At 36.3% G+C, this 114,032-nt stretch overlaps 7 protein-coding genes across 12 annotated transcripts; 3 read left to right on the top strand and 4 right to left on the bottom strand.

Moving 5' to 3' along the window:
* Positions 1-4,997: 4,997 nt before the first annotated feature.
* On the top strand, positions 4,998-9,786 carry LOC121730450 (translocating chain-associated membrane protein 1). The gene is made up of 9 exons (XM_042119484.1): positions 4,998-5,105; positions 5,210-5,359; positions 5,462-5,650; positions 5,769-5,922; positions 6,088-6,265; positions 6,634-6,749; positions 7,941-8,086; positions 8,529-8,643; positions 8,728-9,786. Exons 2-9 carry the CDS (start codon positions 5,225-5,227, stop codon positions 8,826-8,828), a joined length of 1,134 nt encoding a protein of 377 aa, XP_041975418.1. The 5' UTR covers positions 4,998-5,105; positions 5,210-5,224; the 3' UTR covers positions 8,829-9,786.
* Positions 9,787-12,852: 3,066 nt separating this feature from the next.
* LOC121730306 lies at positions 12,853-26,890 on the top strand. Its single transcript, XM_042119291.1, has 4 exons — positions 12,853-12,935; positions 15,343-15,504; positions 19,912-20,017; positions 26,665-26,890. Exons 1-4 carry the CDS (start codon positions 12,881-12,883, stop codon positions 26,786-26,788), a joined length of 447 nt encoding a protein of 148 aa, XP_041975225.1. The 5' UTR covers positions 12,853-12,880; the 3' UTR covers positions 26,789-26,890.
* Positions 26,891-27,019: 129 nt separating this feature from the next.
* On the bottom strand, positions 27,020-46,862 carry LOC121730694 (hornerin-like). Its single transcript, XM_042119832.1, has 5 exons — positions 46,718-46,862; positions 42,177-45,262; positions 33,288-33,480; positions 28,218-28,463; positions 27,020-27,699 (listed from the first exon to the last, which is right to left on the bottom strand). Exons 1-5 carry the CDS (start codon positions 46,821-46,823, stop codon positions 27,095-27,097), a joined length of 4,236 nt encoding a protein of 1,411 aa, XP_041975766.1. The 5' UTR covers positions 46,824-46,862; the 3' UTR covers positions 27,020-27,094.
* Positions 46,863-55,903: 9,041 nt separating this feature from the next.
* LOC121730423 (serrate RNA effector molecule homolog) lies at positions 55,904-69,696 on the bottom strand. Its single transcript, XM_042119450.1, has 16 exons — positions 69,417-69,696; positions 68,596-68,850; positions 68,323-68,508; positions 67,399-67,465; positions 67,031-67,223; positions 66,867-66,955; positions 66,374-66,515; positions 65,555-65,880; positions 65,119-65,259; positions 64,615-64,818; positions 63,761-64,048; positions 63,435-63,548; positions 63,067-63,210; positions 62,394-62,521; positions 60,714-60,830; positions 55,904-56,230 (listed from the first exon to the last, which is right to left on the bottom strand). Exons 1-16 carry the CDS (start codon positions 69,554-69,556, stop codon positions 56,155-56,157), a joined length of 2,610 nt encoding a protein of 869 aa, XP_041975384.1. The 5' UTR covers positions 69,557-69,696; the 3' UTR covers positions 55,904-56,154.
* A 1,142-nt stretch (positions 69,697-70,838) lies between these two features.
* Positions 70,839-93,696, bottom strand: LOC121730108 (prolow-density lipoprotein receptor-related protein 1-like). 3 transcript variants are annotated; one of them, XM_042118956.1, is made up of 6 exons: positions 93,548-93,696; positions 79,652-79,763; positions 77,163-78,236; positions 76,611-76,811; positions 74,959-75,078; positions 70,839-71,149 (listed from the first exon to the last, which is right to left on the bottom strand). In XM_042118956.1, exons 3-6 carry the CDS (start codon positions 78,178-78,180, stop codon positions 70,923-70,925), a joined length of 1,566 nt encoding a protein of 521 aa, XP_041974890.1. In that variant the 5' UTR covers positions 78,181-78,236; positions 79,652-79,763; positions 93,548-93,696; the 3' UTR covers positions 70,839-70,922. The 3 variants fall into 3 exon arrangements, with proteins under 3 accessions (XP_041974890.1, XP_041974893.1, XP_041974891.1); XM_042118959.1 differs by having other exon boundaries at positions 93,597-93,696; XM_042118957.1 differs by lacking the exon at positions 93,548-93,696 and adding an exon at positions 84,427-84,575.
* On the top strand, positions 84,682-107,511 carry LOC121730107 (sphingomyelin phosphodiesterase). Of its 4 annotated transcripts, XM_042118954.1 has the most exons (13): positions 84,682-84,908; positions 99,836-99,930; positions 100,014-100,495; positions 101,417-101,648; positions 101,885-102,045; positions 102,171-102,343; positions 102,639-102,833; positions 103,228-103,481; positions 103,639-103,748; positions 104,260-104,444; positions 104,843-105,034; positions 105,820-105,868; positions 106,990-107,511. In XM_042118954.1, the coding sequence occupies exons 2-12, from the start codon at positions 99,867-99,869 to the stop codon at positions 105,839-105,841; spliced, it is 2,070 nt and encodes a 689-aa protein (XP_041974888.1). In that variant the 5' UTR covers positions 84,682-84,908; positions 99,836-99,866; the 3' UTR covers positions 105,842-105,868; positions 106,990-107,511. The 4 variants fall into 4 exon arrangements, with proteins under 4 accessions (XP_041974888.1, XP_041974886.1, XP_041974889.1 ...); XM_042118952.1 differs by lacking the exon at positions 105,820-105,868; XM_042118953.1 differs by lacking the exons at positions 84,682-84,908; positions 105,820-105,868 and adding an exon at positions 93,365-93,495.
* A 2,384-nt stretch (positions 107,512-109,895) lies between these two features.
* Positions 109,896-113,021, bottom strand: LOC121730109. Its single transcript, XM_042118960.1, has 2 exons — positions 111,772-113,021; positions 109,896-111,422 (listed from the first exon to the last, which is right to left on the bottom strand). Exons 1-2 carry the CDS (start codon positions 112,816-112,818, stop codon positions 111,144-111,146), a joined length of 1,326 nt encoding a protein of 441 aa, XP_041974894.1. The 5' UTR covers positions 112,819-113,021; the 3' UTR covers positions 109,896-111,143.
* Positions 113,022-114,032: the final 1,011 nt, after the last annotated feature.

Genomic DNA, 114,032 nt, shown 5'->3' with positions numbered 1-114,032 from the left:
TTGATAAAAATATAAACGTGTACCATTTCAAAGGTTATGATTATGTTAATAATAAATCTCTATTTAAATATAAAACATAAATGTTGTTTTATTTGTTGAATATATTATATTAAAAAGATGGCGTTAAATTTCTACGTTGTTAAGCCTATGTATAAAAAATATTTTTCAGTCGTTTTTTCAATATCTAGGATTGACGGAATCGCGTCGAAAGTCCGTTTTGGTAAAATATTATGTTTCATATTGAGTAAATAGTAATATTTTATCCCTTGTATAAATAAAAAAAAAATAAAAAAGCCTTTTATTTCATTACTAATAATTAAAATTAATTGTACAATGAATTTAAAATCTTAATAATTAATTTAGTTTAATAACATTTTTTCTAAAGTCATTACATTTAATTATCTATTATATAATTATTTAAAACTTTTATTTCCTTTCATAATAATTAATAGTTATTAACATTATTTGATATTATAAGGATTGATTTTAATTTTCAATTATCATACCTACTTACTATCTATTATTATTTTAATTTTATAACTACAATGTCATTTGTTCCATATTATTATAATATTTTTAATTTTTGATTATCTAATTGTTATTATTTATTTACATATTATCACGGACGTAAAAAAAGTACGGACGTAACCTTCTCTAATCACGAGTGAAGCCTAGTTATGGCCGCCCGTGTAGGACGTGTGCGTGATATGAGGGTTGCCATATAAATCATAAATTTCCCTACTTTTAAATTTTGTAAACTCAGACAAGTTAAATGTATTTTTTATACTTAAACATATTTTTATGTTTTTTTCGCTTCAGAAATGTAAGCGGTTGTTAAAGATGTCATAATGAAAATATTATTTTTATGACACTATAGATAGAAAAAAAAACACATATTACGTACAGACTTACAGAGAAGTATATTATTTACATAACATTATTAGTAATAATGATTATGTACAAACATTTACAATAATAAAATGATTACTAGCTATTTGACCGAGCTTTGCTCGGTATTCGATAAAACACGAATAAAATGACATTTTCTAAAAATAATTCCTAGCTAGACAGATTTATCGCCCCCGAAACCTATATAAGAAACCTGTATACGAAAAGATATAAGATACTTAAGTCCCGTAACCCGTTTCATCAAACAATCAAGTAATGTTAAATAAATAATGGCTTGTTAAATCAGTTAACGGCCTGTTAGAGCTATCGAGAGTTCTACCATGCGCTAACGTCAAATCAAATCACCTAACATGGTGTTAAATTTATTCCTGGTCTAGAGGTCCATTCAATATTTTCATTCCTACTAGGTCTCAATGACGCTCGGGTGACTACACCAATAGCACCTTCCCTCCCCTACTACTGAAGGAAATCTAAGACAACAATTTTATCTATGGACGCTTCACACCACGTCAGTCTGACCCCGTGCTAAGTACCTGAAGGACTTGTGTTACGGGTACCAGACAACGGAAATATATTTAATACTGTTATACTATACATATATTTAAGATTTTTATTATATGATACACATATTTAATACACACCCATGACCCAGGAACTTTGAAAACTTTTTGTTCCGTCGGCAGGATTCGAACCCGCGACCCCCGGCTTGAGCCACCGACAGCCCACCCACTGAGCCACAGAGGTCGTCAAAAAACAGTTATATCCACTTTTGTAAATTAAGAAATTAATAGGGGTGTAGACTATTTTTAGGAAATATATTTATTTTACAGATGTACCATCAAGGAAGTTGATTCCTATGCAACTGACAGACCAACGTTATTTGGTCGAATACTTATGTCAATTCAATGTTAATTGTGATCTGTCGGCTGGGTTTGACGTAACGCAACCAAACTACTTATGTCCCCGATTTGCATAGCATCTCTGATAGTACATAAGTATTTTGTTACACCTAAAAATATGTATAAAAAAGAAATACACTCTTATTTCAATTAAAAAAATCACTTATTAAATATAAAAAATATTATAAAGTTATTAAGTAAAATATGTCCATTTTCGGTAATTCTATAATACAAACTCTCAAAAAAACAATAATTTGTATTAGATTTCGTTTACTGTCTACACCCCTATTATTGTATTCCTGACTATACTTACATGACACTAATAAAAGACAATAAAATTAATTATTTGATTATTTAAAAATAATTTAAAATTTTCCCCGGTTTGGGGAAAATTTCCCCACTTTGTTATGGACATTACTGACCTGTTGAAGTTGAATTAATATTTACATTATTTTATCAAAATACTTTAAAAATATGTTATCTTACCTATGAAATATTATTCCTTGATGTTTTTTGTGTGAGGTTGTATTGTTCTTGCACCATTTTACAACACAAGATGGCATATTTATTTTTATTTATGAATGACAAAGATGTGTCACCGCGATGCAGTCTAAGTGCGTAATGGCGGTACGATCGGCTTATTACAGTGCGAGTGTTTGTGCAAGATGTGTACATATGATCGCCTGGGCTTATTAAGGGTGCTTCACTCATTTCTTAATGGCGATCCGTCCGTATTTTTTTTACGTCCGTGCATATTATGTTATATTATTATGAGTACTTATTAGTAAGAACCCCTCTTTATTTGAGGGTGAAGGCCTCCTCCAGACTAGACCATAATTCTCTATCTTGGGCCTTCTCAGACCACTGCTTTCCTGCGATATCTTTTATCTCGTCTTCCCAGCGTGTCACCGGTCTTCCTCTTTTTCTATATCCTTTAGGTCCTGGCCACTTTGTGGTTTGTTTTGTCCAGCGTTCGTCTGCTATTCTGACTACGTGACCTGCCCACCGCCATTTTAACCGTTTAGCGTAGGCGTTGGCGTCAATGGCACCGGTTATTTTTCTAATGGTTTCATGTGGTATGTGTTGGATTTTTTTAATATTTGTCATGCTCCTCTCCATTGCTCTCTGGCAGTGTTTGATTTTTTTACATATTCTTCGAGTAAATTTCCACGTCTGACAGGCATAGGTTAGTGATGGTAACAGGCAAGAGTTCAGTGCTTTTATTTTGATTCTTACAGGCATGTCGCTTTTGAAAATTTCTTTTAATTTCCAATATTTTTTCCAGGTAGAGTTTATTCTTCTGTCTACTTCAGTGTCATTGCTCATTAATTCAAACGATAATTGTTTTCCTAGGTAGACATAGGACTCTACATATTCCAAAGGAGCACTATTTAATTGAACTGGCAACTTTCTACCGTTGGTCATTATTTTAGTCTTTTTTAAACTTATTTCTAGTCCTGATTCTAAGCTTGCTTTTTGTAATGACTCTAACATATACTCTACTTCTTCAATTTTTTCGGATAACAGCACTATATCGTCTGCAAACCTTAAGTGGCTGATGTAGTTGCCTGAAATATTCACACCTATATTTCTCCAATTCAGTTTTTTGAATATTTCCTCTAGGACAGCTATAAAAATGCGTGGGGACAATGGGTCACCTTGCCGAGTTCCTCTTCTAATAGGTATGGGTGGGCCGATCCTGTCCAGTTTTATCCCTTGTATAACGTAGTTTATGTCCTCTTTGTTCAATACCACAATGGTATTTATAGTAAATATGTCAAAAAAGTGAAGAAATTAAAAAGTGGCAACTTCTTAGTGTCATCCCTTTCAAATCAATATAAGAAAAAAGGGATGACACTACGATGTTGCCACTTTTTAATTTTTTTACTTTCTTGACAGGCTATAGGGGCGTATCACCATCGTTGAGCCATCATTCTTTGATGTATGGCCGAAAAACGGGCACCGCCGCCGGTAGGAGTATAGGCAGGTATTACACGCATCAATATTATCATGATTCTAGTATCACGCGATTCACAAGTGTACTGTGATACTGCGATTCGGCCTATTACACCATCAATATTATCATGGAATCGTGATAATATTGATGCGTGTAATACCTACCATTATAGTTTGTGCGTTCTAAGATGATATGGGTGACAGTTTTCATGTCATCACTCTTGCTACGGGTGTTTTTTACAAGAAAACAAAAAAAAAACAAAATGTATTCAATTATATTCCATCTACAAAAACAAATGTTTCCTATAATTGAAAATGAATAAAAATGAAAAGATGCTAAATGCTAACTTATTAATAAAAATTATAAATATTAACTGTGAAATTGGAGTATAAAATTATTGTTACGAAAACATTTGAAAAATGTCATATGCATGAAATGGAACTTATGTCAATAGAGATTGACTCGGTTGAATCGAAATCAAATCGATAAAAAAGGGCGGCCATCTTAAATCGCCGACACCACTGAAATGTCAGTACGAAATCGATAATTTCGATTGCAATTCCTTTACGAAGTGATTCGATATTTTTCATAAACCTATAATGCTACGACACTAAATTATTATTATAAGTCTATGATATTTTTAAACTATCGATTAATTTTTGTTAGGTAACTTCCCTACTATTGTCAATTATAATGTGTCACGCATATCATCATAAAACGCACAAACTATAGTGTTCTGTGCATCGGCCATCCTACGCCACTACGCTACGTCCTCCCCACGCTGGTCTACGGTCGCTACGGTCACGCACTACGCTGGGCCATCTTGTAGAGCCGCTATAACATAATTTGTATGAGGCCTATTACACGCATCAATATTATTACGATTCCGTGATAATATTGATGGTGTAAGCATGGAATTAATATATACTAGGTATAACTGTAGACGTATATATTAATTCCATGGGTGTAATAGGCCGAATCGCAGTATCACAGTCTTGATCACAGCACAGTACACTTTAATTGTGAATCACGTGATCGGTGATACTAGAATCATGATAATATTGATGCGTGTAATACCTGCCTATGCGACTCCGGAAAAATAACTCTTTCTTGTTAAAAAATAAATAATATGAGAGCCTCATGTTCAAATTTTTCTTTTTTTTTTAATATTTTTTTGCCCGAAGACGCCAAGGTCGCCAACACAGCAAACAACAAACTTGTTGACGTTTGAGTTTTGACCGCGTAGCAAGTGAAAGTGTCACGTCAGTCGTTTAGCTGTCAAATTTCATAGAAGTTCACTGATACCGTGATACGTTTTAGGTTTACAAAAATTATATCTGGTAAATGTTTTACAATAATTAAATAAGTTTCAAAGAGGCCTACGGGCATTTAATATCACTTGTTTTTAGCTATACATCGAATTCAGTGTAATAATCTCTTGTAGGTTAAAACCGGGAAGATGGGGTCAAAAGCTGCAATTGGACGAAAATCTAACAAGAACCCCCCATTTTTTAGTCACGAATTTGTGATCCAAAACCATGCTGACATTGTGTCATGCGCTGTTATGGTATTTCTCGTAGGCCTTATGGTACAGGTACGTTTATTCCGGTGCCACGTAAGTGGACGTAGCATAATTGTTTCTGTAAACATTTTTTATAAACTCCGTGAAAATCTCATAATTTCTGTTTTATTCTAGTCGACAAGCCCTGTAGCGAGTTTATTTATCAGTTTACATCACAATGTATCTGGTGTTGAGCCAACAAGAGATGGCCCCAAAGGTGAACCATTCTTGTATGAAGCTGGCTGGAAAGATGCCTGTGCCGTCTTCTTCTACTCGTTAGTTTGCATTGTCATGCATGCCATCTTGCAAGAATACTGTTTAGATGTAAGTATTGTGTTATTTTACTTCTTCAGGCGTCTTCATGTTCTTTTGTTACAGTCAACAATAGATCTATCCTATTCATATGTTCATTACTTGTTTCATAATTAATTATTGTTTGTAGAAAATATCAAAGAAGCTGCATTTATCTAAATCAAGGTTGAGTGCACTGAATGAATCCGGCCAACTTATTGTGTTCCAATTGATAACTCTGGTCTGGGGAGCCAATGCGATATATAGAGAAGGATTTGCCTTTAACATTTCATCACTATGGGAAGGTAAATATGAAAATGTACATTACAATAAATATTTTAATTGAGGTTTTTTTAGAATTAAGATTGTTTTGAATCCTTATAAACAATACACAATACATGGTACTTTAGTTAGAATTTTTCCCCAGTGTATTTTCGTACTTCTTTACCATATTGAAATGTGTATTATAGGTTACCCAAATCACCCAATGAGCTTTTTATTGAAACTGTGGTGGGTGATTCAGGCTGCATACTGCATTCATTTGATCCCCGAACTGTACTTCCAACGCATCAAGAAAGATGAGTGGTCAGGACGCATCCGTCATGCCATCACAGCTTTTGCATTCTTAGCACTTGCATATGGATTCAAGTAAGTGGGTTATCAAACGGTAATAAACATTTTAGGTTTATGTTGGTCAAAGTTACAAAAAAGTTTTTTCTTAAAATTAGCCTTTACAAAAATAGAGCATGCATTTACATAATCTTGTTATGTAATCAGAAGTAATTGTTTTGTATTACATAAACATTAATTACACAACAGAAGCCTGTTAAATTGATAACAACTGCAATATACATAATTAACATTTCACAAACTTATATTTAATATTATGTGATACTTTTATTGCCAATTATGATAAAATAATTAGACTTTTAAATACTTTTTATCAGCAATGATTGCAAGTTAGATAAACTTATGTTAATATTAAAATATAGTTAATGTTGTAATGTTTTTTTTAGATTCCAGAGGGTGGGAGTGTGTCTGGTTGTGTTGCACTCAGCATCGGAGTTTGTTGCTCACCTCTACCGTCTCAACTCAATTTTGAGGGGTGAAAATGAAGATTACATTGACAAAAGTAAGACCTGGATTATTTTTTAATCATAAATCAATAAAAATTCTAGCACGAAATGTAAACCTTACATTCCACTTTCAAGTAAAGGACCTTGAATATAACGCCTTTTTGCTTTTGAGTTTTGACACATTCAATGCCACCATGATTTTCTAGTAGTTCCTAGCGATGCTGCCCTATAAAAACGCAAACTATGCTAGGTGTGCTCTCGGCACTGCAGGATGAAATTACGTAGCACGCTAGGCATGTTCACTGGCACTTTAAAGAAGTAAAATCATAAAAAGCTTTTTTTCTTAGTTAAAAATTAGGTATTTTGTCCTTTTTGAGTTTCTGCAGAGATATTTTGTTTTTAGCAGTGTTTGTGCTTTAGAGGGTTTATTATGGCTGCTTGTTTTAAAATTGTTAGTGCACTTAATACTTATTGTGACATGGATTAGTGATGAATTGTAAATCATTCGGTACCTACTTTATGATATACATATAGATAGCACATTGTATTGTCAATATTTACGTATTTCAGCTTTTTAAAGCATCACGGCAGGCATGATAACATACCCATAAGTCATAACCTAGTGCTTGTGCTGTTTTATGTAATTTATTATATCTTTTGTGTTCAAATTACAAAAAAATACATTATATTTTATTATTTGCATTATAAATTTAGTAAATTGATCAAACAATATAAAAGGTTGAGAACTTGTGTAGATGAACACGCCTGGCATGTTCGCGGCATTACATAATAAATTATTTTCGATGACATAAAAAAATATTCGATCATGGAACCACTTAAGAATTCATTAGCTTACGGCACAAAGTTTCCGCTCTGAGCGTTTTGGTGAAAAACACTGTCTTATCTTTGAGATATTGTGCTCGCGGCATGGAGATAAAGATTAGTGTGGACACGCTAGGTGTGTTAGTGGCACTGAATGTGTTAAAGGCGTCTAGTGTAAATGAATTTTTTCTAGATTCATTTAGCAAAAATCGTCATTGACTCTAAAAATACTTTAATCACTGGAACACTTACAGCATAAAATATTATAGTGTTGGTGAAACACCTATTTACATCCATTTAGGAACATACCTTTCAACTTTTGCCAGGATAAATTAAGTGTTCCATATTTAATTACATTTAGGAACCTTTAAACTTTTTCCTGGATAAAAGTGTTCTATATTTAATGGTTTTATAACACTCCACAGCCCTGAGCACACTCAACGGCTTCGTGTTCGTGATCGTTCGGCTGTGCTCGCTCGTGCTTGGCGTGCTCACCTTCTACTTCGGCCTGGCCGGCGTCGCGCCGCTCGTCACGCGCGTCGCTGCACTCTTCGTCCTAGTCTCATTCCAAGTGAGTGTGAAAGAGAGAAAAGACGTTATGTAGAGAAATCAGATTTCCTGTAAGCCTAGCTGGGCTGCAGTCTTTCATATACTTTGTTAGCAAATTCTGAACATTTGTTAAAAATGTTGCAAAAGGCAAGTGCTTTTGACTTGCCTGACACCACCGCTCACAAAGCCCGATTATAATATGTGCAAGGTTGCATTGAACTTCACGTAAATAAATTGTGGAAACTTTGTATTGTGTGACACAAGTCTTCGTTTATTGTTAATGTTTTAAAATATTACAATGCAAAGCAATATATTTAATAATTTATCGACTTTGTGAGTGCATACATCTTCACATTAAAATATTTAATGCCCTTATTGTTCTATTGAATTTTAAGTTTTGTGACTGTTCAAGGATGCACCAACAAACTTTGTATTAAAACTCATAATATTATGTGTGATTGCAGGTGTACCTGATGTTCAACTTTATCTCGGACGTGATTAAGCAGCGACAGGAGGCCAAGCAGCTGGCCCAGACCAAACCAAAGAAGGAGCGAAAAGACAAGCCGAAAAAAGAAAAAGGTAAAGCAAATTAAAATTTATTGAAGATTGTTGAAGATTTATTGTGTAATTGTGCAATGTTTAATCGTGTTTAATTTATAACAGTTAAGAAAGCTCAGACCGAAGAATCCGATTTACCGGAGGTCGATCAGAACACAAACAAAATTTTGAGACAGCGGCAAGCGAATTCCACTAAGGCCAAGTAAACGCACACTAACACGCGCCCGCGCTGCGCCGCGGCGGCGTTCACACTAACGCTTTTCAAACGCAGCGACGTCGAAAGCGTTCGTGTGAATATTAAGTTTTACTAACAAATCTTCCAATTTTACTTTTAAGTTTTTTTTTATCTTTCACGATGTCACCGCACAAATACTCCATAGCAGTGATCCGTTCGGAAAGAATTGTTTTTGAGATTATGTGTAACGCCACACCGGCGAACGAAATTATGTGAAATTTATTACAATTGAATGTTTTCAAGTTACAAAATGGAGTAGCACTATTGTCATTACGTATAGTGGATACAGGGTTGTAAAAATATCTCTTTAAAATTGTAAAATACGTATAGGCTAACGTGTTGTTTATATGAATATATTGATAAGAATTTTACAATAATATATTAGTTCATTGAGAAGGTGAAATTCCATTTATAATTTTTGCATTTCTATATTTGATGTTACTACGTGAATTCCAAGAACTCGTATCTTATATTTTATTTTTATATTCTTATATTTCTATTACATCCTTAACTTTACTATAGACGAATGAACTATTCATTTCATGTGGTGCTTTTTAAATTTATTTCTAAATGTTCCTACCTGTAAGGTGTATGCAGGACATCGTCGACTCTCTACTATATCTACTACACTACACGGTCGTTCGCTAGCGCTGCGTCAGTGTGAATTAAGTGTGCTCTGCCCCTAACGTTGACTGGGCATTTTTCACACAAATTTTTCGTGACGCTAGCGTTCGTCCAGAGCCTACAATAGAGACACTGTAATCTGCCATCAAATAACTTTCAATTATATGACTGTGTCTAATTAGAAATAATTATTATTGATGTTTTAACAAAATGGGAACATGCTCATAAATGTTCATATGATTTCCATAAGATGTCAATTTTAGGCTTGATGTTATTTTTATTTCTAAATAAATTTTGTAACTACATTTTGTTTTTGATTTGTCTCCCTTAAAGTTTAAACGCTTGTGTATTGTTCTATTATATAATTTATGAAAGTATAATATTTTTGAAGAAAGACAGCGTTGTAGCAGATGATATATTAATATTGATGCAATTTGAAAAATTTGCCCCATATAAGTACATAATAAATAATTATACAACCTGTAACAACACACCTCTAGTAATCCAATACTTGAATGCCTTTTACTTTATCGATATTTATACATGCGGTTACCGCGCTACGTGCAGATATGCACAAACCACCGACTTTTTCCAACATAAAAATTGTTTACAATATTACATTTCCCAGTTATTTTGTTTCTGTTAGGATCTTTAAGTCAAACGACTTGAGGATCATTTTGGCATATTCAAAGGGAAAAAGCAGTGGCGTAACTATATCATCTGGGGCCCTATCAGTAAAAATCGTCGTTAATAATAAAACATCAACAATCAATGTATAAAAAATTCTGACCTCACGGCCTCTTGGTCCGGGGCCCTTTTGGGTCGGGGGCCCGTGGCATTTTGCCAGCCCTGCCACCTTATAGTTACGCCACTGGGAAAAGGATCCCGTCGAATGTGCCATTGGTGATTGGTTCATCAATAAAGTGCATAACTACCGACTTGGCATATATTATAGACTTTAAGAGCTATTGTCTATACCAGTGGTCCCCAACCTTTTTTTTCATGCGGGACACAAACATGTTTTAGTCTTGGAGTCGCGGGCCGCAACAAAAAATTTTTAGGGTTAAAAAATAACATTCTTCAAAATTAACGATTTAAAATTTTTTTACGACTATCACGTAGAATTTACATTATTTTGCCGGTGGGCGTGAATTTCAAAATTGTTTAACATCACGCGGGCCACAAATAAGGTCCCGGCCGGCGGGCCGCATGCGGCCCGCGGGCCGTGGGTTGGGGATAGCAAGTCTATACGATTGATTTGTAAATTGTGTGACTAATGGTTACTAATTATATTTTGTAATTTATATAATATGAGTGGCATTGTAGTGATGGATGTAAGTTATACAATAGCAAAAGGTGTCATTTCTTCTCTTCTAGAGTAGAATGATCTATACTGTATATCCTTAAAAGCAAGCTCTGTAATGGGTGTTTATACCAGCTAGGCTGCCAACTGAAGGGATACCACAAAAAATCCATGACACAAATGGGTTAAATGATATCAAGAAGTCCCAAGATTTTTGGGCATAAACAACCCAAACCCTTGCAACCTTTATGAATATAGAATCTTCCATAGCAGCGATAGTTTTATATACCATGCAACATTTGTTCGACTGACAGTCCACGCCTTATAAACAGTAAGTATACAAATAGAGGTAGAGTTAAAAATAAGTAAGTATTCAAGTCCACAACGAGTCTGGAGGCTTACTACGACACCGTTTTGAGTCTCAAACAATCGAATGAAAATGCCGCGTCCTGCTCTAAGAACGTCGTTTTACGATTGTTAGAGTAGGACGCGGCATTCTCGTTCGATTGTTTGAGTCTCAAAACGGTTTCGTGGTACGGGCCCTGAGACGTAAGTTAATTCGATGAATGTAATTTTAGAGTAAATAGCGAGTGGAAAGGTTGATTATTATAATTTAAGGGAGATTTTGTGCGATCGAGTCTGCGGCGCCCATACAGTCGGCATGGCGCGGCCATGCGTAATAACAGCGTATTCGTCTATCTTGGGATAAACCGCTGCTTATAGTAATATCATGTAATACGTTGTCGTTAGTAGATTAGATACTACCACTACCGACTGATATTGGATATCATATACTTCAGAGTTCAGACTACTTTATCGAGTGGTTTCTGTAGATTTCCCTTGATACCATAAACATGCAATGTGCCAAACTTAAATCTATCTCGCTAGTTAGTATAGATGTTAAGGCCTCGATAATTAATTGTGACTTGCGCAAACAACGGTTAACATCTAGATAGGTTGCCTAGGTCCGATATACCTATATCGGACCTAGGCAAAAAAAAGGCTAATCCCCATAGCTTTAAAAGCTCTCATCTCAACAATTAAACGAGCTTACCATAAGTTCACTAAGAAAAGTCCAAAGTGTGATAGAATATACGGATAAATTATATAATATTCTTATATGTTTGCATAAGCTGCAAAAAAAGCTCTCATTTCTGACACTATAGGCTTTACGCGCCTAAAATCGTTTTAAAGACCTATAATAAGTCGGAGAATTTAAATAATTTTTTTTTTATTTATTTATTTGTTAATACAACAAGATGAAAATATTATAATTTAGTACTAACAGAAAAACCACGTAGGTTTAATGACGTAGTACAAGTTATTATCTAGCATGCGGTAAATTATTATTGTAAGTAGCTGTATTACATGTACTACTCTCTACTCTCTTTTTTATTAAATAAGGGGGCAAACGAGCAAACGGGTCACATGATGGAAAGCAACTACCGTCGCCCATGGACACTCGCAACATTAAAAGAGCTGCAGGTGCGTTGCCGACCTTTTAAGAGGGAATACGCTCTCTTTTTGAAGGTTTGCAGGTTGTATAGGTCCGGAAATATTGCTGGTGACAGTTCGTTCCAGAGTGTTACAGTTGTACAAGACTAGGCCACTCATCAAAGTGATGAGGATAGTACATATATATTTCGCGTGGGGCGATGGCGAAAAGTTGCAGGAGTTATGATTCCGAACAATTCCTCAGAGCAGCTCTCCCCTTGATAGAACCGATAAAGGATGCAGAGTGAAGCTACATCTAAGTAGTATTTTCTCTCGTTTTTTTTTTTAATATTTTGCGAATTTCTTTACGAAAATCTCTAATCTAGCTAGATTTGAATCATCATCATTATCAATGATTCATAAATCAAACAATAACCGCTTCTTGTGACCTTGATCTTACATTGACTTTAATCATTTAACTAGATTGCTTTCATTTCAACTGCAGTTCGATTTTGCATCTAAAAAAGGTTCTACTTAAGTTTTTGTCGATCTAATGATAGGTTTGGGAACCGTTATGCCGTCACGAAGCTTCGCCGCTATACGATATATATAAGGCTGTATATTGTGCGGCGCGAAGCCAGTTCTGTCGGAGTATTGACACGATGCACTGCCTGAGTTTGCTCGTCCTCGCCGCGGTGGCGGCCATGGCGTCGGCAGGTTAGTGCCCTTTTTGCCACTAATTTTTATCCTTATGAGTCATGTAAAGGTTTTTGTGGAGATTTGAGCTTATGAGATATCTACCTATAAATAAACTGAAGCTGGCAGTTGTGATGAGCTGATACTTAAGTTTATTCTCCAGTTTTAATTTACAAATAAATGCACCTAAGTCGCTATACCTATGTATCTAAATAACAAATAAGCTTAACGTAGATACGTATTAACTTATTCTAAATTTCATTTGAAACATCGGATTGTTGAGATATGAAGGGGATGGTAATACAATATGCGTATAAAAAGTTACCGGCTTCATGACTCATGTAACTAGATAAAATCCATTCAAATCTTCAAAGTTAAATAGCAATAATTATTAATATCCAGACTATACCTACTCTTCACTGGTTATGGCATATTATTGACCCTCATACACCTTGCTATATTCTAATGATATTATAATCCATTATAATTATTTATAGACGCTACATAGAAAAAATCCGAGAGTTGCAATGTCTTTATTCATAAAAATAAATATTTATGAATATTTTTAGTAACGAGTCAAGTATGATTTGATAACTAATTAATTTCACTAACGTCTGCACCCTACTACCTTAGGAGTTAGGAATTGCATAGAAATTTACTCATTATTCTATCATTGTTAAGTAAAAGCCTTGTAAGTCATAGTCACATTCAAGAGCTTGTAAAGTTGTCCGACTTGTCAATGACATGAAGTCATGTTACTGACTTGATGAAGTTATTCATATAATTCACGATCGTGTTAATTTATTATTATTAGTTAAGGTCGTCTTCACATGAGAAGATACGAGACGAAGTTATTATTTGCTTAATTAAGATATTCACCTGCGTTTCAGGGACAATTAATGCAAAGCATAATAATATCTCCTTTTTGAACATTCAGCATGAAACATGTAGGTACTTACATAGAGTACCATTTTCATAATCTGGATGTCTTTACTTTTTACTCAAGGCGATCGACTCTGGCAATTTAACCAATTGACGCCTGCAATCCCGTTGTGCCAAAATTCATTTGTCGGGCGGGAACCCCTTCGGAAAATCTGAAGTAAAAGTATGTCCTTTCCCGAGACTCAAACTATCTCCATACCCAGCAATATTGGTTCAGCGGTTTGAGCGTGTGTTTGTTACCTCAACAGACATATACAGACAGACGGACAGACAGAGACACGCTTTCGCATTGGATGTGGATTAAAGTCACATAAGTGTGAATATTTAACCGACTTATAAATTAAGTTAAATTTTATATCGTCAGAGCCAGACTTTGGTATAAAAACAGCAACAATACAGTTTAGAAATAAAAAATATATTTGTCAAAACTTAAAGATACGAAATCATGAGCGTCTAAGTTAATGCCCATCATCCGGTCACGAAGAGCTGAGGTCGCACGGCGCACCACACTTCACGATCTGCCAAGCGATGACTTCAACCATACCTACCATTATACCTACTTCCTCGACGCTTCTTTGTTTTGATGATCTAATCGTTTTTGGGATTCCGCACTCAAAAAATAAAATCCCCCTGACACATTCGCTGTGAGTTTTCCCCTAGCACTGAATTTATGTACTTTTAAGTTAGATACTTAAAATTTTAACAGACTATGTAACTATATGACTAAATTTATACAACCATTAGCATAATAGTAGAATAAATTATATAATAGTAGAATAAATTATATATCATACTTTTAGTAGTGATGGTCATAATTCAGAATTTTTGCTATTTTGTATGGAATCGAGAGACGATTCTCACTTTTGTTTTTTCTTAATCACGTCAAATTGTAATTAGGTATTGCTTTGTTTTGAACACCAGTAATGGAAATGTTTATCACAGTAATAATATATTGGTTGCTTTTAAAGAAATTAATATTTATAATAAGTAATTATTATTTTTGAAGCGAGCAATGCCGCGCGTTGATGTCTTTTTCATTACGATTACATTATTTTTACGGTCAGCGCCAAATCAGATAAGTAATAATTAAATTGATTGCTAGTCAACTCCAACAAAACTCGTGTTGTATTCATTATAGTTTGATAATTTACTAACAAAGTCTAATTGCTAATTTAGAGCAATGACCATAAACTGGCAATACTAATTAGTAATTACTTATCATCTGATTCGGATATTGGTAATTCGGTTGTAAGAAATGCTGATATTTTGTAACCCTTTCAAACTAGTTTCGATGACGGTAATTTCAGTAAATCCAGCTACACGGGAGTAATTTTATAGTGCCCATGTGCGAGCGCAGTATAAAAGACATATTTTGTTGGCTCACAATTGATCCTTGTGCGTAGCAGACGTCAGGGCTCTAATGACCTGCCTTTGGAAAAAATACTCTTATAGTAATTTCTTTCAAATATTTTCCCCACATTTTCAGCGGGTCAGTTCTACGTACCACGAGCCTACTACGTGATCGACGCGCTCGGCCACGAGTCGGAGCCGGTGCCTCTCCGCCGTCTGCGCCGCTCCCTAGTCCCGTACCCCGTGCAGAGTTATCCTGGTGGCAGCAGCGCCACTGCTAACGCTAATGCTGAGTCTTGTGAGTATCACTGTAACTGAGGTCTAAAGTAGTCAGTATACAAAGGCCCACTGCAGGCCACGCCATTGCGCGCCATGCCTGAAAATCATCCGCTATCATACACCATTACCCTGTCTACACAATGGCGATGGCTAGTAGTGGGCCAGCATGGACCATTGTGAAGATGCAACTTTAGTGAAGAGCTTATTTTGTGAGTGTCTTTAATGGTAAGAAGCTAAGTTGCTATCGCTAATAGCAAGAAAGATGGACAATGAAAGCGGTCACCTCATATCAAAATGGAAGTAAGCAGCGCAGACGAGCAGCTCTAGGTACCCTTGTGGTGCTTACATCAAAATAAATTTTGTTTTCAAAGTTCATCGTCATAAATAGAGGGTTGAAATAAACTTTATACAAGGGAAGAGATTTCTTTTTAGAAATCCTAAATAGAAATAGAATCCTTCGTGTCGTTTTACTAAATAAACTGTAATATTGAAGTGTTTCCTGTGCACAATAAATTTAGAGCTCGTAAAATTATTATGCTCAATTGTCATTACTAGCAAGTCAAAAAGTATGAACGTATGAGTACATAGTACAAGAAAATATTTATGAACTATATTCCCTTGGCTATAGCAAAGCTAGCATAATAAAACTTTAGCAATGAGCCTACTATCGTCATTTGTTTGTCGAACGCTAAACTTAAAAGCGCACATTTTCTGGTGAACAACTTTCCCATGTTTTAGAAGCTACTGAGAAATTGCCGCAGTTAGCCACCGGTTTACAGACGTGCTTCAAATGCACCGTTAGCTTTACGGAACTCCATTGTTCGCGAAATGTTTACTGGTAATAGCTGTCCATCAGCAAAAGCTATATAAAAAGTACTTCACTTCCACACTCAATAAAATATAGCGACAAGTAATGGAGCTGCACAAATAGGTTTTATTGCTTGTAGCAGCTTCTTCCAGACAGCCTTGCATCTTAAAAGTTTTTACCATATTTGGCTTTTAACGATACAGTATGTCGAGCGAAACGTAAATATGAAGCAGCTCAATAGGTAATTAAGACCCTGAGTGGACTAATAGTTGGCGAGGGGAAGAGGGGATTTCGGGACAAGCTCGAGCGTGTCAGATTAAGCTTGTATAGGCTTCCGACATATTGTGTCTAGTTATCATGGTATAGAAATCAGATTTCTCACGTGGTGGGTTGAAAACATTATTTTTTTGAATATTGAAATATCTCCATGACGCTCGAGTGACTACACAAATAGCACCTTCCCCTCCCCTACTTTATGTGGGTAACTGACAATTTGAAACTGTGTTTTTTGCATAAATTGAGGCTTTAGGACCTATTCTATGTATCTATAGATAGATATATAATATTAGCGAGATGATGAAGTAGTTAAATTACAAGGTTTGTTCAAATTATAAGGGAAAAATGAGTAAATGCACTTATGTTCTAAAATGTTACTTGCCCAGCTCATGTCTTTAATTGTAATTAATAAAAGTTTAACCCCATTTTATTGTAAAATAACGTTGATTTTGGAAGTTACAATAAAAAAAAAGTGATAAATAATTAATTGGTAAATAGAGTTAAGCTTAAAATCTATAAACTATATAGAAACATTGTAGGAGCAGCTACTTATATCTTTAATTAAATGATTTGACACTGAACGTATTAAAATTGAATTTTAAGTACGTTTAATTAAATGAACTACTAAAATTTTAAACACGGTTCGCATCAGAGTTCTATAAACTCTGAAATCCGGTTTGGTGCTTCCACTACACAGATTCGATTCAGGAAAATAAAATACTAATTTACAATCGTCAGCGTTCGGGATTTTTATTAGTCACGGCTTACGTTACTAATTGTGAGTGTCGGCCTTCCTGCTAAGTCATGTCATACCACATCACTATTGAAAACAATTTTTTGCAAACATCATCAAACAATCGATTCATTAAGAGTCATATCCGGGAAAATATCGTCGAAATGTCCGTTTTTAGGGTTCCGTACCCAAAGGGTAAAAACGAGACCCTATTACTAAGACTTCAATGTCTGTCCGTGTGTCCGTCTGTCTGTCTGTGTGTCTCCAGGCTGTAACTCAAGAACCGCTATAGTTAGATTTCTGAAATTTTCACTGATTGTGTAATATCTGTTGCCGCTATAACAACAAATACTAAAAACAAAATAAAATTAATATTTATGGGGGGCTCCCATACAACAAACGTGATTTTTTTGTTATTTTTTACTCGATATCAATAAATGCAACACTTGAAATATTCACGAAATACTCAGTTATAATATTTGTATAAATTAAATAATTAAGGCTCACAAGCCCAGCAAGCTTCCATACAAAAAAACACAATTTTCAGCCTATTTTTGCTCGATTGAGGTACGGAACCCTTCGTGCCCGAGTTTAACTCGCACTTGGCCGATTTTTTTATATAATACTAGCTGTCCTGGCAAACGTTTCTTTGCCATATAAAGTATTTCACCCGTATTATTTTATTGAAGTGACTAAATAAGTATGTCACCATGGGCAACGTCGATCGCTATCCCGTCGCACAAACAATGGTCGCCGTCAGTCTCGAGTTGTAATAATTTACTATTATTTATTCAACAAATGCACTTATACCTAAATATAAAAAGTACCCAGTAGCCGATTCTCAGACCCACTGAATATGCATATAAAATTTTGTTAAAATCAGTAAAACCGTTTCGGAGGAGTACGCGGCCTAACATTGTGACACGAGAAATTTATATATAAGATGTGCCTTCGTTATTACTTTTCAACTACATAATTTCAATTCTCGAATTAACTCTGTACTAATGTCTTCTAATCTGTAAGGCTACACACGTTCAATTTCCTTACTTTTTTAGGTTCTGCAATTTAAAACGACCGAATTCTTAATTTACTTATATGGTGACTACAAACCATGTTGTTTTTTAACTTTAAAACTATGCAGATGTCTGCAGAACAGTCTCCAACGGGAATTTTATTGTGATTCCGTATTGGTACCCGATGTACTTTTGGAATACATTAACTGCAACGACATTTTAGTATGCAGACTGGATGGTATGGTGCACTCCCATAACTGTGTCAAAGTAGTCAGTCGTGGGAAAGTCTGATGTCTGAACACACCATAAAGTTAATATACCTAGCGGAATATATTAACTTTATGGAACACAGTGAACAGAATTAATTTAAATGCCATGGTGTCTAGCTCATAAAGTTAATATTCCGCTAGGTATATTAACTTTATGGTCTACGGGTATTTTCATTAAGTTGCGCCCAATAACTTTCATATAGTAGAAGTATTAACTCAAAGCCAGAAATACAATATAATATGATACGTAATAGACAAAATGCATACATAATACTTGTAGAATTTAATAAGTTAAATTGCATCTGTCTACAATGGGATGATGACAAGGTCAAACATTAGCGAATTTTGTTAATGAAATATAGAAATCACGGTAAAAAATAAGTGTTCCCAAAATTTCAGCTCGATAGCATTTGTATTTTTTTGTTATGCGCCTTCAAAGTTGGATAATCAAGTCGAATTTTTTTTCAATTATATTTCTTAATATTTGTATACCATTCTATAACTTAGGCAATTAAAAGCAACTTTTGTTATAAAACCACTTTCAAAAACGCAATTTTCATAAACTACGAAAGAGTGACGTCAGTTTTTCGTAGCACTTTGTATGGAGCGTTTCGGGCAGGTCTATTTTATGAGATGTTTGAATTGTCATATCTTGGTGAATTTTTAAGCTATCAGAGTCATTCTTTCAGCGACGTTTCTATTTTTTAAGGGTCGTTCAATTACCAATAAGAAAAAAATTGTCATCAAGCCTATTCGAAGGGTGAATCAGCATAAAACTTCATCTAAAATTTTGTATTAAATTATGTGTTTCGTAGTTTTTACTACATCCTAATAATACGCCAATTAGTATTCATTATTCAATAAGGGTACCCCGTTGCAGTCAGATCACTCGGTCAAATCGTGTGATAGTGTAAAACGTCTTTAATAAGCTAACGGTCCGAACGGGTCACGTGCAAAGTGGTGGTCCACAAAAAATGTTACTTAGTCCATTTCGCCGGAGGCTGATTGATACAATTTGGTTCATACGCCTTTCTAATTATTATTATTGGCGATCTAAAATAAGCGTCGAATTTCTTTAGGCTACTTTAGGCTATCAGATCTACTAGCTCTAATACCTGTATAATTTACAATTTTTTATCGGAACCCAATTTTTTATTCAAATTAATTAGGTATGCAGCACGTTTCTGTAATACATAGTGTGCTCAAAGCTTGGGAAGACTGCCGAGTTACTCGTGGTCATATTACTGCACAATAATAGTAAATAAGTTTTAAAAACAATAATGAACAATATAATAATTAATAACAAAATTTAATTTTCTTTTTCCAGGGGGCGGCAGCGCGAACGCGAACGCGAACGCTCAGGCGCACTCCGGCGGCAACGGCGGCTGGGGGGTGCCGGGCGCTATTTACGGCTCTGCTCCATATGGACTAAGGTACTATCAGATAAGTTGATTCATAGGCAGATGGCGGACCTAAGTAAGTTGGTATCAGACTAAGCACCTGTCTCACCACTTCCTGATAAGTGCGGAATAGGCTATCCATCACCTAACTTGACAGATAATGTATGGAGAATCTGTCTGTATGTGAAATAGCCTAGCCTAGCATTTTGGAAACGAAGTGGTGATACCCTACGACAAACAAACTTTGTACATTATACAGGGTGTCCATTTAACCAAAAAATTAGGGTGTTAATTTTTTTAACATATTTTATTCCAGTCAAAATCCTTGCATCATGCAGGTCACTTCGTACCAATTACGATATGGCGCAGGCCAGTCTGCCGCCAACTCACCTCACGAGCACAACGTAGGGGTAGAGAGGGGATGACGCGTTATTTTTAAGGATCAATATAATATCCAAATTTGGCCGGAAACTTTAATTGCATACTGGTATGGTAGTGTAAAGTCTCTCTTCGCTCTGCAAATATTTTATCAATGAGGGGGTAATATTTTTAAAAGCATCACCGTTTAGGAATTCCCGTCTATAAACCAAGCATTTACTTGCTTCTGATACAACTCTACAATAACTACATATTAATAGATATTAATTGTATACAATTTTGTCGATTGTCAATTTAGGCGATTTGCCAAATACGTAACGTTGACTACTGCAGTTTGCATAGTAAATTTTTTCCACGTTAAACTTCTTACACACAATATTTTTAATCATTATAAAAATTAAGATTGCTTACAACACAGTGGTATGCCATGTCTACTGTTTTTATTGTTCTGTGGCTTACAATCTAAACAAAAAGTATTGATTTACTAAGAAGTTAGTATTTGTTCTTAAAGTACAGTATACTCAGTGGACTATAATCCCATTTAAACTATAATCTGGGGACACGGTTGTGCTCCCGCCAAGACGAGCTTACGAAGCGCAAGGGCACTACCTACTTTTTCTCGAAGTTTTATATATCTTTTAGAACATAATTTGGCGAACCATAGTATGGAATAGAACCTTAAAAGTTCTATATTTAGACTGAGACTATAGTTTAAGGTACTAGGGTTCATAGTAACCCTATTTTACGTCCAGTTAATTATTTAAAAAAATTCACTATATTTTGTAAAGCTAAAGTTCGCGCATCCTCAAATTAAACCGATGTGTAATTTGATAAATTCTAATATTTTTGTGCAGATTTAGATTCTATCTGATTTAAATACTGTTTAATCAAATACCAATAATTCTTTAATAAAAAAACTTTTTGACTTTATTAGCCATAATATTAGCTATTTAGTAGCCATATTATCAGAAGCTTCATTAGTTTCTGGTGACAGTATGCAATAAGCTGCTATATCATCCAAATATCTTCACTTTTGGGTACTGCATCTCTGTTTCATAATTTGTAACTAACTGTTATTTTCTGTTTCATAGGCACTAACGCCGGGGTTCTCACTGGTGTCGGCTCATCCATCCAGTCTTTTCCACCAGTTGCAAGCGTCGCCGCGCCGCGTCAGCTCTGCAACTGCCGGAAGATCACTAACATTATTTATTGGAATAAATGGTTATGTTTAGCATAAAGTTTTTCATTGTGGTTGTGGTAGTTGTAAGTTCTATTAGTGTGTTTTGTATCACTTCTAGTGTTAATACTTACATTACATTACATGTACCTGTTATAGTATTGACGGACCAGCCATTTAGAAGACTATCCAACCTAATGACCACCCCATCGTGGGGGGTGTCATTTTAAATATTATGAGGATTCATAGATAATTTTCCGATTAAGGAATCCGTTTGTGAAATATTAAGTTTTACAGTGTAAAAAGTCGTTAGAGTCCAGTGTCCCCCCTTCTGCCAGCTGAACGGTGGCTTCTGGAAATGTGAAAAAATTCACGGGAGTAGAAAATATGCTGAATTTAAAAGGAAAACTATCACGGCTAAAAAGACTTCATAAGTTATTGAGTAATAGTCGATCAAGTAAAAAAATGTATTCGGCGAAGTATAAAGAAACTTTTCGTTCAAATTCCTTTGAGAGTAACTGAGATGATGTTGTTAGTAGTGTAAAAATTTAAAAAACTAGCGGTACTACGGATCCCTATAATGCGCGTGGTCCGACACGCACTTAGCCGGTTTTTTTATATGTAGATACTGTGTGATCAGTTTAGTCAAGGTGTGACGACACGAGTCCTCACAAAGCTAGGCTTTTAGCTAGATATCAATAATTATAAAATTATTCCTATGTATTTTTTTACTTAAATACTGAACAAAATTGACAAACGATGATAATCGTAGGTAAATATATTTTGCTAGTTAAGGGAAAATTAGGAGCAGAAAACTACAAACATGTTTTCAAATATTAAAATAAAATTATTAACACCGAATATCCTTCGACTATAGCTAAGTATCTAAGTTACTGTCCACACTGTAGTCGTCGAGAAAATAATAGGATCAAGGATGAATGATGAAATGAAGCTAAAAGTTTTAAAAAAGTTAGTAAGAAATCCCTTTTACTTTAGTAATCTCTACTTTTCGTGTACCCAGAAGAAAAAATGTGTCAAAGTTTGCATAAGTAGTACAGCCCCCGTAGACAACTGGCAAAACGCTAACGCTAACGCTAGCGCTACAAAATGTATAGATTTGACATTAGAGTTCGCTAGCGAAGCGATGACTTATGCCAAATCGCATACATTTTGTAGCGTTAGCATTAACGTTAGCGCTTTGCCACTTGTCTACGGGCCCAGGCATGTAAGACGTGCAACTTGCTTTATTTTAAAGTGGAATATTATCGAGTATTAAAATTTACAAAGGTAATATGAAATACAATAATTAACGATACGGAATTTTACCGATTGCTCCCCAGTATTTCTTCTCCCATTTAAAAATAGTAAACACTACATTTATTTATTGCAACTTCAGATTACAGTTAAACCAAATAATAATAATTAAAGATGTGAATGGAAGAACCAGACAAGTAATATTTCATAACATAAGGACAATTAATCTTTTTTCCCTTGTAATTTAAACAAACCTTGCAACTTACCTACTTCAGTTCATCATCTGGCTACATAAAATTCACATTATTATTTATATTTCAAATCATTTTCCGGCCCTAAAGCCTCCATTTATATCTTATGCAAAAAAATAGCAATTTTTTAACTGTTACTTACCTTAGCTTCTTCCACTCATGTCTTCAATATTAGACAACTTAAAGCTTTTGTTTAGTAAAGTGTATTTATTATCTACTAGATGTGCCGCGCGGCTTCGCCCGCGTAGGTAAATTAGGAATTTTACGGAAACCGTACATTTTCCCATAAAAAATAGCTTATGCCCCTACTCCCTTCACGTGGTCTACTCTATATCTGTGCCAAATATTGCCATAAAAATTGCTCCAGTAGTTCGTGAGATAAACCCTTTCTAATATTTCCCCCGTTTTTCCCACATTTTCCTGAGTTTCTTCGGTCGTATTAGTCTTAGCGTGATAATATATAGCCTTACTCGATAATCTAACACTGAATAAGATTCTAAATCGGACCTGTAGTTCCTGAGATAAGCGCGTTCAAGCTAACATATTCTTCAGGTTTATATTTAATATTAAAGTATAGATTTTTTTAAATTATAGACTCGAGTCTCGATCTAAAAGACTATGAAAAGTACCAATAACAGGGTCATAATAGGCTCATAATAATGGGACGATGCATGGTATAATATGGTTGTGATGATGATGATGATGAATGTAATTTGCATAGTAGCATATGTTTTCCGTTCTTAAAACAACGCCGAAACTCCCAAACTTGTATCTATAAAGAATCAGGCGTTCTCTCAGCACCTTCCGAACCACGGTATACCAGGTATACCTCGGTGCAAAATCTTAGTTGTTGGTAACATATGCTTAGAATACTTCTCACGAAACTGAAGTCACCACATATTTTTCTATACATTTTGAGGAGTTCACTCGATTACTTATGGATCTTTCATCAGATCACCACTTTTGTGAATATAATACCAAATTGGGATAATACCCTATATACAAAAAGAAAATTTTTGAAAATATGTTAACAAACGGCGGTTTTGAAAGTCGATTAAAATTATAGCCTATGTGTTATTCTGATGTATAAGCTATATTATTGTAAAGTTTCATTGAAATCCGTTCAGTAGTTTTTGCGTGAAAGAGTAACAAACATCCATACATCCATACATCCAAACAAACTTTCGCCTTTATAATATTAGTAGGATAATATTAGTAGGACTAGTAGGAAGTAGGATAGTAGGAAGTAGGATGGATACTTAACAAACAACAACATTTCAGAATCTACTTATTTTAGATAGCCACTGATGTACTGTGTCCCTACCTCCTCACTGTGCCACTGATGAGACAATTAGAAGGTAACTATGACGAATTATAATGATATCTCAACAAAGATAAAATGCGTCGATGCACCGACGTATATTTTGAAATTAGCCCAACATAACTGTACATGCAGGTCTAGAACTCTAGACAGATATCCTGCTAGAGAGTATAGATATGATTATCAACATAGACAGCTTACATAATATGTAAGCTATCTGTAAGGTATTATAATAATGAAACTCTACGGAACCACCAGCGAAAGTTCTATATCACTCCAATATAAGATTAAGTGCTTATTGATTGCATCAATTTAAGTTGATTTGCAATTCTAAAATGAAAATATTTTGGTATAACTAAATAACACTGGATGCAAATCGATTAAGCAATGCTACATATAAAATAAGTTTATTGCCGCTATTACCATATAAAGAATTATACTAATAACTCATGCTTTTATCTTTTCGATCGATTATAACTGCTTAACTCGATTCGACTAGCGATGCCGCCCGACACCGCTCGCGAAGGCCTCGTAAAAAATAGAAGAATTAAGCAGCTATAATATTAGCGATTTAAGTTATTATATTACCATGAACATTTGACACCTCTCATAACAATAATAATATAATATTCATGAAACTGCTTTTATGGATTTTATTTAAGTCTATTTACATTTTACTATCTCTATGTTTTGGATTTGAGCACTTTAGGCGACCATGGGAGGTCCCATTTTGTAAAGAAGTTCTTGAAATATTTTGAAATTTCGATATCGAAATACGGCTTTTGTTTCAAATAAATGGAGTGAAATATAATTTATGGAATATGAAATCAAATAAGTATAATATTAAATACAGGAGTATCACAATATTATGTTACATTATACTTTAGCGTTAAGCGCTTGTCTACGTTGCGTGTAGGGCGTAGGCATTTCGTTTGAAGTTTTTCTAATAAATACTAATAAACAGGATATCTATCTATATAATATAAAACTCAAAGGTGACTGACTGACATGGTGATCTATCAACGCACAGCCCAAACCACTGGACCGATCGGGCTGAAATTTGGCATGCAGGTAGATGTTATGACGTAGGCATCCGCTAAGAAAGGATTTTGATCAATTCCACCTCCAAGGGGTTAAAATAGGGGATAAAAGTTTGTATATAATAATACTTCTTAACGCGAGCGAAGCCGCGGACAAAAGCTCGTTAAAATATAAAGTCTCTTGTACTCATACTTATATCCAATGTATGAGATTACGTGCAATAATTTTGTTGGATATTTTTTGCCTATTTACAGGCATAAATAATTCTGTATATAATAACAATTCTGTGATATAGGCTTTTAGGCATAAAACATTTTTAAGCCACGCATTGTTGATAAACTGTGACTTCGGTGTAATAATTCATAAAGCTTTTAAGTTTCACAGCAGACACTGATGGTTGACATTAATATTCTGCATCTTAAGGTGATCGCACATTTATCAGTATGCACGCGCCGAACGCGCCACATTTTAGAATTCGTTGTATGAAATGCTGTGAAACCTCGCATATTCGTCCGCACTATACACGCCGCATTTCGTGTACTATGCGGTGAGTTCGACGCGTACGCGCGTACGGCGCGTACGGTGCTGACAAATGTTCGATCAGCTTTATGGAGTTGTGACCACAATTTCGAGTTAGGCAATGTTTAAGTGTATTCAGCAACTAATAACACATGTTTAATTTAAAGTTATTAATAAAAAAGCCTGGAAAGTTTTCTTAATTTTCTTCTTATTATCTGTCATTTGGTTAATTAATCTGATATTGTTAATGTCCATGACGTAGATGATACGTTATGATATTATGACTTATATAAATCTAGTTTTGTAAAGATTAAAAAAAATTGGGTCCACTACATTGCTTTCAAGTTAATTGTGTAAAAAGGACTAACGAGTCATGATTTCCCGTACATTTTCCTAACGTGGTCAGAAATTTTTATGGCAGTGTAAATGTAGAGCTAGATAAAAACATTGATAATAATTATGTATTGTAATTTGCAACAGATAGGCAGGCGCACCTGACTGATTCATTTGTGTATTTTAAGTTCTCTAACTGTGCCTAACCCAGTACAGTCACGATCATAACAAATGTTATCAAAATGAGATTAGATAGCCATTACTCATTAGGCACATGAGCCTCTATTTTTTTTGCATTTGCTAATCTATGCAAACAATTTATTATCAAATAATTTACCTGTAATTTATTAGTATAGAAGTTAAACCCCACGTTTAATATATTGATTTAAGCATATCATTGTTTTAGTTCTGGAGAATCCCGTCGTCAGTTCGGGCCAGCCTACGGTCGTTCTGTTACAGCGACCACTTCCGTAGGCGTCGACGCTTCAGGCTCCGGCTACTACGACCAAATAGCTTCAGTGTCCAAATAATTAACCTTATGTTTTCACTTTCTTTGTTCCTATTAATAAATTAATTTAAGTTTTTGTTTAAAAATGGATGGATGAGATAGAAATAAAATGTGTAGTTATTAAAATCGTTTATTGCATAAAATACTTAGAAGCCTCTATTTTCATACCCGTATTGCGTCATAGTTAGGTAAGCTGTGATTCTTTTGGTGATTCGTCAAAAGTCAGAAGGTGCGTGAACATTGTCTGTGGTTAGAAGTTATTTAACAATTCCATTCGTTTCCTAAGCACTCGTTCGACTTAACTAACTTTAATAGATCAGTTTTTGGTTTACTTGTGAGGTAGCTCCAACCGGTAGAGAGGTTTGTCGTAGCTATATCCGGACACCGGCTCGGGGGCGGGCTGTGCCACCGGATATTGCGGGACGGACGGAATTTGGGGCCTCGTCGGGTTCTGGGGACCACTCGGGAATTGCGGGCCACTTGGGACTTGTGGCCTCGTCGGGAATTGGGGACGTTGGGGCTGGTCAACAAGGGGGACGTCCGGCGGGGTGATGATAACAGCGTCATCGGTCAGTCCGACGTCTCGGGCGAACGGCACATTCCGACCGTTAGGAGGTTGGATGTACTGAGGCTGGATGTACTGAGGCTGGATATACTGAGGCTGGGTATACTGGGACTGGTACTGGTATCCATTCGGGAAGTATTGCTGGGTCACATCCAGGGACCTGTACGCCGGCTCCACTTCGATTTTCCCGAACATGTTGTTCAGGAAGGGGAACTTGTTGGTGAGCGTGGCCCACAGGCCGGTCCCGCCGACCTGGTTGCTGCCGCCGTTGCCCCAGAACAGCCGCTGCGATGGCTCGTAGTTGTACCCGTTGCTGTATGATGGCGGGTAGGGTGCCTCACGCCGCACATTGTGGGCCGCAACGTAACCTGAAAAAAAAAGATTTAAAATAGGCTGCAGAAGATAATTATAGTTATAGAATTACTTCTTGTGCAAAAGTAATGTTTTTTTTCCGCAATGAACTCAGTTGCCTAAACTTGTAATGATTGAATGGTAAGTTGTGTGAAATCAATTCTATCGCACGTCAGTTTTAATGTGAGACGAATTTAATGTGAGCATGTGTAATCTAGTGCATCTAGAATACTAAAACGTATCTAGACGCCTAGATATCCACTGGTACTAGATAGGTGCCTAACTAAAAATTCGAATTAATAAATCCTTTTGTTCAAACACTTATAAACTTTTTGCGTTTTTTTTAAGCAATAGTTTTAGCTTAATTTCAAGTTCATTTTATTTTTTGGCCCGTACCAAAAATTACACAAGCAAAACCACTGATTAATTTTGTTTATAAAACGAACGACTTGCGAAAGCCCCGTTAATTATCTTTAAAGTCGAGTTAAACGTACACGATCTGATAAAGCTCAAATAATAGGTTCACGTTACGTACCTACGACGCAGCAAAGAAAAACGATCGGGGTATGCATTTCGGAATAACAAAAGCTCAACTGCGCCCCATTGCGCCTCGTCTTCGCCTTTATACCACCTTTATTTACTCCCGAAGGGGAACCTTGAAGATTCTCGTAACCCAATATCGTGGGTATGAGGTAATTTGTAGTAGAGTGGCTCGCCCAGCGGCCGCCGGTGGATGCGGCGCGGACAATAGGCGCGACATCTAGGTGGCTCGTACTACAGGCTGTGCACAAAACGATGCGACACGACCGCCATTCGTTCCCGTGAGTACTTCAATAAGATCGATGAGCATTCTTTGAATTTGGCCGTTATGCAACGACCCTTTGTTTCGATGCGCCTCCGTGCCATTCCCGATGTGTGGTAATTTAATAATTGTGTAAATTCGATTTATACATCCATTTATTTTCGCTACCATAATTGTTGCAATCCCACAAGAACCAGTCATAACGCGACTGGTTCTCGTGGCGATAAATTTGCTTCGATATGTGTCATTATATTTTTTTGAGTTAAAGATGAGCCTCGTTGGGAAGCGTTACTTAACTGATACTCGTTTACGCAGTTTTTGCGGAGGTGACCCTAAAATTTCGTCGCACGATATCGACTAATTAAGCCATAATTTTATATTTTCGTTCATTCTTAATGAGATATTGTGTTTTAAATGATCATGTTTTCGGCAATAAATTATATCGAGTTACAGTTGTTAAAATCGGTTCATTAGTCGTAAAATTTTATTCATATAATCGAATATTATTACTTAAGTGTCAGAGAAAAATTTATATACATGTCGCATAATAAATCCATCATTAGAGATAGGCATCGAAGCTCACAAGTCAACAGATTCTGTTTAATGTTTTAGAGATCCGCGCTTAATGAGATACATTAAGTATGGTCATAAATCATAATTAAAATTGTGTATTTAAGATTTGGATATAGGACAGAGATTTTAATTAGCAAATCAATTTTAAACTAGCATCAATGAACCTTTCAATATTTTGGGAGTAATTCGAAATATTATGTGCCCTCGCAAGGGCTTCTGGCGCCCGTGTGCAAAAAAAAGGATTTTGGCACCCCTTTCTAAGGCAAATTTTTTGGGCCCTTGATTTTGGCGCCCCTAATGATGGCGCCCGTGTGCATTGCACACATTGCACATATGGTAGCAGGGGCCCTGATTATGTGTGAGAAATGAAGCACTCTGTATACGATAAAAGTGAGTGAAAAATGCACTCAAACGCGTGCGTGTGTTTGCCCAATATAATCGGGCATTATTCATAAGATAACCAGTGTTTGCTTTCGATGGTAGTCACGGTATTGTCAACGAACTAGTGTTTTGCAAAATGTTTCCTAACGACTGTTCTATTAACTGAGGAATCGTTAACAGGGCTGTCACAACTAGTTTTTCAATAGAAGAAAATTAATATAGACATTTTTTGAAGTAAATATATTTCAATATTGACCAATAAGGACTGACTGATGTAGGAAAATATTATGTAAAACAATTAGAAATATAGAAAGAAAAACAAATGTAACAATTATTGTCCTGTTAAGCTTAATACGGGAGAAGAGGTCCCCTTAAAAAGAAAAAATAAGGACTGATTAGGGACTAATTACTTATACCAACGAACGTCATCTTATATACTGTTTATAAATTACGACATAACCAATGATTTTTTAAACAAAGAATGTCGTGACCACAACAATGTTTATTAGTCTAGTTAAGGGACAGCTATCATTACGATCAATAACCCTGACCTTAACTGTGGACTGATTCAAAATACCCATCACAAGGTTCGTAGCCAAATTGCATTCAATAGTTTCAATAGCCAAGCGAGCGCGGCGCGGTGGTAGGCTTCATTGTGGACTCGACGCGACGTTCAGAACACATTTCGTATTAATTTATTTTGAATTAAATGTTCTTCATTTAATTTGATGACAGATAACGGTATCTACGGATTACTCAAATACAGATTTGTATGGATTCTTCTTATAGACATCGCTAGCAAGTATCCTGTAGGCTGTAGCACTATTTCACTTATTGATGCGTTAAGAAATAATTGTCTAAAAATTTTTTGACGTATCTAACTTCTCTGTTGAAACGATCGAATGCAGCTGGTGCAGTGGAATTTAAATGAAGAAACTATAATTGCCATCACACTTCACCCTGCGCCGGCACGTGTACTGTGATAGAGACAGATACAGTAAATCGAGGTGACGTAGTGATTCCTCCTTCAAAATAGAGCCTATCTAATTATATTTTTTTTAAATATCTTTAGAAAGAGTGAGTCTATGCCTCTGCGTTTTATTTTATTTTAAAGATCTTTCAAATTTGTTTTATGGTCAGTGGCTTGGCGGGGCACGGGGCATTTATTTTCTGCAATTTTTGAAGGGTCATATTTTTTATATAATTAAAAAATCGAACGTAGCTTTAACAGACCCCAATATTGTATAAAAAATCATTTGTCTAGACGCATTATCCAGGGAATAAATTGGGGAATACGTTTGTATGGAAAAACAGTGTTAGCGTTGTTAGCTCTTAAGTACCCAAGTTTGCTACATTTTGATCTTCTATTATTATTATCAACTAAAAAAAATGTAGAGTAGGACAAAACCCTACAATTAGCGGTCAATGGCGAACTTTCCAGCTATTTTATCGTTGTTTAACTTTCGTTAACGATATCAATTTGTAGGAATATGAGTCAGTCAAGGTTTTTCTCTTATCGACACAAAATTTAGGTTAAAATCCAAGGATTTAGTTCTCATTATTGTTGGCTCACCTTTTCAGACACAGAAGTAAAGTCGCCAGTACTGTTAGTCTGGCCAAATCCGCTCCACATTTGAGTTCATCAAGTAGGATATTCTCCAAACGTTCGAAGACGAGAAAATCTGCCAGCGTCAGAAGAAAAACACAACAATCATAAAGAGGAAGGAGGATTTTGAACAGGACTAAAGGAGGAGGAATATTAATTTATACTGTATCTACGTCACTTTTCTTTGGTGATTTTGAAACTAGTTCATGGAATTACATTTTGGTTTGCATCAAATGGGATAGTTCTGATTTTTTTATATGTTGTAATGTAATGAGGTGGTAATGACAAATGTAATTTTAGACCTCGAAAGAAATGTAAAATTCATGAGAAACCATACAATTTTTGATCGGTTTTCAGTTTATGCCACTTTTTACCACCAAATATTCGTGGATATCTATTTCGGATCGGATTAAATAGTTTTCAGATACCTAATTACAATTAAAAGAAAATTTACTTTTTGCTTTTTGTTTGTTTTACACTCAAAGATCTTTCGTGTATATTTTTGGTATTGACTATTTTCTACTTTCAGAACATATTATGAAAATGCAGCTTATTACATAAGTATCTATATTCTTTTATAGAAATTGTTATCGATTTCGTTAGCTCTACGTACAATTGCTCTGCATGAAAATTAAGGCACCTAAAGTTTTAAGCCAGAACTTGAAAGCACGTGTAACGAGTTACAATATTTTCTTTCGGTTTCGGTAACTTATCTAGTAGGTAATTTTTATTTTATTAAAAAACTTAAATTTTAATACAGATTACAAAAACAGTTACAGGTAGAGTATATTAGTTCGTAGAGCAATTCTAAGTTTAAATACTTTGCCAGTGTTATTCTAAAATATCTAGTAAGTAATGCAATTTTGCTGTAGTAATTAGGCAATGTGAAATATAAAGTATGTTAAACAAACATTAGGTATTTGCTGAACAGTCAAAATCAATGTTTTTCTTAATAACTTATATCACATTTGTTTTGCAGCTATAACAAACATAATTGGCCTCTGTTTGTACGTTAATATGATGGGATACTCAATCTTTCTAAGCTTACATTGAGAAATTATTACTTACCTTAATTTTAAGTTAGTAAAGAGTTGAAAAGAATATAATAGAATGTTATGGACCTATGTTTGATATAAAATCAGAGTAGAGCCTTATGCTGACTGTGATTGTCAACTACATTACAAATCATTAAAGTTCTTCAATAATTTATTACTATTAATAAGTAATGAAATACCTAAGTAGATCTCTATCCTATACCTAAGTAGATCTCTATCATAAAAACGTTGAGAATTTGTTTTTAAATCTAGTTTCATATTTCTATTAGTAATAAAAGTATTAAGAAAGAGTTAGGTCTTAAATTTAATTACCAGAATCGAATTCCTAAAGCTCAGTCTAGATTCAAGGATTGCGACTTACAAAACCTAGTGTTAACATTTTCCCATTCGATTTTTAACACTGATTTAAATAAAACTATAACAATCGATTTTATGCACTTTTCATAATCTATAGTTATTGCCTCATAAAATATTTTGTATTATCATCTTTTTATGGCTTGTCCGATTTTGGTGGTGCATTTCAAATCGTTCAACTTATTTATACAAAGATGAAAGAAGTTAACTTCTTTCTTTCTGTAGCCAAGTAGGTGCCAAGTTAATTTTAGTGTGTAGTAACTCAGCGATTAATACGGTAAATGACAGTTTTCTTGTGCGGGTTAGATGTACGGGTGCGGATTTTTTTAGCCAAAGGTAAAAAATAGGTTTTTAACAAAAAATGTTTTGGTTATTCCATAGAAACCCCAAGCCGTCTAAGTATAGATTCCTAATGATTTCGCAAAATGTCAAAGGCAGTGATGAATGTCATATTATAATTTATAATATAATATATTATAGTAAAAACTGTGTTTCAACTTAGTGTTATGCCTAAACATTTTGACGTGACCCCTAGGTCGTTTCAGAAAGAATCTTTAGAAACAAATTATACTTTAGGCATACTTATAAGATAATATTACTAGACAGGTAGCGCCTTTTTTTTTTTCACGCAGTGAAATGCTGTGTCGCATTCGACGCAGGGGATGGGGACTCCCGCTGCGGATATGTGGGGCTCACCGCGGCGAAGATGGTGAGTGCCGCGGCCCTACCCACTAAAACACTGCGATGTTCCTGTCTCCTTGCAGCTGGCGGATGCACGGGTCCCGACGAGCATTACTCCGTAGTTCCGTCAGCGGAGCGCCTGCTTGGTCTTACGCAGGCCCCTCTTCTTGGGGGTGTTGGCCCCCTTGGCCGAACAGAGGTCCCAAACGGGGGGCTTGTTTAGGCCATCCTCCTCCGGTGGTGTCGCGATGCGCAGGAACATGAGGCGCATCACGACCATCTCGGGACTCGGTGCGATGAGCGGCGGCGTCCCCACACCGCCACGCCGAGTACAGACAGGTAGCGCCTAGTAATATATTTCTTATACTCACAACACAATAACCCATGAGCCAGCGACAACAAGACTTTCACCATTTCAAAGTCTATAATACTTTAAAAAAGTTTAAGAGTGTCTGGTAGTGGGAAGCAGCTGTCAAAAAGGTCCATCAGTGGAAGACGAGATTCCTACAGATACCTTGAAGAAAATAAATAAAAATCCAAGGCTACCTAACCTTCGATGAATATCCAATTGGATACCTCGTAAAGTGACCGCGACCGAAACTTTATAGTTGCTGACTCTTGGGTTATAATAAAAACATGTCTTGTACTTAGATTGTTATGTTATTTTGATGAAAAAATATATGTATTACCTATATTGTTGTTTGACGACCTCTGTGGCTCAGTGGTGAGCGCGTTGGCAGCTCAAGCCGGGGGTCGCGGGTTCGAATCCAGCCGACGGAACAAAAAGTTTTCAAAAAGTTCCTGGGTCATGGATGTGTATTAAATATGTGTATCATATAATAAAAATCTTAAATATATTATGTATCTAGTATAAAAGTAATAAATATATTTCCATTGTCTGGTACCTGTAACACAAGTCCTTCAGGTACTTACCACGGGGCCAGACTGACGTGGTGTGAAGCGTCCATAGATATTATTATATTGTTAATTTTACTGACATAATAGAGCTACCGCTACCGACCTATTTGTTGCGAAAAGAAACCTCCGCTACAAAATAAAACGCAGCTTAAGAGTCCGGGTGCCATCGCAATTCTCATACAAACGTAATACCAAGATCATTTCCCAAACGAGAATATATTCTACCATATTTGAGCATAAGAAGAAAAAATATGAACGATTACAATTTAGTATGTGAATATTGTAATCGTTCATATTTTTGGTATGTAAATATTTTGCAGTGAATCTTTGTACAGGAACCTAGGTAATTACTATCTTAAGCCGAATAATAACTCAAATACTTATGGTAAATATTCTTGTATGGGAAATTATCTTGTCGATAGCCCCCGGACTCTTAATCACATATTCTGCGAGGAAATTCTGCGAACGTCTGTGAAGCAATAATTAAAATTTTGGTCTTGTGTCAATTTTGTTTACACTTAGATCTAGTCCCATGAGTCTTTCAATTTATTTTTTTCTAATATAGAACATATCAGAACACTTTATATACTTAGCAAAGTAAAGTCGAAGTCTCATGCAGGAGTTAGGATGTTATGAAAAAAGTCGCAGGTGCCCTGGGTCACTGCTTGTTCGTATGAGGTCAATACTTACGCAAGATTAGCTGATTGCTACTACATATTTTTACAAGTCACTCAAGATTGAGGAAAATATTAGAGATATTTACTAAGGTGGCGTCCGTCTTAGGTAATTAAAAAAAGATAAATTTAGGTGTAAGCGCATTAGGTGAATGGATTAAAATTTAGTTTACACCAAAACGAGGGTAGCGACTTTTTGTTATCACTTTTTGTGGGTTAGTAAACGAATGCTTAACAGCGTCCATTATTGGGGTGTCAAGAAATACTTTTTAAGTTTATCTTGAATTTACGATCGCTAAGTCGACGATATCATAATACTATAATAACGACTGACCCTAAATAAAAAAGTCTTTCTGATGGTATACAAGGTGAAGGTTGAAACAAAACAAAGTGAGGTGGTGATGAATAGGGTGTGTATATGTCCGTTATATAGAGTTCACTGTGAAAGTAGCAGCACTAAAAGAGCAAAATTATTATTATCACTTAGTTTTGTTACACCTTGTATAGTGAGTCGATAACTCGATATTTACTCCAGCCTTGTCGCCATTGTCATGTACGTGCCTCACTACACCAGCTGCTGTCCATTGCTTCTTGGTTAATTTATAAATGTATAGATCAAATATCAAATCATGTTCATACTAGTAGGAGGAGGAGGAGGCCCAATCCCCTACCCTTCATATTATTATATTATATGTATTTATTTTGTTCGGTATAATGTATCTATTATATTTATTTGTGTATTATATTTATTTATTTATACACTAATAGCATCTTATCTTATTATTTTTTATTTTAAATATTTTTAGTTAAGTATATTTTATGGTTGCCTGGAAGAGACTACTTCCAGCAGTAAGGCCGCCAATTCAAACTATTTCTGTTTTTGTAACTTGTGTAAATTTATCTGTTTTGTTTGTTTCAATAAAGAGTTTTTTATTTATTATTACCCTCCCCTATTGCCTTCCCTACCCTCCCCTATTACTCTATTCCCTCTTAAAAAGCACCTACAGCTCTTCTGATGCTGCGAGTGTCCATGGGCGATGGAAGTTGCTTTCTATCAGGTGACCTGTATGCTCGTTTGCCCCCTTATTTCATAAAAATAATAATATTAAAAATGTGAAAGTGTCTCCAGTGTCTGTCTGTTACCCCTTCAAGTCCACACCGCTGAACCGATTTTTCTGAAACTTGGTGTGGAAATTATTTAGATCCCGGGAAAGGACATACAATACTTATTTTTCCTGGAAAAATCTACGATTCCTGCGCAATATACTTAGTTTCGCGCATCGCAGTTACGGGCATCGTCTAGTAAACTTTAAAACTGGTGGGCACTAGATCATACTAGAGGTCATTAAAACCATATTCAATGTGGATTGTAGACAATTGAAAAGTCGCCATAAAAAAGGTAATTTACCAAATGGACGTCAATTAGCTTCGCGTTTTTTCGTAGCAAATTTATTTTTAAGTCCATATTATAAATGTTATATTACATTGAAGTCCAACGAGTTTTCGTCATATTTTATTTTTATCGGAGATTTTCGGTACTATAGTATCGAATACCTTATTACATTCGAGTTGCGATTTCTCGATTTTTAGACTACATATTTGGTTGTTCAAGCGATGATTTTACATCATTCATAGCATTTGAAGCAAAGAGAAGTGCGTCCAAATCGTGTGGAGAGAACGCAGAGACGGGACCCTATTGCTGAGACTTCGTTGTCTTTTTTTTTTATGAAATAAGAGGGCAAACGAGCAAACGGGTCACCTGATGGAAAGCAACTTCCGTCGCCCATGGACACTCGCAGCATCAGAAGAGCTGCATGTGCGTTGCCGGCCTTTTAAGAGGGAATAGGGTAATAGGGGATGGTAGGGAAGGGAAGGGAATAGGGGAGGGTAGGAAAGGGAATAGGGTAGGGGATTGGACCTCCGGTAAACTCACTCACTCGGCGAAACACAGCGCAAGCGCTGTTTCACGCCAGTTTTTTGTGAGAACGTGGTATTTATCCGGTCGAGCCGGCCCATTCGTGCCGAAGCATGGCTCTCCCACGTATAAAAAGCACGTCTATCCGTCTGTGTGTCTCCAGGCTGTATCTCAAGAACTCAAGAACAAAAATTGTGTACCTATATTATCTGTTGCCGCTATAACAAAAATACTAAAAACAAAAAAAAATAACTAAGAAATCGGAGGCCCAATCCCCCTACCCTTTTCCCTTTCGTACCCCTCTCCTATTTCCTTCCTTACCCTCCCCTATTCCCTTCCCTACCCTCCCTTATTACCCTATTCCTATACCCTCTTAAAAGGCCGGCAACGCACCTGCAGCTCTTCTGATGTCGCGAGTGTGCATGGGCGAGGGAAGTTTCCATCAGGTGACCCGTTTGCTCGTTTATGCCTTATTTCATTACAAAAAACGTGATTTTTTGGCTTTTTTTTGCTCGTTATCAGTAATGTTTCCATTACTAGGTAGGTATTTGATATTTTCAAAAAATGCCTTAATTATATGTGTAGGTACTTTATTAATGAGTGAAGCGACTCATATAAATAATGATCAAACCTCACTTGGCAAGTTCGTTTAATCATTTATAGTAAAATAAAATAAAAATTTAAGGGGGCTCCCATAAATTTTTGGCCTAAGTATATTATTTGCTCGATAACGGTAGGGAAACCTTCGTGCTCGAGTCCGACTCGTATTTGGCCGATTATTTAACGACTAATATTGCTAGTTGGGTCAGTACTAAACCTAACTACAGTTACTTAGGTTTGGCTTTTTAGTTCATCTGTAGCACAATAGACTGAACGAACCAGTAGACCGACAAGAGTTCTCTAAATTACGTTTGACGTAGTATGCCATATCGGCCGGAGCGCGCCTTGACAACGCGTTGCTCAGCTGTTTTTAGCAAGCTTACAGGCTACAGCGTACAACAGGTCGCGGCGGCCATCGAGATACCTTAGAATGAAACCGCCATAGACCACGCGAACCTGGCCGCACGGCGGCCAGCGGCCACACCATACTGATGGCCGCCGCGACCTGGCTGCTGCGACCTGAATCATTATGGCAATCTTTGTTTATGGTTAATGGTTATATATCATATATTTCATTGTTTAACGGAAGAGCATCCTTAGGGTGGGTTGCACCAGAGGTGTGGCTAAAGTTAAAGTTATGGTTATAGTTAATGCTAACTTAACTTTAACCATAACGTTGACCACGGAATTTGACAGATGTCTGTTGCGTTTATTTTTTGTTACAGCTACAGTTACAGTATAAAATATGAATTATTTAATTTTCACGAAAAAATTTCGATTTAAGTAAGTTTGAGCGGTTATGGTTATCGTTAAATATGGCGTCCTTAACCAAAGATTTGATATTTTGCACTGTAGTTATAGTTACAGTTATAGTAAGTTAGTGCAACCCACCCTAAAAGTACAAAATAGGATTTTGTAAATATTTAAATGTGAACTCATAGCCGTGTAGGCGGGTCTTTATGTCAGGACATACTATTAACTAGTAACATAGATTAGTAAAGAGGAACAGATAAACAGCTAAGTACATATTACTTTTTTTAAGTACCTACACCTAATCGTCTTAATTTGATTTCAATTAAACAAAGATACGGAATGCGACAATGTGCACTAAGGCACTGACCTCTTACGCGATGGTTAATTACATTGGTAACGCACACTGTCAGCTTTTTACCTTTATCCTGTCGCGGCCAAATGCTTACCTATATAATATTTACCTACACACCGCCATTTCATTTTATTTGATCTGAACAGCGATACTATTCCCAATTTATATTGTCATAATCACGCTTAGAAATACATGGCATTGTTCTTCTCGCCGGGTTAGTTCCAGAACCGGGATTCATTCTGAATGAAAAACGGAAAAATTTATTCTGAATAAAAACATTTGAGTTTAACATTGTAGTCCATTTCCATGTTGATTATTATATCAAAATTAACTAAAACGATAGTATCATAATATGTATATTAATCATGTAGGTCTAACGGAGTAGCGTAGTTTGTAAGAACTAAAACTCCTTAAATAAAGATTAAAAAAAAACGAAGCTATATACCCCTAGTATAGTTAGGTATAATAGTAAGCTATCATTTGAAAGCACTAGCCTTCAAATAACATCTTACTATTGCTGTTTCTCTGAACATATTATGGTAGCAGTACACGAATAATATTATGATAGCCAGCATTTCTTGAAACGTAGATAATATATTATTATATATTATTATTTTTTACTCTGTGCCATTAATGAATAACAAATGATGTCTCTAGTATTCGCGGTACCGAGCTCGGGAACAATGAGATGATACAATACATTATATTATGTACATACATAATGTGTTTATTAACAGCTGAATTAGCATTAACTCTTTGTAAATTGTAAGAGATTAGGTATTGAGAATCAACGCTGCATGTTTAATTATAAATAAAGGAAATACAGGAAATCCTATTCGAAATTAATCCATACGTCTTGTATTATAAATGAGTAATGACATGACCTTAGTATACCATTACCTAGCAATAATATACTGAAGACTTTAATTTAAACTCCATAATTATTTTGTCAAACTCTACTCTAAATTAAAGTTAAGTTATCATAATTATTTTATTCCCTCGAGTGGGGCCGTAAGTATGCCTGTAACTACTTAGTCCCCGCTGCTTTTACTTAACGAAAATGAGAAAACCGCTAAAGAAACAAGAACCATTATTACATAAATAGAAATATTTAAATATATAAGTAGATGTCCTATATTTTAAAGCTTACATCTATTGCTTGCGTCTTTGCTCGCGGAAAATAATCTCCTTGCATAATATTAACTTCCATTCCATATTATTATGAAACCCACTTGGATTTTTGAGAAATCCTTAGATGTCTACTCTACATCATAAAAATACCTCTAAAGGTTTGGCCTGGGCGTTAATCTAAAACAGATTTGCCTTTAATTAATCAAATTAATTATTATTATTAATCAATTATTCAATGCCACACTATAATTAATGTTGATTATGAATCATAATAATTATTCAGAATTCACTGCAATCCAGATTTTTATTATTATGACTTATGATTAGTACTCTACATAAAGAATAAATAGCCGATTGACATTTTACACTACAAATATTTTTCCTGATTTGGTCTTAGCGCTTACATCATTCGGAATGGAAGGAATGGATGATACACAGACGACATTTATAATTTAGTATCGTGCACACATGCATCGCGACACATGGAGGTCGCATGACTCAATATCACGACAAATAAAAATATAAATTCAAGAAATATATATAACACCAGGAACTCAATAAAAAATATTTAGATACGTCTATCTAAATATTTTTTATTGAGTTCCTGGTGTTATTTATATCTAAAATTTATATTTCTATACATATAGGTATGTTTACCTATAATATGTATAGACAACTGATTTATTTTATTTTACGAATCAACAGGGAAAAATCCCCTGGCAGGAAAGGATGAGGATACTAAAAAACAATGGTGTTGAAGTAAAATATACAAAATTATAAATAATTTTAAAGGGGGACATCGTTTTGAAATTAAAAATATTCGGTAATGTTAAGATTTGAAACCGTCGCGGCCGTTGAAGTCTTTTGTACTGAGATATTTTTCGTAGACCCTGTTCCGTTATTTTTTTGCAGAAATCATTTTCAATCCAAGATTTTTATTAGACATTAGACTGTGAACGAAATATGGTTCTTATGTTATATTATGTAATAGTAAGTACCTTTTTTGCTGTAGCATCATATTTGTTAAAGTATCATAAGCCCGAGTATCAGGTAAGGTACCTTTTATATAATTAGCATTGTTACGCTATATTTTTTTATAAAAAACCGACACAGTATGAAATCTACCAATCTGGAAGTGTAAAACCGACACAGTATGAAATCTACCAATCTGGAAGTGTAAAACCGACACAGTATGAAATCTACCAATCTGGAAGTGTAAAACCGTCACAGTATGAAATCTACCAAAGTATATAAGAACATATCACGGGTATCTATAGACAAAAACTGTGCTTGTATTTTTTTCCAAATCAAGTTTTTTATTTGCAAACAAATGGACAGGTTATTAATTTATTTTCATTTAAGAACAAAAGAACATGTTTCATATTAACGAAATAAATATTTCTATCAGAAAAAACAAGTAAGTTGTTTTGGCAAGTTTTATTGATTAATTATTATTATTTAAAATTTAAATCATTACTTATTTTGACAATTTATAAAAGTCGAAACTGACGAGGTTATTGAAAGGTTTAAGCGATTGTGGTTCCGTATCGTTTTTATTAGAAAATAGACAATAACAAAATATGTACGTTTATACCGTTTTATTATTTAAATTTTACAATATTTAATTGGTCATTATTAAAACTCAATTCAAAGATTAATTGACAAAGAGTGCAGCTATAAGTTCTTAGCATCAAATCAATATAAATTTTTATTAATATTTTTAAAAGCAATCCGCATTTACTTAGAAGACCGCAAAATATAGACAGAAAACTTGTTATAATATTTAACTAGAGCCTCGAAAACCATAGTATACCACTTAAGAGGTCAGTGGTCCCAGAAAATTGTTATTTTTATTGATGGACTTTGTTATATTTTTTATAACAATACGTTACAGAGGTGCAGAGATAACCAAAAAGACGTGAGTATAAAATAATTTATTTTTTTACGATAAAACACATTTCTATTAAATAAAATAATATCATTAGAGTTCAAACTATCAATTAAGATAATATCACAATTTTCTTACTATTATAGTCTTCTTTCTTTACTCATAGAGTAAACACAGAGTTCGCAAGTTTCGTTTTTAATTCAAACTTAAATATTATTTTCGCCCGTATCCTGAAACAAAATAAATATATTATTTAGGTGTAATAGTAGATATATTTTCAATGTGATAAGATAATACATTTAAATAAATAGACGGATAACAGTGAAATAATAATAATAATTGTTATGATAATGTTATAAAGAGTGATAAATGTATAATATTTCAAACCAAATAATCTGATTGTTTGTAAGTTTCTGTGAATTTCCTAAACATTGTTTCAAAATAATTAATTTGTTTACTTTGCGTCAGTCCTATTGCGTATAGAACTGACGCTAAATAAAATAAAAAATAAAATAAAAAATGTTTTATTTCTGAGTAAATTTGAATCAAATTTTTTCAGAATGTCTACCTGATGCCTACCACCGGTTCGGGAACTACCCCGGCGAGAAGAACCGGCGTAAGAAACTCGCACGGGTCCCGCTTTTTACCAAAAAAGTGAGAGAAAAATTGTTCTTTTTAAAATAAAGTTTACAATTTTGTAACTTAATATTATATACAATGTCAACATACATAATTGTGTTCAAAGTAAACTACACTACTATATTCCTCGGTATACTTAATTCCAGGTAAAGAATTATTAAAAAAAATCTACTGTACCTCCTTTAGTCGCAGCTCCCGCGGAGGCGTGTGCAGAAGCCGAGCTACCGGTAAAACTTCCACCGGCACCGTACGAGCCAGCACCGGCTACGCTTTTAGCTGACGCCACGGCACCAGCGTTGATCCCGTGATTGTGCGCATCGAAACCATCAGCTCCATTCCCAGTGGTGGCGCCACAGCCAAGCGAACAACCTTTCGCACCACCTCCGCTGGGGCCAGCACCCAACCCGTAAGCGCCCGCGCTCGAAGTAGCAACAGCATTGGCCTGTGCTACTGCGCCAGTGTTGCCACTACCATTTTCGTGAACACCATTTGCTGCGTTTTTGTTATTGGTGTTGCTGTACCCCAAGTTACCATTGCCTTCTTGTAAACTGGTCAGTACTCCGTTAATATCTACGGCGCTAGGAACTTTTCCATCGTCGAACGGCTTTAAGAAACCAGGCGGACCGCCAAAACCTCCGGTGTAGGCGGCGGCACTCGCTGCTGCTTGTGCATGAACATTCCCAACACCACTGTGTGAAGCACTCGACAACGAAGTCGCATAGCTGGACTTAGATCCACAGTTATTTGAAGTACATGGTGCAGCGCTCGGACCTGTGTTAGGTGTAGACGGTTTTGTAGGTGCATTGTAGCCAATCGGTTGAGCGATGCTGGGACCTGTGCTAGGTGTAGGTAACTTTGCAGGTATGCTGTAATCATTAGGGTTTAGGAATCCAGTTGGGCCACCAAAACCACCGGTATATGGCACTCCTTTTTTACTATCTTTAGAGCCAGTCGACTGAGGGACTCCAGCTTGTGGAGCTGGTGAACTTGGAATAGGATTATATGAGCCGGAATGTGTCGGATTATATGGTGATTCTGTTGGGGTATTGGAAGGCCTAATATTAGCTTGGGTGCTCGGAGCTACTGTCGTAGTAACTTTAGGTTTTGCGGGAATGCTTTGGTCGATAGGACCTTTAGGAGCTCCAAATCCTCCTGTATATACTTGTTTATTGTTGTCAGGCTTAGGAGAGCCGAAAGGCTTTAAGTCATATCCATTTACTGGTTTTGATGGAATATTTGTATTATGTGAATATTGTGGCGTAGAAGGGAAATAAGATGGCTTAGAAGATCCGAACGGACTTGGGGATGCAGCAGATTCATGGGGCTTCGTGACACCATTTTGATTAATGTATGTAGAACTTCCATATCCGCCTGTATATACTGGATTATCTTGTTTGTTATCAAATGATGATTCATTAGGATTAACTCCAGAGTCTTTGTTTGGAGGTACAAGTTCAGTGTTAGGAGAAGCAATTGGTGATGTAGGCTTAAAAGATGTGCCAGAGTATGGATTGTTGTAGCCACCTGAAGAAGGAGGTACAGTACTTTGAGTAGACCAACTCTGTGATGGAGATGATGAACCTTGTCCTGTTGTTGAAGGCGAAATGACACCTCCGTATCCTGGCTGAATATACGATGGTGTGTTACCGGTACCTTGTGGAATGCAACCTGATGGTCCGCAATTAGGATTTGGAACGTTAGAAGTACCAACGTTTGTATACGATGGTTTTCCACAATAACTGCCTTGACACTTTGTATTATCTAAAGAATTTCCAGAATTTTGGTAATTGGGTTGATTGTAAGAATACGAGGCACCATTATTTGGTAAGTTACCACATCCCGATGGGCCACAGTCACCGGGTCTGCTATAATAAGGTTGCTTAGTAAATGCTCCATTGTTTCCTAAGCTTGGTGTACTACAGCCTATTCCATTACAACCTTGATGATATTCAGAAGTAAAAGAATTATCTACGAAACCTTTCGATGACGCCTGGTTTTCATTATTTGTAGAACCCGATTGTAGAGTCAAGCCACATCCTAAAGAGCCGCAGTTTCCGGGATATTTAAACGTAGACGGCTGTTTCGTATTTGAGTTCGTACTCGGATAGTCTGAAGTACCACAGTTTGGTCCATCACATTTTGGAAATCCTACAGAAGAAAAGTAATCTTGGCTGGGTGTAGAGGATTTTCCAGAATGTTCATATGATTGAGGGAAATTAAAACTGGTGGCCTCTGGTTGCGCGGCATTTCCACATCCCAACGAACCACAATTTCCAGGAGTATTGTAGGATGGTAGATTGCTAGGAACATTTACTGAATTTGAAGTACCACAATTTGGACCGGTGCAACTTGAAGGTACATTATAAGATGATGTTAAAGGTTTTTGGGAGAGATTATTTGTAGACGGAGCAGCCGTTTGCGATGTGCAAATACCACCAGCACACTCTTGTGTCGACGACGTCACTGGCAAGTTACTGTTGTAGCCAGGCTTAATTGGATTTCCATTTAAGCTATCATTGCCTTGACAATCAGGTGAAGTACAGGGTTCCTTGCTATCTGGGAAATAGCTGGGAATAGTAGTTCCAAAAATAGGTACATCGTAACTAGACGGTCTCTTCTCATCATCAGTTGCTGGGTTTTTCGAGGGTGAAATGCAATCGTAAGAATTGCATTCCGGCTCTAAAGTTGAGGGTTTGCCATTAGTAGGAATATTTTGGCCGTTACCAGATGTACCGTAATTGTAAGGTTCCTCAGGATTCTTGGTAGACCTTCCCGGAACGTTTACATATATGTCATTCGATGAGCCCGTTTGTCCGCAATTCCCGGACTTGCAGTCGTTGCTAGGAATTCCTTTATTATCATATGTAGAGCAGTCTGCACCAGAACAGCCTAAACTAGGCGTGATACCGCACTGTCCAAAAGAGCAATCATTGCCATTACTGTTGGCTGTAGATTGAGCAGCTGTGCCATAATTGCCCTGTTCGCCGTTGGACGTTTTAATGTCATTGCCACCATTATTCTGACATGCTCCGGTGGAACATCCGCACGAGCCAGTAGAACAGCCTCCATTTAAGCCGAAGCCGTTGACAGCATTGGCTCCACTGCCGGTAAAGCTGAAGGAGCTGGAGCTTGCGCTTGCACTTGATGAGGCGAAGCTAGACGCCGATGATTTTGAATATGACCCCGAGAATCCGGCCCCACTCGGAACAGGTATTGGTGGCAGACCGCCGAAAGCACCAGCACTTGCGCTGGCCTCCGCTGAAACAATAGAATGATATTTCTGATGTAAAAATGGAATTTTAGAAAAATATTAAATAAGAACAACTCCGTTATTAATAAGAACATAGACATAATAACCGCGTACTGTCATTTTGTATAACACTCGTATTTTTATGTTACATGTGACTGTGATTGTGCACAATAAAATATATAATTTAATTCGAACTACTATCTATCTTGATTTAATAAATTAACATTTTACCCCAACGAAATTCATCTCAGACCAATTTTTTTCCGGCAAAAGTCGTAATAAGACTTTTGCCCGGTTCGGAAAAAAACGAGGAAGACTTGATAAAAATCTTATACACCAACTCGTACATCTCGTAATTATGTTATTGTTAGATGAATTTTGTAAAAAAACAAATGCCTCATAGCCCATAGGTACAAAAAATTGGTGTGTATCATTGTAATTAGTTATGTCAAAAACTGAACATCATTTCCGCCACTTCTACCAAGTCACACATAAAGTACTTTTGTTTTACACTAATATTACTGTCATTATAATAAGGAGGTTCTTCCTTATTATAATATATAACAATCTTTATACATAAAATATATATAAAACTCAAAGGTGACTGACTGACATAGTGATCTATCAACGCACAGCCCAAACCACTGGACGGATCGGGCTGAAATTTTGCATGCAGGTAGATGTTATGACGTAGGCATCCGCTAACAAAGGATTTTGATAAATTTCAACCCCAAGGGGTTAAAATAGGGGATGAAAGTTTGTATATAATAATACTTCTTAACGCGAGCGAAGCCGCAGGCAAAAGCTCGTTATTATTATAATACATAAATAAGTTACTCTAATTATAGTAGACAATTGGCAGATATATTTTTGCAATCCAAACGATCAATTAATAGGATTATCGACACGTAGGTAAGTGTTAACTGATAAGTATCAATCTGAATATTTTAATAAAGTTGTAAGTAATAAGTATGTGCATAATATTTACTTAAATCATAAATAGGTTGTTTGTTTGTAAGAATTGCAAGTCTTGAAAATTTATTTATTTTCTAACCTTTTAATATATTATTTTATAAAAATCTGAAAAATGTATGATTAAGCTTATGGAAAACGCTCATCACTGAAAATTTCAGGCTACGATCGCGACTCGCTCACTATAAACTAAGAAGTGAATGAAAATTAAACCTAGGTCTCTGCCGCATTCAGAGACATTAATTCATGATGATTATACATATTTCAATTTAATAAAGAATTTAACAGATAATGTATGGAGCTTTGTTTGTAATTAATATTCGTCTCCGAGTTCGGCAGTTAATGATATAATCCGGAGGAAGCCTTAGACTCGAGAAAAACAACAATGCCATAAAATTCCAAATAAAAAAAACTGTAACAAAATGAGGCTTAACTTATCTAGCTTTACGCATTGTTTGCAGCGATCAGCTGTTGTAAGAGTTTTCACTCACCTTTAGCCACCGCGCCCGCTCCGCCTTTCACACCATAGCCACTGGGGGTCCCGGACACTTGACTTAGGGCCACCAGAGCTAGCACTAAACAATTTCGGAGCACCATCTTAGCACAGCCTCCCGTTCGCAATGTTATTGTTCCTCGCGTCTCGCTGTATAAATAAACCGCACCAAATACGAACCGGACTGGCTGAATCACTCGATTACGTATATTGTTACTTATTCGATTATCATAAGCTCTGTTCGCGGTAAATCATTGAACTTGAGTTTATCGATTCTCGGTAATAAATTGGGAGAGTCACCAGCGCCGCTCCCTCACGCCTCCCCTTCACCTTTCAACCTTGGACCATCAAAATATTTTGACTGGAGTCAGGGTGACTTATAAGTACTAAACTATAAATTTTAATCAATGAGCTCTATTTCTATCCTTATTATTAATAGTGAAGTGAAGGCGAGAGCTGCAAGGGTCGATTTTTTGTTATTGTGTTGTATTGTTTCGAATAGTGTTATTTTCTTATAAGTTACTAGACGCTCCGCGTGACTTCGCCCGCGTAAATTAGATATTTCACACAAATTAGTCCACAAAAAAAGCCTATGATCCTTTACGTGGTCTCCTTCTTATCTGTGCCAAATAACAGAAAAATTGCTCCAGTAGTTCGTGAGATAAGCCATTTCAAATAATTTCTCCCGTTTTTTCCACATTTTCCTCTATTTCTTCGCTCCTATTAGTTTTAGCGCGATAAAATATAGCCTATTGCCTTCCTCGATAAATAGGCTATCTAACACTGAAAGAATTTTTCAAATCGGACCAGTAGTTCTTGAGATTAGCGCGTTCAAATAAGCCCTTTCAAATAATTTCCCCCCGTTTTTTCCACACTTTCCTCTACTTCTTAGCTCCTTTTAGTATTAGCGTGATAAAATATAGCCTATAGCCTTCCTCGATAAATGGGCTATCTAACACTGAAAGAATTTTTCAAATCGGACCAGTACTTCCTGAGATTAGCGCGTTCATATAAGCCCTTTCAAATGATTTCTCCCGTTTTTTTCATACTTTCATCTATTTCTTCGCTCCTATTAGTCTTAGCGTGATAAAATATAGCTTATAGCCTTCCTCGACAAATGGGCTATCTAAGATTGAAATAATTTTTCAAATCGGACCAGTAGTTCCTGAGATTAGCGCGTCCAAATAAGCCCTTTCAAATATTTTTCCCCCGTTTTTTCCACATTTTCCTCTATTTCCTGGCTCTTATTAGTCTTAGCGTGATAAAATATAGCATATAGCCTTCCTCGATAAATCGACTATCTAACACTGAAATAATTTTTCAAATCGGACCAGTAGTTCCTGAGATTAGCGCGTTCAAACAAACAAACAAACTCTTCCGCTTTATAATATTAGTATAGATTATACTTAGGTATTTAATAAATAAATAGTATAGAAGAATAGATAACCTACCGTAGACCGCGCGCGATCTCGGAGGATCGGGATTCGGGGACTTGACCATCCAAAACGACGAACCCTATGACAGACACAAATCAAAACAAAATTAATTATTATCAATTCATTAATCAAACGCTACGAAGTAGAAAAAGGGTGGAATAACCTCATTTTTTTAAGGCGGTTAAAAATAGAAAATTGGCAATGACGTCACACCTGCCTGTTCTGTTAGCTGATTTTGATTTATTTACACTGTGTAAATCATGCGCGTATCATACTACTAAATCAAACCATTGTCATTGGGAAATACGCAGACTATCTTACATATCCGGTTTATCATACCTAAACGTTTATAAGGATAGCTGTGAAGATGTGAACAAAATAATAATAGGTGTTTTGACCATTTATTGTCGCCATGTGTAGTGTGTAGGTACGCATTCTTGTATCATCTTCGTAAATAGTGAACTATGTTAATTATGCCATAAAAATTATGCTATGCCTACCTTTTGATTTAATATAGGTAAACAAAAAATTTAAACTCGACCAAATTGATTTATTTATTGCACGGTGACTTTTAAAGTATATTCTAAGATATATATTATAGTTACTTGGATATATGGACAGACAGACAGTCTGCGAAATCATAGAAACTCTTACGTACCCAAAATGAGGTTCAAATTTAAAATATAAATTAACAACAAATTTAAACAAGCGTTTCCCGACGAAAAATAAAAAGAAAAGCACGAGCCCAAGTGAGTAGGTATTTTTCATCTTCAGGAAACTCATAAGATGTTTGAGTGCAGGGAATTTTGCCGTATCAGAGGAAAAAGAACGTCGAAGAAAGAGGTACTAATCTTCACGTTTACAATTTTATTATGTCTATTAATATAATATTATGTGGATTAAAAGGTTAGCTATGTTATGCATTGGCAAGTGAATAAATTATAAAAATGAAATGATTTTATTTAATGAACGGAACTGTTAACAATCAAGTTTATTAAGTCATTTCTATTTTAATAAATTACATGTGAACTTTAGAAAAATTCTAGACCCTTATTAGCATTTGTGGTCAATTAAAAAGATAATATTTTGATATCATAACACAGGTGCAGGATCTAAACAAACTTGTTTCGATTGCCTCATCGATACCATTTAAGTAAAATGTATGAATGATTACGTAGTTAGTGCATTGTATAGAAATACTAAATATTGAGAGACGAGATAACTGCTGCACTCGGATATATTAGTTAGGTACATTATACATAACATTACTGTAATTAAGGGAAATTTTGATGATCTGTAGAACTCTTCATTAAATTGAAGTTTAATCATCATTAAATGAGTGCCGTAAGACTCATGCAAAGAATGTGACCGCAGCTGTGGATTAAGCTACGAGAATATCTCAACATCACTGACATTAGTTTATCACGAAGGAAACAGTTCCTGAATAGAAATAATATGTACCTACCTACGTATATTTCTGTGATAAAAACTGTCCTGTTTTTCTGGAACTCAAAGTGACAAAATTCTCTGACTCCATACCACAGACATAGATAGATACCGCATCTGTATGTACTTCGCGTGCCATATCGCGTTCCCAAACGACGAGCAATGCTCGTCTTTCGAAAGTCTGTTCTTTAGTCTGCTATCAGAATCGGACGTCAATCGGAATTTCATAAATGCCTAAATGCCTAAAAGTGCCATATTGAGCTGTAGAAATTCAAAGTTAAACATTGGCCAAGATAATGGACACGATTCTTATCAACGGTACGTCACAACTCACAGTAGGTAGGAAAAAAGTGACACGCTCGTTTTCATACAAATGGAGCGACATGCGGTATCTATAGCTTGATCTATGTCTGTGCTCCATGCCAAAACTCGAAGTCGATTAAGCGATAAGGGCATGAAGACGCAACAGACATAGACACTTTTGCATTTACAAAGTTAGTACCTACAGGCTACAGTACATACTACATACCTATGGATTGACATCCAGCTGACCATGTCAGCAACTATGTAGATTCTCACCTTGAGCTTTTCTATGCCTTTAGAAGTTGCGAAGATATTGTTCAATATATGGCATTAAATGATGTTGGCTGGCAATTATGTAATTCATACATATTACAGATACCTATTTACAGACAAATAGGGACAGATAGAAATAGGCAAGGAATTATGATTAACGAGTCATTTATATTTCTAGAGTTTAGAATTTAGATTATAATATTATTATCATACCTACTTTGCGTTTTACTGATTTGATAAGAATAAAGAACGTTTATTTGCAAAAACATGGATAGTGTTAAAGTTGGACTACAGTCTACAATCTAAACTTACATACTTTTGGTTAGCACCTTATCAGTTATCAGTAGAATTTAGAAGTATCTCGATTTCAAGAAGTCGGTAAAAACCGAACATTGTTTCTATGAATCAAGGTTAAGATACTTCGATGAGTATTATTGTGCGTAATATTTATCAATCACTTAATTCATTATTCACTGATTACAAGTTACAAGCCACATGATGGGTTCGTAGTTAGTTTTTGTGGTTGTAATAACTAGAAGACACAATACACAGAAGAAGAGACACCTATTATTCCTGTACCATACCTACTATATTGCTATTGACGTTAGTTACGGTCTGGGGAATTTGATGTCTAGTTTCATCGAAAATATTCGTATGTATTATAAAAAAGTAGTCAAGGGGAAAACTTTTGTTTGTTGCAATATGTATGGATGTCCCATTTTTACTCTGTAAAGGTGCTCCCTCACCGGGAGCATTCGCGTGTACTGTAACATTTAAATAGATTCGACTTTGAGCATTCCATAGCAAGTTGACTTCACTGTCACGTACCATTGATGTTACAAGTTATATCAAGATACTAGCTGTTGTCCGCCACTTCGTCCGCGTGGACTTTAGTTTTTTTAGAATCATAAACAGTTTATTGTGCGGGAACCGTATATTTTCCGGGATAAAAAGTATCCCTTGTCCTTTCCCGAGACTGAAAGTATTGCCATACCAAATTTCATCAAAATAGATTTAATAGTTTAGGCGATAATCATAAAAGTTTATTGTGCGGGAACCGTACATTTTCCGGGACAAAATTAGTCCGTCCTTGTCCTTTTTCGGGTCTCAAAGTATATTTATACCAAATTTCAACAAAATGGGTCCAGCCGTTTACGCGTGATGTCGTGACCATGCGAAATATAACGTACCGCGCAGCTTCGCCCGCGTAAATTAGATATTTCACAGACAAATTAAATTGATCCAGTAGTTCGTAAGATAAGCAATTTCAAATAATTTCCCCCGTTTTTTTCCACATTTTCCTCTATTTCTTCGCTCCTATTAGTCTAAGCGTAATAAAATATAGCCTATAGCATTTCTCGATAAATGGACTATCTAACAATGAAAGAATTTTTTAAATCGGACCAGTAGTTCCTGAGATTAGCGCGTTCAAATAAGCCCTTTCAAATAATTTCCCCCATTTTTTCCACATTTTTCTCTATTTCTTCGCTCTCATTAGTCTTAGCGTGATAAAATATAGCCTATAGCCTTTCCTAAGAAATGGGCTATCTAACACTGAAAGAATTTTTCAAATCGGACCAGTAGTTCCTGAGATAAGCGCGTTCAAACTAACAAACAAACTAACTCTTCCTCTTTATAATATTAAGTATAGATTATACATTGTATCATTACAATTTACAAGGTAATAAAACTATCTAAGTTTTGTAAGGTAAATCGGACAGGAGTCAGGACTCAGGACACACCTAAGGTTGTTTTGGCGCGTGCCTATAATTAGATCTACATTCTAGTCACCATCTTGTAAAGTTGTAAAACTGTAGTCAGATTAGAATACAGCTGTTTTACAAATTACACCGACGCTCTAGTTTCTATAATCTATGTCATTTTACTTTTTTATGTGGTTAAAAATATAATATAAAATATTGCTAGTATCATATTGAGTGGCAGTGTTCTTATTCTTATGGCAGAAGTTTCGCATCAGGACAATGTCATCCACGCGCCAAGCCATGCTTGTAGTTTTGTAGCTCATAATTTTTTACGAACCGACACAATAAAACACGGTCAAGTTCTGGATCATCAAACCTGCTAAATATAACACCTTTTTGTTTGCAGCATACTTACCTAGAAATACCACCTTACCATACGGGGTATATTCCTTACCCGGAATCTTGATATGACAGCTCAATACAGAATGTAGACACTACACCTCCGAAATCACCTTTATGTCAACGACTTAAGAGTCAGTTACAGAAACTCTGATGTAAAATAAGTCAGAACGGAAAGTCTGTATGTAGAAGCGTAGGATGTCGTGAACTCGTGAGACCGCTATCTGCTACTGTGGAACTTCTCATGCGCATATCAAATGTTTGTATAATAATAATTACCTATTATTATTAAAAGCGCTAATTTGTTGGTGAAGGTTACATTAAACTTTTATTTCAGAACGATTATTATCGAAAGAAATGAACAACTACCATTTACCACGGTAACTATTGTCTTATTATAACCTAAGGTTCACTCGGCGTAACTGGGCGGTAGCGGTCATTGACTCCCTGTCAAAAACTTGTCATTTTCTATACAAAGCCGCGATTGACAACATCTGACACCTTATTATCAATCACGCTTTATAAGTATAGAAAATGACAAGTTTTTGACAGGGAGTCAATGACCGCTACCGCCCAGTTACGCCGAGTGAACCTTAACCAATCTCCTTTTAGTGCTCGGGCCTCGGCCATCATATAATAAGCTAGTTTTTAGAGTTCCGTACCCAAAGGGTAAAAACGGAACCCTATTACTAAGACTTCGATGTCTGTCTGTCCGTCTGTCTGTCTCCAGGTTGTATCTCAATTCTCAATTAAGAACCGCTTTAGCTAGATTTCTGAAATTTTCACAGATTGTGTATATGTGTTGCCGCTATAATAACAAATACTAAAAACAAAATAAATATGTAAGGGCTCCCATACAACAAACGTATTTTTTTGCTATTTTTTGCACGATACCAATAATGGCAATAGGTAGGCACTTGAAATATTTACAAAATACTCAATTGCAAATTATACTTTAATAATAAAATTTAAATAAAATAAATAATTGAGGGGGCTCCCGCCTCCCATACAAAAAAAACACATTTTTTACCTATTTTTGCTTTATCATAATGGTACGGAACCCTTCGTGCGCGAGTTCAACTCGCACATGGCCGATTTTATGTTATATTAGTATCGTTTGGAAATTTTAATTCTATTAAAACCATAAGCAAAACAGGCCAGTTACTTGGCAGTCGACCAATTGGTCTAACTAAAACTCGAAAAAGCTATTACTTCTCGACAAGCATACAACAATTCATAATAATAGCTCCCACACCGGTTCCGGTGACGGTGGCCGGTTTCACTGTAACCAGGCCAGCAACGCTGGAGTAATTTTATAGTGCCCAAGTGTGTGCGCAGTACACAAAAGTACTCTATATTCCTTTACTCTCATAACCCAGTGGGACCGAAGACCGACACGACCGGCGAGAGATCAGGCGCAGGACCGACTTTTTACATGCCCATCCGACGCATGGATCATCTTACTTGTCAGACAATCAGGTGATCAGCCTGCATTGTCCTAACCAAACTTGGAAATAACATGTTTCCAACGCGGGAATCGAACCCACGACCTCCGAGTCAAGAGCCGCGCTCTATACCACTAGATCACGGAGGCATAACATTCATAATATTATAGTATTCAATTATTGAGTATGCCATTAAAACATAATATCGATGCACTCAGCAATCTCTTAGCATAGAATAGATTGCCATAGTTCTAGGTATTTCTAAATGGGATCCTGGATAAGAAATATTGCAGTTTTGTCCTTAAACCTGACTATAATTGCATTTTGTTAGCGCTGGATAATGGTGTGTTTAAACTTATCTAATAGTAAATGCGGCAATTTTCATCCATTAATAATAATGATCACTTGACGGAACATAACTTACGACGTTTATTTTAGAGGTCAGGGCCTAAATGGTGTCCGTCTCTTCGCAATAAACTTACATGCTCACCTACTATTATCATAAAACGAGAGAAAAATAAAACATGTATTTATTTATTACTAGATGTCACCTGCAACTCCGTTGTGCCAAATTAGTTTTTCGCGCGGGAACCGTTCATTCTTCCGTGGTAAAGTTTATGTCCTTTCCCGGGACTCAAAGTACCACCATTGACCATACCAAACAGTAGAATCGGTTCCACAGTTCGAGCGTGAAGAGATAACAGACAGACACACTTTCGCGTTTATAATATAAGTGTGGATTATTTAAGCCTATATCTTTTTAAGAGGTACCCACAACTGCATGACCTTTGACATCGACAGAATTTACTTTTGAAGTAGATGTAAAGCAAACATTTTAGAGTAATTAGTTATTAGACCCTCCCTTTATCCAGTGACGGATTAACCCTTAATCAAATTATTAAGCAATTGCCTAGGGCAGGGGTTCCCGAACTTATTTTGTTTACTGCCCACTTTGAGAACAAATGGATAGATGATGAGATAGTATAGGCTGGCCTAGGGCATCACGTCTGAGGGGGCACCAGACAGATTCTAGTTGACATACGGACAGGGGCGCCCACAGGCATGGATTGCTTAGGGCATCAAGTAGACTTAATCCGTCACTGCCCTTATCTGATGTTTAATCATATGAGTAGTATGTATTTCAAAATCTCCAAAGAATAATATACCTAATAAGTTTTCCTCTTTATTTTTAGAACGTAATTCGTCGAAATAAGGCAAGGTTGTTTGTTGGTCACGCATTTTAATTGGAATCATATTTGAACTTCGAAGCACAGCTGAGTCGATCGTGTGTTCCTTGTGAGTATAGTATTCGTTGATCGTGTGTCGTTTGACAGTCGACACAATCCTACAGCATAGTACAACTCGAATAATAATATGTCTTCTTATAGAAAATATCTAAAAATAACTACTTATAGTAGTTTATAGTTATTATTAGATATTATAAAATTACTTAATTAAATCAAATATAATATCTTCAATTGTTTAATAGAATATATTATATTTGATTTAATTGTATTCATAATTAATGATTGATCAATATAGTTATTGTTTTTAATTGAGGTAAATAAGTAGGCATAACAATTTTACTAAATTTTATTTAGTAAAATTGTTTAAATTTTTTTATTAAATTTTATTGCCGCTGAAATATGCCTACGAATGTACCTCAAACTGGCAAATTTTCTATTTCTGGGCTGTACGCTGTTAAGTATACTAGTTACTACCCTGAATTTTGATAATAATTAAGTGTGTCTGTCTGTCTGTAAGTGTGTGAAGTGGACAACTAACATTTTATAACAATATAATATGGGTAATTAGTAATTACTAAATTTTCCCTTATAATTGAGACGCACCTTGTAACTTAACTACTTCATCATGTGGCTAATATACTCGTATCAGGCTATACATACAATTCATATTTTATTTCAAATATTTTTTTACAAACTCCATTTATGCAAAAAACATTTTCAAATTGCTTATTACCCATTTTATACACTTTTGAAGACCAATTATTGTCAATTTGGCTCTTTCTTTCTGTGTAACTGGTTGAACTTTATCCAACTTTAATCTTTTCGCACAAGAGTAGGGACTACAATATCAATCAAAGTTAATAAACGTAGTTTAAAATGACAAAACATTTTAGAGAAAATTATTTACTCTCTTCACCAATTAAGATAATTTAAAAATATCATTTCATTAGGTAATACATACACACTATTCTAAATATTCGAATACAACTGCCAAGTTTATTAAATATTACATACTAGTCTTACTACTTGTAAAAAGGCAGGTACTGATTACTTTTTAAAGGTAGACCCAGGTGATAAGATCCTCCGCGTACTCAACGGATGCATACTAATTACTATCGTATTAATGTGTCTAAGAGCACCTTTCACACCAGCAACCAGCTAATACATGATGGTAATTGAAGCATTAGGCGAACTCATCGGGCTCTCTCGGCGCGTCGAGGTCGCGGTAGTTAACGATGGGACGGAAGTCCGCGCCGCCCCTTTAACAATAATTACTTTGTGAGTAGTGGCCCAGAGGAATATAATAGAATACTTGAACCCTCCCCTTATTTAAGAAAAGGAAAGTTCAGGTATTAAAAGTCTTCAGGGCAGCAGTTTCTAGAACGTTAGGCGCATTACAAAGGGGAGAGGGGCGCTGAACATTGTGTTACGTTTTTTTAAAACAACTGCGTAATGAAATTAGGCCCAATTTTTACGTAACGCTTTAAAGAGGGTACAAAAAATTTTACGTTACGTTACATATTACAGGAGACATAAAATTGCGTTACATAATACTTGCACGCTCACTTGTCTACCTTCAGCCAAATATGTTCGACTAAATCTTCGTTAACCGATAAATCGGCTTTGGCGCCGGATTTGGACAAATTTGACGGTTGGACACCAGTGACCTGTTAGTTTGTGCAACACACACAACAACAAACAATATACATAGCAAAATTACACACTCTCGCGTTTCATTTCAGTCTCACATTTACAATAATTTATCTTAAGCTCTACTCACACATAGGAAATCTTAGCTTCCCGGCAGGAATGGGAAAGGAATAAAAAAACATGAGTTACTATCGGACAGTTTATTATATTAATAACATTTCATTCGTACATTTAATTTAAGAAGACATAGAATTTATACGTACACTTAAATGCTATTAATGTAACATGAAGGCAGTGAGAGAACACAGTGAGTCACAGTTCGTAATTCGAGTCTACTAGAATATGTCACCGCTGTCCGGGAAGTCAAGATCGTTGTAAGCAATAATAGGCCGGGAGCGATCCACGGTTTCCCTGCAAATTATTATTACCTTCAACTTGGGTACATACAGTTACAAGCTACACAGGAGGTTACAACAAGTTGGTACGGTCCATAGTGAATTTTAGGAGAGTGGCTTCAACGAAATGTCAAAAATGACGAAGAATACGAAGGGAAAACGCTCTTCATGACGATAAGACTATAGTTTATAAGTACCAATTTGTCTACTAATCGTAAGCAATTTAAACCGCGCAAAAATGATCATCAGTGGGGAATGTTATTATTCGAATATATTCGAATATTTCTTTAAAAATATTCAAAATAATCATGAGTATTTCAAAAATAAGTAAAAAAGCAAATATTCGCTTTAGACTTTTTCGGCTGTTCTTCATTTTTGGACCGAACAAATATTTTTGTAACGCCCTGTATATTGCTCATAGCATATTAGTAGGTGTGTATTTAGCGAGAAATCACAAACACGAGCGTTAAGGTCATGCAACACAATAGCCGTGGGCGGACACTGACGAGCAGGCGAGGAAGTATTCATAAATACGGATATAAGGTAATAAAAAATGCATAAAAATAATAACATATCTACTAAACAACAAATAATTATAATTAAGATTATTTTTCATATTACTTAAACACAATTTTATATACATAAGTTAACACATAATGTTTATTCCGTGTCAAAACATTGCAGAATATAACCTCCTAGAGGTTAACAACTTTAGACAACGACTTTCCTACTAATAAATGAAATATAAATTTAAAAAAAATCATACAAAAGTGCCGTAGCACTGAGGCGCTTTAATATTAAGGCGTAGTTTTTTTGGCGTAGCTTTCGCCATAGAAAAGGAAGTAATATTGAGGACTTATTATTTCCTTAAAAACATGCAATTAAGATCTAGAAAGATTATTGCACATTAAAAAAACTTAATATTATTATAGCTCACATCCTGTTTGCAATTATAAATAGATAAAAAACATCTCTGACATTCGCATCGGGAGATTTATTGACTTGGAATAACATTATCGTCTTGCATTATATTATATCGAATGCAAGACATACTACATTATAGATTTTGCGTTCTAAGATGATATGGGTGACAGTTTTCATGTTCCTTGCTACGGGTTTTTTTTAAAAGAAAACAAAAAAAAACAAAATGTAATAAATTATATTCCATCTACAAAAACAAATGTTTACTATAATTGTAAATGAATAAAAATGAAAAGATGCTAAATGCTAACTTATTAATAAAAATTATAAATATTAACTGTGAAATAGGAGTATAAAATTATTGTTACGAAAACATTTGAAAAATGTCATATGCATGAAGCGGAACTTATGTCAATAGAGATTGACTCTGTTGAATCGAAATCAAATCGATAAAAAAGGGTGGCCATCTTAAGGATGTATATAAGGTCAAATTGCGTACTACATCCAATTAAATTATGAAAGTATATGTAAAAAATTGGACACCCAGACACTTATTATTCATTATAATGATTTTTTATAATATATTTTAAAGAACTATTCGATATTTAATTATTATTGAAAAAAATTTGTTGTAATTTCACTACCGCAAATGGCGGCCAAGAAAACTCGGCAAAGTTGTAAATGAAGGTGGCGAAAAAAGGAGCTAACGCTGCCACATACAAAAACGACATATTTGACAGTTCTTCTTTACCAGCAGCGCCCCCGCCCAAGTTCATATAGTCTTGTCGCACCCTTCGAAGGATAATTTTCATAAATTTCAATTTGAAATATTTCCCCAGAATTACCGGTGAACCCACTTTTTTTGGGCTTAAAAAATCTCAAATCGTACAAAGAAATTGATAAGCAGTTTTTTAGATGTTTATCTTTGATACAAAGTTACCAATTCTGACGAATTCTCAAAAATTGTAACACTTCCGGCAAACATTACGTATGATAAATGGAAATTTTAAAATGAATTATTTCACGTAACTTGTCGGTAAGGTATTGATTTTTTGGTATCAATCGATGCAGGATGTTATATTCTACTATATATTTCGAATTTAGGTCAGAATCTTTGAATTTATAAATGTTATATACATCCTTAAATCGCCGGCACCACTGAAATGTCAGTACGAAATCGATAACTTCGATTGCAATTCCTTTACGAAGTGATTCGATATTTTTAAACTATCGATTAATTTTTGTTAGGTAACTTCCCTACTATTGTCAATTATAATTTATAATGTGTCACGCATATCATCATAAAACGCACAAACTATAATATAATTTTATTTACGTCGAATTTTTTTTAAATATTAAAAATAAGGCGTATTTTTTAATAAACGTAAGTTAGTTGATTTTACAACATATTTATGTAATTAAAGGCGGGCAAAGTATAACATAAGTAATAGATAGACACGATCTACTCACGATTATTATCATTACCACCATCACCAATATTATAAAAAAATACAACTAAAAGTTTCTACAGAAATTATAAAGCTTCTAATTTTTTAATGATGCCATTTACATAATAAATCGGAATTAAGTTTATTCACTTCCTTTACACGTTTGTCTAATATACTCTGATTTGTAATGTCAACCCAATGATCCTTGAATAAAATTCTGTGTCTACTAGAGTATATTCCTAAATGATTAACATAGTAAAGGGAAAGAGAGGAATAGGGGTGTAGAAAGTAAACGAAATATAATACAATTTTTTTTTGAGAGTTTATATGTAGAATTACCGAAAATGACAATAATTTTACTTATTAATTTTATAATAGGTTTAGTTTATTAAATAAAAAGTAAATATTTCATCCGTAATATCACGTGATCGCAAACAGCCATCACAGAGTGTGACGTCACGATCTCCAAAACATTGCGTGCCATTTCGATGTCAGATTACAAAGATTTTTGTTGTTTGGAGTACCGTGACGTCATGGCGACGCCATGATGAACTTTAGCGTTTTGGCGGGGAAATTTTAAAACGAAATTGAATAAGTGATTTTTTAATTTAAATAAGAGTGTATTTATTTTTATACTTATATATTTTCAAATGTACATCTGTACAATAAATATATTTCCTAAAAATAGTCTACACCCCTATTATTATCATAAACTGACTTACCGAGACTGAAATTATAAATCAGAATATACTGTGGCGCATGCGAAGTGTACTTTATTTCGTTACCATTCAGTTTGATCTAATGCTTGATTTCAAATTTTGATTTACAAAATTTGAAATCGAGCATGTGAGGGCACATTGCCCTTGCTTTATTTCTCGGTTAATATGCCTTTATATTGGCAGCATTATAGCCGTGTGATGTTTACATTTAGATCATAATATCAGATTTACACTCTGTCGCAAAGCGAGGTACGAGACGGGAGTTGCGTTTCTACCAGAGCCAAGCTTAGCTGAGTTGCGATAAATGTGTTTTGTGAGAATCAATAGACCTCGACGTCGACCTCGGTCAGCGCCGCGATTATATCAGATCCTAGAAACACATTCCTCGTAACGCTGCTCAGAACAGCTCCAGAGGAAGAGCAGTCTAAGGCGGTTCCTAGACGATCAATTTTATTGCCCAATATTACGAATTGTGCAATATTATTGACGGTTTCTAGGTTGATATTGAACACTAATCAAGTCAAATAAACTGTTTAATAAAATTGACAATACAATCATTGATCGCCTAGGGGCCGGCTAAGAATCGAAACGCAGTATAAGTGCATTTACCTGGGCCTGGTGAAGCGCGGGTGTCGCGGCGCGTACGGCGCGGGCGGGGCCCAGCCGCCCCACGCCCCCCACGCGCGCGCCGCCGCCGCAGCGCCGCCGCCTCCGCCACCAGCATACCTGGGTAGTTCATACAAGTCGTACTATAGGTATGGTTTCTACAGCCGCACTTAGGGCTCCCACACATAACTGCGAATTCTTTTTTTTTTTATGAAATAAGGGGGCAAACGAGCAAACGGGTAACCTGATGGAAAGCAACTTCCGTCGCCCATGGACACTCGCAGCATCAGAAGAGCTGCAGGTGCGTTGCCGGCCTTTTAAGAGGGAATAGAGTAATAGGGGAGGGTAGGGATGGGAAGGGAATAGGGGAGGGTAAGGAAGGGAATAGGGTAGGGGATTGGGCCGCCGGTAAACTCACTCACTCGGCGAAACACAGCGCTAGCGCTGTTTCACGCCGGTTTTCTGTGAGAACGTGGTATTTCTCCGGTCGAGTCGGCCCATTCGTGCCGAAGCATGGCTCTCCCACGTATAAGTTAATTCGCTCGCAATGTCATTTTTACTATGGGTTTTGTCGCAGATATTTGCGATGCGATGCGAATTCGCACTTTTGTGTGAGAGCCCTTAGAGAGTTTTAATGCTTACTTAGATTTGAATTGATGAAGTTGATATATCCATATATTTTCTGTCAAATATTCACATTAAAGTTAAGTAGTACTGGTAGTAATAATTTAAATGTTTCTGAGTAGGGTTTCAAAGTATAGTACTTTGTCATAAACAAGCTAACTCAGATGGATCGCCGGATTACCAAGGTCAGTGCGGTGTTGAAATATTTTTCTTTGTATTTTAGCGCTCAGTGATTTTCAAGTTTTTGACGTATCAGATAATATCTTTGAGTCCCCAGTACACTCGAAGTCTTTTTACGAAAACATCACGTACTACCATTTTAAAGAGAGAATTTGCTGCGATTCAAGAAGTGACATGATTTCGCTAGGTAAATCACTTCCAAACGATCCCAGTAACAGCAATTATTTTCTTTTTCTGCTATAAAAATATAGTCAACAGACTGGACAAAGGCTTTATGCTATATATGTAATTGACTTGAAATGTATGTGATACATTATCTAATATATATAATTCTCGTGTCACAGTGTTTGTGCGCGAATTTCTCCAAAACCGCTCAATCGATTTTAATGTTACATTCGTTAGGCCTGAGAATAGGTTTTTATCTACTTTTTATATTGATACTAGAAATTATTTATATGGCAAAACAACGTTTGCCGGGTCATCTAGTATTATTATAATAATAAATAATGATGACTCCCACACCGGTTTCGGTGACGGTGGCCGGTTTAATTGAAACCAGGGCAGTTACGCAGGAGTAATTTTATAGTGCCCAAGTGTGTGCGCAATACACGAGAGCACTCTCTATTCCTTTTAATCTCATAACCCAGTAGGACGGAAAACCGACACAACTGGCGAGAGGTCAGTCGCAGGACCGACGTTTTATATGCCCATCCGACGCATGGATTATCTTACTTGTCACACAATCAGGTGATCAGCCTGCTGCCAAATTTGAAAATAACATGTTTCCAACGCGGGAATCGAACCCACGACCTCCGAGTCAAGAGCCATGCTCTGAACCACTGGACCACGGAGGCGTCAGTATTATTATAATATACGTACGGTGGCGGGTGCGGGTGGTGCGGGGGCGCGGCGGGGGCGGGCCGTGCGGGCGGCTCGGGCTGCTGCGGCCGCCGCACGTCACGCACGTACGCGTTGAAGTACGCCACCTCACGACGCACCTCATCCACCTGTTAAAATGCTCATTTGAGTACTTGCCGACTCTTTTTGGTACATTGGATGTGGTAATAAAAAAGTTTATATTATATAGATATATAGTTTATATAATATATTTTTTATTATATAAAATATATTTTTTATACGTGGGAGAGCCATGCTTCGGCACGAATGGGCCGGCTCGACCGGATAAATACCACGTTCTCACAGAAAACCGGCGTGAAACAGCGCTTGCGCTGTGTTTCGCCGAGTGAGTGAGTTTACCGGAGGCCCAATCCCCTACCCTATTCCCTTTCCTACCCTCCCCTATTCCCTTCCCTTCCCTACCCTCCCCTATTACCCTATTCCCTCTTAAAAGGCCGGCAACGCACATGCAGCTCTTCTGATGCTGCGAGTGTCCATGGGCGATGGAAGTTGCTTTCCATCAGGTGACCCGTTTGCTCGTTTGCCCCCTTATTTCATAAAATAAAAAATAAAAAATACACTGCTATAACTATTGCTGCTGATGCCTGCCTAAATACACTGAATAAAAAAAATATGAAGATTTATATTTGCTTACCTTCTCAGCGTGTTTGTTGAATATGTGTTTTCTGATGTAGTCAGGGCCCTTAAATTTCTTCCCGCTGAGTGGACACAACCATTTATCTTTCGATAACTCTTGTGTATTTGCTTGTATGAATTTTTCTACTTCCGCATCAGGATCCTATAATAATAGAAGAGGAAACATGAAAGGAAATGACTAGACAATAGACACGGGTTTGTTGTGTTTTTATAATTGTGTTTAAATTTTGTTAGTAAACATATATTTTGGTCTTACCACAAAAGATCTAATCTATTGAACAGTTGTTTTGAGACCATTATGTACTGATTTTTTTTCTAATCAACCGTTCAATAGGTGTTTAAAATGTAATACATAATAAAGTTTACCTTGATGCCAAGCTTCTGTAGTTCTTCATCAGACAGTGGTTTAACGTCTTGCAGAAAAGCTGACATTTTGCCTTCAAATGTTTTGATGTAATCCTGGATCTCTTGTTGCGTAGGCTGCGAAATGTAAAGGAAGGGTAGGAAGTAGGGTAGAAATAAAAACAATGCAATGAAAACTTATAATATGTTTGTTTAGATATTATACAAGTCTCCATAAAAACATTTGCATTTAAGTTAGACAGAAAGGTAACGCATAATATTATGTGACATGTAATGGACTTAGGAGAACTTACTTTAAATAATTTCAAATAAATACATAATGTAAGTACCTTATTAGCTGGAGGGCCAGACCGGGCGTGCATGATACCACAACGATTGGGCATTTCGTCCTCATAGGGGTACTCGCAGTGGTTGTAATAGTCCACAGAGTGAACAATACGTAGATACAACACTAGGCGGTCTAGAACTCGTATAAGATCTGGGTCCGGTTGCTCCTGAGCTGCGGATTCCGACGAGGCCTCTAGACCTAGTAACTCCTCCTCTTCCGTGGAAGCTTCCTCGATCAGATGATCCGTAATTTTGTGGAGTACCGGATTCTTGGAATTCAGAGTGAAGTTCTGTGAAAACGCGTAGACACTATTATTAGAGCCTGTCCAGATGAGGCGTTTTACGCGCGTACCCGAGATACTAGAAATACATATATCGCGTCTAGATGCCTACGCACGTTTTCTTACTCGCACGTAAAACGCTTGCAATGAGCGGGACTCTCGACTCGCCCGTAAAACGTGCGAGCGACGCGCGAGTCGAGATACTTGGGAGCCATTGCAACACAGACTAAAACACAAAATAAAATAAAAAGAGACCATGTTTGTAGCATAAAAGCGCGCGTAAAACGCGGTAATCTGAATGCAATAGAAATTGAAACGCGCGTATACACTTCGCGCGTAAAACGCCTTATCATGACAGTCACTTAAAATCGTAAAACAATGTTTTTTAAACAATGTTAATGGCATAAAGCTTCACTTGACAAAAAATAACACATATTTCATCAGTCTTAATTTTAAATGAGTTTTTTTTACTATAATATCAGTATTCTGAAAGGCTCTGAAATTACAAATATACTATATACTCTATAGGCTATATACTCTATAGTCTATAGTATCACTTTGGCTGTCCTCAGTACCTGCACATTGGTGTTATCAGTATCAGCCGGCGCGGAGTCCTCGTCATTCCACAGTTTAGTGCGGGTGTCGAGAAGGTGCGCTAGTCGCGCCGCCAGCCGCGCGTCCGCCCGCAGCACCGCGCGCTCGAGCGTCACGCCCGACACAGCGCGAACGCGCCGCTGTAGGTCGCGGTTCACTATCGCGCCAAGTTCGCACTCGCGCAACTGTAGACGGTGCATTAATCAATAAATTAATGTTGCCCGCAACTGATTGAGTGAGATAATATCAATCATAATACATATAATATATATTTTATGATATTATTACATATTACTTTAATTAATATTATAGTTAATAGTACAGACTGTTCTTAAAGAACTTTGGCCCACCAATTCTGAAAAGTGCTGCAGCATTAAGTATAATACGAGTATGTTAATTTAGTAACTGTTGTCTAGTTTGTAAAAATCACAGCAATAACAGCATTTTTTTTAGTAATTGAAAGATCGTCAGGAAATCGTCATTACCCGTATATTGTTAAGGTTCCAGCAAATATCCTTGATGTTGACCTCTCGGCGGAAGGTGACCCAGCCGCGGCGGAACCAGCGCCGCTCGGGCAGCGGGTCCGCCAGCGCCACGCGCAAGAAACCGCCGTACCGCTTGCACATCTGTGATCAGTTTTTTTTTTAAATATTAGGACAAATGTGCAGTTACTTGTTGGTAAGTGAAGAACGCTAAAGAGATACTATGAATGTTGCCGCTTTTCAAGTATATTTTTAATGCTTTTACGAGGCTAATCTGTCTTTTTTGCCGAAAAAATTACTTACAGAAATTCTGTCACTTTGTAAATGGGACTATCCTTTTTTAAAGGGATCAAAAATATGATAAAAATTATGAACGTCTTTTCCAAGAGATATTTGCGCCAGAAAAGACGTGACTCAGAAAATAAAAAACAGAACTCACCGCTTCTACTTCAGCCTTTGTGATGGTCGGCGCCAAGTTCCTCAGGAATATAGAAGTAGTCTTGTGTAGCGCACGCTGCTCCTTCTTCTCGGGGTTGTCAGTGCCATTTTCTACTTTGCCGTCGACGTCATCAGTTTCCTTAACTTTTTCCGTCACCTTTTCCACGCTTGGGGACTTGGACCGGTCCTTCTGTTGGGGGGACTTGTCGGGCGTTTTCGACTTGGACTTGGATTTGGACCGGCGGCGCGTGTTGGACTCCCCCTCGTCCTCTGAGCTGGATGATGACGAGCTTGATGATGAGGAGCTGGATGAGGAACCTGGCGGCGCTGTTGATAGAAAAGACGGTAAGTAATTAGAAATTGGTGACATTAAATTGAGTTTGTTTCGTAGATTCTTCTTTACGAGTTATGTCCGATAAATACAATACTGTGATAATCAAACTTGATACAAAGTTTAGGATTTGCGGGATTTACAACACTAAAACTATATGTTTGCACTTGTACCACAGAGTTGAAAGCCTAATGTCAAGCCAATAATTATATGAACGTATAAAGCGATTCGGTACTCAAGACGTGATAAATTTTCAACTCTGATGTTTAAGCACGGTTGTAATTTCAGAATCCTGGAGGTCTACTACGAAACCGTTTTGAGACACAAACAACCGAACAAGAATGCCGCGTCCTACTCTAACAACGTCATTTCACGTTTGTTAGATTAGAACGCGGCATTCTCGTTCGAACTTTTGAGTTTTAAAACTGTTTTGTTGTAAAGCCTCTGACACATATTATTATAGTTCTAGCAGTAACAAACATTACTTACGCGGTTCTTTCTCGGGCGCTTCTGTCTCGGGCTCGGTGCCGGGCGCGGAGTTGAATCGCGAGAACAGCTTGGCCTGCTCCTGCAGCTGACGCAGGTGCGGGTCGATCTCCATCGTCAGCGGCACTTTCGGAGCGTCCTTGTCCTGACACAAGGAAGAAATACTAAATAGTAAATAAGAGCTACAGTGAAAACCTTAATAGGCCTAACAAACGTAGCGATACACAGCACGGCCAAAAATAATATGTTTTGTACAAAATTGTATGAGATAAATCGCTGCGAAAATACACGACCCGGCGTTTCTGCAATATGGGATGGAGTGTCGCGACTCGCGTTACACCTTTAGAGTTATGTTGATTTGGATATAAATGCGGACTACCTTTGCAATAGATAGTATACAGACCTCATACATCTTTTGTAAAGTGTTTAAGTAGTGAGCAAACGCCACATGAGACGGAAGATTAGAAACTAATAAGACTATAACCGCTCTGACTACCTTATCTTTTTTCTCAGCATCTTCTTTTTCTTCTTTAACTTTAACAGCGTCTACATCAATGACGACTGCCTTTTCTGGTTCAGCTTTGTCTAAAAAATACACAGCAATGTTATGTTACGCCTAGTATGGTATTAAAAACTTAAAATAGACTGCAAGAAATTTACCTTGTTTGTCATTGCTGGTGATGTCAACCTGAATTGGTTCATCGAGTATTTTCAAATCCTCTTCTGTACCACCCTCTAGTTTGATTACGACCGTGTCTAAGAGACGAATTAACTTCTCTGACTTGTCAACATCTACTGTCACTTTATCCAGCTCACCGTCATCTAGCAGCTCCAAGAAGACATTCAGACGATTCTAGATGAAGCAAAAATTAATGTCACAGCAACTAAGCAAAAATGTTCCCATCAATCTTTAAAAAGAGATGCTCAATTTGAAGAGCAATTATCTTTATCAGAAATCATTCTAGAAAACATCTATCAAACTTTTTTAATAGGTACCTTCCATTAAAGATTGCGAAAATTTTTAATACCTTCAATGCAGCAAGCTGCTCCTCTTTACGTTTAACAGATTCTTCTGGATGATACTTGATCTTGAACCTTGGATGAAAAAATAATTGCATGATAATATTTTATGAGCAAAATAAAATAGGTAGCAAAAGAAAATAATATCTATTGTCCTGTCAGTAGTTTAATGACAAATAAGTATACAAAATTATCTTGATCAGTTAAATTTTTTTTATTTGTAAAAGATACATTTATAACACTTTCATTTTAAATTGTGTTATCAGTGAAGTGGTGGTGCAAAGACATTTTTTTTTTCAATTAAACAAAAGCATAGGTTGCAACCTGTGTCAATACAAACCTGGAGCTATATCATAAGTCAGGACATAACAGAACTAAAATTAATACTTAAAAATACTTCATAATCTCACCTGTTCCACAGATGTGGAATTTTTATACCCTACCCCTAACAATAACGAAACCTGTAGCATTGCGCGCTACAGGTCAACGCGAAATTATCTAGCTACACACGGCATTAAACATTTGCATAATATTTGAATATTATTTTCATTTTGTAGACCGGTGAATCCACGCGTTTACGCTGTAGACTGTAGGGAAAAAAGTTTCAGTTAAAATTTGCGTACTTAAAAGATTCTAAGCATAACTGCATAATATATAAATATATATATTATGCAGTTGTATGATAAAATTATCAGCAATTTAGATTACTTATCATTACTTCATAAAAACTGAAAGTTATGACATAGAATCTTTTAATTTATAGCAAACACATCATCCAGGATTTCTTGCTATTTAAACTTAAAGTTTTTTATTTTGGATCTAGTGCCATTTTTATTTAATTATTAAAATTTAATCTACAGATTAGGACCATCTAGTCTAGCAAGAGACTTGGGAAAACTTTTTAAATCTTATGATAATTCAGTTATGCTTACCATTCCTCATCTTTATGGGCAACAAAAAATTCATTAAGCTGTTGTCTTCTGAACTCTAGCTTGTATTCATTGTATTTTGTTATTGCATCATCAACTGTGATGGAGTCATCTTGGGCTGCTAAAAAGGCCTTAAAAGTCATCATACTTGGCGGCCCATCTGTAGGTCCCATTGGTAGAACAGCATCCCTAAATTACGAAAATATATATTATGTAGAGAACAACCTTATAAAAAGTTTGCAAAACTACAATATAAAAAATAGATGAGAAACAAACCTTGCTGGCACGGGGGGCATAGGTTGGCCATATCCCTGGTGTGCAGGATGTGGTCCAAAATGATCATGAGCCCACCCATATGATCCATAGGAGTCATGAAGGAGACCTCCGTATCTTCTGTCATCGCCAGGCCAGTCTGGCATACGGACTCTCTTACTCGGGGGTCCTTCCCCTCTCACAGGAGAGTAACCTCGGCTTGCACTGGCCCCTCCACGATAATCCCTGTAGTCGGGAGCAGAGCGGCCTCCACGTGACCTATATAAAAGTATTTGTTAAATATTTTCTGGATAATATTTTACATGTAAAAGTTTTACTGAATATATTATAATTCAAACTACCAGTAACTAATAATACCGAGTATTTTAATAATCTAAAATAAATAATTAAGACCAATTGACCAGATGAGCCTATGTCCTAATTATAAGATGTCAAGACATTCAGCTTTTAAATATACCAAATACTAAATACATACCATTGTAAGAAGATATTTAATAAAATGTAGAGACTACATAAAATTGTCTAATGTTTTCTTAGAAATATGGATGACTTTAAGTAACAAGTTAATTGCTTATCAACTGTAAAGGTTAATATTGAAAGCCTTTGCCATGTAAGCAATCACTTATTGATAGAAGACGATAACATCTTATCTACATATGAGTTGGCCTTTTAAAATTACCTCGAAACAATTGCAAATGATCGTTTGGATTTAGGAGCATTAGGACGTTTGGAAGGTTCGAGATTGCGAGGATGGTTTCTGAAAGGGTTAGGATCATTAAAGTATAAATTTATTATTTAAGGGAATTTATAAAAATAGTACATACCTTTCTGACCATTCTTCTCTGCCACGACTCCTTTCTTCTCTTCGATCGCTGCTTCTGTAGCTACTGCCTTCTGCAGCACCTCTTTCGCCGCGAAACTTGTCGCGTCGTTTGCGATCGTATTCATCATCGCTATCAGCCATTTTATAATACAGTTATATAAAAAGTTCAAAGTTGTATTAGGTCACGAGACAGTTGTTTATCGTATTCACACGTAAACTAGTGAAGTTTGTTAGAAAACGACTAAATTCTAAAATTTATTGAAAATCCTCGGCATCATCAATTTCCACTTTTACTATGACTTTGACATTTCTAAATATCTTCTCCTACTTCTTTTTTTTTCATAATATGGCGCTCCGCTTTTTAACCATGGCCAGTGTCAAGTAAAATATGGCGGGAAAAAAAATGTGAAAAGTTTACAAAATTTTAAGTCGTTTTTCCAGATGATCGCCTAGTAAAAGTCTAAAAAAGTAGTCAGTAAAGTCAACGAGTCACATCAGTTGTTTTAGTAAAGTGGTAGACGGTAGAACCTTTACTAAATATTTCGATGGAGTTTTGGAGGGAACACAAAATGGCACGTTTCTTGAAGTTGTATCACTTGCCCACACTTGGTTTTAAGAACTCTTTACACCATGGGCGACGGGCGTACCCGTGTACTGGCAGGGGGGGGGGGGGGGGGGGGGGGGTCCGTCCAGTCCAACAACGTCCGTCAAATCAAGTTCGTAGAGCCCACATCCTGAGGATGCTCCGGTGTTGGGGCGAAACGCGCGTCGAGGTTTTGTCTACATTATTGCTTGTGTGGTGGTGGTGTTTGCAGGTTCTTGCATGCGAGTACTACGCATAGGCAGTGTGGGAAAGGAGGGATGTGCTGTACGCACAGTGATGCCAGATTGGGGGGAATCCCCCCAAATTTGGGGTTTTTTTAGGTGATGGGGGGAAAATTGGGGGGAACAATTTTTTGGGGGGATTGTTGGAGGAAAAAATGTGGGAACAGACGGCGAAATCTAAGTACTATGGTCCCGTTTTTACCCTTTGGTTACGACTTATGGAACCATAAAAATGATCAAGGAGCTCGCGAAGATGCTGATTCTGTAAAGATTGGACGCTATTGCAGAAATAGTGTACATTCATCGTATCCATTTGTGAAATTCCCATTCATAATGAACAAAAATTTTCTTTTATAATTTGTGGGGGGATTTTTCTTGAAATCCAGAATTTTCGGGGGATTTCGTGGAACACTTGGGGTGAAACCGAGTTGGCCGTCTGGCAACCCTGTGTACGCATGCCTATTATGCGTACACTCACTTATTCACTAAGGTTAAGGTTTATTTCGCGGAATATTGTTAAAAATAATAACAAACTAAATTTTTTTTTAGTATGAGAAATAAAAAAAAACCGTTTTTTTTTTCAAAAATTATATTTACTTATATCATCTTTTTAAGATAGGAAAATACGTTGAGATGAGAGGATAATAATTATGTGGGCAGTAAGTGATTTCTGCTAATTTGATCAAGAACAATTTAATTCGTCCGTGTTATCACCACAATCGTTTCTACCATCACATCTGGCAGAGGACGGGATGCACCGATTGTTCTTGCAGCGTATCTCGTGGGTTCCGCACGCGGCGCAACCGCTGGGCTCGTCGCTTTGGTCGTCGCAGTCCGGCACCCCATCACAGAACCGAACCGACGGTATACATTGACCGTCGTTACATGTGAACTGGTGCTCGGGGCATTCTGAAAAATATATTTTGCTTGTTAATAATGATCGAACCGTGACCGAACGAACCAATTTAAGAGATTTACGATCTGAATAATCGTAGTCAAATGTGTACCACTTTTCGACCATAATACCTACTTGACAATAAGGTTTTAAAGTTGCTCGGTTCTGTCGATCCTATTTGAAAAAGATACACAGAAACATAAACAACAAATGATATAAATAATGCCAAAATAAAGAAGGTCACTGGTTAACTCGATAGAGTCCCCGTTAGTCGTTACGTCTAGTTGACTACGGTAACCCCGTTCTGTACCTAAACGGTACCTACTCCACTGATGTTTTTTTATTAAAAAATTGTGGCCGTCTATGGACTGTTCGTCCATATCCTTTTTTTGTTATTTTATTATTTAGATTTTTCGCACCAAGGATAATTGAAATACTATTATGAATTTTAATTAATTGTGGTCCATCCTTTCGTTCGCCAGCTCGGACGTCGGTTGCGGGAATCGGGTAAAGATCCCCGCTCCGGGGCGTACCTGGCCCAACACGTCTCCCTAGCCATTCAGCGCGGTAACGCGGCCAGTGTGATGGGGACATTTGAGCACGGTACGCTGCGGGGTGGCCTTTTTGATTAAGATTTTTAGTTTTCCCTTTTTTTTTAGTGTAATTATTATCATTGTTAAATTATTTATATTTATGTTTCTGTAGATTATTGTTATTGTTAATTTTATATTCTGAATAGTGTACCTAATTATCTTTAAATTTATCGTATTTAGATTTAACATATATTTGTAGATTTTATTTTCATGCTTATAAATCTATATAACATGAAAAAATGATTTTTCTGTAAGCAATATATGTATATTGCTTACAGAAAAATCATTTTTTCATGTTATATAGATCTTCCGATTTCCTTAGATTTTATGCTGCTCCACCCTTTGCCTTTAGATGTTGTGACATTGGCTTGGTGGAGAGGGGTCACTCAAGCTGGGTGGAGTTTCTAGGGTGTTAAAGAGATAACGTTCTGTGTCGAATCTACCCGCCATGTGGCTTAGGACTTTATCATTCCTGTATTTTTATGTTATAATCTTTTATGTGTTCGGTTGACACCTCCGTGGCTCTTTTTATGAAGCTTGCCACAGCGTCTCCATCAGTGTCAGTGTAATAGACACAGGTGTTAGTGTGCCTGGATATGGCTACAACTGCATGAGGAACGCTGTCATGGATTGCCAGCTTTCGGGACTTGGTCTGTATGATGATCACCGAGGGACTCGTTAATCCATGAGCTTCATGGATTGTGAGGACGCGAGAGTCCGTTCCCGATCCATAGCCTGTATTAGTGAGGGCTGCTTTCTCCTCTTGTGTGTGGACAAGATACAGGGTATTTAGATCGGTTTTAGGTATTCTCGCTCCTGTATACTTCATTAGCTTTAGGGACTGCACAATTTCCTTCGATGAATAGATGTTATTATAGACCATGCTTAAGGCGTATGCCACATCCATAGGGCTCGTGTGTGTGCAAGACAACTCCTGGGTGATGCTGGTTACCAGGTTTGGACGAGTGTAATTAAGTTTAAAGAGGTTTTCACGCTCTATAAGCGGGAGTTGGTTAATATCTCCAATGAGGATGACATCGTTGGCGCCTGTTAACTGATTCGCCATGACGATTGAGCCGAAATGGTTCATGAGGGCCTCGTCAACTATCAACCTTTTGTAGGTTTCTTTTGTCCCATTTACCAGCAAAGAGGCCATGCTACGAACTTTATCTTTAACTTTGTTGCCAGTTCGTAGCGATAGCCTTTGCTTTAGATCCTCGGCTGCTTCGATTGTCGTTGTTATTATAACGTCTGTTTCCTCATTGAAGTTATTAATGATCCAAGTTGTCTTCCCACATCCAGGAACCCCATTGACCCACGAGTAGTTGATAGGTTTCGCGAATATATCCCAGTCCATGCTGGATTCGGGGTCCCCAGATAGGACTTCTGCCATTTCTAGTATCCTGTCTTCCAGCATTATTCTGGTACATTCCGCTATTACCAGTATTGGATCCTCAGATTTTGTGATAAATTTGAGTGTTCCCGTGCGTTTTGTCTCATCCTCGTCCAGAACCACGAATCCGCAGTCGGCACTTAATGCCGCCATATACTGCCCTGTCATCGCCCCGGCAATTATTGTGGAGGTGACATTGTCGTATATGGCAGCTTTTGCATCCTCGAGTCTCACTTCTAACAGCTTTTGATTTTTCCGCTGATAGGCCTGCATGATCTTATTGCAGGTCAAGAGCTTTATGGTCTTATTTGCTCTTATTATCGCCTGGAACTCGAGGAAGGCATTTATTATATGATCTTCGGGGTTCTGGGCCAGTCTGAGTTTTGGCGGGAGCACTTGCCCGAGATCGGCCCTATATCTTTTATTTTTATTTGCCGGTGTTTGTGTAGATGGTTCCCTCAAAAAAGCCTCCATTGCTAAAGCATGCCGATTTGTTTGTGACGAAGCCTTGATCCGAGAAAGGGTGTTTTTATTCTCGATCATTCTTTCACGATGAAGTACTTTTTTGATGGAGCCCACAAACGCTTTTAATTTGGCCGTTGAGTTTAGAGACTTCTTAATTTCATTTTTATCTCTCTCTTTCTCATCCTCTTTTTTGTTCTCCCGTGATGCTTGGAGTCGTTCACTTGCGGAGGATGAGTTCGCCTTATTGCTGGGTTGGGACGCTGCTGGCTGATCATCACGATTCTTTTTGAGGAAGCTTAGGTCATCCCCTCTGTTCTCGTAGACGATTATCTCATGATGTTTTGAGGCTTTTACTATTCCATCGTAATTTGCAGCCCTGCCTTTGTCCTGTCCCAGTGACATGGCGTCTACGCTGATTATGCGTGGGGTGGTAACATGCCCGTTCAAAAGCTGTTTGCGCGTCCCATTCGAATACTGTTATCGTTTTGGTGTCTGATTTCAGTATTCTGCATGGTTGGCCAGCGAAGGTAGTTGTTGGGAGAGCTAAATATTTGCTCATTTTCATGTTCGTCTTTGATGTACTTCCGTTTAGGATTGCTGCTAGTCCCGGTGAGATGTTGACGTGGTTGGGAGTGCTAAGACGGCTGTATGTATGGCAACTCCACTGATGTTTTAAACCTTCTGAATCTTCTACTTTAGATATTGGTAATATCGCTCGACAGTAACATTTATAAATTTATCAAAACATACTTACTTACCTAATATTTATCGGACACGAGTCACGACTGACAAGACGTTTTAATTTATTTTATCATAGAATTTAGTAGGTTAATAGCCATGTAGTTATAATTAACTTTAATAATGTACCGCCACCGGGTAAGTAATAAGTAGGAAGGTACTTAGTATGGGGTGATTACTTGATTAGGCAAGGGTGACGCGCACCACGGAGTGGCCGCGGCAGTGCCCTGCCTTAGCCGGAATACTCGGGGTAGCAGTGTGGGGACACTGCTGCTCATTGCACCGAGTTCCAGAGAGAGCCGTGATGCGCATGGTGCTCCTGCACATCGCGGCCCACGTGTGGGCTTTTCTAGGCCACCCCGCGGGACGACCTTGAAAAGTCTACATGCTTTGATGAGTCTGCGAGACTCGGAGAACCACTGGTAGAGTTGCGTTGGGTTAATCGTGCCCGTGACTGTGCCTAGGCGGGGAGTGAAGCACCATGGGGTTTTAGTGGGTAGTAGGTACCTTATAATGTTCACATTTGCAGAGTACCCTGTCTTGTCATAGCGTTCAATTCTCTTCTCATACAAAAAGTTTGGTGCTACAAAGCCTTTTTATTGGAAATAGATCGATTAGGACTACGGCGACTTACCAGCTGTGCAGTTGAGTTCGTCGTAGCCATCCCAACAGTCTACATATCCGTCGCATAATTTTCTATTTGGAAAACAAGACATTAGCTGGCTGCACCGAAAATGTGTTTTGAGATCACATTCTGAAAATAAAATGAAACACGTATTTATAATAATTTTTATACGAATTAATGTTAGGAAGAGAATAGATCATCAACGCCATAACTAAGGTCACTTTGGACGGTCACTCATTTACCATCAATGTGAGTACTGGGTAGTGCCACTGCCCCAGGGCTGGAGCTACAGTCAAATTTGAGGTAGGGCAGCATTGCAGCTTGCAAATAGGGCGGAAGTAAAAATTTTATGGAGCACGGCTCGGGAGCTCCTAAATCAATCACCATATATATACATTTTGCCTTGTACATTTTTTTTATCCCAAGACCCAAACCAATTAACAAACAATTTAAAAATAAAAAAATACTCTAGCTAAGGCCGTGCACTGCCGGCTGCTACCTATCTATACTTCTATACTAATATTATAAAGCGAAAGAGTTTGTTAGTTAGTTTGTTTGTTTGAACGCGCTAATCTCAGGAACCACTGTTCCGATTTGAAAAATTCTTTCAGTCTTAGATAGCCCATTTACCGAGGAAGGCTATAGGCTATATTTTATCACGCTAAGACTAATAAGAGTGAAGAAATAGAGGAAAACGTGGAAAAAACGGCTCTATACTAATATTATAAGGCGGAAGAGTTTGTTAGTTTGTTTGTTTGAACGCGCTAATCTCAGGAACCACTGTTCCGATTTGAAAAATTATTTCAGTGTTAGATATCCCATTTATCGAGAAAGGCTATAAGCTATATTTTATCACGCTAAGACTAATAAGAGCGAAGAAATAGAGGAAAATGTGGAAAAAACGGGGGAAAATTATTTGAAAGGGCTTATTTGAACGCGCTAATCTCAGGAACTACTGATCCGATTTGAAAAATTGTTTCAGTGATAGATAGCCTATTTATCGAGGAAGGCTATAGGCTATATTTTATCACACTACGACTAAAGCGAGCGAAGAAATAGAGGAAAATGTGTAAAAAACGGGAGAAATTATATGAAAGGGCTTATTTGAAAGCGCTAATCTCAGGAACTACTAGTCCGATTTGAAAAATTCTTTCAGTTTTAGATAGCCCATTTATCGAGAAAGACTGTAGGCTATATTTTATCACGCTAAGACTAATAGGAGCGAAGAAATAGAGGAAAATGTGGAAAAAACGGGGTAAATTATATATAATTGCTTATTACGAGTATCTTAAGAACTACTGGATCAATTTTTACTTGGCAAACATGAAGAATAGACCACGTGAAGGGACATAGGCAATTTTTTGCGAAAAATGTACGGTTAAGTGAAATTCCTAAATTACGCGGCCGAAGCCGCGCGGAACAGCTAGTACTATAATATATAAGTTACTCTATGCCGGCTGCCTACTTAAATGATAGTGGACTACGTAGGATTAATTTACTTATTTGTTAAATTTAACACAAAATAATATATTTTTTATATTAAGTATTTTAACATCAGCTATTTTTATAGCTCTGCATGGTCTACCTACTCTACCATGCGTAGTACCAGACGTTTATTTTTACTTTTTAGCCGGTGCTAAAAAAAACATTTGAAGACTCACCACAGTTAATTTCATCAGATCTGTCGTAGCACTGCACGTAGCCGTCGCACCGGGCCTCCAGAGGCACACACAGACCATTCTTGCACCGCCAGTGTTTCGGCGAACAAGTCACCGGGTTGATTTGCCGACACACTCGGGCACCATGGCTCCTATCTACCAGATGACATGCTTCAGTCTCTAAGGCACATAAACCTCCACAGCCTGAAAAAATAAATAGATCAAAAGTAAATATCGTAAATAGTAGCAAAACTGATAAACCCAAAAGTTAAAAAGCTCAAAACTGGTAAAGAATTTTACAGGCAAAGAATTAAAAAAAAATTGGAGTCTGTAAAAGTTGATACCTTATCAATTTATCTCAGAGAGGGAGTTAGAGAGGCCATACGTGTACGCGCTCGTATAAAGAGTACACGTATGGCAAGTAGCCAAGTGTGTATTTTCCCTATCGAATAAGACTTGAAAAACCAAACAGTAGTAATAATTAAGGAATAGCTAATAGGCATTGAAACGTAATCCTAGTTACTGTTACGTTAGTCTGATTATGTGGGATATTACCTGTGGGATCATCCATGTCCGCCGCAACTCTACAATACGAAGTCCCGCTAGTTTCATTCAGCATACAAATCTCATTAGTTTGGCACGAGCAAAATTTTTGACTCAAGTCTCTATTGTTGATATTCGATTTCTTTACCTCCTCCTTACTCAAGTTTTTCCGGTAAGTTCTAATGTTTTCGCGTAGCTTCGTTATGACGGTATTTGTTTTAGAATAATTTGAGGTAGAGATCAGTAAAGTTTGTTCGGTGACGGCCGCACTCGTGCTGGCTTCTACCGCCGGCGACGTCGCCGGTCCGTCGCTGACTATAGCCGACGTCGTCTCGTTGAACATTATATTAGTTGGCACTACATTTGTACTAGTACTATTAGCGTTCAATAAATTTGGAGAAGTAAAATTAACTAGAATTAAGCTTATCACTACGATAGCTACAATCATAAGACTTATTGAGCACGCCTGAATCTGAGTCCGCTTCTTCTTCGGACTATCCGTCAAGGCAAAGTTTACGATACATCGCAGTCCTTTCAGACTTTTTCTCAGTCGTCTGCCTCCACACGGGGACCGACTGTATTCAGCGTTCACGTACTTGGTACGAAAATTGCCATCAAGTTGCTCGGAGATGGTGGGAATATGGGAATTTTCAATTCTAGCAGCGTTATCGTCAAAGTTTGTTGCAGGTATTTCTTGATTAGAAGAGAAAGGCTTCGATATGGAATAGACATGACTGTCATCGCTGTTCTGTCGGTATGACTCCTTCTGCTTGTTACCTTTCGGCGTGGAATGCTTGCAGGGTACGAAAAAAGTGTCCGGAGAGGTAAGCTGGTAGTTTCTGACTTTTCCCCGGCAAGTGTAACAATATTTGACTCCCCTAGTTTCCGACAGCGGCGCATTGATGATGGTTTTCCTTAAATTACTGTCAGACCAAATTTGGGAGGTATATAGCGGCTCCCAAGTGGACGAACTGTCGTGGCTGCAGTATGCTGGTTCGCTAAAGCTCAAACTGTTGTGCGGTAATGTCATACTGTATCATCTTCGTCTCATCTTCAATTTCAAATAAAAATATTTTATTTATTTACCTGTAAAAAACAAAAGTTCTGGTTACCAGCAGTAAATTTACCTACTCAGTAGGCTTGACACACGAGTCATTAGGTACAATACAGGCCACTGAATTTAATTTCGCAATGACCATTACCGATTTTGTATTCATGTTGTGTTAGTATTTGCATCCCCTTTGGGACAGTCTGGACGACGGACGTGGTCAACCTTGGCAAAATTACTCTCTAACCAGCTCTGACTGGTGCAGGTAAACGTAATAGTGAACTTTACCAAAAAGTTTTTATACTCTCTTGCATTTTGAATGACGGGAAATTCCTCTCTCTCTCTCTAAACTCTACCTAACACGTTGTCGCGTATTGAATAAATTGCAGCAGAAAATTAAAGAACTGTTTAAACAATACCAGTTTACTGTATTGTATGTAGTTAAAAGCCAATGAATATAGAGCCGAAAACTTCTTCTAAAACAAAATTAAACATGACTAAATTAATTCAAAAAAGCTTTTTCTAAAACGAAATTAAACATGACTAAATTAATTCAAACTACTTTATTTCATTATCAATCATCATCAATTAAGACGCAGTAGGTATTTAAAATTAAGCTTCATTAAACTTGATATGCTGTGAGGGTGCCCAATTATCTGTGAAATTAAGGGAAAACTTACAAATTTAGTCATTATGCACTTGTTTAGAGAGGGTTGAGGGGGTTGAGCTAAAACTCAAGACTTTAATGAGAGAAATTTAACGATATTTAGTATAATTTATCAAATATGCATAGTAATTTAAAATAAGTGTGTGTAATATTGAGCAAGTAATTTATGAGATAACTAAGATTATTTTATTTAATTACATGCAAGCATAATATTAATAAAATGCGGTGCCAAATTAGATAAAGAAATCTCGAAGGTAACCGCTAAAATATGCCGGGTTTTACCCACTTACCGCTGACTGCGATTTGCATACTAAAGCTGATATTATGTAAAAGCTCATAATTCACCGACTGATAAAACGATCTAAGGTTACTTTCTGAAACGCTATAAACCAATACTGACAAATAGTTAATGTTTCATTTTTTTAACTCAAATCTTAAGTTTTTAATAACTCACCTACAGGCGTTAATCTTCAAAGGCCGGCATGTAATTTTCTAAGTGCACTACTTTACTTATTGTCACGAGGAAGGCTGCGGCACGTCCGATATCTCAAAGGTACAGGCGGTGTGGAAGTACAGTTGCCAGTGGCAACGCACAAACAACTTTCCATAAAACTTCCAGTCTACGGTACAGTCGATGCCCTCTAATAAACGGCCGCCTTCCTCTCTACGCGGAATGGGTTAGGCGGTCGCTTTTTGTAGGGCAGCGACTGTACAATTAACCGGCGAGAGGGATGAACATATAGGGGAGCTGCGCGCGGGACAGGGATACAAAATGGGGTAGCTCACCGATGATTAAGCTCCAGTCGTGCTCATCCAACGGTGACGGTTGCAACTGCCGACATCTGTTCACAACACCCTTCGTCCGTATGCACTGGGACTGCATGTGGGCATTTTGCACCTATAAAAAATCCAAAATAAAGTTTAGCTAGGTCTGGCCTCTATGATAAGTACGGTCAAAGGCAGATCCGGTTTACCACTTTTCGCCCTCATTTTTCTGCAATAAGGTTCAATAGCAGACCGGATACGTCTTCAGCTGTAAGCGATATCTGGGGGCACGGCAGTGCCCCCGCCAAGTCGAGCAAAAAAGCGGCACGGCCGTACCATCCTTTTCTCGAACCAATTCAGGCTCTTTTTGACTCCCTATAACTTCATTGTGGATAAACGAACAAGCCTGAATTTTCAGTTGTTAAGCAAGCATTGTATAAACACGGTATATTTAAAATTTTATTCAATTTGAACGAGTAGTTTAAGAGCTGTAACTTGTTAAAGTTTCTTAATTTTGTCACTGACTGACCGATCACCAAAAGTCTAAGGCACTTGCTACACACTAGCAGACATAGAACCTTCAAACTTAGAATATAATTAGTGTTTAGTGTCTAAATCAAGGGAAAATTCAAATATTTCAACATTTCTGTCCAGTTTTCTAGATACACTAACTTCGTAAATAACTTTGTAATCCCATATAAATGTATAGGATTACAAAGTTAGATTTGCGGTTTATGAATCATTGTACCCGTACCATCAATATCTCCGGTTTGTCGCCGGTAGAGAGATATTTAGCTAGTGTTTAGTGTCTTAATTAAGGGAAAACCTAATAAACATTTCATAATTACTGTCCAGTTTTCTTCTTCTTTCTCTAACTTGAAACTTCGTGAATAACTTTGTAATCCCATATACATATATTATAAGATTACAAAGTTACATTAATAGCAATTTATGAATCATTGTACCGGTACCATCGATATTTCCGTACGTATATTCGAAGGAGTAATAGTCGTAGATAAGTATCTATATATATATGAAGCACTAGCTTTGCCCGCGGCTTCGCTCGCGTGGAATAGGCTACTTGACCTATATTCAATTTCATTGAACAAATACATATTTCTAGTAGAACTTGGCCTAGGAAACCGTATTTCACCCTTATCATCAAATAAAAGCTTATGATTAATAAATAAAGTCGATTTGAAAATATGATTTTATGAAAATAGGATTTGTACTGACGAAAATGCTTTTGCGGTACTTCCGAATTGGATGTGACGTCATTCTATTCGTAATTTAATATCTTTTATCTATCGCGCTCGTTATATGTAAGTTTATTTGTACATAAATAATAAAAATAAGCCTAGAAAGATATGTAAAATATATTTTCTTGAATAATTCAAATAAAACATCAGTTTTATAAATTATCTCCATTTATTGTAGACGGGAAATGAAATGGCCAAAACTTTTCTCCAAAAGTTTTCAACATTACAAATGGTTTCTAAATTCCTATTTAATTCTTTTATCATTTTTGGGCACTTTTAGACGCGTACATTTAGCATATAAAAAAATGTTCAATAAAGAGAGCTTAAAATACAAAACGTATGACGTCACACTATGGCGGACAGTGTTTTCGGCGCCATATATAAGGCATATTTTTCAATTAACATTTTTATGGGTTTCTACTGTGTAAAATATTAAAATATTAGTTCTTTTTGTAATAATGAATGATTATGAAGCGATTAGCATGAAGAAAAAAATGAGGTCAAGTAGCCTATTCAAAAATCGCGTAAAATACGAATATTCTTGCAAACCTCATTTGGAAACCTGACGTTTTTCCAAGACCAAAAGAAGCCTATGTTACTCTTCATTCTTTCAACTAAGTCTAGTCAAAAATTGTTAGATATTGTCCTTCCTTCACGGCCTAGGGAAGCAACCAATCGACTTGATTTTTGACGTAGACTTAAGTAGCCTATGTTACTCTTCATCCTTTCAACTGAAAGGATGAAGAGTAACATAGGCTACTTTTGGTCTTGGAAAAACGTCAGGTTTCCAAAGGAGGTTTACAAGAATATTCTTATTTTACGCGATTTTTGAATTCCACGCGAGCAAAGCCGCGGGCAAAAGCTAGTGCTTCATATATATAGATACCTATATCTACAACTATTACTCCTTCGAATATATGTACGGAAATATCGATGGTAAAGATACAATAATTCATAAATAGGAATTATTGTAAAACCCTGTAATCTTATACATGTATATGGGATTGATTCCAAAGTTATTCACGAAGTTAGAGAAAGAAGAAGAAAACTGGACAGTAATTATGAAATGTTTATTAGGTTTTCCCTTAATTAAGACACTAAATACTAGCTAGATATCTCTCTACCGACGATAAACCGGAGATATTGATGGTACGGGTACAATGATTCATAAACCGCAAATATAACTTTGTAATCCTATACATTTATATGGGATTACAAAGTTATTTACGAAGCTAGTGTATCTAGAAAACTGGACAGACATTTTGAAATATTTGAATTTTTCCTTGATTAAGACACTAAACACTAATTATATTCTAAATTTGAAGGTTCTATGTCTGCTAGAAGTGCCTTAGACTTTTGGTGATCGGTTAGTCAGTCAGTCAGTCAGTCAGTGACTAAATTAAGAAACTTTAACAAGTTACAGTTCTTAAACTACTGGTGCAAATTGTATGAAATTTTAAATATACCGTGTTTATACAATGCTTGCTTAGTAACTGAAAATTCTGGCTTGTTGCTTTATCCACAATGAAGTTATAGGGGGTCAAAAAGAGCCTGAATTGGTTCGAGAAAAGTATGGTACGGCCGTGCCGCTTTTTTGCTCGACTTAGACTTAGACATATTATGTACTTACGTACATAATATTACGCCAGTTACGCCAGTATTATAGTACTCTGTGATAATATTAATTGATAGCGACCTTCATTGAGAAGTTGGTTTCCAGAACTTTTGTAGCTTTCGCAGTTTTAAATTACCTTTTGACCTCACTTTATATAGGTATACGCCTCAGAACAGGAAAATAAGGTATTGCGTATACCTAATAATTAGTAATTTGTTTTTTTTTTCCAATTATACTATATATTGTAGTATAAGGCCAAGGTAGGTAACCAAAATCTTGTTGCCTATTGACTCGGAATTTCTAATTAATATTTAACTGCTAATATAATTAACATAAAGGTATAATAATAGATCATAATAAATTAATATTTATCACAAATTGAGTTCATGGCCTAATCCAATAATTAATTGATCCAAATTTGGTTATAATAATCATAATAAATACTGTATTTTATAAAAAGATAAAACCTACTTCAAAATTGAGATTTAAAACTTCCTATCTCCAAAACTACTGAACCGATTTTGATGAAACTTGCACTAAGTTGAACAATACCTAGTACAACAAAAAAAGAATTACTGAAATCGGAATAGTAGTTCCAGAGATATGCGAACACAAACATAAAAACATACATACATACATACATACACTTTTGAAATTTGGCACATTTGTTCAGACGCTGATATAGACTAAGATAAGATATACGAAAATTGGGCAGTTCTGGAATTAATATTCCCAGCAGTTTAATAAAGATGAAGATAAGTCTAAAGAGTTCTGTTGATCGCCTTTGCATAATATAAAACCGGCCAAGTGCGAGTTGGACTCGCCCATGAAGGGTTCCGCAGCAGCAATAAGGTTTATTTTTGTGAAATTAAGAGGTTTTTGATTTATTTTCATATTTCAGTTGATTTCATGAAAGTTAAATTAAGGTTTACCATTTATGACGTATAAAAAAAACTACTGGCTAGATCTTGTCCGAACCAATTTTCGTTGGTAGTTTTTGTAGTAATATACATCATATATTTTTTTAGACTTATCATGCCCCTACTTTAGAAGTTAGAGGGGGGGGGGAGGGGACACACATTTTACCACTTTGGAAGAGTCTCTCTCGCAATCTATTCAGGTTAGAAATAAATGACATTAGAAACCTCAATAAGATTTTTGAAGACTTATCCATAGATACCCCACGCATAGGTAAAATGAAAAAAATTTTTTTGTTTCAGTTGTATCTATGGGGACTCCTAAAATTTTTAATATTTTTTCAATATTATAAATATTATAATATAATTTATAATATATTAAGTGCAAGGCATGTTACAGACTTATGACCGTATACGTATTATGTACACAACAACATTTTGTAGGATACCCCCAATTCCTAGTGGAACTAGGTAGTATATTGGTGCCAAGTTCAACATTCACCTTGCCAACAGAAATGTGCTAAATTATGAACTTGAACTTCGTGCAATTTTATTTTAGGGTTAAGGTTGTTTTCAAGTTTGTCTGACTGCGGCTTTCCGCAACATGGGGTTCCCATATTGCGGAAAGCCGCAAACTACTTATTCGTATACAGGGTGTAACAAAACTTAGTGATAATACTTTAGGATGTGTAAGTGTTACGTGTAGCGTTACGTGTAACGTGTACCAAATTTTTTTTCACCTTAATATGGGCAAGCGCCTCAGCGTCACGAGTTTCCCGATACAAAAGTGAAAAAAAATTTGGTCTTTCCGGTGCCAATTTCACAGTGAACTCTCTACGAGGAACACTTACACACCCTAAAGTATTATCACTTAGTTTTGTTACTTCCTGTATATCTAAAATTCAAGTCATCCAAGACGCGTAGTAGTTACTGATACGTATATGACAAATCTGAGGTCAGGAATAAAGTAAACAGTGTCCAATATGCCATTGAAAAAGATCATACCTACAGCATTTTGTATGCAGTTTGATCGATAAAAATGTTCTAGCCATCTCTCTGAAATCTGAATACGCTACATTTTAACACCAAAACTTAGGTTTCCGCTAGTGCACTTTGGATGGTCGGAGTGCACCCGTGAGCTGCGTCTCGGATGCTGCGGTGTGCATCGCCGCAGCGCGAGTGACTGGAGGAGCGGAGTATGCTGCGACAGCTCCGTCACAACACGGAAAGGCACAACAGTGTATGCGCGCGCCGCGGTCGCTCGTCAGTCGTCGCATATCTCAGTGGTCGGGAAAACGGCCGTCCGTACGCGCGTTGTTGCCAGCCACGCAATTTCTCTTGAAAACGATTAGTATGTGAATGCGAATTTTTTATTTGCCGAGCACGAAAACTAGTGAAATGTTATTGTTGGCACGCTGATCCGCGCTTTTCCCCCGGTCTCACTTTTACGAGCTACATGTTGATTCATTGGATTTCGATTTTTTGAGGTGAGTGCTGTAAATTTAATTAATAAGCGACCGGATAACTGTAAAGCAGTAGACGGCTCGTTCACTCGACTCGAGGAAAGTCTGTGAATTTCTAATTTTTGCGAGCTGCTGCACCAATTTTGATATTGTCAAACATTTAGCAGAATCATAACTAGTGTTGCAGTAGTAACTACATCGTGTGGACTACTGGAATGCATTCAATAATAAAGAAGGAACTAATAATATATTCAAAGAGCCACTGCTTTACTGACTACCTGCTTTCTTCGCCTTATAAGTTTCGATGTAAATCGTCTTAATATTAGGTTGTTTCTTGATAGTTTATATAATCTTTGTAGACGTGCGTATATATAATATAGCTACTGGCTTGTGGCTACTGTCGTTCACAAAAAATAAATTGGCCAGCTGAGCGGTGAGCCAATGACCCAGTTCGAAAAACTAGTCTCCGCACATTTGAAGGCTTAAAATATTATTTGAGTTTGAGCAATACACACGGGCAAGTAAACAAATATGACCCTTTTCAAGTATACAGGCATTAAATAATGTTTACTTTCTATTACCGTCTTTAACGTAATTCATAGGTTTGACCACAAAGTTCGCACACAAAATTTTAAATTTCTTTTTAAACATTATTTTCGTCGTGCTGTAGTTAAGTAAGATGAAGTTTTGTTGAGCTAAAATCAGTATTTTTTATAAAATTTATATAAAGTTATTGATGTCAACAGTACCTAATTACCTATATCTAGTGCTACAGTTCCTCTTTACTCGTTTAGGTTAAGAACTTGTTTGTAGGTAAACAACAATATTATTATGATAATAATTGATAAATAATAATCGCAACAATATGAAATTTTCTGTAGGAAAAACGGCTACATATAATCATTATTCAGATAACGAAATTATATATCTAATAGTCCAGGATCCCTAGAACAATTTTTTTACCCTAAACTATCAAGCTAATTTTTTGATAAGACGAACAACAATTTTATCTGCGAAAAATCTCGAAAGTGGTAGGCGGTAGCTAACAGAGATAGAAAGGATTTCATACTTTGATTTGATGGTCCCAACATATTATGGATTGTTCTATTTGTACGACAATGTTACTCTTAAATTACATAACGATTAACCTATCAACATACAAAAAATCAGATGGCTAGGGTTCCGTTTTAGGGTTCTGTAGTCAACTAAGTTTTGTTGATTACAGAACCCTAAAATCAAAATAAAGCTACTCACAAAAAATTTGCTTGATAGTAACAAAAAAAAAATGTTCAAGGGATCCCTGACTATAAATATATATACGTAGGAGAGCCATGCTTCAGCACGAATGGGCCGGCTCGACCGGAGAAATACCACGTTCTCACAGAAAACCGGCGTGAAACAGCGCTTGCGCTGTGTTTCGCCGAGTGAGTGAGTTTACCGGAGGGAGGCCCAATCCCTACCCCATTCTCTTCCCTACCCTCCCCTATTCCCTTCCCTTCCCTACACTCCCCTATTACCCTATTCCCTCTTAAAAGGCCGGCAACGCACTTGCAGCTCTTTTGATGCTGCGAGTGTCCATGGGCGACGGAAGTTGCTTTCCATCAGGTGGCCCGTTTGCTCGTTTGCCCCCTTATTTCATAAAAAAATTACAATAATGAGCAAAACCGACGTCGAGGCTTGCCATACGTGTATCCCAAATAGCAAATTAACAGCAGAATTATCAATGTGGAATATATCTATCTAGGTACTATACTACTAATTTGTACCCTAAAGTGACCCATTCACTATTCTGCATAAGCCGGCGGACGGCATGGCAAGGCGGCCTGCCGTGAATGGGCCCTTTTATGATGATTGTTTTTGCAGTCAATGAACCTATAGGTAGAATCACAGATTATTATTTAATATTTATTAAAATGAATAGTGGTAGGACAGCGAATGCAAAACACAATATTATGTCGTCTGTACCTTACCTGTGCAGAAGTTAAGTATAGGTACCTCGTTTTTAGGAAAGTCTATGAGAACAGATGAAAGTCAATTTCGGCGTGCAGCCTCTTTTTCAGTTTCCTCCCATGTGGCGTTCTCAGATCTTTTTGCCTGCTATAAAATACGTACAAAATACAAATAAGATATACCTACTGCGCAACGGAAATGCTTAATTCAATGTAAATTTGTGCTCGTAAAACATTTATTGCAAAATAAATTAGTGACTTCCGATTCTACTGAATAAACTACAGCAGTATATTAATTGAAATTCGCGAAAGACATCGAATGAGAAGTATTTTCCTTCACTGACGAAATTGTACAACATAATTATTGTGTTGTCAATAAATCGACTTATTTAATTTTGCTTTAATTATTAATCTTATCTTATATCTTTAAACGAGCAATTCTTGTATATATATATATATATATATATATATATATATATATATATATATATATATATATATATATATATATATATATATATATATATATATATATATATATAGTGGTCTAGTGCTTAGAGCGTCGCTCTCGACTCCGGAGGTCGTGGGTTCGTATCTATAAAATAATACGACACACACACATGTAGCAATGATTTTGGCTAGAGGTCGTGATTCGGAAATAGCTAAATATGTCGACAGGCCGCGCCGGGTACAATGCACAATGGCATAATGCTATATGTATTTATGTAATCAAAATAACTAATAATGTATCTAGAGCATAACTATATTGTAAACTAACTAGACGTCTGGATCAGAGCATGACTGACGACAGTAGGTTAAGATAAATAAATGGAAGGCGAGAGGAAAGATATTGCAACAAATTAGTCGAATAAAAAATAGTTATCGCCAAACACGTCGATGGCGAATAGTTATAAAACCATAAATTCCTTCGAGACGGAGGAGTTCTGGCCGATTGGAGTCGTCTACAGGAGGTTCCGAGGACGACTTCCGAACATGTCGCGCCCCACGTCACAAAAAATACGTGTTTAAGACTAACATACATAACATATAAACTAAAGCTAACACTAGTTTATATGTTATGTATGTTAGTCTATAAGGTATATATAATATGGGCCAAGATGCCTGATTTAAATAAATAAATAAAAAATAAAATAAAAATAAATAAATACCATAATAATACCAGGTTTCTCATAAGTCTGTCCTCAACGAAGATGCAAGCGAAATTATCTCGTTAACCTTAAAAAGTGAAATCGTTTAATACTATCATATACTATGTATTAAAGTTGTTCTTTTGTCTAACGCCTATTGTATTTTAAACAAGACGTGCCTCTTTTCTCACAGTTTTTGTATCCTACATTCATTTCGATGCGTTTCTTTACCGTCGTTAGCTTAAAGAATAAGTAAACATAATCCATACTAATATTATAAACGCGAAAGTATGTCTGCCTGTGTGTTCAAAAAATGTAAGGCATATCAAAAGATATCGGATAATAATAATATAATCTACGTGCTACGGTTCTTATGCTACGCCAATATGCTACGGGCTACGAAATTAAAATCTCTAATAATTAAAATCTTATATAGTACGTAATTATTACTGGAATTCAAACCCCGCGAGTTAGTCACTTTTTAAAATTACATATTGACCAATTTGAAATTTTCATCCAAATAATAAGTATCTATTTTTTATTTAATATGATTATTATAAAGTTTTGTGGCTATCTCGTGGTTTGAACTATAAAATGCACCTTTTTAAAATATTATGTTTTAATTAAGTACACAGTTTGTTAAACTTTATGCAAAAATTCGCATTAAAATAATCATAAAAATTACAATAATATTATTATGTTAAATAAGTGGCTACATTAATTTTATGTAAGTTATCACTTCTAAAAACTAACAAAAATAAATAAGCTGCTATGTTATAAATTATAAGCAGTATAGATAAGTATTAAGTATAGCAATTAGAATAATAAACTTTTTTAAATAAATTACACAGTAGACAGTGCCATAGTTTTAGGTATTTTTATCTAATGTCAATTTTAACCACGACGAGGTGGACATGAAACCATTGAGGATTCGTCGCAAGGAACCCCAAAATGTTATTAACAAACCGCGTCCTCGAAGCACTTTCTTTGGCAATCCAAAAGAGGCTAACGGCGAATTTCGATGAGGTCGGAATAATAAGTGTAGCGACGTGGTATCCACCATATTCCCATACCAAACAGACCGTTAGCAAGCACGACCTGTGCGACCCACTTTAGCACTTCTCCTTGAAATGCATCGAATAGAAATTGAACAATTATGGATGGGACATGTTGCTCTTCGTAGTTCGTACTTATAGTTCTGGCTAATGGATTCTAAATACACTCATTCTGTCGCAGTCGGGGAATGTTGATATTATCCTTAAATTTTATCCTGTTTATTACATAATATTTCAAATAACCTTTCCTTCAACTATTAATTTCAAACATTTTCTTTAATGTCAAAACCATTTACTTACCTAACATTATCTTTTATAACCTGATAAATATATCTGATCTCAACCTTATCAAATACCTATATTGGAAGAAAGGGAAGTATTTTAATTATTACGAGCTTTTGCCCGCGGCTTCGCTCGCGTTAAGTACTATTATATACAAACTTTCATCCCCTATTTTAACCCCTTGGGGTTGGAATTTATCAAAATCCTTTCTTAGCGGATGCCTTCGTCATAACATCTACCTGCATGCAAAATTTCAGCCCGACCCGTCCAGTGTTTTGGGCTGTGCGTTGATAGATCACCATGTCAGTCAGTCACCTTTGAGTTTTATATATATATAGATTTACTCATCGTTACGTGCGTACAGAAAAATATGTGATGAATGATTATTGTTGCATCCAAATATAACTACATCAAATTGCACACAAAAACTTGCTGTTTTTTTGTATCACTATCAGTAAAATGACTTTGTAGAAAGTCATTTTACGTTACATTTTACGTTAGTAGTAACGTTCGCGTTATAAGCATTACACTTATTTGAATTTATATCTGTTTATGAATAAGAATTATACGGGTTATTGAATTGAATATTCAGCTCAATAGAATATTGTGTTGTGAAATGCAATAAAGAAGACAATATACGGGCGTATATAAATAAGCACTCGTCAGTAATGGCTTCGGTTATTGATACATGCAAAGAGGAATACATAAAGCAATCGATTGCACATACAGAGGTGTCGTTATTATCTGTTATATCATAGCTTGTTCTGTTGGAAAAAGAAGGTCGAAGCATATAATCTGGTTTCTTATTGACTACATCTAAAGAACATCTTTGGGGTGGCGACAAAAGAATGAACTATGGGGTCCATTTATAGAGCAGATCACGATTCACGGAAAGGATCATTAGACGTGTGTTTACTATGGCCTCAGTAAACTGTTCACCCAATATTTTTTCCCAACACGCTACATATAAATAACTAGCTGTTGCCCGCGATTTCGTCCGCGTTGACTTAAGTTTATAATTGTTCCCGTACATCGATTGAGTCGTTTACGCGGAAATCAGAAAAACATATTGTGTGGGAACCGCACATTTTTCCGGGACAAAAACCATTCCTTGTCCCAGATTCAAATTAGTACATATCTGGAAATCTCCATGCCAAATTTCATCAAAATAGATTAAATAATTTAGGCGAGAATCATAAAAGTTTATTGTGCGGGAACCGTATATTTTCCGGGATAAAAAGTATCCCTTGTCCTTTCCCGAGACTCAAAGTATCTCCATACCAAATTCCATCAAAATAGATTGAATAGTTTACGCGCAAATCATAAAAGTATATTGTGCAGTAACCGTACATTTTTCCGGGACAAAATGTATCCTATGTTCTTTTACGGGACTCAAAAGTATCTTTATACCAAATTTCAGCAAAATGGGTCCAGCTGCGTATTGCGTAAACGCATGATGTCGTGACCACGCGAAATATAACGTTCCGCGCAGCTTCGCCCGCGTAAATTAGATATTTTACAGACAAATTAGTCCACAAAAAATAGCCTATGATCCTTCATGTGGTCTACTTCTTATCTGTGCCAAATAACAGAATAATTGCTACAGTAGTTCGTGAGATAAGCTCATTCAAATAATTTCCGCCGTTTTTTCCACATTTTCCTCTATTTCTTCGCTCATGTTAGTCTTAACGTGATAAAATATAGCCTATAGCCTGCCTCGATACATGGGCTATCTAAAACCGAAAGAAATTTTCAAATCGGACCAGTAGTTCTTGAGATTAGTGCGTTCAAATAAGCCCTTTCAAATAATTTACCCCATTTTTTCCACATTCTCCTCTATTTCTTCGCTTCCATTAGTCTTAGCATGATAAAATATAGTCTATAGCCTTTTTCGATAAATGGGATATCTAACACTGAAAGAATTTTTCAGATCGGACCAGTAGCTCCTGAGATTAGCGCGTTCAAATAAGCCATTTCAAATAATTTCTCCCGTTTTTTTCACATTTTCCTCTACTTATTCGCTCCTATTAGTTTTAGCGCAATAAAATATAGACTATTGCCTTCCTCGATAAATAGGCTATCTAACACTGAAATAATTTTTCAAATCGGACCAGGAGTTCTTGAGATTAGCGCGTTCAAATAAGCCCTTTCAAATAATTTCCCCCCGTTTTTTCCACACTTTCCTCTACTTCTTCGCTCCTTTTAGTATTAGCGTGATAAAATATAGCCTATAGCCTTCCTCGATAAATGGGCTATCTAACACTGAAAGAATTTTTTAAATCGGACCAGTAGTTCCTGAGATTAGCACGTTCAAACAAACAAACAAACAAACTAACAAACTCTACTGCTTTATAATATTAGTATAGATTAGTATAGATTATTCAATATATTCTTATCATCGTTTAAATCGCTAGGAGGGATACTCAACATTACATAAAAACAAAGTGTAGCCGGTAGCATGCTTCGCATTTCTACGTGTTAACTACCGTTCATACAGTACATAAGACGTACTAAAGATTGAGGATTGGTAACAAACATACAAACTATCATACAGTATGAAGACCGTACTTCGTAGATAATAATGTGTGTTACAACATACTGCATACACCCTGTACATTCGACATTCGACATAAAATATTATGCGTAGTTTGGCCACCTTATGAATATTTTCTTTACTTTCGTAGGCGACTAATGACTAGTTTATTATTCATCTTTACCATGGGATCAGTGGCTTGACTAACGCAAAACCGGGTCTGAAGATTGGCAAAACAGATGTCCAATTTGGTACACAATAAACGACAGTCGATACCTAAACGACAAAACTACAAGAGAACTTTATAGAGTCAAAAAAAGAGACGTATAATATTACGTAAGTAGTGGTAACATTTTTAGTATTAAGATAAAAAAATATGCAGTGCATAAATAATATTGATAACAATACTATAATAGTTATCACTTATTAGCTACATAATAATAACATGTTTGTTTATAGTAAAAGTTTATAATAATAAAATAAATAAATAAATAGTAGAGTCGCCATTGTTGGTAGAGTAAGGCAAGTTTTAATTTCATTTAGCAGTATCACATTTTCTTCTGTTATTTACCACTAGAATGCAGGTAAACAATTAAAGAATCATGGAAAATCTGTAAACCAGACGCGTGTCTGGAAAATTTATAGAGCTCGGAACTACAAGTGGAAAATTAGCAATTAACTACTTTATGAGAATGATTAATTGTGATGTCACATGTTCTTCTTATAAAATACCACTTATGGAGGCATAGGATCTTGTAGAGTCGATAAAACATGCATGCATTACAGTGGGCTTTAGTCGATCTCTGATCGATCAATGTTATAAAGAAATTTAGTTTTCATTTTGCTTCTAAAATTATGATGATCCGTTTTCTCATGAGAAATGTTAGAACGAAAAAAGGTAAAACTAACAAAATAGATTGTTAGTTTTTCCTTCATCTAAATCTCTATCGTCATTGAAGTTCTAACACCACGTAAGTCACTTTTTGCCTATTTGGACGTTTTAATGCATTTCGCTAGAAAATCGGACGACGCATCTTTTTTGCCAATTAGGAACACATATCGGCCACTAAAAACTCGTAAAATAGTTTATAGTAAATCCGCATTATACTCGTAGTATGATATCTATACAAAATTCAATAATTTTTTTGTCTCTACTGAAAAGTTGCTATTTTTGACTAACGTAGTGTTAGAACTTCAACGACGCTATGACATTTTTAGCAAACCTCGACACGACGCTTATTTTTTACCGATAGACATGTCACACGCCTTTAGGAGATTAACACTTAGCAATAACTTATGTTCATTACGTAGCAATTGTTTTGATATCGTTCTAGAAAACGTCATGTCCTATTTCGCTATCTTCTTTTTCGTAAGGTCATTACTTCTTTTATCAATGCTTTAGGTCGGCGGGGTCAATTATCGTCTCATCACACTAAAACGTCAGGACGGCCGAGATGTATATTTCAAGATACAGTGCATTCAAGAGTTTTGTACAGCTTAGTCTACGGATTAGTAAAATTTAATTATCAATTTCATTAAGATTTAAAAAAAAACTTAATTATGTTCGTCCAAATGAATTCAAAATTGTGAGGTTTAAAATCTTGAAAAGTTCGTTACTATTATTGATACAAAAATATTGACTGGGTAAGTAAATATTTGAAGGAGAATTAAATAAATTAAAAAACATCAGACTTACCTAGTTGATTATGGAGATGCTTGCAATTTTAATCACTGATTGACATTACCTAGCAGTGTGTGTACGCTTTGACTCTGACTGGCATCTGATACTATTAATACGACAAACAAAATACTCTTCCGTCTTAGCCGAGGCGCCCTGGACTCCTGAAGTGGAAATCGAGAGAAGCGTCATTTGATTAAATTCGCGCATGAGACAATTGAGATTCGAATAAGTGCTTATTATACTCGTTAATTTCATTTGTTCTCTTTTTTGCATTGGAAGATGTTCTTTGTTGTTTAGTTGCACAATTTTTCTTTCTGATTTTATTTCCATTTTCCCTACATTAATATGTCCTGATATGTGGATGGTAATTTTTGTATTTGATTATGTGTTTTTAACAAAAACTGACTCAGGATCAAATTAAAAAAATATGAAATAAAATTTTGCTTTGGATCATAGTCCACGGCTTGCACCCTTCATGGGAATCCGGTTGCACTCAGCTACTCTCCCGCTCACAATTATTGTAATGAGTTATGAGAGTCGCGTGAATGCAGCCTTGAGAAATATGCACCTCGGGGAAGATGAACGAATATAATAGGAGTGGCATTCCAGCGAGAGTTACAATAGAGCTCTCTGGAGAAAGTGAGTTCGATGAACCAAAGGAAAGTCGAATGGGGGCGCATGTGCTCCTTAAAAAGGAATTAAGTTAATGCGCTTTATGCTAAAACTTTCCAAATTGTGTAACCGCTTATTTATGATATCCTTTCGTATATCTTATAGATAACGATCGAGCTTATATAATTTTAACGCCTCGAAAGAAAGCTGGATTTAAAGAAGGATTACGGTCGGCTTTGAGCTCCGATGACGCACCGTAAATTCTTACGTCGTGTCTACCAGTTTTACTCTACCAGTCACTTTTATTTTTACTCTACCATTATATTTCTACGGTTCGTTCAATTAATCGTACCTATGACAGATTTTTGGCAAAGAAGTAAATTCGCACTCATTAAAACTTCGCTAGGCTCTGAATGCGGCACTGCTCATGCTAGTAATTATTGTTCTTAGAGATAATTTCTAGTGGGTTTTCCTAATGAATTCTAGAGGCTTAAATAAATGCTGCGTAATTAGCTCTAATGTCACTTTCCTCTATTGTGCAACGCGTGCCTTGTGCGCTTCCTACTTATTTGCAAGAAAATCTAAAGACAATAATTGGACGCTGTTAAGCATTCGTGTACTAACCCACACAAAAATTACGTATTGAGTTATGAATGGAGTTATGTTCTGTAGATGATTTAGAACAAGACTGCATTCAAAATTTAACAACAAAAAAATTGTGGGTTAGGACACTAATGCTTAACAGCGACCAATTATGAATCAGTGAATTTTAATAAAATCTAAGGACTGATAAATGCATGAATCTACGGTATGGAACATAAAGTATAAACGAAAGAATTTAGGTTATTTATTGCCCGTAGTTGCATTGTTTTGTTTATCAATTAGGTAGGTATGAGGTAAATAATGTATTATAGGGGCATACCTAATACAAGCGTACATGCCTATCTTATGTGAACTGTTTTGCAGTGCATGCTTTGGGTATTTGAACATAAAATATAAATTATTTTTTACTTCATTGTTTACTCAATTGTTATGAGAGTAGAATCTGACTTAGAATCTGTCATCTGTGGTAAAATCGGCGTTTACCCGTTATTCTGCAGTGACCGCCTTTCGTGGACTGGGTCATAGGTTCATAGTCCGTTCCGTGTCAAAGACGACGGTGTTACATATTCTCTTGTAGACCGTGGTCCGTGGCTCCCATTATATTTATATCTGTTAAAAAAAAAATAGATTTTCGCTGCTGGCAAACCCTCGTTATGACAGCATTCCATCGGAATACTTTTCTTTCGGGATGTTGCAACCATGACCTATGTGTTAACCCAGAGCCTATATTCTACTGTCAAGCCAAATTTAATCAAAATCTTTTCTGTACCTAGGCGCTACAAACATACATTCTTACAAACTTTGCTTTATAAGTGTGATGTTGATGATGTGCACACATTTGACATTAATTGATATGTTTGTGGATTCTTTTGTTACTACTTCTGCTTAAAATTTATATTCTAGTTCTTTCATGCATAATTGGTGTTAAAATGTGCAGTGTCGATGTCCCCTTCTCCAATATTCTAGTCCTCATAAATAGTCAAAGAACAGTCTCAGCTTGCTACTATTGTATCGCTGTGCGAAAGGAAACACTCATTATCCAGTCCACGTACACCGGTCTTGGCAGTCCCGTGTTCGGGTAATACGCCTACAAACCTGTTTCTTTTCCTAAGTTTATTATAGAAATCTGCACTAGTGAAAACGTGGCATTTTCACTTGGCTCTTGTAAACACTCGCGCCTAACAACGAACTATGTATTCAACACAGAGTAAGTTGTACAAAATCGATACTGTATGTCTGTCTACCTGTTACCTGCTGTCATGTCACTTAAACCGATGACCTAATTTGGATGACATTTGGTATGGAGTTAATTGTACAGTGTTTCTGAGTTCCTGAAATAGACGTACAATAAGTTCGGTTCCTGTGCAATAAACATCGAGTATTGATATTGTATTTCCGTCTGTTTCGATGATCAGTCAGATCAACTGAATCACATATTATTTTTCTTTTGAAAGGCTGAGAAAGCTATTGCGAATTTTTTTAATAAAAAAAATCAGGGTTCAGAGTAAAAGCTGGCGAATTCACTGCTTTGTTATTTTCACTTTTTTATATTAATTAATATTGACAACATTTAATGGAGGACATTAAAGTAAACTTCCGAGTGAAAGTGGATATATGATGAAGCAATTATTTTCCTCTTCGACGAAAGTACAATGAGTAAGCCATACAACACTTCTCAGTAGTTGCGAAGTTTTGAATTTGATATGTGCTCCTACCAAGAAGCAGTGGAAAAACAGCTCTTCTTTTTATTAGACAGTTCAAAGAAATTTGCATAAGTGATTCTAAGATTTAAGCAATAACATTATTTGATTATTTTTTTACTTAATACGGTTCCTAACATTAATATCTTTTAAGTTCCAATACATTTGATAAAACCATGTTAAGTGTTTTTCTTAGAACCATCAAAGTAATCGGAGAAGACAAACCTACTAGTAATTCAATACTAGGAAATAATATAATAATAACACTACACCTGAAGCCACTCACACCTACAGCTACCGTATTGCTTTTAGCCTATAGAGTTAACTTAAGCGTTAAGCTGGAATCTTATGTAATTTAAATAATAAAAAATTAAGAACGCTACAAAAGAAATCATCAGAAACTGCTTTATTTTACAGGTGTTAGAAGTTCCGTTTTTGAAAATGTAGAGATAGAGAAGGTGTGCAGTGTGCGATACAATGTTATAAAAATATATTCATAAGGTACCATCGTCTACAGCCTTAATCTTAGATGTTTTAGAATCCAAGGGTATGCTTTAAATGATTACCATTAAGCTTTACCTAACTCTATTATATTCGTATTATCTCCAATGCAGACCAAGGTAGAGATTATAACACTTTATAGTTTAAAGTTAAACTTACTCTACAACAGTTATAGCCTAAAGAATTTCACTATTTTTTATTCTCTAATGACTAATGAGTGACTAGTTGACTACGCTTATTCCGACAAAATTTTCCAGTGCTCGACCATTTAACTGGTAGTTTGAAAGAATGATGTCCCTGTCTCTGCTTTATGCTGGATTGGATACTTCTTCATTGGAATAGATGTGGCTGGAGTTTGACAGGTGTGGGTTGCAGTTGCAGCGATCAGTGTATGAGCAACCACCGTCACTTTCTTTAAAACGGAGTCAATGAAGCGAGGAGAAAGTGCGACCCCACGTCCGTGTATGTAAAAACGCTGAATCATACAAAAAACGTAATAGCTATTCTGTTCTTGCGCAATCTTTTTTATTTGTTTGATCTTTTTTTGCTGTCATGCGTGTTGTAATTCAACAATATACTGTGATTAGAGCTGATTTTACGAGAATAGGCGCTTGTGAAATAAATACATGATTCTAAAAAACCTGTGCACCGCAGCCTTATAAACCGACTTTAAAAAAGGAGGAGATTTCTCAATTCCGTCGTATATATGTTTTTTTTTATTTTATTTGAATAAGCTAGATCTATTGTTCGCACAAATATTTGTACCTACTTTACTATATTATGGCTCTACAATTTTGTTAAAGACAGACCAATGTAAGCGATAATAGAACATGTAGATGGTCATATATTCCTCCATTAATTGAGTTTATATATTATTGCAATACAATGGTGATAATATGAGATGGCAATCAGTGTTATCCATCATAGCCGTAACTCCTAAGTGGAATACGCTAACAAACTAGTATGCTTGTTGTAAGCAAAAATGTGTAATGTATTGCGAGTATTGCGATACGGGCTAGCGATGGTAGTAATGATTGCCATTATATGACAAAACAACAAACATTGTTTAAATGTCATTGATACCGTGATAACAGACCATTCGTTATGCGAGTATAGAAGCCAAACGCAGCATTATTTTATTGTTTTATTCCAAGACACACATTGCTCACGCGATCTAGGTGTACTGCACGTGATGCGCATTGGCTGTTGTTATTTTGTTCAATCAAACAATAAAGTTGAATATCCTTTATAACATGTCCACGTCTCCACGAGAGTGTTTGGCGTTTGCACTCAATCAAGATTATTGTTTTGAAATTAATATTCTGTTAGTTATGAACTTAAATTCAATTTTCAATGTATAACCAAGATAACAATTATTTGAATTTTATGGTAAGTAACAATCTTATTGGCCTCATCTACTACAGATTCTAGCTTTCAACAAAATATATCATTTACAACGTTTCTTTATAAGTTTACAATCAAAGAGGTGTTTTAATGAATCATTTATTAAAGTTTCGGATATTTATTGTTATGTTACTTACAGCCTTTAAACTTTTAAGTCGACTATTTAACTTGACCTACTTTCACTAGGACTTTAGGTCGTTCGGAACTTCTTAAATATTAATTCATCGAGGATTGAATAATTTTATGACACATTTTATGGATGCCACTTTTATAACCTTATGCTATTTAACTGTATACAATAATTTCAATGCTAAGGAAAGCTCATATAGAAAGGCTCTCGACTTTCTATTCGGATTTCGGGCTCTATCACGGACAAAAATTAAATGTCATCAATTTTATACAACGAAGAATTTATTTCAATGAGTATTTTTATTACTTATTAGTTTTTACATTAAAGGTGCCCAGTTTTATGATATCTATACAGCATGACTGGTGAGACAACTCGGTACTCAATTCTCATTTTAATTATGTAATAAAATTAGGTACTTAATTTTTGACCAAATTTCCCTTTAAATAAATGAATCATTTAATAATAAATAATAATAATAATAGTACGAAAGTATGTGTCTGTCTATTACCTCTTCACGCCCAAACCGTTGTTGTACCGATTTTTGGTATGGATATAATATGATATTTTAAGTCCCGTGAAAAGACATAGGATGGTTTTTACCCCGGAAAAATCGCGCGATTTATAAATTTTGGCATAACGGGGTTGCGGCAAAGACGTCTATTTAAATAGAACTCTTTGGGTTGCGGGCGTCATCTAGCTATTTATAAATGCGAAAATGTTCAGTCTGTTACCAGTGTTATTCACGCTTAAAATGTTTAATCGGTTTAGATTAAATTTTGCATACAGGATGGATTCTTTGAAAGCCGGAAAATTGTAACTGAAGTTATCGTGTTTCTTTCCATTGAACATACTAAAACACTGTCGCAAATTATAGTACCGTTGTTAAAATATTGTGGGTTAGTGGTTCAGCAGTACTTTTGTGGGTCGTAATGGTGTCGCCGACCATCAAGCGTCTGGACTTATTGTTATGGCTGTTGATAAATAAATGTTCATCGTCATTCGTCACTGCGCAATTTTTAAATTGCTATAGTGATTTTAATGAATTCTATAATCGAATTTTGTGTCAGCTGTAAAAAGGAATGCTTTTAAGTTCGAAAGCCAATTCTCAAGTTTAGTATTAGGCTTTATTTCTAACATAATATTATTCTAACTCGGAATCGGAAAGGAATTTAACCTTAGATGTTAGACATTAATTATTAGAAGGAATAATTTCTAATTTACCACTACCTATATAGTATTTGCACTTCTTCTCTGAAAGTATAGGTAGGTACACAATTTGTAATTTTTAACTATACGGAACAACTATTTCGTAATGTAAAGTTTCATTAAAAATTTGTTTTCTTAAATTTACAGATAATCTTCAATTGGCCTTCACCACATCGTTATGATTATCAGGATACCATGGCTTCTTCAACTAGTGCTAGCTTTCCAAATTATTACGACATTAGGTAAGAAGCCGTAAGACTCAAAGAAATGTACAACTTGAATGCGATTTAACATAGTTAAACTGTCAACGATTCCTAATTCGCAGGTAACCCCATATTCCTTCAAGAATCGGGCCGCAATATAAGACCCGTGATAAAATGGCGGCCACCCATAGACACTTGGGACTGGAACGAGACTCCCCGCAACAACGAGCCCTTCTTCACACCCTCCAACTTCACGCACAAACTCCCACCCTCGGCCAACGAGACCGAGCTCATCGCTCACATGACGGCCCTCAAGAGGAACTACTCTCGCCTCCTCTGGGACAGCGACAAGAGCTCGAATCTCCCGCTGTTCGTGGAAAAGGCGCTCAAGTTGCTAAACTTGAAACAGGTTTACTACGAAGTGGAACACTCGGTTATGTCGAAGGTGTCCTGCACCGCGTGCAAGGCCGGCGCCGGGCTGTTGCAACACTACATGCGGCTCGGCAAGAGCAAGGAGGAAATCAACAAGATGATCTACCAGTTTTGCGTCTCACTCAAGATACAGTCGGCTCGAGTTTGCGAGGGCATCACCAGATTGTTTGGGGTATGTTCAATGTTCATGTTTTTAAAAATTTCAAAATACTTTAAATCACGCTTACGCTGTGTTTCGCCGAGTGAGTGAGTTTACCGGAGGCCCGATCCCCTCCCCTATTCCCTTCCCTACCCTCCCCTATTCCCTTCCCTTCCCATCTCTACCCTCCCCTATTAGTTATTACCCTATTCCCTCTTAAAAGGCCGGCAACGCACCTGCAGCTCTTCTGATGCTGCGAGTGTCCATGGGCGACGGAAGTTGCTTTCCATCAGGTGACCCGTTTGCTCGCTTGCCCCCTTATTTCATAAAAAAAAAAAAAAAAAAAAACAAATCAGAGATTTTCGAAGGTCTTCGGAACCATATGGGTGTTCATCTGAACCAAATGCGGGTAGTCCTAGCTATGTGTGTTATTACATAAAATGGAAAGTTATTTAAGTTCGATTATCTAAAAACTTTGAGAACTTATACATCCGTCACAGGTCACAAGTTCACAACGTACGTAACATCCGGTTTCTGTATCTTCATTTCCTATTCTCAGTATAGTATTCGAGGAAGTCTAGGAACACGTATGAGAAGTTCCTAGCCATTATAGTTTGAATGGCCTGCTAAAACAATAGACCAGTAGAATTGTGTACGTCTTGACTGTTAATAGCGTGCCGCACGCGACTAATGTGAACAGTCAACTTTATTATCCTTTGTATCATTCTCTCTAATATGTCTGTGTTGCAAAGGTTTTGCGTACTGAATAAAGAATTTGGTATGCGTCACGGAAGGATGGAAGCGAAGAAACATTGTTGACTAAAACTCGCTAGGTTCAATACTAAATGAGGTTTTAGATTTTGTCAACAGCCCAACTATAAGCAACAGCTTGGTTACAGATCTAAACGCAAAGATTCTTAATTGAATAATTAATGGTTTTTATTGAAATTTCAGAGCGAGGTAGTGTATGTTCTCAAACGCATCACCATCGGGCCGGATGAGATCTGCAGTTTCGTGATCGGAGACGCTTGCGGTGACGTCTACAACCCCTACCACGAGTGGGAGGTGTCCTTCCCTCCAGTCCCGAAGCCAGCCTTGCGCGCCTTCGAAGCGCCGATGGACAAAGCACCCACATTCAAAGTTCTTCAAATATCGGACACGCATTTCGATCCCTACTACGCTGAAGGTTGGTAATCAAGGTTCCTCTGTTTACGTGGCGCGTGCTGCTAATTGGACGCATGTGTTACTCTGCCTTTCTAAGTTTGTAATTAAAAGGCTGTGAGTAAGGAATATAATTATTAAGCTTAGCATATCATTCATATATCATGATATATCGGAAATCAATTATGTACAATGGGTCACAAAGCAACTCAGGTAACACATGAGGGTAGTTAGTTATTTTTGTCTTCTATCCCATTCCAGGTGCTAACGCAGAATGCAACGAGCCGCTATGCTGCCGGGCATCAAGTGGACCAGCGTTAACGCCTGGAGATGGCGCCGGTCGATGGGGCGACTACAGGAAGTGTGATACACCGAAGCGAACTATCGATCATATGCTCAAGCATATTGCTGATACCCATACCGTAAGTGACACCTTTCGTTCATAAGATGTTACGAAAAAATCTGGGCTGGACTGCAGCAATCTAAGGATAGGTAATTTTGTGTTATTTTTCCTTAGTTACTAATCTTCTTAACGATCCCATTACAGGATATCGATTACATCTTATGGACTGGAGATTTACCACCCCACGATGTATGGAATCAGACGAAGGAAGAGAATTTGAAGGTTCTGCAAGAAACCGTAGCGCAAATGTCCGATATGTTCCCCGGTGTTCCGATATTCCCTGCGCTGGGAAACCACGAGTCGTCTCCAGTCAATAGGTAAGATTGTATAATTTACTCAAACGGTTCGTTACATGATGAGCTATTCAAGTCAAAATGGGAGGCCCAAGAAAGAAAAAAACATTAGGGGAGGCTAAGTTCCTTCACGTATATTCTAGATGGGGTTCTTCAAACGATTCTATGGCGAAGGGCATAGAGATAAGAATTTATACACCCTTCTTAAAATAATTTATTCTAAACCACAGACAAACACGGCTCACTATCTAGATAAAATCTGAACATGTTGAACCGGTACACCTACAACTGATTCAAACACTCACCCATTATCTTCCAGCTTTCCACCTCCATACATCTCGTCGCCGGAGTCCAACATCGCCTGGCTGTACGACGAGCTGGATGCGCAGTGGCGACGCTGGCTGCCGGCGGGCGTGTCCCACACGGTGCGTCGCGGCGCGTTCTACTCTGTGCTCGTCCGCCCCGGCTTCCGCATCATATCGCTCAACATGAACTACTGCAACAATAAGAACTGGTAATACCACAACTCACAATTCGAGAAATAGTCCTTTGAAACGCTTTAAAGGTTTATCGTCTAGTTTACATAACTATTAGGCATTACTTTGAGGGAAATTTTTCCTACTCCTACTTCTCGATTGATTGATTTCATTGCGGTTCCCAAGACAGATTTGACCCTCGAGCACACCTGAGATTGTATTAAAAAGTAATTTTTGTAACAACTATTGGTATGGCCGCTGCACAGAAGTTGCAGTGGAGAGAATGTATGGTGGGCAATTTGCCCGTTACTTTCTAAAACATAGCCGCTAACTACTTACATAATAATTATTAGCAGCCTAAATTCTCGTTCGTTTCTGATTTCATCTGTTTTCTTGCTGTATTCTAATGCGATAAATAAACATTATTTTCAGGTGGCTGTTGCTGAACAGTACGGACCCAGCTACGGAGTTGCAGTGGCTGATATACGAGCTGCAGTCTGCGGAGTTCAGCGGGGAGAAGGTCCACATCATCGGGCACATACCGCCGGGCCACTCCGACTGTCTCAAAGTGTGGAGTAGAAACTACTACGCCATAATAAACCGCTACGAATCCACGATAACTGCGCAGTTCTTTGGACACACGCATTTTGACGAGTTCGAAGTGTTTTACGATCAAAATGATTTAGGTAGGTAGAGTGCTTCTTACTCAGAATGAATGATTCACAGTCCACAAGTGATACTATTAAAATCTTAACGACTGACGCCATCATTGTCTCCAATTGATTTCAGAGTAAGTGTCTATCATAATATTGGCAAACATTTACTAATAGACCCTATTTTCAGGGCGGCCTACGAGTATTGCTTATGTTGGTCCATCGGTCTCGCCGTACTACGATTTGAACCTCGGCTATCGAATATACTACGTAGACGGAGATCACGAATCGACGACAAGAGTAAGTATGAACCCTTTTCACCTGCTCTATCTTTTGCTCCTAATAAATAATACTGACTTACTACGATGGCTCAGCGACCCAAAGTGGATGTTGGCCTCCGACACGAGTAATTAATTAAAAGGTTAAAATATGAATATTTATATTATTATACCCATGGGCGTACCCAGGTTCTGGGCCAGGGGGGGGGGGGGGGGGCAAATTATCCAGGTTCTGGTGCCAGGGGGGGGCAAATCAGATTTTTCATAAGCTATGTGTTTATAAAGAATAAAAAATTTATCATTTTTAGTTGTAAAAATATTGTATTGCAAACAAATGGCAAACATTCGTTCTTAATTTTTAATTTTTATAGATAAAAGTACTAGATAATATACTTAGTAGGAACGTCAACATGATCCAGGGGGGGCAGCTGCCGCCCCCCTGCCCCCCCCCCCCCTCGGTACGCCCATGATTATACCTAAGTACTGACCCAATCTTGGACAAATAACAACACTTATCAATATTTTTATTCCAGTTAGTAGTAGACCACGAGACTTGGATAATGAATCTGAAGGAGGCGAACCTGTTCGGTTACCCGATATGGTACAAGCTGTACTCCGCGCGCTCCGCATACATGATGCCGTCGCTGCGACCCCAGGACTGGGACAAGTTCATAGACGAGATGACCTCGAAGGAGGACGTGTTTAATTTATACCACAAGTGAGGGCATTTACATTATAGCAACAGATAGACCTGAGACCACCGTCCATCGGGCCTTGTACATACTTTTAAGCTGTTTGTGCTTTCAAGCTGTTTGTTAAAATAAGTATTAAGAGATAGATACCTTCAGAAATAAATTGAAAACAACCAGTAGAAGTATGGGTGCTGGACGCTGGCAGTGACTTCTGTACTCGCCGTGAAGAAGTTTGTTACTCGTTTGGCATCGAAATAGTTTCAGTAGTAAGGCACTAGCGCGCTGCTTTGATCCCACATAAATTGCTATGTTATGTACTTTATAAAGAGTAATCACAATATTAACAAGCTAGCTAGCTCAAACTCTACACTGAATCGCAGTCTTATAGTTGCCAAAGATATTAATTATAAAATTACCTTTCCAGACATTACTGGAAGAACAGTCCCCGTCGCGGCACGTGCGACGGCGAGTGTCGCAAGCGGCTGATCTGCGACGCGCGGTCCGGCCGCTCGCACGACCGCCGCGCGCTGTGCGGACACATCGAGGCGCGGATAGATGGCGCCACCCCCGCGCCGCAGACGTGGCGCGCGTGGCTCTACAACGGCCTCTCTGTTTCGTAAGTTTTCCTAGTAAATCAAATGTAAAGACAGTGTTCCTAGTAAATCACCGAAATGACATGCTAAGGCCGTATTCATAGTTCATACTCAACATGATCAATGTAAAGCTCAAAATTATAATGGCTTAGGCCGGTTTTATCGTTAGGCGTTTCGGCAGCGCCATTGGAGCGCCACGCGTTCGAAGATGTATGGGGGTAGTAGTTGCGTTCGTCCGTTCGTTCGTTACATCTTCGAACGCGCGCGCTCTAACGGCGCTGCCGAAACGCTTAACGATAAAACCAGCCTTACATTGTGCCTTTGGCAAATACTTCATTAGTAAATTTTTAAATTTCTTCGATGTCAAAATTTACCAATGCACAATAACTACCGATGTCAAAATTTTCCTACTCTGTGCTAAACTCTCTGAATATGGTAACAATTTAATTTCCTTATTCAGGGGCTAAACGGCTAAACGAGAACAGCAATTTTTACTAAATTTTTATTCTACCCACACACTACAGATTTCCTAACGATTAGTCGGGCCTGAAAGAAAATAAAGTTTGGGCTAGCTAGTATCTTCAGTATCTTCTAGAATCTAGCTGAATATCATCTTTATGATCTCTAATTTAATGATTGAGTATTAGATAGAGAATTATTAAATTAGAGGCGAAAAATCTTTTTGTAAATAAAAGTTCTGGTGTTGGCCCTAACTATTAAGCTATCACAATCTAAATTCTAAACTCTACCTATAACAAAATAAGCACTTATAAAAACTTTGTATATAATATGGTATATTTTCCCACAGACCTAGCGTTCAACAAGTATAACGGTGGTGGAATCCTAATTAAATGAAGGTTTGTAAATTAAGGCTTTGTAAATAATACTTGCCACTATCGCATGAAATGACTGCATGTATTTAAATAACGAAAATCCTATTACTAATACAAAATCAATGCGTATACAGACGTTATGGTTATACAATGTTTAGTCCTCGTCTGATTTGTTAGCACTTAAAAATCACGTCTTGACAAACTATATTTACTTAGGTTACTAAGTAGGCAGTAGGTACTGCACGATAGCTGCAGGTATATTCGTGTGCAAGTAAGACCACTAGCGCGTGAGTAAATGTGCGAAATTTTAAGGCCGGTATAAATAGTCAGTACTTAAGATGCGACCCGGTCTCAAGACGCGGTTCGGCTCTGTGATTGGTCCAAATTTTGACTTGAGACCGAGATGCATCTTGAGTACTGACTATTTATACCAGCCTACGTGTTGCACGACCTCCATTTACATATAATATGTATTATCAGACTTTATGTAGTAAAAACGAAGAGGTGAGAGTTGAGACGTAATAACTTACGTCTCACCTCTTCGTGCAACACGTAAAATTTCGTACATTCACTCACGCGCTACTGGTCTTACTTGCACACGAATATACCTACAGCTATCGTGAATCATATATTATGTACGAGTGTAAACGGGAAAGCACAATTTACACTATTTTACGTGCTACGCGACCGTTCTAAAGACGGTGATAACAAAACATTCAAAGCAGACATTGAATAGAGAATATTTCGCAAAAGTCGGAGCAGAGGGCCTTACTAGCACATACAGTAAAAATCCGGTTGCACACTTCATATTGACAGAAACGTTGTCAAACGTCGAACAAAACTTTTTGTTTACTGGCTGTGCTGGTGCTGCATGAAAACATCATTTGCAGTACAGCTCGACAAGGCTTTAAATGAACGTGGATGACATTGACGGGAGCGCTGCTGGTAAACGAGAACTGTCAAACACATGTCAAAAATGACGTTTTTGTATGATAGAAGCGTTTATTTCCTTTTCTCGCCACGTTCATATAAAGCCTTGTCAGTTGTCGAACTGTAATAGATATAATATTATTAAACTGTCATAGATCGATAATAATTTCTATTGCATAATGTTAGGAACTGTCTAACGGATAATTGTTTTACAGGATGTCAATGATAATGCAAATACCTCAAGTGGCCTATCAAATACCAAAGTTTGTATTAGGACTCGGCTGACCAAGCAATCCCAAGACCCGCAATTAAGACACAGTGACGCCGTTATTGAAGCTGCAATAGAACAAAGTAATTTAAACGTTTAACAATAATATGTACCTTTTAAAATACCTGTTATTTATATTATTCTATTGTCATTTAAATGAACAGAACCCTCTCACTTATAAAGATGTTTACCTACGCGTATAACTATTCAAGGTAGATACGCTAAATTTGTCAATCATGCGACTTTTTCAAAGCGACAGACGAAGACATTAGACCTTGTATTGTTAATCGTAGTAAGTATAAAATATTCAGAGTCAAGTAAAGTCAATTATTGTAGTTATTGTTATAGATAGCCATTGAAAATAATAATGTCCTAGCCACCTGACAAAATTGATTTTTGATTAGTATTGTAAATAATTTTAATTGTAATTTATAATGTAAGTAGTAATAAAAGTCTTATATTTTTGTCATGGAATTTTTATTTAAAAACTAAAAGAGAGCTTTTTAAGCCTAATTAATACTATTGAGAATCAATATTTACAATTGAGAAAATTAAAAACAAAATTCACATCCCACTTACACAGAACACAGTTAAAATCGGTTCATTTCTTCAAAACACAAGAATATACAATACCAAATTAAAAATTAAATATTTATCAATAAAATGACAATTAAAATTACTGTTTTTTTAAATATGAACCATATCAAGAATGTATAAATTCAGTGCCACATGAAAGAAGAAAAATTTAGAATAATTAATCATTATTATTTTTGTATTATGTCTAGCAACTTTTCAATTTCGAAAGAAAACGATATTCTTATTGTAAGGAAACATAATATTAAACTAAATGTACCAATGTTGAATGCTTGACGAGAACATTAAAATTGATTTCCTAGAAGCTGTTGAATATTTTTATTTTTTTAACAACTACACTCATGGTTGGTTACTTAAATCACTTTAGAGCCCTAACGGCACAGCGAACCATAATATGGACTTATGGAAAAAAGTTGGTAAAAAATGTGTAGCTCGAGCGCCTTCGCAGCGTCAAAGCAATGTAGTTGTGGCATACAATACGAAATTATGACAACGCGACGTGCTATGTGGCTTAATAAGTTAAAATGCATAAATAAAAATTAATCTACTAAAAAAACTTACATAATGCTAATGGCGTTTAAATCCAGCGCTATTTTATACATCCCTAATGCAGTTCATATTATTTAAGGAGAAAAAAATACAAATTAAAAAATATAATTAAAACCTTTTAGCCCGGCCGCACATTGTCCGAGTTCTGATCTGAAACAGTTGAATTTCGCCGGATCGCCTTCCCGCACACTATCCGAAATATCCTTCAGGCGAGTTCGAGCTCACACGGCTCAGTACAAAATGTAAGAGACAGCGCGGACGTTCAACTGTTTCTGATCAGAAATTTCGGACAATGTGCGGCCGGGCTTAATCTCCGGTTTAACCTTCAAGCGGGCGCGCGCTATTTTGTAACGGCAGTGGTCGCGCGTAATCTAAAAGACGTCTTAGGTGAATTTGGGAAACAAAACACTTTTCATTAAATACTATTTATTATTTCATAAATTTAGTTATTACTTACTCTTTTTAAAAGTAATTAATTCACCCAGGTAATTTAACGTATTTTTAGTAAAAACTTAGTTATAAAATCCGGTGACTCAAAGTAGCTTATCTTGTGTGAAGGGTGTGAAGGGGCAGAAATAGTGATCGGAATTTTCTTATCCTAATTCCGATTTTTTTCTTCATCTAGCTAGATGTTATCGGTCAACGGCGACCTGTTTTCTAAATAAACATGGAATTTGCCTCAATTTAATGAAAACTACATATAAAATTATAAGAAAGGCTTTCGACCGCGCCAGCGCCGACACCAAAACAATTGAGTTCCTTGCTGCAAAGGGGGTGCAGAGAGTAAGTGTAAGCTATTTATTTGATAGATATATTATGAAAACCTACTGAAATAATAATAAGGATTCAATGAGAAATATCGATAACATCAACGAAAATGTATTGAAGGGAGTCGATTCGACGTCGCGCGACCGCTTGAAGGCTAATAATAATACCTACATTAAAACTAGATTCATTAATTTAATTTTAATCATCTCTACCACATTAATTTTATAGGCACTTTTAAAAAATCGATTATCAAAAATAGTGGATATCAGTCATATTTTTTAATTATTGATTTATTATTATAGATGAGTACACATTTTGTACCAATATAATGACTACTGGTTTTCACAAATTATAATGATGTTTAAATATAAAACATTTACATTAAATGTAATTTACCAAATACTTAAGCGAAATTTTTATAATTGCTGACAGCTTTTAAACAATTTTTTACTAGGAGTTGTATTTTACGGTTGATGATAACTATGTGATGTGTTATTCTAGTCTACATCCATTAAGGCTAATGAGTATACTTCACACTAGATAACAGTCTTAACAATAATTTCAGCGGGTTTTTTTATTTTCACTAGATACCCTTTGATGCTGACATCTCATACATTACAAACTGGTTTCATTCATAAGCTTAAATAGACTTGATAATTGAAGACGTGAGTGGAAGAATCGAACAAGTAACATACGGACAATAACTAATTTTTTCCCTAATTATTTTAATGAAACTTGTGACTTATCTACTTCATAACCAAGCTAATATATCTGGCTACACATATAATCCATACTTTTTCTATTTCAAATATTTTTTCCGGCCATAAAGCCTTGTGACTTATGACTTATCTACTTCATAACCAAGCTAATATATCTGGCTACACATATAATCCAAACTTTTTCTATTTCAAATATTCCATTAAAACAAAAAAACGGGAAGTTTTTTCATGTTACTTACCCTATTCATCCACTCACGTCTTGAATTATGAGAGTATGTTACAGAAAAAACCGTCAATCTAAATTATAATCTCAAACAGTAATTTTTTTTTTTCAAATTACAGATTTTTGGTGTACTTCTCTTTCTTTAGTTTGTCATATAACAGAGAAAGAGGTAGGTATATTTGTGTAGCATTTTAATTTTAAGTGACTGAGATTAAAATCATAGTTGCAGCTTTAGCAGAGAAACAGCATCAAAAGGGCACCTTACACGGTTTAACTGGCATTTTAGACGTAATATCACAGGATTTCTTTATTTGTACTTAACTATAATTGTGACAAAATTGTTATGGCGATAATGTTAAAATGTCATTAATTTATTGTTATTTTTAAATGAAATCAAAAATGTCATGTTTAAAATAGTAACTTACTTAATTTAAATATGGCCATATCTCAGTCTGCATCATTACTAATAATAATAATTCAACATCACCCTGTAATTTTTACAGTCAACTATTAGTTGTATGGTGTTGTTTAAAAACGTAATAAACATTAATATTAATTAGTAAATTATGATATCCGAATTTTGTGCGTCTTAGAGAAATGAGATTTTATTTTGCTAATGATAATACTATAAAAGTACCACATTCATCTAGGATTTTAGACTTTTCATAATTTTGAAATTGATAAAATGAGTATTAGAAACATTGATTTGTTGATATAACATTAACGTGTTTTCTAGTGATCATATCATTGCAAACTTCTCACCTTATCACATATGCATACTTTACTTGGTGCCATAAATCTAAGTCAGTCTAAAACTTAACAATGTAATTTATGGATAAACTGATTCCAAAACAAGTAAGACATTCTTATGTAAATAGGTGGGAAGTTTAAAATGAAATATATTTTGTAGTTCCCAACAAAAATATCTTATGTTGAGTTAGTTTGGCTGGGGTAGGTGTTAGTTTTTACTGATTATTGAATCATTGAATCATTGAATTATTACATTGTTAGCATTTGACTAGACATCAACAGCGGATTTATTTGTAATTAATATTATGAGGAGTTTTTAGATAATAATATTATGATGACAAAAATTATAAAGAATTAAATAAATGGCACAACATCAGACCCATGTATTACATAATAGTATCAACATGTTTTAACATTGATCTTAACATCATTTTTCTTTGGAAATGGAATGCATAAAAAGGGATGTCACTGGTATATTATATCCTAAGAAAAATTATATTAAAAATTGAGGCGCTTTAATTTCTGCTTACTTTTCTTTGAACCTGCTACACACTTGTCCTTCCTGTGAATTCTTTTTGAAGGGCTCGGGCCGTCCAAATCAAACTGCACACATTTCTTACCTGGATGCCTCGGTGACTTGCATAGAGAGCAGAACTGAAATGAACAGAAGTGATTCGTACACTCTGCCCATTCCTCTCCAGACATTTCTTCAATAATTTTTGCTGGCAGCTGACATTTCATACATGGTAATTGTTTTCGGGAATCTAGTGATGCAGCCTGGAAACATGTTAAAGAATAGTGAACGACTTATATGTGGGTCTTAAGGTACAAGTTGGAAGCCGGCAACATGAAGCTGCAGCAGAAGATGTGTCGTCACGACACTACTGGTTACCATATATTTCTATGAATCGCTAGCTTCATGTTGCTAGCTGCGGAGGGTATTTCATAAGTAGTGTCACTGTGACACGTCATCTGCTGTTGCTTGATGTCGCCTTCTGCCAACCAGCACCTTTATTTACAATCACAATATAAAATTGAGCTTCATTTAACAACAAATATAGAGAAAGGAAGGTTGTTTTAAAATATCTAAGGAACATAGCTTTGTAAGAAGCAAGCTTAATCTTACCTTTGTAAATCTTTTAAATCTTATAGTCCTTGGTGACTTTGAAGGACTCACAGGTGTGTTGGCTGCCATGTTTTTGTTACAAACATTTTGTATCTCCATCAGTGGCCTTGTTATTTGTGGCTCTCTCAATTTTGGTGTGGACATTATATTTTCTTGGCTTTCTCTAATATCATTTAAATATTTTGAATATTCTTCCTGCCTCTTTTTCTCGCTGACATCTTCCCAAACCTTTTGCCAGTCTTGACTCACTAGAGTGAAGTTGAAAATATCCTCATGGCTTAAGTAACTGAATATTTTCATAATTGGTGGCAAAACATTAGCTTTTTGATGTAACATCTTTATGATATCAATTTTCTGGTGTGGCTTTACATTGTATTTATGGAAGGTGTTGGGCTTCTTTTCTTCCGATGTGACTTTAAGTTCTAATGCATTTTTATCACATGTTATTGAATGCATAACCATACTGAGACTTCTTCTTAGTTTATGCTGAGTTTCAGGACTATTTATTTTACACCCATTTTTACATATTTTCTTAATTGGCGTTGTTGGAATAGTAGCATAATAATGACTATCTGAAGGGCAAGGATCATGTTGACTAAATAAGGAACTGGAATATTCTATGGAGGAATTATAACTGCGGTTACATTTCTTACTGTCACTAAATCTGAGTCTATTTAGTTCACCTGATATATTACTTGTAGGTGTTAAGATGGAGCGATAACCGATGTCTGTATTGTCAGTTTCATCTGAATGAGAACGCTTAGTACCCCTTCGTTTAGGGGGTGACAATTCTTTGCTGCCTTCTGTAGATTTGACGCTCTGGACATTTTTGAAGTTAAGTTCTGGAGTTTTTTTCGATTCCTCCACATAGTAATGCCAAGCTTTACTCTTAGTACTTCTTGTTAGCGGGTAATAATTCTCGTCCGCTACATCGGAGTATTCTAAGGAACCAGGTGTAAAGGACGTATGATATCCGCTATCTTCTGCACTCCAGTTAAAGGGTAACTTTGGGGTCACAGGCTCCATGAAATCAGAATGTTTATCCATTTTACACACCGATTTGTAACTTCTAACAGTTTCAAAACTAAGCCATGACCCAGCACCACATCACCGAAGCTCTGAGCACTCAAACACTTAGTCAAACATTTTCTTAATTCCTTAAAATAATTATTATTTTACTTAGTAAAACCGATAACTCTAAAATTGTTTCAGTCGATTTTTATATAATTATTTACTCAAGTGAAGGTAGCCATGGCTGATGGCAGATGCAAACATAATCCATAGATTACAAACCGAAATGACAGTACCATTCAGACAGTCAGTAAACACCTGCCAAATTGTCTGGCGGTTGCCGGTTGCCGTTTTTTTTTTCTTTTTTTTTTGGCAACTTGACACAAATTTTGCGTATGTTGTGCCACAGACAAGTAAAAAAGGTAAGGAACTAGCGGTCAGAGATTTAATATATACTGTCGTATAGACCACCTGACAACCCGAAAATGCGTGACCATTTTCTATCTGTCAATGTGTGCGTGTGCTAGTGATGTATATTTTAGTATCGATAGGAACTAGCGGTCATAGACTTAATATATACTGTCGTATAGACCACTTGACAACCCGAAAATGCGTGACCATTTTCGATCTGTCAATGTGTGCGTGTGCTAGTGATGTATATTTTAGTATCGATAGTATAGTATTTTGTTATCGATAGTATAGTCCGTTTGAGTTATTTTACCTGAGTTTCTATAAGAAATAAATAATATGCAACTTTGACAGATTTGTATTTCAAATTAGGTATCATAAATTTTAATTGGCAAAAAAAGGTGAGGATTGAAAAGTAGATACACATTTTCTTTTGGAATGATTTTTCAATCGTCGGATATGTTATGACATGAAGTTCTTATAGGGGTAAATAATATACACATAACATATTATAAAGTTACTTATTTATTACTCATGTAAAATCTATCTGGTAAATCAGCCCTTACATTGAAAGTAAACGTTGAAAGTAAACAACACACTATACTAGTTTCATATATTTTATTCTTATTATCATAATATTTTTTATTACAATTATTTTTAACCGACTTCCAAACAGGAGGAGTCTAGACGTTCGGCTCTGGATATATTTTTTATGTAGGTTCAACGATTACTCCGCCGTTTATGAACCGATTTTCAAAACTTTCTTTTGTTGTACATTGTATTGTTTCGAGTAGGTATCATGTTCACAAAAGTGGTGGTCTGGTGATGGAAACCATGAGAAA

Source organism: Aricia agestis, chromosome 9 (assembly GCF_905147365.1).
Source record: "Aricia agestis chromosome 9, ilAriAges1.1, whole genome shotgun sequence".
NCBI classification, from domain to species: domain Eukaryota; kingdom Metazoa; phylum Arthropoda; class Insecta; order Lepidoptera; family Lycaenidae; genus Aricia; species Aricia agestis.
This window is presented reverse-complemented; position numbering and strand designations above follow the sequence as displayed.

Coding starts and splice junctions, on each gene's coding strand:
- LOC121730306 (XM_042119291.1), top strand. CDS start 12,881: ATGCACTGCCTGAGTTTGCTCGTCCTCGCCGCGGTGGCGGCCATGGCG. Junction 12,936..15,342: donor GGCGGCCATGGCGTCGGCAG/GTTAGTGCCCTT, acceptor CCACATTTTCAG/CGGGTCAGTTCTACGTACCA. Junction 15,505..19,911: donor TAACGCTAATGCTGAGTCTT/GTGAGTATCACT, acceptor TTCTTTTTCCAG/GGGGCGGCAGCGCGAACGCG.
- LOC121730109 (XM_042118960.1), bottom strand. CDS start 112,818: ATGGATAAACATTCTGATTTCATGGAGCCTGTGACCCCAAAGTTACCC. Junction 111,423..111,771: donor GATTTAAAAGATTTACAAAG/GTAAGATTAAGC, acceptor ACATGTTTCCAG/GCTGCATCACTAGATTCCCG.
- LOC121730423 (XM_042119450.1), bottom strand. CDS start 69,556: ATGGCTGATAGCGATGATGAATACGATCGCAAACGACGCGACAAGTTT. Junction 65,260..65,554: donor CAAAGGCTGAAGTAGAAGCG/GTGAGTTCTGTT, acceptor AACTGATCACAG/ATGTGCAAGCGGTACGGCGG. Junction 64,049..64,614: donor CTGATAACACCAATGTGCAG/GTACTGAGGACA, acceptor GCGTTTTCACAG/AACTTCACTCTGAATTCCAA.
- LOC121730107 (XM_042118952.1), top strand. CDS start 99,867: ATGATTATCAGGATACCATGGCTTCTTCAACTAGTGCTAGCTTTCCAA. Junction 101,649..101,884: donor CGATCCCTACTACGCTGAAG/GTTGGTAATCAA, acceptor ATCCCATTCCAG/GTGCTAACGCAGAATGCAAC. Junction 102,834..103,227: donor TACTGCAACAATAAGAACTG/GTAATACCACAA, acceptor CATTATTTTCAG/GTGGCTGTTGCTGAACAGTA.
- LOC121730108 (XM_042118956.1), bottom strand. CDS start 78,180: ATGACATTACCGCACAACAGTTTGAGCTTTAGCGAACCAGCATACTGC. Junction 76,812..77,162: donor GGACATGGATGATCCCACAG/GTAATATCCCAC, acceptor TTATTTTTTCAG/GCTGTGGAGGTTTATGTGCC. Junction 75,079..76,610: donor ATCTGATGAAATTAACTGTG/GTGAGTCTTCAA, acceptor TTTTATTTTCAG/AATGTGATCTCAAAACACAT.
- LOC121730694 (XM_042119832.1), bottom strand. CDS start 46,823: ATGGTGCTCCGAAATTGTTTAGTGCTAGCTCTGGTGGCCCTAAGTCAA. Junction 45,263..46,717: donor AGCGGGCGCGGTGGCTAAAG/GTGAGTGAAAAC, acceptor CTATTGTTTCAG/CGGAGGCCAGCGCAAGTGCT. Junction 28,464..33,287: donor CCCCAAGAAGAGGGGCCTGC/GTAAGACCAAGC, acceptor TTTTGTGCACAG/CCTGTAGTACGAGCCACCTA.
- LOC121730450 (XM_042119484.1), top strand. CDS start 5,225: ATGGGGTCAAAAGCTGCAATTGGACGAAAATCTAACAAGAACCCCCCA. Junction 5,360..5,461: donor TCGTAGGCCTTATGGTACAG/GTACGTTTATTC, acceptor GTTTTATTCTAG/TCGACAAGCCCTGTAGCGAG. Junction 5,651..5,768: donor TGCAAGAATACTGTTTAGAT/GTAAGTATTGTG, acceptor TATTGTTTGTAG/AAAATATCAAAGAAGCTGCA.